Here is a 133,914-nt window from a genome sequence, read left to right as displayed (position 1 = left end):
CACCCCCTCATGCCTGCCCTTTTACTGGCCTTTCGTAAGGAACCACCTGCACTCTTTAACATGTGGGCCACTGGCACAGCTCCATCTGCAAGCACCCCCACTTCTGTTTCATAGCGTTCTCAGGGACCGCCCTCCCTCCCAGCCTTTGGACTTCTAGGTCAAAAGGCCACTTGAGGAGGAATGGCCTCTCCTCTGTCCATTCTGGAACATTCCAGAAGACCAATCCCCCTCCTAACCCACCGGTCCAACCCACCGGGCCATGAAGCCCAGGAGCTGTAGTTCATTTTTTAAGACTTTAAATGTTTTATAATTAAAGGAGCCTTAATGTTAAAGAGTGTATCTCAAACCGTCTTGTACTGAGTGGGCAAAAGTGTCCTTCCTCCCGGTGAGCGAAGAACCGTGGGAGGGGATGTCTAGGGGTGAGGGGGCATGCATCTTCCGAGACTTTCCCGGTGAAGACACCAATCCAGGGTTAGCATGTAAGACCTAAGGGCCACACAGCTCCCCCAACCCACCGCAGAATGAAGGAAGCAGGCTAGACCACAGACCACCGAGGGGAGGGTGGGGCAGTGCTGGCCAGAACCAGACACAGAAAGCACAGGGCAGTGGAATTCTTGCAAGGGTCCCCACAGCCGCACCTTCTCCCAAATCACTTCAGAAACCTTCGCATTTATAAAAACCGCACATTTACTCAGCGAGGGCCCGTGTCCAAGAAGCTAAGGTGTGGAAGTCGGAGGACCTGTATTCTCCTCTTCTCCCCCTCACTTCATCTTCCTGGAGGGTAAAAATGGTCTGGACCCGAAATCCTAACCCAAATTAAAAAAAAAACAAAAACCACAAAACTGAGGTTCCAAAAAAATTAAAGACTCTTAATTCCTCATAGAAAAGAGGGAGGAGCCAAGAAAAAGGGAGAGGTGTACCAGGGCCGGGGAAATACCCCACCTGGTGGGGTGCCTCCCTCTTACACAGCTGCCTCCTGCGGGGCAAGCCTGGAGTATAGCATTTAAAAACTCCCACACCCCATTTTATAAAATCAAAGAGAAAAAAATTTCCCTTCCCCCCCAAACCCAAATATATATATATATACTTTTTCTTTAAAAAAAAAAATTCCAAGGCATTAAAGCGTTAAAGTGAATCCAGAACAAGAGAAGGTGAGATGCCTTCCTTCCTTCCTTCCCTTCCTGTGGGGTTAACTCCCTTTATCCCCAGCAGAGGAACCAGCCCCAAGGGGATGGCACAGGGAAAGGGCCAAAGGGAACAAAGGGGTAGGACCTCCTTATCCAATCAGCAGCCAGCATGGGTGTGGCCATGGCACCAGGAAGCCACACCCCCTATGGAATCTTCCAAGTGGGAGCCGGTGGTGGGGGAAAAATTCATTCTTGTATACTCTTGGTCAACTTAAGACAGGGAAAGCAGGTGCCAGGCGGGAAGTGCAGAAAAGAGAAATAGGTCTTCTGGGTCCCTGTGGTCAAGGAGAACCCCGCTTCTTCAGCAACTGGACAAAGGCTAGAAGTAAGGAAGAGACAGAAGTCAGGCTGGTCATTGTCCCCTTCCCTTCCAAGGTAGGCTCTTTCCACAGACACAAGGCCCTTGGAATGTTGCTTTGGAGCAAAGTGCCTCACCTTCGATTATTTCCTCTTTCATTTTCTGTAGCTCCTTCCGCACCTCTTCCAGAAGCTCCTGAAAAGAACCAACCATGAGGGTATGTGGACTCGCAAAAAGAGCGACTCCTTTCTTATTCCAACTTTTTTAAAGTTCTTAAACATTTACTTATTTGTGCGCTTCTGCGGGTGTGTGTATGAGCAAGTGCAGAGGTCAGAGAAATGAGAGGTCCCGCCTTCTACCACCTGGGTTCTGGGGATGGAACTTAGGTTGTCAAGTCTGGCATAAGTGCACCTTTATCTGCTGAGCCCTCCTAATGGTCCGTTTTATTTTGGGGACAGAGGTGGAAACTACAGCATCTTGAATGCTACTTTAGCACACTACCACTGAGCCACACCCCAGCCTCTCCCTGGGGGATTCTAGGTATTCTTCTACTTTGCCAGATTCCCTTCTCCCTTTTTCTTGACTGAAAAGACAAAGGAAGCTGGTTCAACAACCCTTCCCACCCTCATTGGCTGACAGTGCTGCCAAGGTCACAAAATGATGGGAATGTTCTATAGAATTTTAGATCCTTGGGGCCAGCACAACAGTACTGGACAATATCCAGTACCAAGCTTGCCAAAGGTACATAGTCTCCTGCCAACTCTGAATAGGGATGGACAGCTGGAGCCACTGAGTTGAGGATTCTGGGTACTCAGCAGGATAGATCCGTAAGGCCTGCTACAGGCAGTGGAAAATGGTATGAGTGTCTGTCCCCCTGGACCCTACCCACCATCTCCCTTTTTCAGATTAGAAGACTGAAGCTTCCAAGCCTTTCCTAGAACCATTCTGGACCCAGGTCTGTCTCTCCGAGCATCCTTCTAGCTACTTCCCCAAGCTACCTGCTTCACCCTCTCCAAGTCAGAGTCATCAGTGCAGCTGGGTGGAGAGGGCTGGGCCTCGGAGGTAGTCACAGATGAGGATGACTTCATCCTGGAAGAGTTGGTATGGGACAGGAATTAGGCTGGTGGCGGCAGCAGCACGGGGGTGGGTTGCCTCCCCCTTTCTCTGTCAGGGGTCACATGTTCCTCTTAATACCGATGGCCTACCTTGGCAGGGTTGTGCTGTTCTTCTCCCAGGGTCTCCGCACAGGTTCTGGAGGGCATGGGGACAACGAATGAGATCAGAGACAAGCACTAGCCCCACAGCCCCACCCAACCCACCAACTCAAAGAAGCTCAGAAAACTACAATCCCAAGCGTTTTCAGATTTCCCATTCAGGTGCTTCCAAAGCAAGAACAGTACATCCCAGGATTTGTACTTTCCATGGCTAGACAGGGCTGTCACTCACCACTCTGGGCGGGGACTCGGACCTCTGGCTCCTCCTGCTGGTGGTAAACTCAGTGTCACACACCACCCTTTCCATGCCAAAGCTCCTCTTGTAAGTCCAAAGCCAGTTCACCCTGTCACACCTCCTCCCTGCCCTAGGGTACATGGTAGGGGATATAAAGCAGCCCCCGACTTACACTGGCCGACTCGTCTTTGGGGGGCTTCTCCCCAACCTGTGTGGCTTTCCTTCTGCAGAGGGGCAAGCAAGGACAAGCTACAGTTCACGCTGTGCCACTCAACAGCACCCATTCCTACCAATTCCAGACAGTTTGAAAAGTTAAAGGGTCTGCAAGATGGCTCAGCTTGCCACCAACCCGATCACCTGACTTGATCCCAAGGACACATGTAAAGGTAGGAGAACTGAATCCTGCAGCTTGCCCTGTAACACACACACACACACACACACACACACACACACACACACTGACTAAATACATAACTTTAAAAAGAGGCAGGCAGATCTGTTCAAAGCCCACCTGGGCTACACAGTAGGACTCTGTCTTAAAAAACAGAAACAGATGGGAAGAGCATGGCACAAGCCTGTAATCCCAGTATCCGAGAGGGAGGAAAATCTAAGCTCCAGCCCAGCTGGGACAGAGAAGAGCAACAATAACAAAAATCCAGGTTAGGGCCAGCGAGATGGCTCAGTAAGGAAGGATGCTTGCTGCCAAGCCAAGAACCTTGAGTTCCATTCCTGGAACCCATGTGGCAGGAGAGAAATGGCTCCTCCCAGGTGCCCTGGCACACTCACTTAAATAAATAAAATTAAATAACCTAAACACATATGTATGTATTCCATCCAGCTCAGAGACTGCACTTCTGGAATTAGTTGGAGGACCCCACATGTTCCACATCCGGGAATTGTAAGAACTATACGGGTGAGAAGGGGTCTAGGTCAGCAAGCCGAGTCTTTAGAGTCTAAGCTTTCAGCTGTCATCACTCGGGGCTGCCACCAAGGACACACGAACACTCGGACACTCGTGCAGATATATCACCCCAGCACCTGGGAGGCTGAGACAGGAGGATCTGAAGTTCAGCCTGGGCTAGGCAGGAGAGGGAAGGAAGAGAGAGGACAGGGAGAGGAGGGGCACGGCCAGCACGCTGACAGCCTACCCCAAAATGGAAGCCTGTGCTGACCTGAGTGGATTCAGGCTTACCTCCGGGCCAGCATGGCATTCATCTCTTCCATCAGCCCCCCACCAGTGCTTCGACTACTCTCAGCTTTGGGGGCCAGCGGGCCCCCAGAGGCCTCCTCCTGCTGAAGGAATGAAAAGGGGGAGAGGGCTTCAAAGGTAGGCCAGGTGACCTCCCAGCCCTCTTGTGACACCTTTGGGGAACTGACCACCTCCCATTGTCCCCTCAGGGCCCAGCCACTCCCAGCCACTCACCTTGCTCACTTTCCTGAGTTTGGCTCCAGCAATAGCAGCAGCAAGGCCTGGGGCCGCAGAACCCCCGCCACTGGGGCCCTGTGCTACAGGGAGTGGCGGTGCTGGAGGTGGAGCACCCCCTGTTCCGTGTGATAGCCCTGAGGGAGGCAGACCTGGGGGTGGGGGGGGACCTGGAGGAGGGGGAGGACCTGGAGGTGGAGGTGGGCCCCCAGCTGGGGGAGCAGGCGGGCCTCCTGCAATAAATACAGAAAATGGTACTGCTGAGAGAAGCCTCATTCTTTGTTGGGCCTGCCCAACCCAGTCCTCCAGGGAGCTCCCCATGACCCAGCCGTTGAGCCATCACCTGCGTTGGAGACCCGGCGCTCCAGGTGTTCAGGCTGCCTGTGCAGGAGAAAGGAAGCTGCCTCAGTCCTCAAACCAAGCTAGCCTCAGGGGCCAGAAGCCTCTCTCAGAGGTCACCAGGGAGGCCAGGGCTTGCCCTACCTCCTATGTCTGCCTGTCTGCTGTTCTGGGGCGCAGGGAAGGTGGGAGGAGAACAAGAAGCAGGAGGCACAAATTCGGCCTTCGTGCAAGTATTCTTTTCAGCTGTCACAAACAGCTGATTACGGAGTAGCCAAGGGTCTCAGAAAATAGGGGTACCCTGGTGTGGAGTACAGGGTGCCAGTGGGTTCATTCTCTCATCGGATGTGTTTGGTGGTGGGGGTTGGATCTTCTTTCTTTCCTCCCCCACCCCCAGTGAGACAGTGTCTCACTGTGTAGCCTGGGCTAGCCTGGAACTTACTTTACAGACCAGGCTGGGTTCTAACTTGCAGATCCGCCTGCCTCTGCCTTCTAAATGCTTGGAAAAGGTGTGTACTACCATGCCCAGCAAGGGGTGGATTTTTACAACAGGGTTCCATATTGATTTCCAAGGCCAGCCTGGAATTCACTACGTAGGCCAGGCTGGCCTCGAACTCTTGGCAACCCCCCTGCCTCAGCCTCCATGTACTGAGCTCAGGTGTACACCACACCTAGGTTTGCAGGAAGTTCCTTGTGCTCCGGGAGCTTGGCAAATGGTGTCTGAATGTTGTTTGCTCTTAGACTCTCGGATCTTTCTAGAAAGTGACAGCTGGCCGAGTTCTGAACTCCAGGAGCTATGGGGTGCCTATAGGGAGTGAGAGTCCCACCTTTTCTGTTGCTCCAGCTCCTCTGGGGAGGGTCCGTTCTGGGCAGACCAGGCTGGGGGTGCTGGCGCCGGGGGAGGCCCACCTCCTGGAAGGTGAAAGGCAAACCATCGTGAGACAGCAGGGGCTCTGCCTTTCCTAGTCTCCCTCCCCTCATCCAGCTGCCACTAGTCATTAAGCCACTCCGGTTGGAATCTGCTGGAACAACCTCTTTTCCAGCCCCGAGGGACCAACCACAGGCCACACTACCAATTGCATTCTCCATTTACACAGAACGGGCAAGCTCTTCCGTTAGGACTGGCAAGGCATTGTGAAGCCATTACCTCAGCTACTGAGCACTTTTCATTCTACAGAAAGCAGAGCAGCCACCAAGGATACAACCTTGAAAGTGCTGTCTGCCTAGAATTCCCCAGTGAGGGGCTGGGGGTGTGGCTCAGTGGTAGAGCCCCTGCCTAGAATCCCCCAGTGAGGGGCTGGGGGTGTGGCTTAGTGGTGGAGCCCCTGCCTAGAACTCCCCAGTGAGGGGCTGGGATGTGGCTCACTGTAGAGCCCCTGCCTAGAATCCCCCAAGAGGGGTTGGGGGTGTGGCTCAGTGGTAGAAAACTTGCCTAGCCTGTCCAAAGCCCATGGTTCAATCACCAGCACCTCTAAAAAAATGACAGGGTCTTGGCATCATTAGATAGCTTAAAAAAAAAAAAAAAGGAATCTTGTTATCTTGTTCCCGGCATTAGAGTCTGTATTTGACCCAGATCCCCACATGAGCTGAATATTTGTGAAATAGTAAAAATACCATGTAGTTGGACATAGTGGCACTTGCCTTTAATCCTAGCACTCCAGAGGCAGAGGCAGCGGGATCTCTGAGGCGGAGGCCAGCCTGGTCTACAGAGTGAGTTCCAAGAAAGCCAGGGCTACACAGAGAAACCCGGTCTTAAAACAAACAAACAAAAACAAAAAACAAAATTTTTAAAGAAGTAGCATGCCGCATGTGGTGGCACACGCCTGTAATTCCAGCATCAGGGAGGCAGAGGCAAGAGGGCGTCTGTGAGTTCAAGGCCAGCCTGGTCTACGAAGAGAGTCCAGGACAGCCGGGGCTACACAGAGAGAGACTGTCTGGTGACCCGGCATGCTGCCTGAGGACTTTGTTTTACACCAAACCTGCCATGCCTCCCCTTCTCAAAGGCTTATATTACAAGAATGTGCCACCACGGCCAGCCCAGGGAGCACAGCGGAGGCTGGACTGGCGGGCCGCCCGCCAGTCCTCACAGGGAACGTGCAGTCACCTCAGACACGCTGTGCTTCGCACCTAGGCATGTGCCAGGTGTGGACAATCCTCACCCAAGTTTTCTGTGCTGTCCATGGGTTAGCTGACTTCAGACGGGTAGACTCAGGCCCAAAAGGGCGCCCGGCACTGCTGTGAGGTCATTGCTCACGCCACCCCCAGGTATGTTTTTCCTGCCTGTCCTTTCTTTTTAAATTGTATGTGTATGGGTGCTTTGCCTACACATATGCCCATGCGCCACTAAGGCCAGAAAGTGTCAGGTCCCTTGGAATTGTGAGCCACCCACCATGTGGGTGCTGGGAATCACACCCAGGTCCTCGGGAAGAGCAGTAAACAGCAGTAGTCACCGAACCATCTCTTCAGTCCTCCCAGCACACGCGCACACACACTCACACCCCCACACACAAGCTGACGTAGACTTATGTAGCTCAGGCTGGTCTCAAGCTTGCTGTGTAGCTGAGGAGAGCCTTAATCTCATTATCCCCCTGCCTCCACCTGCCAAGCGCTGGGATGACAGGCATGTGCCACAGACCTGCTTTCCGCAGTGCTGGGGACCGAAGGCAGAGCTTCCCATGGTCAGCTCTCTACCACAGACCTACGTTCCCAGTCCCAATCTTATTTACTCATTTATTTATCTGTGACAAGGTCCTGCTGTGTCATCCAGGCTGGCCTGGGACTTGTTACGCTCCTCCTGCCGCAGCCTCACAAATGCAGAGATTATGAGCACGAGCCCCAGCACCGTCCCAGCCATCCATCTCACCTTCCAAGGCCTCCAGGGCGCTGGCCATGCCAGCTGCAAACTGTGCTGCCTCCTCCTTGCTGCCGAAGTTGAGGCCCCAGACCTGGCGGGCATCCCGCCACTGATGGAAGATGGGAGTGGCCTGATTGTACTTGACACCCCGGATGATGGCACAGTTGATAACCACCTACGAGACGGAACAGGTGGGTGAACGCTGACCAGCTCAATGGCAGCAAGGCAGAGGGACAGAGAGACAGAGGGAGCTTGCACCTGCTGGTCTGGCTGCATCTTGCGACCGACAACTCGGAAGGAGTTGGCTGTGGGGTTGTGGTAGATCTGGACACGGCTGAAGGCCTGGGCACCAGTGCCAGCAGGGAGCCATCGCTTGTTGCCGTCATCGTAAAGCATCACAGTGGCCCGGCTGGAACAGATAACCGTCTCGCTGCAGGAGGGAGAGCAGAAGGGCCAGTCACATTCTCCATGTCGGTCTCCCCAGGACAGGACAAGGATCGGAGGAAGAGCATACAGCACGTAAGAGAGATGAGAACGGAGGAATCAGACGTTCTCTCAGAGACCCAGACAGAGTGTGACACCAGAAAATAGTAGATGGCAAAAAAGTGAGAAAAGAAAGAGGCAAAGAACGAAAGCTTGTCCCAGAGAGATGGCTCAGCTGATAAAAGGTGCTAGATGCCAAGCTGATGACCTGAGGTCAATTTCCTATAACCAAATGGTAGAGGCAGAAAACTGACTGCAACCTGTACATGCATGTACACTCCCCCATCGAGGGGCTGGGGTGTGGCCCAGTGGTTAGAGCCTCTGCTTAGAATCCCCCAGTGAGGGGCTGGGGTGTGGCCCAGTGGTTAGAGCCTCTGCTTAGAATCCCCCAGTGAGGGGCTGGGGTGTGGCCCAGTGGTAGAGCCCCTGCCTAGAATCCCCAGTGAGGGCCTGGGGCTTGGCTCAGTGGGTAGAGTGCTTGCCCAGTTTGCTTAAGGCCCTTGGTTGAATCTGCAGTACTATAAAAAAAAGGCAGATTGACAAGACGAGTACACTGTAGGGAAGAGACAGACAGGCCACACACAGGAAGAGGCAGAAAAAAGATAACGCTGGGCCCCTAAGGCTTGAGCTGGGCACTAGGCAACTTGCTCGGGGTCCTGGGCTCAGCCTCTAGAGCCTTAATCCAAAGTGACTACAGGTCAACTAGGAAAGGTGGAGATGCTGGGACTAGCAGACAGTGAAGTGAGAACAGCCGCTGCCTGGACTCAGTTTCCTCATTTCTACCACCTCTCCTCCCAGCCCAGGTCAGATAAGGCAGCTGTGGCCAAAGGACAGGAAGTATGAGGACAGCTCCCGGGACCCTGGAGCTGCCTCCCCTGAGGCTGCTCTTACTGGTCACCTGGTCCTCCTGGGCCCAAAGAGCCATTTGGCCCACATTCCTGGCCGCACTGTCATACCCTGTGGCTAGGGATGGAGACGCAGCAGTGGCCCAGACTGTCTGCTCTGTCACCACCTTCCTGGACGCGTGGGGGACAGAATCTAGTCTGGGGAGCAGCCGTCCCAACCTGTGGGCCAGGCACAGCTGAGGAGGCCACCAGCCAATGCAGGGAAATAGAGCCTGCCACTACAGACCTGGGCTGAAACTCCTGCTGAACCCTTCTTTCACATGACCCAGAGAGCTCATCTCCCGCGTCTCACTTAGGAAGGACATGACGGTCCCTCCCTCCCGAAGGCTGAGAGCAAGAATGAGTCTGGTTACTTAACATACTGGGCACAGTGCCTAGTGTACACGGAGTACACTCAGCACCAGGGTGCTGAGTGCTTGGTCACTGTCAGCCCCCGGGTACCCGAACACCTCCAGCACATAAGACATCGCACACCTGTCTTGGAAGTTCTCCTCCAAGGCAGTTACTAAGGCTTCCAGACGGGAAGTAACTTGGCCAAGGTCACACACAGACAGGGGAAGTGGGGGGAAGCTCAGGCCCCACCTACCCACACCAGACAGGGGAAGTGTGGGGGGGGAGCTCACCCCACCCCCACTGGGCTCTTTCCTGAAAAGAAGAAGTTTGTGGTTTTCAAGGGGAGAGAAACTGTACCCCACGATGGTGGGGCTGGGGGCTGGGGGCTGGGGCGTGGCGTCAGATGGTGGAGTTCCGCAGGGAAAGCCCCTTGGCAGGCCTCTGAACTTCACATGGAGCCGGCGCCCCAGCTTTGCATGTCAGTTGCTCCATCACTGGCTCTTTAGCTAGGCCCAAACCTAGAGCCTTCCCAAGTCGGTCCTTCTGTCCTGCTGCATCCCTTCAGGACAGATGCTGCTCCACCTGGGTGCAGCCGAGAGGGCCCAGAGAGGTTGCAGGGGGAGGCTCTGAGGGCGATGAGCAGCCTCCAGGTCCCCCACTCTGTGCACCTATGGGACCTAGCAATCAGGTGTCACCTGAGACAAGCATAGCTTCAGGGGCTGTTTCTGGCTCAGGCACCCTGGGCATGGCAGCGCTAAAAGCTCACCCACACCTGCCACCCACACCCAGGGCAGACTCTGGCCAGACGCCCAGGGCTTCACCGCCCCACCCAGGTGCACTTTGGCCTCCCAGGTGGTCCTGCCCTGCCAAGGCTCTGGTCCCGAGGTGCTGCAGGGTGACCCTGGGCTGGGCCCTGCTCTCAACTGGACCTTAAAAATGACCTAATAGAAGGACCCTGTTAAGACCCAACCAATCTCATAGTCCATTCGTCTGTCCTGTGTCCCTGGCCCCCACCAAGCCCTGTCAGATGCAGACCCAAGGCCTGTGAGGTTCCCCCTTCTCCTCGCTTACTCGGTTCCAGCATCCCTCACCCCCTTTACATCCTCCCTTCCCAGAAGCCCCTCCCTAGCCACCTCCCCAGCACACCTCACCGCAGTCCTTTCTGCCTGACAACCTTTTGTTCTGAGGCAGGCACCCTTGTAACTCGATAAAACAAAAACCAGAACTGGTCTCCACCGAATGGGGCCCGAGCCATCACCCCAGCACTCAGGAGGCTGTGGCAAGGGGAGATCTCAAGTTCGAGGCCAGCCTGTAACACAGTGAGACCCTGTCTCAAAGAAACTAAAGGCCACACTGGAGCCGGCAGGTGAAGGGGCCTCCAGGCCTCACCACTCGAGTTAGATCCTGGAAGCACTCATGGTGGAAGGAGAAAATGGACTCCCACAAGTTGTCCTCTGACCTCCATACACCCAAAAATCAAAATAAATGTTTTTGTTTTGTTTTATTCTTAAAAAAGAAGAAGTTAAGAAATAGTGAATCGGGGTCAAAAGCCTGAAGACTTGGAATTGTTTTCCCCTCAGGCCCTTGTCACCTGAGAAGCTGATATATAGTTAGATGCTCCACCTTTTTTAAAACAGCACCCCTCTGCTCTACACTTTTCTCCATACTTTGCCTTTTAAAAATACCAACTGGACTGTTTTCTCATCTTTCAGTGGAGTTAGGGGTTGGGGAGCCCTTGAATTCAAATGGTAGCCTCCCTGCTAGCTTGCTTGCTCACTGTGTGCTGTGTGATCTTTGTCCAGTGTCTTCGCCTCTCTGTGCCTGCATTTCATCACCTGTCAAAGTTGGCTAAGGCATCAGTTTAGCTCATCAGTCTGCTGAGCAGGACATCTGGAAATCGGAGCCCAATGCTCAAAACAGTGTCTAATATCCGTTAGATGTCAGCAGCTACTGTTCACAGATGCTGAGTGTTCCTGAGTGTTGGGTATCATTCCAGGTTCTTGAGATGCACTGGGGGGGGGGGTGTCAAAGGGATCTTTTGGGACCCGATGTTTCAGCAGATAAATAAAGGTTAATGGTTCTGTGGCCTCTGTACTTGGGAGGCAGAGACAGAAGGGCCATTATAGGCTTAAGGCCAGGCTAGGCCACATGGCCCTATGTCAAATATCCCCAAAAGGAACTGGAATGGAAAATCCCCACAGGAGGTACACACCTGTGACCCCCAGCTCTTGGGAGATGGAGGCAGGAGGATCAGGAATCCAAGGGGGAGGTAGAGGGCTGGCAAGATGGCTGAGTTTGATCCCCAGGAGAGACCTGTCGCCCATCGCTGTCTTCTGACTTGCACATCCTTCACACATGCCCATCCTCACCAAAATAAATAAATGTAAAAGCATTTTCCTAAAGAAAAAAAGAGACAACCTGCCTTCCTTCTGTGCGGCCTCACTTCCAGAGCCTCGGTTTCCAGCCTGGAACTCCGAGTTCCCAACTCACCAAGTCTGTTGTGAGGATAAAAGGAGACAACCCTAGAGCTGATAGACTCCACCTTGGCAGCTGGGAGTCCTAAGAGGGCGGCTCCTGGGGACAGAGGTGACCAGGTGCAGACACCTTCCTCATTCTCCCCTTTGCTGCTCACCACCCCCACCCTTACCTCACCATCTCCTTGCACCATGAAACTTGTGAAACACATACATAGCATCCTGTGTACACAGTATAGTCCAGGCTGACCTAGAACTTACTCTGTAGCCTAGGCTGGCCTCAAACTTGTTATGTAGTAAGGGGATGGTTTTTAATGGTAAAAGTATGTTATTTGTCCAAACAAACAAAAAACCAACAAAAAACAAAAACCCACAGATGGTTCTATCTTCCTTTTTCTATAATGCCACCAGATTTAGACAGTCCTGGGTACAAATTCAAACTTTACCAACACCAAACTGACTTGATGTATTATTTTTGAGACAGGGACGCAATAGCCCAAGCTGGCCTCCAGCTCTTGATCCTCCTGCCTCCGCCTCCTGAGTGCTATGTTAAAGGCATGAGTCACCACAAACCGTTAAACTTTAACAGGCCATTTCCTAAGTATCTCTGTGTCTCGGTTTTACTACCTGTAAAATGGGGGTAAGACGAGGGCACAAGCTTGTACTAACATCACATTTGACTGCAGTGGAGACTGAAATGGAATCTGACCCATGTAACAGCGCCTGCCACAAAGATGTGTGACTGAACCAGCCACATCATTTAAAAATAAAATAAATCAACAATTGCTGTTTGTGTTATTGCAAGAGGAAAGGAATGAAGCACATGCTTTCAGAATTCTGTCTGCCCCAAAGCCCCAAGACCTCTGACCCCTCTCTGTCTTCCCAGCTCCCGGATGCGGACGCAGCAGACACTCGACAAATATTTGTCAAACCAGGAGAAAAAGAACCATATCTTGTAATTTTCCATCCCAACCACCTCCCTTCCCACTGCCCCTAGTCAAACCAGTCTGCTCCCTTCTCTGAGGGCCCTGGGGCCAGGCTTCCAGTGGGGGGCTCAGTGTACCCAGCTGGGAATCAAGGGACAGGTCTGTCTTTTAATCCTAGCTGTCCTTGGAGAAGTGACACAACCCAGCAAGTGACCTAGGACCAGGGAGACCCTCCCCTAAGAGGGCTGGGGGACCTGTATAACTTGTGCCTCGCCTCAGGGGAGGGAGGTTTGGCTCAGGACACAGCCGGAGGGGGCAGGCTGCAGGAGGACCGGGGCTGGGGGTGGGGGTGCAGGGGGCCGGCCTAGACGTTGCTCCTGCCCTTTTACGGTCTCAGCGAGTGAGGCGGCACTAACTCGGACATCCGCCATCCGCCTTCCACCGGGTCTGGGACCGGAAACGGGTGGGGGAGGGGCGGGGCTGGGGGCGGCAGGAGAGGAGAGTGGGGAGGCAGTGGAGGAAATGACCCCCTTTGGGGGGGGGGACAGAGCTCCCAGAGGGGAGGGAAGACCAAGCAGGAAGTCTCCAGAGTGTCTCGGATGTCCCCTTCTAGCTCCAGATCCCAACACTCCCACATGCCAAGGGACAGACGTGAGAGGGAGGGGTGCTGGCTCAGGGTCTCAGCGAGGAATGTCACCCTGATGTCAGAGGGCAAGATCGGAGGATGTGCACACGGGGGTTAAGCCCAAACTGTCCCCAGGAGACTCCTAGCCAGGGGCTTTGAGGCAGGAAGTCCCAGCCAAAGTGGAGGAAGGGAGATAGTATTGTCAAGATGCAGCCCCAAGGGAGACACTGGGGGGCCGAGGGGAGGGGGGCCTCTGCCAGCACAGGCCCCGCCCTCAGGTGAGCCCAGGAGTTTAGGGCAGCTCCCAGGGAAGACATTAAATTAAGAAAAAGGGAAAATTCCTGGGTCTCCCTCACCCCCAGGATTAAATTCCTGGGGAGAGAGCTGAAAGAAGCTGGTAAGCCTGAGTCTGGTGGGAGAAGGCTATGACCTTGACGCTTTCCAGCGACCCCTCCTCCAATCCCACGGCTTGGGGAAGGGGGGGGTGACACCCGGCGACACGGAGCCGAGGGGGAGGGGACGTGGCATGGGGAAAGCAGCTGGCCCACAGTGCTCACTCGGGGGCCCGCCCCCCACACCAGCTGTCTCGACAGGTGAGTCAGGAAGACAAAGGCCCCCTCCCCCAGCTGCCGTGCCCCCTCCCTCCCCGGCCACCAGGTGGAGGGGGAACTAGAAACGCCCTCCGGCCGGGAGCCGCCCTGGGCCTGGAGTAGTCCCGGGCCCTAGGACCCAGCGTCAGTACCTAGAGAAAGTGGGGTCCGATCCAGACCCTCCAGGCCCCGTGGGTCCAGATCGCAAAACCCCTTCAACAGAAGAAACTGTGTCCCCCAAACATAAGGGCATCAAGAAGTAACCCCCGAAGTTAAGGGCCAGGTCCCACTCTGGGACACTCATCCAGGGGCCCTTTCGCAGGGGTCCGAAGACCACGTTTCAGGGCTCGGTCCTCAAGCCAGCCCCCTCCCCCCGACCTGGTTTTGAGTTTGGGGGCGGTAACTCCGAGCCCCGCTTAAACCGGATCATTCCTGCGAGGCTCTACCTAGCTGCCAACTCGGAGGTGCTCCTCCAGAAGTCCTCCCGTTCTGGGTCCGGAGAGCGCCCCTGAACCTGGACCCCGTGGACAGACCCTCGGGCGGCACCGCCCCAGACCTTCCGGGAGCAGCGGGAGAAACCGGGTGTCGATATTTAGAGATCGCCCCAGGAGACACGGCTGGGAGCTGGGGCGCCCGAAGCGCCGCGTAGCCTGCATGCAGCCCCGACCGAGCTGGGGGAGGGGGACAAAGGCGGGACGCGGGGACGGCGCCCGGATGGGACCCAGCTGGGGGGTTCGGAGCTCACCTCATGGCTGCGCTGAGCGCGGGCGGCGCGCCCTCGGGGAGTGCTCCCGGGGCGCCCCGGACTGGCGGCGCAGGGGTGCGGGGCTGGCTCCAGGTTCTGCTCAGTCGCTCCCGGGGTCCCGCCCCATAGAGTCCGGCTTCCTGGGGAGAACGTGGACCGGGCCGGGGCGGGTCCTCGCGCGCCTCCACCCTCCGGTGCTCCGACGGCCTGGATCTCTCGCGGTGGGGAGAGGGGTGCGGCGTCCCGACCTGGCCGGCGCGCTCCCTCGGCCGGCGGCACCTACCCGGTTACTCTTACTACTATACTCTCTTTGCTACATTTCGTTCCAAAATTCCACTCCCCGCACCCACAATGCCGCGCGCCTTAAAGGGGCCGTAGACGCCTCCAGGCGGGGGATGGAGAGCGTTTAAAAGAGAACGCGGAACCTTCGGCTTCCGCAATCGCTCTCCTTCCTCAACCTGGCGGCGTCGGGGTGCGCCCTAGGCCTCGCCCCCCAGTTGAAGGGTGAAGCTCGCCGGAAGAGAGGGGGCCTTTCTTTGATCTCTAGCTGGCTCCACTACTGGATTCTGGGGGTGCAGGTTCTCCAGTCCAACTCGCTGCGCGGACTTGTGCTCAGTTTCGGGAGGGCGGGAGGCCCCCCCCCCCGGCTAAGCAGGGGAGCGCACTAATTCCCACCTTTAAGTAACACTTGGGCACGCGCCCCGTCGCCCAGACCTCGCTCCTTAGGCCGGGCCCCACCCCTCGCCGCCCCCCACCCTCCCGGGGAAGGTGTGGAGGAAGTGAGCCAGGGGGCGCGGCGGACCGCTGACTCACCGCCCGGTCGCGGCTGGGTGGGGGCGGGGGTGGAGGTGGGGATAGACCGGAGTGCAGGGCTGGTGGTGGGACCCCGGATCTGCTCCCCAAGCGTGCCCAGCTACCACTTAGTTTTGCCCACAGAGGATGACAGGATCGTCCTAGCAGTCCGGTAGGCTCAAGAGGCCCAGATACCCTCCCTGGAGCCCCTTACCCCCGCAAGACACCCCCCAGACACCCTCCAAGGCTTCCGCAGTGGGACCCACAGGCCCCGCCCGGAGTTACATCATCACCTGGACACGCCCCCGTGGAGTTCCACCTGGCCGGGCGAAAGGCGTGTGCTCTAGGGAAGAAGCGTCAGTTCCTGCCTTACAGATCGAGAAACTGAGGCATGGAGGCCGAGGACAGGTTTAGCCTATGGTCGTCTTGTTTGGGTCTCCCACGTTGAATCAGCCCACCCGGCCTTTGGCCAGTCCATTTTCTGGATGCTGGCTCTCTGTCGGCCTTCACCTGTGAGAACCTCATCCTTCAGGACAAACTCTTCATGCTGCGCAGAACTACGGTACGCTAGCTGTTCCTGCCACAAACTAGGAGGCTGACGCAAACTAGGAGAATCACAAGTTTGAGGCCAACCTGAAATCCGAAAGTGGAACCACGCAGATCTAAGGATAGGAGTTAAGTTCCTGGGACCAATATGGCAGAAGGAGAAAATAAAATCTTGCACGTTGTTCTCTGACTCCCACCATGTGGGTTCCTGGTTGTCGGTCTTGAGGGCACCTGCTGAGCCAGCTTCTCAGCCCAAGATTTGGCGGGAAAAATTAATGTCGAGCGAAAGTCCTCGGACATTTTCTTGCCCTTTTTCACTGTGTTTCCTATTTATTGGTCCCCTTGTTTGCTGTCTCCCCAAACAGGGCCTCCAGGACCCTAATGTACTGAGCCGGCTCTCAGCTGTGAAGAGGGCCCGAGGACACAGCAGTTGCCCGCTGCACGTTTGCTGACCAGAGAATATGCGAATCATGTTATGTTTTGTTTCGGAGACAGGGTCTATCTGTTTCGTGCTGGCTGTCCCCAAACTTGCTCTGTAGACCAGGCTGGCCTTGAAATCTTAGAGATCTGCCTGCCTCTGCCTCCTGAGCCTGGCATCGAAGGCAGGAACGTGCCACCGTGCCCAGCACAAATCATTTCTAGTTTAATTAACTTATTTAAAGAGTATATGTAAGGGATGAGTGCTGGCATGTCCACACACTTCCCTTGGAGCTGGGGTTATAGGCGGTTGCAGGATGTCTGCATGCCTGGATCTGAACTCAGCTCCTTAAGATTGTGCAGCAAGCACTCTTAACCAGTGACAATCTGTCCAAATTCCATTATGTGTCCAGGGTCTTCAGTTCCAGATCCTCTTTGCCTCACACCTGGAGGTGTTGGAATCACAAGCTGCAGCCACCATACTGGGCAACAAACCACTTTTTGGAGAAAGTGCCACATGCCTGAGGCCTCAGCACATGGGAGGCTGAGGCAGGAAGGCTTCCAGTCCAAGGTCCTCCTGGGCTACATGATCAAAGCAAAAATCAAAGGGTGCTGGGGAGAAGGGTCAGCCGTCAGCCGTTAAGAGAACTTATTGCTCTTGCAGAGGATTTTGGGTTGGTTTCTAGCATCCATGAAGAAATTCACAGCTCTCAATAAATCCAGCATGAAGGGATTCTTCTGACCTCCAAAGGCACCAGGCACACACATAATATGTGTCAATAAAGGCAGGCAAAACTTTCACACACAAAACAAACAAACAAACAAATGAAAAGGAAGCTCAGAGGACTAAAAGAAAGAGAAGAAAGGGGCCTAGTGAGATGGCCCAGCAGGTGACTGAGTTTGCTGACAATCCTGAGGACCTGGGTTCAATCCCTAGATCCAGCTCCTGGAAAGCTGTCCTTTAACTTTCACATGCAAGCCATTGCATGTGGGACACACACACACACACACACACACTAAATAGTAATAATAATAATAATGAAAGGGAATACATTTGGAATTACTTTATTAAATAAAATTCCATAGTCACATCTCTCACTACCTCCTTGTAGCGAAGTTTTAAAAAATATATAAAGGCTGTTACATGCTGACCACTTAAGCTCTATTTGGCTTTAAATATTGAGGGGCAGAAAAAGCAGCAGGTTTGATGGGGGTTTTGTGGTTGCTGTTGGGAGAGGGTGGAATTCCCCCCTCATGAGACTCTTGTGAGGGGGAAGTGTGAGAAGGGGAAATGGAGATCCCAGGTTCCTCCATGGCTGGCCGTCCCTCCTTTGTGTCTCGTGGTAGGAAAGCACAGATGTCCCCGGACCTGTGATGGTCCCCGGAGGATGGCTGCTGTCAGGCCTCTGAGTTCAAGTCAAGGTTGAATGGGTGCCAGTGGCTTCCACCTCATCTCTTCTGTGACACAACATGGGAAAGGGGGAAGCCGCCAGTCAGCACCCCCACTCAACCTCCTAGAAGCCTCCCTCTGTTTTGTTTTTATTATTTTAGTTTTGATTTTTCTCTTTTCAAAGCTTTTTTTTTTTTTAGATTTATTTATTATGTATAGTGTTCTATCTGGGGGTACACCTGCATGCCAGCAGAGGGCACCAGATCTTGTTATAGATGGTTGGGAGCCACCATGTGGTTGCTGAACTCAGGACCTCTGGAAAAGCAGGCAGCATTCTTAATCTCTGAGACATCTCTCCAGCCCCTACAAAGTTTTTTCAAAGATTAAAAAATGTAAGTGTATGGGTGTTTGCTTGTATGCATGTATATGCACAATACATTTGTGTAGAGGCCACACGAGGGTGGCAGATCCCCTGGGACCAGAGTTAGCAGCCATGTGGATTCTGGGAACTGAACATGAGTCCTTTACAAGAGCAACAGATACTCAACCACTGAACCATCTCTCCAATACCCTTCTCTTCCCTTCTTTCCTTCCTTCTAACCTGGTCACATATAGAACAGGGTGGCCTTCAACTGCCTTGCCTAAGTTCCTCTGGGGTCCATGGGTCCTCTGGAATAGGAGTAAGTGCTCTTAACCACTGAGAAATCTTGTCTGGCTGTTTTTTAAGTCCTAGGGATTAAGCCTAGGGCCTTGACATACTGGGGAACTGTTCTATCACTAACCCATATAAACCCTTCATTGATTGATTGTTTGCTTGTTTGTTTGTTTTTTTTGTTTGTTTTGTTTTGTTTTTGAAACAGGGTCTCACTGTGTAATCACCCTGGTTGTCCTGGACCTCTCTATAGACCAGGCTGGCCTCCAACTCAGAGATCTGCCTTCCTCCCGAGTGCTGGGATTAAAAGTCTGGGCCACTGTGCCTAACCTAAATTAAAAAAATAAAAATAAAAAATAAAGGGGCTTGAGAGACTGCTTCTCTGGTAAACACACTTCTTGCCTCCAAACCTGATGATCTGAGTTCAATTCCCGGCCCCACATGGTGGAAGAAGAGAACTGACTCTATCGCTCTGACCTCTCCGAAAGCAACATGCCACATGCCCACATATTTACACTGTAACATATACACTCAGACACACACATACACACAGAGAAACAAAAAGGGGGGGCACGGAGGCAGGCAGGCAGGCAGGGGTGTAGGGTACATCAGGGATAGACACCGAAGTTGAGCGAGCGCCTTACCTCTTGACATTCCCCTGGGATCTGACGCAGTTTAGAGTACGCTTCGGCAATGACAGCAGCCCTACAGAGCAAAGGGGAGCCCTCAAGAGGAGACCCGGTCCCGTCACCCTGCCCCATGCCACCTCGCCCCAGCTCACTTGCTGTGGAGCCCTCCTCCAGGAGGCAAGCCTGGGATGTCCTCTGAGGCCAGGGTCCTGAAAACCGTGTTTAGGCATGGCGCTTCCTGAGCAGAGACATACAGCTCTGAGGAGGAGGTGAGAGGAGAGCCCATACCTGCCAACTGCCCCTCCCCCTCGCCATTTGACCTGCTCACCAGCCACTCTGTGGCTCAGGGCTGCATCCAAAGCTGTCTCCCTGCTGATGGCCTCCTCACAAGGCCTGGGGGCCCCTGGAAAGCAGACTACCATGCAGGTCATGTTATCCAGACTTCCCTGGATGAAGTGAAGAAGAGAGCGCCTGGTGGGAGAGTCAAAGGCTCCATCCCAGAGTCCCACGCCTTTGAGAGAAGGGCTTGCCAACAACCCTGGCGTCGGCAGTCCCCCTCGCCAATCGTCTACTGCCCTCTCAAGTCTATAAGACCCATCTTTTGGACCATGCCCTTTCCCAGTCTTAGCCACCATGCTCTGTTAACGAAAACAGCCACAGGCCGGCGAGATGACTCAGTAGGCAGAGACGCTTGCTTGCCACCAAGCTTGACAAGCTGACTTCAGTCCCTGGGACTCACGATGGAAGGAGAGAACGGATTGCCGTAAGATGTTCTCTTAAGTACATAACGAGATATGGTACAAACATGCACGCAAAGTACATTAAAATGATATACAATTTAAATAAAATAGACAGCCAAGACCTTTTAAAGTCTTATTTTAGGGCTCTCCCGGTTTCAGACCCGTCTCAGGACTAGCCAGAGGCCGCGCATGCGCCCCATTACTGGAGACCACGCCCCTTCTCTTAAATCCCTCCCACTTACCTATCTGCTCCTATTCTCTCTCACGGTTCAAAGCATCCTTCTTGCTCTGCCCTCCAGGACTCCAAGCCACTCACTTGCTCTAACCCCACCCGTCATCAACTAAGCCCCTCCTCCCCACATGCAGTGGCCCCAAGACCTTGCATAGACAGGTGTCCAGCAGCTGCGCACAGAGCTGCTCCGGGGCCATGCCCAGACGCAGACGCGACGCCACCAGCCCCGCCAGGTCCGCACCAGACAGCGCGTCCCACACTCCATCGGAGGCCAGGAGCACGAACTCGTCCTCGGCCTGGCGAACCAGCGCAGCTACCTCGGGCTCAGCGGACACGAGCTGCAGCTCGGGAGGCCTCCCCGGTGCCTGCTTGTAGGCAAAGTCGCCTAGGGCTCGTGACACGGCCAGGGAGCCCTCAACGCGCCGGCGACGGACGGTGCCACCGGCGTCGTGGATGCGCTCGCGTTCCCGAGGCCGGTGGGGACGGTGGTCCTCGGTGCAGAAGGCCACGGAGCCAGAGCGGCTCAGCAGTGCGCGCGAGTCCCCGCAGTGCGCCAGGTAGAGGAAGCACGGGGACACCAGCAGCGCCACCGCCGTCGAGCCGCCCGGGTCGCCGCGGGGCCAGAGTGTGCGCAGCTGCGCGTCTGCGCGGAGGAAGGCACTGCGCAGAGCCTGGCGCACTCCGTCCGGCTCCCGGGGCGCGGGACCCAGCTCCCCAAGCACGTGACCTGGGAGGTAGCGCGCCCCGAAGCGCGCGGCGCGGGCTCCGCCGTGGCCATCCAGGACGGCGAAAAAAGCCCAGCCCGACGGCAGCCCCGGCAAGGCCAGCCAAGCACAGTGGGCGTCCTCCATGCGCGGGCGCCAGCCCTGCAGCGCGCTCGCCCCGAAGCGCAGTCCGGGTGCGGCCGCTGCACCTCCGTGTGGCCTCTGCGAGCACCGGGGCGCAGCCAGGAGGCTCCCGGGAGCGGCGGGGACCCTGCGCTCCGCCTCCACCTCCTGCTCCTCAGCCTCCTGAGCTCTAGAGGCCCACCCGAGACGCTCCAGCAGGCGGGCAAAGGCGGCCATCCTACTGATGCGGGATCAGAATGGTTCTCTCCCCGCCCCCGCCTCCCCTAATCTCTCTTGTGTGAGACTTTAAACCAAGTAAATCTCTTTCCTTGACCTGGCCTGAAGCAGGGTCACTAAGAGGGGTATTCACGGGTTTCTTCTTTCCAGCACTTTCACAAAAGCTGGCTTAGTCGGGGTCAGGCGCTGGGTGGAGATGGGGGAGAAGAGCAAGTTATTTGCATTCTTAATTACAGGCATAACACTATTTAAAAAGTTTATTACGCTCATTTAATGTGTGTGGAGGTCAGTGGGCAATTTGAGAGAGCCGGTTCTCGTCCTCCACAGTGTGGGTCCTGGGGCTCGAACTCACTTCATCAGGCTTGGCAGCACTCGCCTAGACCCACTGAGCTCCTGTCACAGGTCACACACACACTATTTTACATAACCAATTTATTACTTATTTATTTATTTTTGGTTTTTCGAGACAGGGTCCTGGAATTAATTCACTCTGTAGACCAGGCTGGCCTCGAACTCAGAGATCCTGCTGCTGCGTCATCACCATCACCTGGCTATATTGTTTGTTATAGGTTTCTGAGACAGGGTCTTACTATGTAGCGTTGGCCGGCTTGGAAATCGCTGTGTAAACCAGGTTCCCAAACTCAGAGAAGCCGCTTGTCTCTTCCTTCTGAATGCTTAGTTAAAAGGCTTGTCTGCCACAGCTTGCTTTTTTTTTCTTGTAGTTTATTTTTAGATTCATTTATTTTATGAGTATGGGTGTTTTGCCTACATGTATGTATGTGTACCATAGGTATGCTTGGTATCCTTGGAAGTCAGAAAAGGGCATCAGAAAAGGGACTTGAGCTGCAAAACTGTTGTGAGCTGCCATTTGGGTGCTGGGAATTGAACCCAGCTTCTTTCTAAGAACACCAAGTGCTCTTAACCACTGAGCTAACTCTTGACCCCCATGCCTAGCTTTCATGCGGCCAATTTAGATAAGAGGAAACTGAATTACAGAAAAAGGAAGCTGTGTTGCAGAAACATGAACTCTAGACCCCGAGTCCTCAACGAAAGGGTCTCCTTCTGATCCTGGATTGTCTGAACACAAGCTCCAGCTTCAGGGGGCCGAGTACCAGCTCCCAAAACGCTTCCTTTTGTTTTGTTTAAGACAGATCCTCCTAGAGCCCAGGCTGAACTAATGTGGCTGAGGCTGGCCTTGAACACCAGATCTTCCTAGTCAAAGGTGGCCTCCAAGCCAAACATAGTGTTACTGGCCTTTAATCTAGCATTTGAGAAGAGTAGCAGGAGTTCAAAACCATCGTAGGCTGCATAAACCCCATCTCAAACAAAACAACCTGACTATGGCAATAATAACACCTTGAGAACCAAAGCTGCCCTCTCTCCCCATCATGGTCATTTTACCACTCCACCTTCCTCTCTCTTGTCCTTCCTCTTGTCTCCAGACCGTATCTGTTACATCATTTGATAGCCTCAACGGCACCCATGTCCGAGCTTTTCTCTGTTGCCTCAAAGGTGTTCAGTGCTTTGAGGTGGGAAAGACGCCCCGATGGGGTAAAAGGCCTTTGCCTGGTGGCCTGAGTTCAGTTGCACTTGGTAGAAGCAGGACGCCCCAGGACCTGGTGCTGGTGCTGGCCACATTAGAGAGAGGGCAGCATGGGAGTTTCATCTATTTGGTTATAGCACATGCCTCTGGGACCTAGAGCGCTGCCTGTCTCGCTACAGGTGGTTAGTGAATGAATGTTGAGTGAGTGAACCGAAACTTCCCAAGGAGCCTAATTTGAGGACCTTATTCTTAGGTGTGGTGGAGGAGAGTGATCCGCATCCATGCGCCATGCACACACAAGCAAGTAAGTGTAAAAGTTAGTATGAGTACTTTCCCCTGTCCCCTTTTCCGTGCTATCTGCAGGTCTAGGCTCGGACTCTTCCCCAGAACTTCCTGTTCCATCCTTTTCTCGAGGGCATCCCTAGATCTGCTACAACACTCCTCCAGATCCGTGCACACCGGTCTGGGTACCCTCTCCGGCGCCTCACTACGCTCAAGCCCCGCCCCGCTCTTCTAAAGGCCTCGCCCCCGAGGCCCAGACTCCTCCCTTCAGGCCTGAGGTTCCGCCCTCCATGCCTCAAGCCCCGCCCCGCTGCTCCAGGCCCCGCCCCCGAGCCCCGCGCTGCAGTGCCTGCTTCTCCGCGGCCCCGCCCTCCCGCGGCGAGCGGAGCAAAGGGCGGTGGCGGTGGCGGCGGCGGCGGCGGCGGCGGTGGCGGCGGCGGCTGCTGGAGCAGCCGGGGAGGATGGCGGCGGCGTCGTGGACGCGGCGGAGATGAGTGCCCGAGGCCCCAGGCCCAGGGCGGCGCGGCCGGAGTGGGCGGGGGTCCCGATGCAGGCCCGAGGGGGGCCATGGGGCAGGTCCTGCCGGTCTTCGCCCACTGCAGTGAGTATGGAGAGACTCCGGCCTGGTGTGGGGGGCAGAAACCCGAGTGGGGTCCTCCTTGGGTCTCCATCTTCCGCGCGCGGGCTCGAGGGAAGGAGACAAAGGAATCCCCCCTCCCCCCCGCGCTTTGGCGGCAACTGGGGCATCCTGACCCAGAGGAGCCGGTGCAGTGGGGTGGAGGTGGGGGTCATCGAGATCACCGACTGGGGGGCGCGCGGGGCGCGAGACTGGGTCGCCCCGCCCAGTCTGTGAACGAGCAGGATGGGGAGCTGTTCCCGGCCCTGGTGCTGGCCGCCGCTCACGGGTTGAGTCAGGATGGACGAGAAGGGCTCACTCCCCTCAACACCCATTTTTTATTCTCACCCACATAACCTGCCCAAAAGGCACTGCTAATGTCACCCTGGGTGTCTGACCCCCTGTCCCCAGAAAACAGCCTCCTTTGGGTTGGTGCCAAGATTACCGAGTCTTTAGCGGGCTTTTCCACTCAGCAGCCACGGTGCTGAGGATCCCACTCCTCTTCAGGCCTCTGGTTGCCCAGGTGAGGAGATGAGGCGGGGGGCAGGGGCTTTGGTTTTGATTTTCCAAGGCCGTCGAGGATCCTGTATGCACATGCCCTTAAGGTAGCTCCAGGGTTCTGTTTTCCTGGTTCCAAGCCCCTCATCTGATCCCGCTCAACTCTGAGCCATCGGCTCCGCAGTCCGTGTTTACCAAGCCTGCATCCCACACAGGGTGGTTCTGACAGCTGGGGATGCCGACGCTAGCAGATCTCGGCACTTGCATGTCTTGGGTATCCAGATGCCCAAGTTCTGAGAATGTGTGATTTGGACATTTTTAGTTTCATTCCCTTCCTCCCAGCAGCCAAAGATCTTGTCTTTAACTGAAATCACAAGGGGAGACCCTGAAGGCCTGTCCCCAGCTGCATCTCTGTTGTCCCCGACTATAATCTGTCCCAACTGTCATCACGTCACTCTCCTCCACTCACTTCTTCACACCCATCTGTTCCTCTTCTAATCACAGTACCTGTCCCAGGGGCTTTGCACAGACTTTCACCTCTGTCTGGAAGGCTTCTCCCTGGGCATCTGCGTGACCACTCATTTCCTTCAGGTCTGAGGTCTGACGCCATTGGAAAAGCCTTGAAGACGACCCTGTGTCAAGCGGCAGTCCGTTTCCCTTACCTTGTTTGACTCCATGTTTGATGGACTCTTCCACAGGATGTAACTTTATGAAGTCAGGACTTTGGTCTAATTTGTTCATAATGTATCTCTCTGGGGCCTAGAACGGTGCCTGCCACATAATGTGTGCTCAGTGAATGAATGCTGAATGGATGGATGGATAGAAACTTCCCAAGGCTCCTACTTTGAAGGCTGAGAGATTAAGTTTGCTGTAGCCCAGGTTGGGCTGGGACTGCATGTGCTGTATATGTCATGATCTGAGGTTAGCCTTGAGCTGCTGATTCTCCTGCTTCTACTTCCCCCTTGCTGGGATAACAGGCGTGCACCATCACATCCTGTTTATTTGGTGGTAGAGACTGAACCTGGGGCTTTGTGAACTTGTAAGCAAGCACTAAATACTTGGCTTGGGATCAGAACCTCTAACATGCCTCTGCTTCCCTGTTCCTCCTGTTCCTTTCTTCCTCTTCTGTTTCTTTAATTAATTTCATTTATTTTTAATTTTATTTATTCTATGTACATGAAAACTCTATTTGCATATACCCCTGCATGCCAGAAGTGGGCATCAGATCCCATTATAGATGGTTGTGAACCACCATGTCATGGCTGGGAATTGAACTCAGGACCTCTGGAAGAGCAGCCAGTGCTCTTAGCTGCTGAGCCGTCTCTCCAGCCCCCTAACTTTTTATTTTTATTTTATATGATGTTTTGCCTTCATGGATGTCTGCACCACATGCATGCATGCCCGTTGAGGTCAGAAGAGGGCATTTGGTCCCTCACAATGGTTCTCAACCTGGCAATGCTGTGACCCTTTAATACAATTCCTCATGTTGTGATGACCCCACCACCACCATAAAACTACTTCCGTCACTACTTCGTAACTGTAATCTTGCTACTGTTAAGAATCATAATGTAAATTTCTGATGGTCTTAGGAAAACCCTGTGAAAGGGTTGTTTGGCATTCCCTAAGGGGTCCCAATGCCCAGGCTGAGAACCACTGCCTTAGAACTAGGGCTACAGGTGGTTGTGAGCCACCGTGTGGGTGCTTGGAATCCAGCCTAGGTCCTCTGCAAGAGCAACAGGTGCTCTTAATGGAAGCCATCTCTCCAGCCCCTCACTTTTTCCCTTTTCCCCCTCCCTCCTCTTCTCCTCCCCGCTTCCTCTTCTTCCACCCCTCCCTCTTCCTCTCCTTCCCCCTCCTGCTCTTCCTCCCCTCCCTCCTGCTCTTCCTCCCCTTCTTCCTCCTCTTCCTCCCCTCTCCTGTTCTTCCTCCCCTCCCTTCTCCCACTGAGCTTGTTTAGACTGGCTGATTCCAGATCCATCCTGCTGGCTGGTAAGTGAGCCATGCCCAAGCATCCTGACCCTCTTTCTGCTTTTTACTTTGAAATAATCTTGCTAACTTGCCCAGGCAGGCCTTGAACATGTGGTCCTCCTGTTTCGGTCTCCAGTAGTAGGGAGTACAGGCCTGTGTCCTCCAGCCTGAAGCTCTAAGCTTATGGTCCCAGTGTTCCTATTGTTCTGAAGTCTGTGTACAGAATGGAAAATGGCCCACCGTTCAAATAGTCTAAGATTTCCATGATTGAAAACATTTTAATAAGGCCTGAGGTGGTGGGCACACCTTTAATCCGAGCGTTCAGGAGGCAGAGGCAGGCAGGTTTCTGAGCTTGAGGCCAGCCTTGTCTACAGAGTGAGTTCCAGGACAGCCAAAGCTACACAGAGAAACCCTGTCTCAAAAACATATGTGTGTGTATGTATGTATAAATGTATATATATATGTGTGTGTGTGTGTATAAAAATGTGCTTTTTGTGTGTGTGTGTGTTGCTTTTTTGTTTGTCTGTGTGTGTGTGTGCGTGCGCGCACGCCTGCTCAGATGCTGCCTGGACCTTAGGTCCTGTGTGCGGAGGTCACCTTTAGAGAGTTGACCTGGGCACGGTTACTGGCATGCACCTGCACCTGCTGAGCCAGGGCAGCTCATGTCTGTGGTTTAGACAGTCTGTCTCTAGGTTCTATAATCTTCCTTCCATTGCAGAAGAAGCTCCATCCACAGCCTCTTCCACCCCTGACTCCACGGAAGGTAAGAGGAGTGGGAGGCTGTGAAGGGATTTCGCTGCTGGGCGCGTCAGCGGCTGAGACCCCTTCTCTCACCGCAGGAGGGAACGACGACTCGGATTTTCGGGAACTGCAGACAGCCCGGGAATTCTCAGAGGACGACGACGAGGAGACCACGTCGCAGGACTGGGGCACCCCCAGGGAGCTGACCTTTTCCTACATCGCCTTCGATGGAGCGGTGGGCTCGGGGGGCCGCAGGGACTCGGTTGCCCGCCGCCCCCGGCCCCAGGGACGCTCAGTCTCAGAACCGCGGGACCCGCCCCCACAGCCTGGCCTGGGTGACAGCCTAGAGAGCATCCCCAGCCTAAGCCAGTCCCCAGAGCCAGGGCGCCGCAGCGACCCCGGCACCGCGCCCCCAGCCGAGCGCCCGCTGGAGGACCTGAGGCAGCGGCTGGACCAGCTGGGCTGGGCCGCCCGGAGTGCGGGGTCCGGGGAGGACTCGGCCACCAGCAGCTCCACCCCGCTGGAGAACGACGAGCCTGATGGACTGGAGGCCAGCGAGGCTGGGGAAGGTGAGATCCCAGAGGTGCGCGGAGGGCGTGTGGCTAGCCAGGACACTTCCGAGGAGAAAGCTCACGGCGCTCTCTCTCTGTGACCCCAGAGGCCAACCCGGAACTCCGACTTGCGCAGTCTCTACATTCGCAGCCTGAGGTCCTGACTCCGCACCCTAGCCCCAGCTCCGGGACCCCCCGGGCACATACTCCGTCCCCACCCAGATCCCAAGATTCCAACTCCGAGCCTGAGGAGCCTCTGCGGAATGAGGAAGAAGAGCCCTGGCGGCCGCCGGAGCAGGAGCCAATCACGGCACCGAGCCTCGACAGCACCGACCAGTCAGAATTCACGCTGGCACCGCTCCTCCTAGGTAAGCAGTTCGAGAGCCACCGGCTGGCTCCTCTCGGCTGCGGAGGACCTTGCGCGGCCAGACAACGGTCAAGAGATTTACGCTTAAAAATGGGACGAGACCAGCTTGACGCAGGGCCCAAGGACAGTGCAGAAGGGAGACCCCCAAAATTCCCTGATTTGGGGAGTTGTTCCCAACAACACACCTTCACACTGGTAACTAGCTCCAGGGCGTCTTGTACCCTACCGTTCTCCGATCCTTTTCACCTTTCAGCGTGAGGGAAGGTAGACCTGAGTAGCCCACGGTGGCCTTGAACCCCACACGCCTGCCTCGGCCTCGGTTGGAATCATAGGCCGTCGGCCACTACACCCAGCTTCCGGTGGCTCTTTCTATACAGTTCCCCACCTGCCCACAAAATTAGGGGTCCTTGGGGCGCTGGGATGAATCCTCTCTCTTTCGGAGCGCTCCATCTAGAAGCTGAGCACGCCCGTGGGGCTTCTCAAATTAGCTAGACTGAGCATGGTGGCACATGACTTTAACCTCAGTACTTGGGAGGCAGAGGCAGGTGGATCTTGGTGAGTTCGAGGCCAGCCTGATCTAGATAGCAATTTCCAGTCTATCTCAGGATACATAGTGAGACCCTGCCTCGAATTTTTAAATTAGTGTGTGTGTGTGTGTGTGTGTGTGTGTGTGTGCGTGTGCGCCTGCGTGTGTAAATACAACTATTTGTAAATCATGTCAAGTCCCCGGAGGTCAAAGACCAACTTTCCTTAATTTTTAGATTTCCTTACTTTATTTTAGGCGTATAAATGTTTCGCCCACATGCGTGTCTGTGCACCACGTGCGTGCCTCTGGAAGTGAGAAAAGGGAGCTGCATCCCCTGTAACTGGTGCTAGGGTGGCTGGGAGCTACCGTGTGGGTGCTGGGAGCTGAACCTAGGTCCTCTGCAAGAGCACTGAGCGCTCCGGGCGAGCCGTCCTCCCCACCCCTCAAAGGACAACTTTTGGGAGTCCACCCTTGCCTTTTACCTCCTTTGTGGGTTGGGGGAGGGAGTTGAGACAGGGTCTCACTGTGTAGCAGTGGCTGTCCTGTGTAGCTGCCCTCAGAGTCACAGAGACCCGCGGCAGCCTCGATTTGTGTTACTGCATTGCCTACTCCAGGGTAGGTGGCTGTATTAAACAATAAAAATCAAAACAAAGCAAAGAAACATTTAAAAAAAAAAAGCAAGCAAACAAAGAACACAGGCCAGGCGTGATGAGGGATGCACACATTTAATCGCAGCACTTTGTAACCAGGTGCATTTTTGCGAGCTCCAGCCCTTCACAGCAAGACCTTGTCTCAAAAACAAAACAAATACTCTTTTTCCTTGTCCGCATCCACTGGTCCTGTGTAACTAGACTCAGCTTTCTTTGAAAAAGCCTGGGCCTCCAGGAACCGCAAACAGTTGGTTAAAGACGTCTCCCTGTCTATTTACAAACTTCCAATTTGGGAATTGTCCACACCTCTCTGGACAGCCATTGGTTGGGTGCAAAGGGGCCCTTCCCCTCTGCTCCTTCCCTCGGGTCCCTCTCTAGTGGGCAAAATCCCCTGGAGCCGGGCGTCCGCAGCCGCTCTCTCGGAGCCGAGATGGGGAGTAAAGGTGGGCTTGTTGGACGGCCTGGAACCGGGGTCCGGGAACAGTGAGCGAAAGGGTTCAGATTCGTCCTTTTTCCCCTGAGATCTGGGACACGGTTTCCGCCTGGGTATTTGGACCTGACAGACGCATGCTGGGGCTGGGGCGGCGTGTCAGGGGGCGTCTTGGGAAGACGTTGAGGGGACATTGGGTTCCCTCCTCAAGCCAGAATTTTGGGGCCCGGGAGCAGCGAGGCTCCCATCCCCCAGCCTCGTGTCCTGGCTACGGGGCTGTCACTCAGGGTCGGATGGGCCAGCACAGCTGCGGAAGGCCCCCTCCCCCTAGCGTGCCTAAACTTAGCCCCGCCTCAGGCGACCCGGCCCCTCCCCCACCGGCTGCTCTCCGTCTGGGGAGACAGACTGATGGGGCCCCCGCATTAGGGAAGGAGGGCTCCTCTGTAGTGTTGTCTGGGAGATAAATATATAAGGCGTGTTTAGGAGTAAGGGGGCAGCAGAGGGCCTGGCCGGTCGGGTGGGTGGTTTTGACAGCCGTAAGGGTGAGAGCTGGAAGGATACGGAAATCAGGCGGCTGCGGCTGCTTAGGGGACGGGAGAGCCTGAACCCGGTTGAGGGCTGAAGGCATGGTGGCACATAGCTTGAGGCTCTCCTCTTTCCTGGGTCAAGGGGGGAGGGGAGGCTGATTCCCACCAGCCCAGGAAGGCAGGAGGGGCAGGAGATGAGGTGCAGAGCTCAGAAGATCAGACCCTCCAGGAATCACTTCAGGGAGCTAGTTCAACTTTAATTCCGGAGAACAAAGCCCTTGGGGAGTGGGCGGAGGCTCCAAGGATAGGTGTACATAATTGGTTAAACCTAGGCACTTCAAGGATGCTTGATTTGCATTAAAGAGCGCGCTGCTAGCATATGAGTGGGAACACGGTACCTAATTATCCTATAGGTGCAGGGAGGGGAGAGCTAGCAGGGAGCTGTGTCAAAGGCCATGTATCAAATGTGGTTAGAGACATCTGTGTCTAGAGACACTCTCCAGATGAAGTCAGGCAGAGAGCAGGAGGCCCTGCTTGGAGCTCAGAATGGCTATCTGGACTTGGAGGACCACAACCTCAAACAGTAGGGCCCTTCCAAAACCCCTGTCATCCCAGGAGGCAGAGACAGGAGGATGGCTTTAAGTTCCAGGCCAGCCAAGGCTACATGACAAGGTGCTGCCAGAGAAAATGAATTTACCACCACCACCAACAACAATGACAACAACAACAAAATGGTAGTCTTCCTTATGAGCAACCTGACAAAATTTACACTGTTGAAGAGCAGTGTACAGGCTCACCTTAGTGATTTCCAACCCTGGAGTATATTTCAGAAATAGACACATGCAGAGGTGAGAATATTCGTGGAAGACGGCTGCTTGTCACACTGATATGGCAAGGAGAGGTACAAAATGAATGACCCTCATGTTCAGTTCAGAGTTGAACAAAACGAAGAAACTCACAGCCACAGTAGAGTGTTGGGTGGTCCTTTAACCCGGCCGAGCATGGTGCCACACAGCTTTAATTTCAGCGTTCCAGAGGCAAAGGCAAGTGAATCTCCGTGAGTTCAAGGCCAGCCAAGTCTACACAGCACGTTCCATAACAGCTAGAACTTTATTGTGAGACCCTGTCTCCGACGGATGGATGGATAGATAGATAGATGATAGATAGATAGATAGGACCAGTTGTGGATATAAATAAATAAAATAAACAGACAAATAAATAAGACAGAAATACCGGTCAGGGGTGTGGCTTGGTTGGAAGAGCACTAAGCTGTAAGTTTGATCTTCAGCACCCAGGAGCTGGCAGCAGGAGGATTACCTTGAATTTGAGGCCAGCCTGGCCTACAGAGTAAGACCCAGTCTAAAGAGGAAAGAATGAATTAGAATAATGAGTTCATGACCAGCCAGGCCTGTGGAGGGGGAGTCAGCCTTAGCTCCACAGTGAGACCTTGTCTCTTAAAAACAAACCAAAAAAGGGAGTCAGCACAGTCAGCCCCAGGCCCCAGCATTGCCTTTTTCTCCACAGTGGCAGACTTGCTGTACTGGAAGGACACCAGGACGTCAGGAGCCATCTTCACAGGCCTCATGGCCTCTCTCCTCTGCCTCCTGCACTTTAGCATCGTGTCTGTGGCTGCGCACCTGGCCCTGCTGGGTCTCTGTGCCACCATCTCTCTCAGGGTTTACCGCAAAGTGCTGCAGGCCGTGCACCGGGGCGATGGCGCCAACCCTTTCCAGTGAGAACTCCTGGCCCAACCCAGCTGACCACCCCACTCGATGCTTGACCTCAACTCATGCGCTGCACGCACTCATCCTTTTTCATTCTGAACCTTGGTCCCCCATGAATCCTTGATTCCTAATCATAAATTTGACCCTAACCCTTTCTACAAGAATCCTCAGTCCTAACTCTAGTCTGTAACCAAATGGTCCGTTCTCACCCTTTAAAGCCCCTGGGCCAAGTCTAAGCCTCACCCACATACTGAGTCACACTACACTCCTTCATCCGTCCCATCAGGGCCTACCTGGACATGGACCTGACCCTGACCCGGGAGCAGACAGAACGTTTGTCGCAGCAGATCGCCTCCCACGTGATCTCCATAGTCATACAGCTGCAGCATTTCTTCCTGGTAGAAGACCTGGTGGATTCTCTCAAGGTACCCCCAAACCTGCCCCGGGACTCCCAATCTCTCCTCTGTGCCCATGGTGAGGTTGGGACACAGCCTGTAGGGTCTTTCTGATACTGAGCCCCACCCCACAGCTGGCCCTTCTCTTCTACATCTTGACCTTCGTGGGAGCCATCTTCAATGGCTTGACTCTTGTCATCCTGGGTAAGCTGGGAAGGCTGAGCTGGGGTGGGGGTGTGGCCTGGGGGGAAGTGGGTTCTTGAGGTCTGATGAGGGTCCCACCAGCAGCTCGGCTGTCCCTCTGCTGGAGAGCCTGATCTCTCTCTCACTCTCTCTCTGTAGGAGTGGTTGCTCTGTTCACTGTCCCTCTTCTATACAGACAACATCAGGTGAGTACGGCAAGCTCTCCATTGTCCACAGAGAAGCCGAAAATGGGTAGTGTGACTGCCTCCCTTCTGTAGCCCGGGCCCGTGGGCATTACATCCCAGGCAGACTCAAGAGCTCTGCTGCCCCCACCAACACTCCGGAGAGTGAGGTGGGAGGATGGTATGAGTTCTAAACCAGCGGCCTAGACACTACCAGTGAGGGGCTTGGGGCATGGCTCACAGCTCAAGGAAGGAGGTAAAAGATTTCACATGCAAAAGGGTCTAGACTGTGGAAGGCTCACTGCCAGTGCCACCAAAAAAGTAAAGTGGGTTAAAATTCATATTAAACTATCACTCCATCTCAGAGCATGGCCCAAGCTGCTGACCCTGCCGCTGGAATCTCAGTTCTGAGATGTGTGGGTGTAGCGTTAACAGTCCGAGAAGTCAGGAGGCTGAGGCAGGAGGATCCCTGGACGTTCCAGGCCAGCTAGGGCTATGTAGCAAAGCCCTGTCTAAAACACTGAAGGGCAGGCTGAAGATGCCGCCCAGTTAATACAGCCCCTGCCTAGCGTGCACAAAAGTGCACATTCAATCCCTAGCAGCAAATGGTGCACACCTGTAATCCCAGCACTTGGGAGTTAGAAATAGTTCGAGGCCAGCCTGGGCTACATGAGACCCTGTCTCAAAACAACAAAGGCACAAATGCCGGTTATGGGTCTCACAGCTGAAACTGGAGCTGTAGGCTCCAGGTCGGGGATGTGATCGCCAGAGGCACCGCCCCGCGTCAGTTACCCAGTCAATTACCCTTGGCAATTCCCTCTTTGCCTCTTTGGTCTCCCCAGGCCCAGATCGACCAGTATGTGGGGTTGGTGACCAATCAGTTGAGCCACATCAAAGCTAAGTAAGTTGATGAGAAGATGATGGAGTGGGGAGTAGGGTGTAGGGAGGGGGCGGAGCCGGGATGTTTGTTGTTGTTCCTCCCCTAACCCCACTTACATTTCCCATCCCCAAATCTCCTAGGGCACATTGGCTCCTTCTCAAAATAGGTCATCAGATGGAGGACAGGAGCTAGCTTCCGCACCTCCTCCATCTTTTGTCACACCTCATGGCCCTCACTTTGTTTCCTCAGGATCCGAGCTAAGATCCCGGGGACCGGAACCCTAGCCCAAGCAGCATCTGTGGTCTCCGGATCCAAAGCCAAAGCCGAATGAGAGGGGTGTCTCTGCCCGAGGGACGCCTGGCCACACCCCAGCAGCCCTTTTCCCCTTCATTTCCCGAGCATCCACTCCCTCTCTCACTCGGCCGAGCCATTTCCCAGTGGGAAGTGCCTGAGTGACCCGGACTACATTTCCTAAGAGGCTCTGCTCTAAGAGTCCAGGAAAGGCCATGCGCCTTGGCCGCGGAGCCTGCTGGGACTTGTAGTTGAATAGTCAGGACGCTGCTCTGCACTTCCGTGACCCGCCGCTGGAGGCGCCGCGAGGGGTTGGTGTCTCTGAGCCCACCAACCCCTATGCTGGGGCTTTGCATGGGGCCCAGGCGAGCCCTGAGCTTGGATTTACACAGTAATAAAGACTCCTGTGGAAAATCCACGGCTTTCTGTGCTTTAAAGCCCCTCCATTTACACCTTCCTACACCGAAAAGAATTTTTAAGAAACACAACACGAGTGGTAGCGCAAGCAATCCTTAAAATCCAGCACTCAGACGTCACAGGCAGGTGAATGGTCTGCACGGTGAGTTCCCAGACAGCCAGGGCTATGTGGAGAGACCCTGTCTCAAAACAATAACAAAAAGAAATGGTTGGAGGGATGCAAGATGGCTCATCTGGGAAAGGACGTGATAGTCTGAGTTGGATCACTTGAATCCCCTACAGTAGAAAGAGAACCGACCCCTCGTCTGTCAGCTCCGCATGTGTTCCATTGCATATCTGAATACACCCATAATAAACATGTGTCGCTTTAGTAACTTCCCCCAAAAAGTTAGAAAATACATTCTCGAGGCTGGCGAAAAGACCGACCTCTATGCTGATGGCCTGAGTGCCACCTCTGGGAACCCTGCACGCTCACACATGCATTTAAAAAGCCAGGCATGACAGAGGGAAGTGGATCTAGGTGTGTTCAAGGTCAACCTGGTCTATATAATCAGACCCTGTCTCAAAAAAGAAAGGAAAGCTGGGCGCAGTGGCACAGGCCTGTAATCCTAGCACTTGAGAGGCAGGGGCAGGCTGATCTCTGTCAGTTCAAGGCCAGCCTGGTCTATAAATCCAGCCCAGGACAGCCAAGGCTACAAGGCCACACAGGGAAACCCTGTCTCCAAAAAAATAAAATAAAAAGAGGAAAAAGCTTTAAGATCAGTGAGAGAGCTCAGCAGGTCAAAGCATTGCGTGGTGGTAATGGGCTGGATCTGGGGAGCCTATGTAAGAGTAGAGGGATGCAGGCCTGGGGAATGGGTCAGCAGTTAGGAGCATCGACTCTCCTTCCAGAGGTCCAGGATCTGATTTCCAGCACCCACAAGTGGCTCACAGCCATCACAGACTCCAGTCTCAGGGGATTCCACGTCCTCTTCTGGCCTCTGCAGGAACTGCATGCGCTTTGGTGCGCAATGCAGACAAAACACGTAAGATAAATAATGACAAGAAGAAAGGAAGGAAGGAACTATGTTGGCACACATCTGTAATCCCAGCACCCAGGGAGGCAGTGGCAGGCGGATCTCTGTGAGTTTAAGGCCAGCCTGGTCTACAAATCGAGTCCAGGACAGCCAAGGCTAAACAGAGAAACCTTGTCTCAAAAACAAAAAACAAAAAACAAAAAACTAAATAAATAAAGGCAATAAAGTTGGAAGACAAAACTGTCACCATGAAGCCAGGTGTGGTGGCACATGCCTTTAGTGTCAGCACTCAGAGGCAGGTGGATTGCTTTGTTCAAGGCCAACCTGGTGTACCAAGTGAGTGCAGGACACCAAGGCTACACAGAGAAACGCTGTCTCCAGAAACAACAAAACACAAAAACGAAAACCAAAACAGAAATCCTGTCCCCATGATGTTGTCCTCTGACCTCCACATTGTGCTATGTTCTGTGTACACACACACACATAACAAGAATACAAAAAGTACATTTTCCAAGTGTGACCCAGCAGAAATGCTCAGTTTTAGAAACTTCTAAGATTAGTTGGATAGTTACAATAATGATATTGTTTTCCAAATGTCAGTCATTCCCTTGTGAGATCCATGTAGTTCAGTGGAAGAGCATATATAAGGCCCTGGGGTTAATACCCAGAGATGCCTGACACAGGAGAGAGAGAGAGAAAAAAAAAGCAATGGGAAGCCAGACATGGTAGTACACACTTGTAATCCCAGAACTGTGTCCCAGGCCAGCTACATAATTCAAAGCCAAACTGAGCTGTAGCAAGACTCAAAAGACCAAAGGCTAAGTATGCAACTCAGTGGTGGAGCCCCTGCCTAGAATCCCCCAGTGAGGGGCTGGAGTGTGGCTCAGTGGTAGACTTAGCTTGCAAAGGGCCCTGAATTCCATCCTCAGCACAATAAATAAGTAGAAGAATAAAAAAGGAAAAAATATCTTTTATAAAGAAATATTACTTTATAAAGTAACTTTTATAAAGAAATGTTACTTGCCACCTTGGAAGCAAGCCAGTACTGTTTGTCAGAAATAGATAAACAGCAAAGACAACACAAAAATGTTAAGATTCGTTAGTTCATCCCTTACCTCTTCCTGGACATGTCATTGTAGGCAATAGATGTGGAAGTGCCGAGAAGGAGTTATAGACAGAGTCTGCACAGTGGGAATGCTGCTCAGTGCAGCAGCGAGCTGATGAAACGGAGAGGAGAGGTCATAGGTCACATCCCCAGGACCATACGTAGATGCACACAAAAATGACAAGGTGGCCCAAAGGGTAAAGGTTATCCCCCAACCCACAGGAGGGAACTGCAAGTCATTTTTTCCGCATGCATGCACGGTCAAGAATACACTGTTTTTTAAAGTTTACTTTATGCTTTCTAGAGATGCCTTCTGTAACATCTTTCCTAAGTCAGAGTGTTTACATCAAAGAATCGAGATGAGGGGAGGGCCCTGGTGAATAATGGCTCCAAGAACCCTAAAGCCCCCAGGCCTAGCCCAGCATCCTGACAGTTTGAGCCCTGAGGTAGCCGTCATCGAGCGCCCCCCAGTGGCCGTCCAGGGAGCCGACCTACCGTGATTCCTCCAGGGCAGCTTGCGGTCGCGACCCTTTTGGGGTGGGATGACACTTCCGCAGGGGTCGTCTAAGACATTTTACCTCACGCTTCCTAACATCAGCGAGATCCCAGCTGTGAAGGACCGACGGAAATCGTCTTCTGGTTGGGGGTCACCACAACGTGAGGAGAGGGTGGCAGAGTGAGGAAGGCGGAGAGCCGCTGCCCTAGGGAGAAACCGGGGCTCCGTGAAAGACCGTCTAAGCAGTCAGACAGTGAGCGAAAAGCCAGCGGGGGCTCGGCGGCGTGTGGCGGGGGAGGCAGAGACAGCTTACTGCCGTTTAAACCGGGTCAGGACAGGGGGGCCGTACGGGGTGGGGGCGTTTGAGGCCAGGGTGAGGGGCCACGTGGTCCGGGAGGACCAGCAGGGTGGGGTGGGGGTTCAAGGGCAGAAGTGAGGGCTCTGGGAGAGAACCTCGATGTTTCAGCTTCCGTGTAGGTGATGGTTTAAACTCCCAGCACTTGGGAGGCCGAGACAGGGAGCTCGCTTCGAAGTCCAGACAAACCCCGGCTGCATAACGAACTTCAAGACAGCCAAGGCTAGAGTTAGAGCCGGCCCCGGCCCCCAAAAAACCTCAAGGAAACAACAACAAAACCAGTGTTGGTAATTACATAGTAATAATGATGGTGTCGGCTTCATTTCCCCCAGGGAGCTGGGCTGCAGGGCTCGACTGCGATGCTATCCGTGTCTGTGCCTCAGTTTCCCTGGCCCAAACATGCGGGGATGGATGGGGATGGTTTCCAGTGTGGAAAGTTTGGGTCCTTGGGACGCACTTGCAGTTCCACAAGAGAACAGCAGGTGTCGCTCTGCGGCCGCGCGCCACTAGACGCGAGGGCGAGGCGCCTCTCCCTCACAGAAACACTCCAATTCTGCCCCGAAGGGGCTTCCAAGTACCGCCTGAGGAGTTTTCCCTTCAAAAACAAACAAACAAACAGGCACACAAAAAGCTGCAGCTGACTTTTCGGTTTGCAGAGAAATTCCGGTTCTCTTCGGCTAGGGAGGTGGGCGAGGTAGGTGCCGCTTCCCAGAATGCAAGGCGCTATGCAAATGAGGCTTCTTGTTTTCCGCTAGTAAGGCCATTCCAGAACACTTGGCAAAGAAAAATACGCTCCGATAAGAGGTGAAAAGTCGAGTAAAAACATCAGAATTAATTATAGCGTTTCCTTTATTCGATTAATTAATCACCATAAGTGATAATTTTTCTTCTCCTTGGTCTTTATATACTCCGTAGAAAGGAAGTTTTCCTGCCCGGATGATCCTCAGTGGTCTGGGGTGCAGGCTTCAAACCTGTAGCTGTTTAGCGACAGAGTGGTTCAATTCCACCTTTCGGGCGGGAGTATCTATCCCATTTTGCAAGGCTCGCTGAGCCCCTCGCCTTCGCAGTCTCTTTTCCTCCTCCTGATTACCGTCAACTGCTCCTTTGCCCAGTCACTTTGCTCGCTTGTGGATTTAGTCACACACTTGCTGACTCGGCCTGGCTCTGCGCGGTGACAGGGGACAGCTGTGGCCACACCGTTAGCCCTAGTCTCATGAGGCGGCCGGTAGAGAGCTCGGCCTGCGGCCGCTGTGAACTTACTGAGTTCCGGAGCAGAGCCGAGCCTGCAGGCTCACCTCACGAGGAGCCCTGACCAGGGTGACCTTGACACACAGCTGCTGGAGCACGGGGTTGACGGGGGAGCGAGGGTGGGGACCTAGCTGGGGCCCCAGACCTCAGAGCCCCCTCTGGTGTGCCCAGTCCTTCAAGAGCACGCCGGGACTCTGTGTTCGAAGACCGGTATTCTGTGGAGCTCCCTGAGGGCCACTCGTTCTCCTTCCCCACTTCCGCCTGCCCCCCTTTCCGGAGCAGGTCTTTGCCCCTGGCATCTGTCCTCTACCTGACCTCCTGATCCCCTTGCCTCCACCTCCCAAATGCTGGGATTACAAGTGTGCCCCACCACACCTCGCTTTCCCGGTGTCCTGAACCAAGAAGTCTTTCGCTAGATCAGCACCTCGCGCTTCTCTGCCCCTTACTTCTCTCAGTGGGCGGCTCAGCCTGGGACCACAGGGAGGCCTCACAAGTATCTGTCACTCTGTCTTGCTGAAAGGGAGCAATGGAATAGATGCCCAGGAAAAAGACACTTAGGCCCGATAGATAGATTTTTTTTAAAGCTTTTTATTGGCGACAGTGCAGAACCAAGGGGGGAGGGGAGCTGCTCAGTGCTAGACTGCCCCAGCACCCCCGGGGTCAGGTGCAAAATACACACACACACATACACACAACGTCACAAATACAGCAAGGGTAGGGGGCTATGGAGTCAATGAATTGTGGTCGGCAGCGGCAGGCCTTTCTCCTGATGATCATACATTCCCACCCAGAAATTTCAAAGATACAGATTGTCACACTTACTCACAAAAATAAAAATGCATGTCCCCAACAAACCCAGGATTAACGACACATCGAGGCCAGTGAGAAAGAGGTTAGAGCAAAACAGACTGAGAAAAGATACAGGGACTGTCTCCGACAGCCAGAGGGCCGGGGCAACAAGGACAAAAAGTGACCGTGAGGGGAGGGACAGCCGGAAAGTCGGACTCCAATCCCCAAAAGTTTCCAACTCCACAGCAAACGAGGAAGCTCGCACGCACGCACACACGCACGCACGCACGCAGGCGCACACACACGCACACACTCATATATAATATATTTATTTATACATAATAGATATAAGTGCTTTCCGGGAACCAGGGAAGGGATAAATAGCCTGGGGGGGAGGAGGTGGGATTAGGATTGCAACCAAGGACCCAGGACAGGGTGTGGAATGTATTCCATGCAGCACAAAGGGAGGGGGGCAGTAGGGCCCATCTCCCCAATATTAAAAAATAGAAATCTAACTCGTGGAATTCTCACGAGGTGAAAGCTGGAGGGAGGAGCCAGGACCCATATTTGGGGCTGGAGGAACTGGATGGAGTGGGGTAGTGGGAACTCAGCCCCCAATTAAAGTATGCCAGTCCAAAAATATTTGGGGGTTCAGATATGAAGGGAAAGGGGGCCAAAGCCTCGGCCCTGAAAACTTCTCTGGAAATTTGCCTCGACCTCTGTGAGAGGATGCGGGGCTCCAGGGCGGGAGAAGTTGGCGTCCTAGGCTGGGGAAGGCGAAGAAGGCCTTGGAGGAGTCTGGGGCCCGAGCAAGGCCACTGGGACGCATCACTGTCACTCCGTTGGGTTTAACTCCCCGTCGAGGGGAGGAAGGAGGCAGTTGGAGGGAAGGGAGGCCCAGGGAAGGGTTTGGAGGGTCGGGGGTCAGTCCCACGGCGCACCCCGCAGTCCGGCCGCTCATTCACAGTATAAAGCGCTCCAGCAAGACGGGCGTCGCAGCGCCCCCTGCTGCCTGAAACCAGAAAGGCCCAACGAGGACGGCCGAGGGCGACGGGGGGCAGGGCGGAACACTGCAGGGGTGGGCGCGGGCTGCGAGGGGGCTCTGCAACAGGAGGGAAACGTCCAGCCCGAGCCGGCTTTCCCAGGAGGGAAAGGCTGGACGGTCAGATAGGGGTTCACATTTTAGAATCAGCTGGAAGTGGGGGTAGCGGACTCCCAAAGCGGGCAGCGACGTCCCTCGGTCGGGGGCTCAGTTCGTCCCGGAGGTTTTGGCCTCTTGGAAATGTTGGGTTAATCAGCTAAGGCCCGAGGGGGCAAATGGGCGCTCTCATGGTCACCCTGCACCCTGGAGGGTGGTTGGGCGGAGGGGAGAGAGAAGGACAGGGCTGCCGTTTCCTCGTTGGGCCTTTCTGGGGGTGCAGGCCACTCGACCTGAAGCCCACCCCGCACCCCACACCCAGCACCCTTTCCCCTCCGGCCTCACGCGAGACGCCAAAAGTGGGCGTCGCGTCCCACCCAGCCCCCCAGCCGTGCATCCCCAGAAGTTGAAGTGAAAGGACAAACAGTTATCTGCAGAAGGGGTGTCCACCCCGCCCCACCCCCGTTCCCAGAGTCACCAGCTCTCCGGCCTGGCCGGGGCGCAGAGACCGGAGCACAAAACACAAAAGAGGTGCTTCCGTCGTGTCGGGCGGCGGAGGTGGCAGTCGGTCAGACAGAAGAGTCAAGGGGTCCACACACAGCCCCTGACTGCACCTTCCCCTCCTCCTCCTCCGTGTTCCTTGCGCGTTTGTTTGTTCTGTTTGTCTTAAAGAGTTCACAGAGCAAGAAGGGAGGGCGAGCTCAGGGGGTCGGACGGCTGCTCGCTGCCGCTGGTGCGTTGGGCGCCGGCGAACGCTGAGACCTCCGGGCAGGTGAGGACAAACGAGGAAGTGTACGAAGAAGGGCTAACAACGGGGAAGGGGTCGCCGAGGGCTTGAACTTCACTGCGTGTAAAGAGAGAAGCCGTCAGGTTGGGGGGTGCGTCTCGGCTGGTCTGGAAGGGCAGGGGCGGTGGTGGAGGGGGCGGCAGCAGCCAGCCGAAGCCGTCTTCCTTAGCGGATGTTGACCCTGGCAAATCTCTCACCTCGGCCAGCGGGCCTGGCCCCGGCCCCTCTTCGTAGGGGATCTTGCAGCCCGGTTTGTGGGCCACCAGGACAAACTCCAGGCGTTCCTTCTCTTTCTGCAGCTCCGCTATCTCCGACTCCAGCTCTGCCTTTTCCTCTTCTAGCTGATCCGTTTCCTGATGGAGGCCAGCAGGGCCAGGTCATGGGAGACAGAAGAAAGGAGGCGTTGGTCAGCGGCTGCACGAAGTGGCTCACCCACCACCACACACACTCTAGCTGCTGAGGGGGCGCGGGGAGGGCTGGACAGCTCCCTCCCGACTGAGGGGAACGCCCCCTGAGAGGGACTCCTGGTAGACTACGCGACTCGGAGCCTCAGTTTCCCCATCTGACCAACAGATGGTTGGGAAAAGGCCAGGCAAGAATGCAAGTCTCTGATGGCCAAAAATTCCAGAGCCGGTGTGGGGGTGAAAACGCCTCTGACCCCAGCATTCAGAGGCTAAGGCAGCAGTGAGGACTATGGCTTTGAAACCTGTACTAAGTAGCACTCTGCCTTAAAGGGGCGAAGGGGACAATATGGCTCAGGCGACAAGCCAGCAAGCCTGACAAACTGAGCTGATTCCCGGGACCCACAAGGTGGAAGGAGAGAGCCAACTCTGAAAACTGCCCTCTGACCTCCATGTGTGTGCTCTGGCACACCTGCACACACTCAAACAGAGGCAAATAAATAAATAAAGGAAACAAGTTGTTTTTTTTTTTAAAGAAAAACAGTGGAGCGAGTAAACAAAGGTTATGTGCTGTTTTTAGTGTGGTTCTGTTACCCATTTCCTCCAGCCTCCCAGCAGGAAGGCAGAGATGTGCCCCGGCTTAAAGGGGCAAGAGAATGGCCTGCAGGCATAAAGGCGCAGGGGGGAGCCTCGCACTGAGGTGGAAGGAGGAAAGAAGTGGGTTTGCTGGGCGCCACCGGCTCAGGCTCAGAACTGTAGGTGGCTGGGGCATCAGGTAAGAAACTGACCTAGCATGAAATAATTGAATTGGAGGCAGAGGATGATGGCATCTCAGGACTCACAGAGCTGGGACTTGGGGCTATCAAGTTGGGAGAGGGGGCAGAGCCCCATCTCAGAAAAAAATAAAAATAAAGGCATGGAGGCAAAAATTCGTCTTTAGCCAAGACAAATTGAGAGAACCATCTCCTCCATCTTGTCCCCTTGGGCTGAGAGAAAGCCAGGGAAAGGGGGGAACAGAAAGTCAGCAGGTAAGGGTCTGAGTATGCATATGAAGCCACTCAGCATTGACCCTCGTTCCCTAAGGGGGAACCCTGGTTCAGGACACAGGCTCAGTGAGAAACAGGGGGCAGAACAGCCCCCAGAACCCCTCCTTACCGCCTGCAGTCGGTCCGTCAGCTCCCTCCGACGATTTCTGCACTTGGCTGCAGCCAGCTTGTTCCGCTCTCTGCGAACCCTTCGTTTCTCCTCCTCTTCCGGAGTAAGCTGAGTCAAAGAGATGAGGACTGTGAGATTTGGGGATCCCTCTCTCAGCCCCGAGAAAACTCCTCTCCCCCTAAACTACTCCTCACTGGCAGGAAAGAAGGGAGGATGAAGTTCCTTCGATCTTGGGGCCCCAAAGGACCCCCAGCTTAACGGTGACTGCATTACTGTTGCCTCCTCCCACCTCCCCCACCCCCAGGCCAACTCCTGCAGTCCAGGCTGGCCTCAAACGCCCCTCCTCCTGCCTCCACCTCTGGAGAGCTGGGGTTGCAAGTCTGCAGAACAGGTCTTGGTTTATGCTGTGCTGGCCCTCTCCTTCATGCATGCTAACAGGCACTCTGCAAGCTGAGCTCACATCCCTAGGCTCCCCCCATCAGCTCCTGAGGCCTCATACTTACCGTCTCTTCTCGGGGTCTTCTGGGCCTGGCTCTGGCTGGGCGGGTAGGCCCGGGTCCACTGGTGGTTGTACTGGTTGAAGGCCCGCCACTTCCGCTTGCCCCACCAGTGCCGTAGGCACTCAGGCCTGGGGTTGAGTAGCTGGTTCCTGGCATGTCATAAGGGTCGACAGCTGGAGGTTGCGAGGCCAGCGGCTGTCCCTGGGACTGGGCCATGGAAGAGATGAGGGTGGGTTGGACGAGCCACTGGAGGTCCTGGCTGGTGGTGATTGCGGTGACCGTTGGCACGAAGGAGCCGGGCATCTCCCCGAGACCGGCGCACTCCTACGGGGTGAGACATACACACACAGGCGTAGACACACAAACAAAGCCACCGACACACACACGCCCAACACACATAACACACACCGACCCCTGTGAGTGAGCACAGGGTGAGCGGGTGTGGATGTGTGTGTCACAGGCAAAAAGCCACACCGCCCGCCCTTCCACTACACCGTGACGCAGTGGTTAATGAGAGGATTCTGCTCAACTGCCTTCTACCTCCTCCTTCTTCCTCGGGGAAAGGTTGCACGGTTCCAGCGGGTGGTGAATCACACCCCGGGTTGGTGACTCTTAGGTGTGTGGGGGGGTAGAGAGGAGGCTGGACAGAGCCTGATGACAGAACCTCCGTGGATGGAGCCACACACACTCAGACACACACACACAGTCACAACACCCCACCCCCACCGCAGAGGGAGGGAGAGGGAAAGGCCTTAGCCCAAGCCTTTCTCTCCACTCCACACACAAACACACCCCGCACTGTATGAGGGCTCCCGCAGGGGCGGAGATCCCAGCTCCAATGGTGTTTGGGGGACCGGCCTAAGAGTTGAGAGCGTCCCTTCCGAGTATCAGTCTCTTCCCCAGTGAGACCAAGTGACAGGTTTCGTTGGACTGACGGGTAGAGAAAAGTGAGAGCGAGGATCCCTCAAACTGTTTTGCAGGGGATGGGGGTGATTCAGGCTCTACGTCCCCAAACCCAATAAGCGTCCATCACCCCCGCCCCTTCCCGCAAGTGGAATCCTAGAGGCTTAACTACTCTAGGGGGCGTGGCGAGGGCAGGACTGAATCCCTGGCCAATCGGGGCCCTGGGAACGTGGGGAAGGCGGACCTTTTAGAGACCACCTGGCTACCTCTGCGCGGGCCGGCCCTTCCAGTGTTTGAACACCCCGATTGGACCGGGTGTCCGGAGCGCAGAGAGCGCTTGTGAGCGTGCCTGGAGAGGGGGTGACGGCCTCCCGGTTCCCCTTGGGGGCGCTAGCACTCGGCCAGAAGCCTCTCGCTTCTGACAGCAGAGGGACCGAGTCCCCACAAGGCCCGCGGAAACCCATGGCGTGGCCCAGAATCGCCCGATCGCGACAAGAACCCCCTAGCTCTGCCCCTCGGAGACGCGAGCACAGAAGAACCACAAAAAGCTGGGAAGGGAGCTGCGCTCTACAAATAGGAAGAGGACGTTGATTAGCCAAAGCCCGCTCCGCGGCAGCCAATCAGAAAGCCGCGCTGCCTCCTCCCTTAGCAACGTGGCCTCGGCGTTCCAAAATAGAACGTGCCCGGGACGTCAGGGGCGGGGCGGGCGGAGGGGGCGCTACGCGCCGTGCGTGCCCCGCGTCAGACGGAGGATTCCAGCGCGTCAGCCCTTACGCACGGGTCCCCCGTTACGTCTCCGCGCAGGAGGCGGAGGCAGCGTGACCGGGGTTCGAGGCTCGAACTCCAGCCGGGCGGAGGGCGAGCGCGGCCCTGCAGTCGGCGCTTGGAAGGAGAAGGGAAGGGGAGGAGGCTCCTGGAAGCTTCTCTGGGCTTCTCCCCGCCCCACACTCGCTTAGCCCTGGATTAGGGAGCCGGAGCTCAGCTCAAAGTTCTCCGCTTCTGCTAACCACCGCGGATACTTTGCACAGGGCATCGCCAGCGGTTGCCCAACTGCATTCCATTCCCGCGCTCCGCGCACACAACCCGTTGCAAAAATCTCGCCCTTCTTTGCAGTTTGCAAACAACAAAAACCAAAGTGCAAACCGAGCCTCTTGCTTTCTCAGATCCTGTTTTGTTTTGGTTTCGGCGCTTCTCTATTTGAGAGGATGCTCAACCCACACTTTAGACCTAAAGAAATCGTTTTTTTCCACGACCACCAATAGCATCTTTGCCCTCGAGAACTTACCTGGGAGGCGGCGGCGGTGGGCGGGCTGCCGAAGGAGTCCACCGAAGACAGGTACTGAGACTCGGCGGAGGGCGACGAGCTACACCGGGAGCCGGAGTCGTAGTCTCCGGGGAAAGCTTGAAACATTTCCCTGGGCACAGGGGGGCCCCTGTGACCACGCTGAGGTCGCCGGGAAGCCAAGGCTATGGCCGAGTGGAAGGAGCTATAAGTCCGGAGTGGACCGGACACGTCCCCAAAGTGCGCTGCGCGGGGAAGCTTAGCTCCGGCTCAGAGAGCTGCGCAGGTTTCGATGCGAGGACCCTCCGCGAGCGCCCAGGTCCCCTTCGGGCTGCCGCTGTGCCTCCTGAAAGTCCAACCTGCGTCGGTTTCACGGGGGGCGACGCGGGGATCGCTCCCCGCCCAGAGACCCGCCGCTCAGTGCGCGCTTCGGATCCGGTTCCAATCCTTTCCGGGCGTCCCAAGAGCTGAAGGATGGCAGAGGGGCGCGATCCAGAAGCCCACAGAAAGTAAGTCTATCCTCAGGACGAGACGGAAGGACGATCTAGAAGGACTCTTTGCAAAAAAGAAACCCACAAAACTTTCTCTCCGGTTTAAATAGATAGCTACATCTATATAGAAATTTCACCGCCGCCAAGAAGAAGAGTCCGCAGTAGTCCAGTCCCGCAAGCTCCGGCTCCGCGTGTACCCGGTGTAACCGCTCCAGTCTTAATGAATGAAGCCGGGAGCCGCGGGGCTGAATTTATGCGTCCGGGACCCGCCCCCCTGCTTGCGTCACCCTCCGCTCCATGCACAAACCTCCCGAACACTCCTCGTTTGCCGCCCGAACCCCTTGGGGCGACCCCTAGGGCCTCGTGCACTGGCCACTTGACCATAGGGTGACCCGGGGGGTCCAGGGGGTCTCCAAGGCTGCATTCTGAGGGGCTCCATGGGAGGGGATCCCGCCGCGCCCTCCCCGGAGTTCCTGTGACGCAATTAGCCATATAAGGAGCTCGGCCGGCGCGGCCGAGTGTTTGTTTGGTATCCTAGCAATGACGTCAGAGGGAATCCCTCGCTCCGGCGCGCGCCCGCCGCCGCTGCGCTGTGCGGAACCCGCCCGCGCCTGCGCAGTGCCACGCCGCTCCGGGGGCTGAGATTGACTGGCGCCTGAACTCCCCGGGAAGGCCCCCCACCGACCCCGGCTGGGAAAGGTGTAACCCCAGATGCCCAAGCCTGCTTACCCCTGGGACCCCATCCTCCCCAAGCCGGTGCAGCGCCCCCACTGGTAGAAGAGAGCAGGTCCCCAGCGCAGATCCTAGTGAGGTGGTTGTAGTCAGCCTAGGAGGGGAAACTGAGGCGCAGACAGGTTGGAGGGATTGTGAGGGTCCCAGGTGTAGACAGAGGTAAGGATGGAGTCCATCCCCACTAGCTTTGTCCCAGATTATTCCTGATTCGCTGAGCTTGAAAAATGTGCTTCCTGCTCTCTCTTCCTCTCCCACTTTCCTCTCTTGCTCTCTCCTCTTCGCTTTCTTTCCTGGGGACCCTCCACCATGTCTCTCTCTATTCTTTTTGTTTTCTATCTCTCTCTTTTTGTTTTCTATATTCTCCTTCATATGAAAAAAAAAAAAAGGAAAAATGTGCTTCCCTCCTTGAGCTAAATTTTAAGTGCTCACAGCTAAGCAAAGGATAGGTGGCTTCCGGGGTCGCTGAATCTGGGGACCCTGAAGCAGGTGGGACCCCCCGCCTCCGATGAGTCCTTCAGGCTCAATGATGTTGAAAACCACACCTTCCTGCTTAGCCTGAGAGACAGAAAGGAAAGTGTAATTATATAAGAACAATAATTAAGAACAATTAATAACAATAATAAGTATTGTTGTTGTAATTAAGAACAATAATAATAATTGTTGGTAGCCATGGGTAATGGTGGATGCCTTTCGCTTGGGAGGCAGTAGCTTGTAAGTTCAAGGCCAGCCTGGTCTACAAAGGGAGTTCCAGGAAAGCCAGGGCTACACAGAGAAACCCTATCTCGAAAATAATAGAAATTATTATTATTAATTCTATTATTATTATTGGTGGCATGTGTTTAGCAATCAGCAAGTGTCAGGTCCAGTGTTGAGCCATTAAAGGATAACACTTGTAATCCTTAAGACTTTGAGAGTTTTAAGGAAATAATATCTTCCTAACAGAAAAAATGAGGGCTGGTGAGATGATTCACAGATAAAGGAGCTTGCCACAAACACCGATGACCTGAGTTTCATCCCTGGGACTCACGGTGGAAGGAGAGAAACAACCCCTAAAAATTGTTCCCTGACCTAACACGTGTGCTGAGGCACAAGCAATCAGTAATCACATGTAATTTACGACAACAATAATAAGTAATTTATTAATTAATAAATTATTAATAAGAAGGAAATAAGGGCTGGAATGTAGCTTAAAGTGAAATGTATGTTTAGCATATGTGAAGTCCTGGCTTCGAATCATTATTCCAGAAGAAAGGAAGGGAAAAATATGTATGTATATGTACATGTCTCTCTCTATATATATATTACAGAATCTATTGGGAATATACCCTCTTCTTTTTTCTCTCCTCCTTCCCACCTCCTTTCTCTCTTTCTGTTTTTGAGATAGGGCCTCATTTTGTAGCCCTGGCTGGCCTGGGGCTCACTCTGTAGACCAGGCTGCCCTCTACCTCTTGAGTGTTGGAATTAAAGGCATATGCCACCATGCCAGGCAGTGAATGTATGACAGTATACCCTGTTTGTCTGGTATTACACGTATATGTATATATGTGTAATGTATATATCTGAGGATGACCATAAACCTCTGAACCTCTTGTCCCCACCTCCATATCGGCACCAGGCCTGGTTTATGTTCTGCTGAGGGTGGAATCCAGGGCCTCCTGCCAGCTGAGGTGCATCGCTGGCCAGAATCCTGACTTTTCAGCACCCACTAAGGAAAATGCCATCAGCAACTGCACAAGCCCGGGAGACCCCCGGCCTGTTATTGTAAAACAAAACTTTTCCTGGGGAGATACCACACACACATTCCACTCACCCCCGAGAGGGAGCCAGCTCAGGACAGGCCAAAGTACAGAAGCCACCAGAGTCCAGCTTGGTGAACCGTGAGCTTTACTGGGGTTACATACGGGAATATGTATGGGTGAGGGGTTACTCACAGGAGCAGAAATGACTCCAGGGCAGCTGGATCACCAAAGCCTATTCCAGCATGGCTGAAAGCTCACAAAGCTGGGAACCTGGAGCACACAGCACAGCCTGCAGGCAGCTCGAGAGGCTGGAGGGTGTCTGTTCCAGGTACCTCAGGAGGTCTAAGCCTCTTCCAGGCAGCTCGGCTGGGTTCTGCTTCTTTCAGACAGAACTTTTTTCAGTCTCCTTTGCAACTTGGCTTGTCTGAGAGTCTTCTTTGCAGCTTTTCTGCCTTCCATCTGAGGTCAGGAGAGAGCAGACTCTCAACTTTTATTGCTTACTCTGGCAGGGAGAGACTTAGTAACTCTAGTCAGCTTTAGGGACTTCCTATTGTGAGTCTTTCATCTTCCTGTTTAAAGTGCTTCTCTGTAGGATGAAATGTTTCAGTCTTGGAGAAAACTGTTTCCTAACCCATGGGCTCGCCCAGAGTCCAGAAAAGAAAACAAAGAAGCACTTGAATTATTTCTTTAGGGCTACTTATTTTATGTGTATGAGGGTTTTTTGTTTTTGTTTTTGTTTTGTTTTGCTTTATTTTTTGCATGTATGTATGTGCACTTTGTGTGTGCCTGGTGCCCACAGAAGTCAGAAGAGGGCATTGGATTTCCTGGAACTAAAGTTAGATGATTGTGACTCACCATGGGGGTGCTGGGAACCAAACTCAGGTCCTCCATAAGAGCAACCAGTGTTCTTAACCACTGAGCATATTTCCCCAGCCCCAAGAAGCACTGTAAATATGTTGGATCTTGCTAGGAGTGGTCGTGCATGCCTTTAATCCCAGCACATGGGAGAGAGAGGCAGGTGGATCTCTCTGAATTCAAAGACAGTCTGGTCTAGAGCACGAGTTCCCGGATAGTCAGGGCTATGTAGAGACCCTGTCTAAGGACAAGGGGTGATTTCCAACACCTAGGGGAAACCTGATTCTCTGCACCAATAATGGAGAGAGGGTGTGGAACCACACAAGGCTAAAAGAGACTTGGAGGGTGGTGACAAGTGATGACAGAGATTGCCAGACAGAAGCCTGGCCTCAAACTCTGCTCCACCTGGTTCCTCACGCCCCCTCTGTCTGCCCCAGTCAGGAGGGAGGGAGGACAGGTACTCAGAGATGACACAGCAGCCACTGGCAGGCAGTGACTGGGTCAGGCAGCAGACAGGGAGTGACCGTTACTGTTCTGCCCATCTCAGCCTCTCCTCGTGCTAGGGGAATAAAGGACACACACAAACACCCACTCTGGCTGCCCCAAGGCCCTCAGACCCTGACACAGTAGCTTAGACAGCCAGATGCCACCGCAGGGACACACAGACACCTGCCCACAGCCACCCAGAGCCACTTCCTAGACACGCACCTGCACAGGGAAGACACCACCATATACCACCAGTGTGTGTGCACAGGGAGACAGGGACAGGGCACAGCGTGCACACAGACTGCCGGGCCTCGCTACAGACGTGCACAGACCCCTCTCTTAGCTGCTGAGCCATCTCTCCAGTTTTGAGTCAGGGAATCGTCATGTAGCCCAGGCAGCATCGCAGGCATTAGATTGCAAGCATGTGTTAGCATACCCAACCGTCTTTCTGTCTTCTGAGGCAGGACCTCACTCTGTGGCCCAGGCTAGCTTCGAACTATCACACTATTACCCATCCTCCTGCTTCATACATGTTTGGCACCTGCCCTGTTCAAGCTGCTGGGGGTGAGGAGACCTTGTATCTCAGGGTCTTCTGATTTGCGGGGGGCTGTGTGCATTGTTGTTATTGTTGTTTTGAGCCAGGATCTTACTATGTATCCTTGGCTGTCCTGGATTTGCTATGTAGACCAGGTTGGTCTCAAACTCACAGAGACACCACCTGCTTCTGCCTCCCTAGTGCTGGGCTCAAAGGTGTGCGCCACCTGGCTAGATGTGTGTATTTTTAACGAGGGGGAGAGGAATATAGAATCTAAAGAAACGTGCATAGGAATGAAAACATAAAACAAGGAAAAGGAAAAAAAGGGAAAATGACTGCTTCTAGGTGTGCTGAGAAGAAAGGTTTATTACAGGTATGTGGGAGAGCATAGCCAGAGGCAGGAACCTCTGGGAGAGTCCAGAGTGGTCATGCCCCTGAGGCATGGGAGGAAGGGAAGGGAGAGAGAGGGGGGAACCAGGTGCAGCAGCTAGAGGGGCCAAAGCTACAAAGAAAGCAGATAGCCAAAATGGTTGGATTACTTAGGGACGAACAGCCCAGGCCCTGGGCTGGAGAAGTTCAGGGTAGGGGGGTGTGGCATGCCAGCCAGGAAGGCCCTATAACGGTTAGGGGCCGAAGGGTGTAGGGAGAACCTGGCAGCCAGGCCCACTCTGATACGTTAAATAGGCATTTGTCCCTGACTTTGAAACCAAATAAGGTATAGACGTATATACAGTTGGACAGGCATCTGCCCCAAGGTACACATACACACTGACAGATATTTAGCTGTGTCTAGCAGTCATACATACAATCCCAGCGCTCAGGAAGCTGAGGCAGAAGGACCTGGCTGAGGGCCTCCCGAAAAACTTAGTAAGACCTTGTCTGGGGCCTGGGGACGAGGAGCAGCGGCGCTTGGCTGGAATCTATGAGGGAGAGGTTGGGGCCAGACTCAGTGGTACAGTGCTCGCCTAGCACGCAAGAAGCCTCCCCTCCCCTCCCCTGGTCCAGTTTCCAAATAGTCCCAGAACAGTGCCTGGCAAGAGGTTTGCAGTGCATATGTGGAAATTACTCATATCAAATGTGATAATCAAATCCCAGGAGTAGCAATCTTCATAATGAGAATTATGGATGCCACTCAATGGGGTGAGGAAGCCAGCCTTGGAGGACAGGCTTGTGTGTGGTGAGCTGCAGCCCTGGGGTGGCAGGAGGCTGGGGCTCCCACAATGGCCTCTGTATGCACGCACACGCCTGCGTGCGCGTGTGTAAGAGCCCATTGTCTGATGACTCCATCATCCTTCTCTGACCCTTCTGCTCTCTTTCGACTTCGACATTGTGTACGCAAAACACCAAGACGCCATTCCGCATCCCTGCCACAGGTCCCCAGGCCACTGCCTGCAAGCCACAGCTTCCTGTCACACCCACAGGCACTTCCCTCTCCCCAGCTGGGGCCTCCCCTCTGGCTTTCTCCCCTCAGCTTTCTCTCCCTGCCCCATAGATGCTGTGGTCGGCGGCGGCAGGGTCTTTGGCAGTGGCCACAGTGGCCCTGACTCAGGCTGGTGAGCCCTCACTGACCCTGATGTGGCATGCACGCCCCCACGGCCAGACAAGCACTTGGGGGTGTCTCGGGGGGTCACCAGTGGCCACGTGTACCCATGCCCAAGGTGACTGATTTCAGTCTATGATTCAGTCTCCTTGTCTAGGCCACCAGGGTTCCCCTGGTCACATGATGTCAGCAGTCAGGTATGTGGCCAGGGTTTCTCCAAGGTGACTCAGCCGCTTGAGATACCCTGTTCTTCCTCCAGACACTCTGGGCCAGTGTCCAGGGCATGCAGCCACCGAGCTGGACACTCCCTTCCCGGCCCCCTCCACGCCCTCCATGGCCCAGAGCTGGGGGCACAAAGGAAAGAAAGGGTTCCCAGAGGCAGGGCTCCGGGCTAGCCTGTGCTGGCCACCAAAACCTCCCCTCCTTCCCAAAGCCCAGGGACTGTGAATCATATCCATCTATCCATTCATCCAATTAGCCACTCAGGTATTTTGTTGTTATTTTTCAAGACAGGGTTTCTTTGTGTAGCCCTGGCTGTCCTGTGTAGACCAGGCTGGCCCGAATTCGCAGAGATCTGCCTGCCTCTGCCTCCTGAGTGCTGGGATCAAAGGCAATTCAGACATTTAATCAGCAGCCATCCCTATCTAGTGAGGCCCTGGGGCACAGAAAGAAACAAGCCAAGTAGATACATCCATGGTGGCAACATGGACCTGTAACGGTTGGGAGGCTGAGGCAGAAGGATTGATCACATGTCAAGACTAGCCTGGACGACGTGCCCTGTCTGTGGTCACTGCTCTCCCAGAGTTCTTCACAGGGTTCCAGTTTCTCAAGAGCCCTCCACCCTTTTCAGTCATTTGGGGCAAGCCCTTTCAGGAGCCTGCCCCCAGGCTGGCCTGCTTTCAGCAGGCCCTCTGTCCTCCATCTTTTCTAGATCTTGGTCCCAGTGACGGACTCCAGTCTCTACTTATTCCCCAAACTCTACCATTCATCTGCCTTCCCTGAAACATGAACTTCAGAGGTTTTTGAGGTGGGGCCTTATAGACTCTGTGTGTGTGTGTGTGTGTGTGTTGTGTTGTGTTTTGTTTTTTTGAGACAAGGTGTCAACAGGTAGGCCTGGCTGGCCCGGAACTTTCCCTAAACTTCCTGCTCTCCAAGTCCCAGGGTCCAGGTGTGTGCCGCCATGCCTGGCTGTGCCAGACACTTTGTAAACATTTTCTGTATGATCTTGTGTAGGGTCTTGTGAGTGGGCACAATTATTTGCCTCCTTCTCCAGGGGAAAGCTTGAAGCACAAAGTCCCATTCTGGCTTTGGCTAGCCCAGAACTCGCATGAGTCCTGCCTCTTCGTGGGTGCCGGGATGACAGGCATGAGGCGCCTCACCTGGCCATACTACACTATTTGGCAAATGGCAGAGACGGAGCATAGGGACCCTAGTGCTAGAGCAGAGTCCCACAGTTCAAGTCCACGGGCACCCACACCGTGGTGGGTGTGTGAGCATGTTCCAGCCCATCAAAGCACGGGAGACAAAGATCTCAGACACGCCAGAAGAACTCCTGTGATTATGTACACACACTCAGGTCACAGCAATTGTTGTTGGGGACCCGGGTGTGCATGACCCAGCTGGGCCCTTCCCTCACAGGACACAGTACAGTGAAAAGACAGGCCACACTGAAAACTGTAGGCTCTATCGGTACAGGCTGTCATTCCAGCACTTGGGAGGCTGAGGCAGGAGGATTAAGAATTCAAAGCCAGCCTGGGCTATATAAGAAGACCCTGCTTAAAAATAATAAATAAATAAAGACAGAGAAAGGGGTCAGGCTTGTGACTCCAGTGGTAGACACTCGTCTGGAGGTCCTGGGTTGGGCGCTTGGCTCAGTCTTTGCTGGGGCCTCACGCCTGTAATCCCAGCACTCAAGGCAAAGGCAGGAGAGCCTTCCTTGGGCTATATGTTAAGTTTGATGCAGTCTGCCCAAGGTTAGACCCTTCCAGAAGGAGGAGGAGGAGGAGGAGGAGGAGGAGGAGGAGGAGGAGGAGGAGGAGGAGAAAGGAGGAGAAGATTAAAAGAGAAACAGGAAAAGAAAAAAGAAAAGAAAGCAAGCAAGCAAATGAAGTTGAGTTCGGTGCTCAGAGGGAATTTGTAGCTCTGGGCTCTGCATCCAAGGCCTTGCCTGTGCTAAGTGAGCTCTGTCAGCTACAGCCCCAGGGGACCTGTGAGCGGTCTGTTGGAACACACATGGTTACATACAGGCAGAATGGCTCCGCTGGAGGTGAAACCACCCACAGACACTTCCACATTCACAACTCCACACACTCGCGCGAGCGCGCGAGAGCGCGCACACACACACACACACACACACACACACACACACACCTACCTAGAAAAGCACTCGGGCTTTCTTCCTCACACACAACTGGGCACTGTCCCCAGAACTCAACTCCACTCACGCGGTCACACCCCGCTTCTGTCTGCTCAGAGATTCGCCTCGGCCCTGGTCACATGCAGCTCTAGCATGGGGGGCCCCGGGAGGAGGGTGCTGGGCCAGCGGGTACACCCTCTCAGTTGGTGGACAGCTCTCAGACTCTCAGGCTCTCCCAGCCGCTTCAGGAGGAGACAGGTAGGCAGGGAGGGCAGGGAGGGCAGGGAGGGCAGGGAGGGCAGGGAGGGCTGTGGTCCCTGGGTCTGTGCGTGTGTGCAGGTGGCCTCCCGTGGTGGGAGGCATGCCCCTGCCCCAGCACTACACCCCAAAACCTAGGGTCTGAGATCACGGCGACAGGCCTGAGGAGGGCCGTCTCTCCTGGTTTGGGGGTGCGGAGACAGTCAAGTGCGCGGGAGGCTCTGCATAGACGGGCGCTCCTGGAAGGAGGGGGCGCAGGCTGATTTGGGGACGCGGTGTCCCGTCGCTGCCATGCCCCGGTCGGCCAGTCTGTCGGCCCCGGCTGGTCCTGGTTGCCGAGCGCGGTCGCGCCGCTTGGCCGGGGACAAACAACCTTCCCGTCGCTAGGCGACGGCGTGCCCCAGGCCGTCGTCACCGCGTCGGCGCGGGCGGGCGGGGGGAGGCGCGCGGAGTCGCCCGCCAAGCGGCGGTTTGTTGACGTTGCCAGGCAACCACCACGGCGCTGCCTGGGCAACGCTGGCCGACTGTTCCCCACCTTAAAGGCGCAGGTCTGGTTCCCGCGAGGACACCCGGGAGCGGCAAGGAGGGACAAGCAGTTCCTTCCGGACGACCCGGACGGTCAGTGGATTTGGACGTTCGGCCGATTCCCCCGTTCTCAAGGCGGCGAGGACACGCCAGTTTGCAGCTGTGGAGATTTCTTTTTTTTTTTTCTTTCTTTTTTTAAAAAAATTTGGTTTTTCGAGGCAGGGTTTCATTGTGTAACCAAACCTGGCTGTCCTGGTACTCGCTCCATAGACCAGGCTGGCCTCGAACTCAGAGATCCCACTGCCTCTGCCAACCCCCTCCCACCGAGTGCTGGGATCACAGACGTGCGACCCCTCCACCCGGTTTAGATAGTTGAGCTCAAGTGTTTGAGATCGTGGTGTTTGTTGGTGGCCCCTATGGTCAGGCTGGCTGGCAGCAGGCGCACACAGGTATGTACATGGTGGTGAGGAAAAACTGGATTCTGGTACCCGCTCTGCCACTCTGTCCTGTGAGCCCTTTCCCGGGGTGTGGTTCTTACCAAGAGAGGTGTGACCCCGTTAAATTCTGTAAGGTGGGTAGTGGGTAGAAAGTGCCATGGGCTGCCTAGAAGGCCAGTCGGCAGAGGCGCTCGCTGCCAAGCTTGACAAGTTGAGTTCAAGCCCTGGGACCCCGTACAGCCGGAAAGGGAAAACCGATTCACCCCACACAAAACAGATTAATAAAAAAAATGTAAAATAGCTTAAGTGGAGGCTGAGAATGAACTGCACTTCATAGTTAGTAGAAACGCAGTGCCGTAGACCGGCAGTTTTTAAAAACCTATTCTTGGTTTATTAACGTATGTATGTGAATGTGCAACACCCGAGTGCCTGGGAGTTACAGATGGTGGTGAGCCACTGTGTGGGTGTTGGGACTCGAACCCAGGTCCTCTGCAAGAGCAACAACTGCTCATAACCACGGAACCACCTCTCCAGCTCCTATTACTAATGTTTTTATAGTGTGCCCCGACTGCCAGGTGGGGCTGCAACCCTTGCCCTACTAAATCCTGACTGTGTGACCCCCCCAAGCAGGCCTGACTCTCTGACCCTGCTTTCTCCTCTGTGGAACGCATGATCTCTCTGTGTCACAGAGTCACTTCCGGGTAACGGTCCTGGGTGGGGGTTCCCCTCCGAGGCTTGTCAGGTCGCTGCCCCATGTCTGTGCCGTGACTCACTGCGATGCGTTATGTAAAGCTCTCAGGTTCTGCTTGGAGGGCAGGTTATGTAAATGATGCCTTTGTACATCCTACATCGGAGGCCCGCAGAGCCGGGTACCCTGAAATTGCCAATCCTTGGAAATGGCTGTACCCAGCAAGCATGGGCCAGTGTATGCACACTGTTGGAAGAAGTGCACCTCCCCTGGGGGGAGGGCTCTGTATACCCAACTGTCCCACCGACTTTCTCAGTCATGGGTTCACTTGAAAATTCTACTTAATGTTTATTATTTGTGTGTGGGTGTCTGTGTTTATGTTTGTGTGTGTGTGTGCTGTTTGACCAAAAGCCAAGTCCTGATGCCACACGCAGAAGGATCAGTTCTGTGAAGGCGTGTGGGCACACAAGAGCTAGTTCCACCGCAGCTAGGTAAAGAGGTGTAATTACAAATGTATCCCAGCCATTCAGGAGGCCGAGGTGTGGAGACTGCAAATTTGAGGCCTGCCTGAAGTGTACAGCCAGTTCAAGTCCAACCTCAGTAACTGGACAAAACATTGTTTCAAAAATAGAAATGAGTTGGGAATGTAGCTCAGTGATAGAGCTCCTGCCTAGAATCCCCCAGTGAGGGGCTGGTTTGTGGCTCAGTGGTAGAGCCCCTGCCTAGAATCCCCCAGTGAGGGGCTGGGGTGTAGCTCAGAGGTAGAGCCCCTGCCTAGAATCCCCCAGTGAGGGGCTGGGGTGTTGCTCAGTGGAAGAGGCCCTGCCTAGAATCCCCCAGTGAGGGGCTGGGGCGTGGCTTAAAGGCTTTGAGCACTTTTCTAGAGCACAGAGAACTCTGGATTCTGTTCCTAGCACAGACAGCAGAAGTGACAGGAGAGAGCTTTTGTCTGCACACCATCATGCATCATCCGTGCATGCCCAAGAGCCCAGTGTCCCATCTCGGCATACATGTGTGACTAAGGTTAGCAGGCTGTAGCAGGAAGTGTGGGGTGGAGCTTAGGACTGTGACTGTCTGTGGAAGGCTGCGGGCCCACCCCTTGACATGCTCCAGCCTGCCTGTAGGAGAGTGACCCAGTCAGCACAGGGGACGGCCTGACAACCCGAGAACCCACCAAGCAACATTCCCCCTGCTGTGTCCCAACAGCAGGCTGCTGGGTGTGCTCCTGAGCTGTGGGCACACCCACGTGGCGGGGTGCAGCCCTGGATGTAGCTACGGGGACTGTTTGTTATAGTTGGTGCCGAGCCAGGGAGGGGTCTGTCCTCAGAGCCGTGAACAGTGACTGGCATTCTGGGCACTTCACTGCAGCTGTGCCTGGGTACCGCATACACGCCAGCCCCCTGGGGCCTGGGCAAGCCAGAAGGGGCTTAGCCAGCTCTGGAGCTGGACTTGCAGCAGGTTGTGGGCCTTCCACTGAGGGCAAACCCAGGTCCTCTGCGTGAGGAGCAGAGCTCTTCACCGTAACTGAGATTTATTTTTATTTTTACGTGTGTGTGTGTGTGTGTGTGTGTGTGTTTGTGCACGTGATGTGTGTTTGCATATGACATGTGTGCATGTGATGTGTGTGTGTGTGTGTGTGTGCACATTTGCTTGTGTGTTTGGGGGCTCTTGTGCCACAGTGAGTGTGCAGATGCGTGAATACGCTGCTGTCATGGTGGCCGCTGCCCTGTGCTAAGGACTTGCCAGGGGCGTGGCCATCAGCAATTCTGCAGCTTGGAGCTCATGGTTGTCAGAGTCTGTGTTTTCTTGCTCGCTTTCTTGGTAGTGCCTGACAGGGTGTGTGCCGAGTAGCCCTGGGTGTCCTCTTGCCTCTGCCTCTGCTCTGGAATTGCAGATTGTCACCGATACACCTGGCTTGCAGGGGATGCTGGCGCCGCACCGCCCAGTGCAAGGTGACATCACTGCGGCACCGCCCCGCTGGCCTCTGCTGCACGAACACAGCCAGCTGCCCCGTGTTCTCTGTCGGCCTGACACAGGGTCTCATGCAGCTCAGGGTGGCTTTGAACTCTCCACGTAGCCAAGTAGGACTTGGAACTCTTGATTCTTCAGCCACCACTTTCCAAGTCCTGGGGTTATAGGTGTGTGCCACCAATTCTGGTCACGTGTAGCACTTAGCCTGACACTCTCAGTTCTCTGTACTGGGTAAAAAGTCCAAGACTTCAGTGTGGCCTGCAGAACACGCCTGTCCTGCCGGTCACTCCCTCCCCTACTTCCCTCTGCTACACTGACCCCATCCCTATTCTGGAAGGCACTCTGCACCTGCTAGGCTCCTCTGGCCGCATTCATGGCTTTCCAGACACTACAGGAGCTACGCCCCAGCCCCTCACTGGGGGATTCCAGGCAGGGGCTCTACCACTGAGCCACCCCCAGCCCCTCACTGGGGGATTCTAGGCAGGGGCTCCACCACTGAGCCACACCCCAGCCCCTCACTGGGGGATTCCAGGCAGGGGCTCTACCACTGAGCCACGCCCCAGCCCCTCACTGGAAGATTCTAGGAAAGAGCTGTATTTTTTTTTTTAACTAAACCACTATCCCTATGCACCTGTTGTTTCCTCTGATGGGCGCATCCTCAGCCAGATGTGTCCGTACTTCTCCCCAGCCGACTCCCATTTTTACAGAAATGGTGCCTTCTAACTAAGGACTTCCTTTAAAAAATACTTTTGATTACATTAAAATGTTTATTTTATTGTTACATGTTTGTGTGTGTGCACTATGCGCACCATAGCTCTGGAGTGGACAACTGTCAGGAGTCTCTCCTTTTACCTTGTAGGTCCTGGGAATCAAACTCAGATCATCAGGCTTGGCAGCTTTTCCTGCTGAACCATCTCCCCGGCCTTTCTTGTTCACTTTCCTCCTTGACAAACCCTCGTTAATCTCTAATCTTTCCTATAATTTATTTGCTGGTGTATTTTATGTAACTTTTTTTTTTTCAAGACAGGGTTTCTCTGTGTAGCCCTGGCTGTCCTTTAACTCACTCTGTAGACCAGAACTCACAGAGATCCACCTGCCTCTGCCTCTGTTTGGATTAAAGGCCTGTGCCGTCACCACCGCCTGGCTTCATCTATATGTATTTATTACCCATTAGTTTATTGTCTGGTCCCTCCCCTACTCAGAGGTTGTGGAAGGACGTCAGCTTTGTCACACTCGCAGGTGGGTGTGCTCTGGCTGGTCTGTAGCGGAGACCAATAGATGCATGACTCTGTTAGGAATGGCACGTGGGGTGGCCAGCACCACCGTCCCCCGGTCGGTGGTCAGACTCTTTCCATCGTCACCGCAGAGCTGTTGCCTAAGGCCTGCGCATGCAGGTCCCGCGTTTACAGATGTGAAACTAAGAGGAGGTGAGGGGAAGTCCCAGGAGCTGGGCTCGAAGGACCTGGAGAGCAAAAACCAGATTATCCTGTTAGCAGGGACGTCCCTGCACTGGGGTAGCCTGGTTTAATCGCACTATCTCGGTGTTTATTTCTGGGGCTGGTTCTTGCCCTTCTTGCCGAGTGGCCTCTGCTTTATCTCTTCAGCCCTGACAGTTCCTGGTGGCTGAAGTCTCTTAACGGTGTTTTTTGGTTTTTTTGTTTTGTTTTGTTTTTTGGTTTTGTTTTGGTTTCTGTTTTTTGCTCCAGGGTCCCGAAGTCTGTTTGGCCTTGTTGTGTCCGGGTGTCCGGGTCTGTGCGTGCGCCGAGACTCTGGGTGGGGGTGGGGACGTGGCGATGACCCCTGTTCCTTGAGGCCTGGGCTCAGGTCCCAGTGCGGCCTCTTTGCAAGCGCCCTCCCCTGGCCCTGGCTGGCGGGTTCCCACAAGAGCCGCCCCGGGGCGGGGCTCGTTGTCTTGGAGACGAATGTTTTGAAGCTGCAAACTGGGTCTTTGGGCCACCACCCGGAGCGCGCGGGCCTGAGAACCCGGGCTCGGCGTGGGAGCGCGTCGGGAGGGGTGCGGGGCCACCGCGAGCCGGGCTGGCACCCGGGGAATGGTTTGGCTTAGGAAAGGAGAGATGGGAGAGTAGATTGGGTCATTGAGACCGTTTCAAGGCGACAGGCCAGAGGCATTGCTGGGGGCCAGTTGGAGGGAAGAGAATAGGAGTCTGGGGAGGATTCAGAGACATTGGAGGACATCAGGAAAGGTCAGGTGGGAGGTGGCGGCAGTTTGGGGGTGCTGAGGGACACACTAAAGATGGCTGGACCAAAGGAGTGTGGAGGCTAGAAATTGAGGGGCCTCTGCAGTTACAAGAGATGGTTGTAAAGGCAGGAACTGGGGAGCTGGCGCGGCGATCATACATTCGCAGGTGTGTGTGGAGCTGAACTGCTGGGTATCGGATTGCGAGGGGAATTTGAGGGACACCAGAATCCGGTCCCGGGAAGATCACAGAGAGCCGGAAATGGGGGTGAATCAGAAAGGGCGGGCTGACCACTTTCGGGCGCCAGGAGGGACAGCCCTCCCCGTCCATTGTCCCCAGCTAGGGCAGGACGTCCGGCGACGTCCCGAGAGACACCAGGACCGGTTATGTAACCCTGCCCGGCCACTGATCCCGGGTTAGTCTCCTCCCTCGTCCCCCAAGGAGGGGCCTGGGTCGGGATCCCCGCTGATGCTCAGGACGTCACCGTGGGCGGGGCCCGGCCCAGGGGAACGGCCTTTCCTTGCTCAGGCACCTCCCAATGGAGCATCCAGTTCCTGATCTGAGGCCCGGGTGGCCCCGAGGCTTAGCGATGTCCTTGTGGGATGTCCTTATTCTCATGACCCTGGCTATCAGTCGGGAGGGTAAACTGAGTCCCAGATAGTAAACTGAGTCCCACAGAGTGCTGGTTGCTGTCTCGCCACGCATCCACTCATTCAATATCGATTGCGAGCCGCATGTGGTGGCCCGTGGCTTGTAACCCCAGCTCTCTGGAGGCTGAAGCAGGGATAGTGGGATAGTGTCGCGAGTTCAAGGCCAGCCTGGGCCAGAGCGTGAGCCCCCTTTTTGAAAAGACAACAAATATATTGAATGCCTAGTCTGTCCCAGCTACTGCCTGCCGTGAAAGCTATCCAGTAGTCACCAAAACCGGCTCCTAGGGACCCCAAAACCCCTATGTTAACTCTGCCCTCTCGTCACAGACTCCGAGGAGGAAGGATACCTACCAGATGCTGTGCTCTGGCTTTTACATTCATATACACGCACGTGTGTGTGCATATAGAAATGCATGTGCAGCCAGGGCTCACGCCTGTAATCTCACACTCAGGGAGGCAGAGGCAGACCCAGCTTCCAAAGGTGGGCCTTCCCATCAGCCTTCTGAGAGACCCTTCCTTGCAGCTGGGGACAAGCCACGGACTTCCTCCTTTCCTCACCCCCACCCCAGGGCTCGCAGGTGGCGAATCACTCTGATGTCGTAGGGCTGGCCATGTTGGCACCATAGCGTGTCCCTCAGAACGTATGCACATGTGTGTAGTACCTGAAGAGGCCAGAAGAGGCCGTGGGGGTACTGTAGACCCAACCCTGGCCTTCTGCAAGAGTAGAGAATTTTCTATCTGTCCAGCTCCCCATGCCTGGCCTGGCTTTTTATTCAATCCTATTTTTAAAGATTTAGCCATTTTCTCTTATGTGTGACCGTCTTGTCTGCATGTACATACACCATGCACGCACGTGGCTGGTGCCCACGGTTAGAAGAGAGCAGCGGAGGAGGTATGGATGATTGCTGAACTACCGTGTGGGTGCTGGGAATCAAACCCAGGTCCTCCGCAAGAGCGGCCATACCCCTAACCACCGAGCCATCTCTCCAGCACACATTGCCTGGCATTTCTAAAATGTGTTCTGGGGAGTGAATTCTGGGCTTCATGCTTGTACAGAAAGCACCGTGCTGACTAGGCTGTCTCCACAGTGTCTGCTCCCTCCCCTCCCCTCTCCTCCCTCTCCCTCTCTCTCCCTCTCCCTCTCTGCCTGCCTTTAGGGTATACCATTACCCCTCCACACTTCCACTTTGAAGTTTTGAAAATATTTCACCCCCTTAAAGGCGGCATCCCCACGCCTCTCCACTCCACCTCTCCGAGCCTGAGTGCCTCTCTCTTTTCCTTTGAGATAAGGTCTCCTGGGAACTTAGGGCTGAGATTACTGGCATGCCCCACAGTCTCTGTGTAGGTTCCCCTGCCTGGAGGAGCTTAGCAGTGGGGCCCTCGGCTACTGTCACGGGGTTCCAGCAAGGTCATGGTCACAGACAGCCCCGTGGAGCAACCGTGAGGGCTGTGTAGATCCTACCGGAGAAGACCCACAAAAGTTGGTACCGAGAAGTGACACGCTGGGTTTGGGGGTGCAAGCTTGACAGCACAGCACCCAGGAGGTGGGGGCAGGAGGCAAGTTCAAGGTCATCCTAGGCTACAAAACCAGACTAAAGCCATCCTGGGCTATGTCGGGACCCTGTCATAGTAAGGAAAAAAAAAAAGATAAAAGTTAAAGTGGTAGATATGCTAATTAGCCTGTGCTGATCACTGTCCAATACAAGTGAAGCTAAAAAAAAAAAAGATGTAGTACCTCATGAATATGTATAAATGCGACATCAGTCAAAAATAGTAAATAAGGGCCTGGGAGGTAGCTCAACTGGTAGAGGGAGGACCTGCTTAACCCACTTAAAAAACAAACGAGAAAAGCTGGGCTTGGCCGGGTGTGCTTGTAAGCACAGCATGGAGAGGCCAGAGACAGGCGGATCCCTGGGGCTCCCGGGCTAGCCTACTGGGCAGGGTTCAGGATAGCAAGAGACCCTGTCTCGAAAGGAAAAGCCCTCCTGCAGAGCTGGCTCAGAACACCAGCTGCTCTTCCAGAGGACCCAGGTTCAAGTCCCAGCACCTACCTGGCAGCTCCCCGCCAAGCTCAGAGGATCTCACAGCCCTCTCTGACCCCCAGGACACTGCAGACACTGGTGCCAGCACACAGGCAGGGAAGACACCCGTCCACAGAACAAAGATACATAAACTCTAAAGAAATAGATGAGTGTGATCTGAGGAATGACACGGGAGGTTGATGTCTGGCTTCAGCATGCACAAGCGTGTGCCCGCAGACACAGAAAAAAAAAAAACAGTAAGGAAATAAGTGTGTAATGGTACACCCTCGGTAATAGCACAGAGAAGACTGAGTTTAAGGCTGGCCTGGCCTGTACGATGAAAACCTCAGCCCACCCCAGGGAAAGTAAGTAAAGCTTACTTTGATTCCAGCACTCGGGAGGCAGAGGCAGGCTGATCTCTGTGAGTTCGAGGCCAGTCTGGTCTACATGTTAGTCCAGGACAGCCAGGGCTACACAGAGAAACCCCCGTCTCGAAAAAAATAATAAATGTACAATAACACAAAGAAGGCAGACGTGGTCCCGGCCTTCAATCCTAGTACCCAATAGGTGGAAACTGGAACATCTCCAGGAGTTCGAAGCCAGCCTGTTCTACACAGTGAGCTCCAGGCCTGCCAGGTTACACTGCCAGAGCCTGCCTCAAAAACACAAAAACAAAACAAATAAACACAAAACAAAAATGAAAAAGGGATCGGGTGAGTCCCCCTCGGGCCATCTCAGGAGACCCACACCTCCACTGAGGGATGTCAGACCTTCTCAGCACCTAGCCTGGCCGCCTCCCGGGACCCCGGGGCGCCCGCAGGGGTGGGATGGACAGACGGATGCAGCGTTGAGGGGTGTGGGGAGCAGATCCGGGCTGGGCTGGCCGCGGTGACCGCGGGGCCGCCTCCCGGCTGCCTTCCGCTCCCCGGAAGCGCTGAGTCGTCGCTGCCTTATCTGGCGGCCGCTATTTCGGGCTCCGCTCGCAGGGCGGCGACTATTTTTAGCGGCGTTCGGGTAAAAATGGACCCGCCGCTCGCGCGGGTGGCCGGGGCCGTGCGCGCCCGGGGAGCCGGAGACGCGCCTGAGTCACCGCCGCGCAGAACCTTCCAGGAGCCCCGGGAGCAGTTAGGAGGGGGCATCGCGGAATGAGGAAACCGAGGCACGCAGACGCCCCGCCCCCGCCCCCCGGGGCTTGCTACGCAGGCTAATGGGCTGACCGCAAGGTAACAACATCCTGCAACTTCAGCTGGATCTTTCTCTCTCTCTCTTTCTTCGTGTGTGTGTCTCTCTCTTTCTCCCCCCCCCCCCGCCACCATGTGTATGTCTGTCTGTGTCTGTCGCTCTCTGTCTCTCTGTCTCTGCCTGTTCACCTTTCAGCTTCTCTGTCTATCTGTCTTTCCCCATCCCCCTCTGCATCTCCCTCTCCCTCCTCTCTGAGACAGGGTCTCACTATCTATAAACTCGCAGAGACCTGCCTGTTTGTGCCTCTTCCCCCCTCCCCTTTCTCCCTTTTTCTGTCTCTCTCCCCCTCCCCCCGCCTGTCTGTCTGTCTCTGTCTCTGTTTGCCATATACACTTTTATTTCTTTGTCAAGCAGGGTGGTACACACTCTACTCCCAGCACTCAGGAGAGGCAGGCAAAGGCCAACCTGGTCTACATACTGAGTTTCAGACTAGCCAAGGCTGCATAATAAGCCACTTTTTCAAAACACACGTACAGAGATACACACAACACAAAACCACCAGGAAAAAAAAAAGAAAGAAAGAAAGAAACAATCAACCAGAAAACAACAAAACAAAAACAAAAGCCTGTCTGGCCTATGGGTTATGGAGGTCATGTAGAGGTCAGAGGACAACCTTGTGGAGTGGGTCCCCGGGATTGAACTTGGTGACAAAGTTACCTTTACCTGAACCCTCAACATACATTTTTATGGCTCTTCTATGGCCCAGGCCTGGTGCTTGGCTGTGGGACACAGCATTAACCTTCACACTGTTTGTGATGGGGGAGGGGCTCTAGCTCAAGTCTGTGTCTGTAGACATGAAGGTAAACACCGCAGTCACCACAGACACCCTGCCTTGAAGAGAGGCTGGACAAGTGCCCGTGGGAGACGTGGGGATGGGGATGCGGATTCGATCTTACAGCCTGGGTCCCCAGGGCTTTACTGCAGAGGGTATCGTGGTGTTGGCCACAGGACTCTAAGAGGTCAGGGCTGCTGGAGGCCTGGGAGAGAAGAAGGGGATTCATCGGGAATTTCTCAGCCTTGGCTGGGAACTGCTTTAAGAAAATGGGTTGGAAAAAAAAAAAAAAAAAAGAAAAAAGAAAATGGGTTGGCTTCCCAGCTAGGGAAAAACAGAGAGTGGGTCGGAGGGAGGAAAAGAGAAAAAAGTGAATATCCAGCTGCAGTCACAGCTTGATACCATGCGATTTCACTGCATTTCCAGTTCTCTGTGAGCTCCTGAGGCAGGGGCTCCAAGTTATTTATTCATTTATTTATTATTGCGTGCGTGTGTGGGTGTGTGTGTGATAGGAAGAATAGTTATCAGATTTGTGCTGATCACAGGACAGACAGCTTTGTGGAACTGCTTCTTTCCTTCCTTCCTTCTTTTCTTTTCCAAGACAAGGTTTCTCTGTGCAGCCCTGGCTGTCCTGGACTTATTTTGTAGACCAGGCTAGCCTCGAACTGACAGAAATCCACCTGCCTCCTGAGTGCTGGGATTACAGGTGTGTGCTCCTGCGGCTGGCTCTTTTTTTTTTTTTTCTTTCCATTTCGTTCTGTTTTGTTTTGTTTTTGTTTCTCTGTGTAGCCCTGACTGTCCCGGAAATCACTCTGAAAACCAGGCTGGCTTTGAACTCAGACAAATCCACCTGCCTCTGGCTCTGGGGGACTAAAGGTGTGGGCCATGACCCGCCAGCTGCTTCTTTCATCTTTACCTGGGTTCTGGGGATCAAACCCCAGCCCTCAGGGTTGCAGAGCAGCTGGGATGCCTCTGAACTTTTTTTATTTTTAGATGTTTGAATTTTTTTTAAGATTTTTTTTTTTATGTGTATGACGACTGTGTCTGCATGTAAGTGTGTGGCCCACCATCGTGCAGTGCCTACGGAGGCCAAGAGGCCCCTGAGCGCCTGAAGCTAGAGTAAAGGATTGTTTCTGAGCCACCATTTGAGTGCTGGGGACCTGTCTTAGTCACCATCTGTGCCTGTGATGAAGCATCATGACCAAGGCAACTGTTAGAAAACCTCTAACTGGGCGCTTGTTTACAGCTTCAAAGGGTTGGAGCCGTGACCGCCATGGCAGGGACTGTGGCAGCAGGCAGGCAGGCATGGCACTGGAGCAGTAGCTGAGAGTTCACATCTGATCCGAAAAGTTGCCTGCAGACAGAGCAAGACTGGAGTTGGCCTGGGCTTCTGAACCCTCAAAGCCCACCCCCAGTGACACACCTCCTCCACCAAGGCCACACCCCCTCATTCTTCTCAACCCGAGCCACCTAACTCTAGAGTCTGTAGAGCTATTCTCATTCCAACCACAGGGGCAAATCCAGTTCCTTTGCAAGAGCAGGCAGTGTTCTCAACCAGGACCATGGACCTCTGGTCCTCTTGCTTCTGTCTCCCAAGTGATAGGGGAACAGGTTTGTGCCACCAAGGCCTGGCTGTTCAATCCTCCTGCCTCAGCCACTATCCATTGGCCTCAACAGGGTCACATGCCTGCCCCTGGATTAATCACAGTCACACTAGGCAGAAGACTGAGCTGGGCCAGCATGTGGTGGGTGAATTCGCCTGAAAAGGTACAGTAGACCGAACCCAGTAATCCCTTTTTGAGCCTTTCCTAACCAGCCGGAGACTAACAGAATGGCGACCTGAGCATCCCGCCCTGTGGCTGGGAGGAGGGGGGAAGTAGCCAGGTTTTCTTTCGTGTTAAACGTGTGAGAACAAACAGTACCTTCCTACCCAGGGTGAGGGTGCGCGTTTGCAGCAGAGGCACTCGGCCCACAGTTTGGCAGGGAGCGGGTGCTGGGTGGCAGGCGACTGCTGCTTTAAAACAGTCACCAGTGGTATACCACTGTTGCTGCTGAGCAGCGTGGACCAGCCGGGAGGTCAGCTGGCTGGGGGGGAGGACCAAGCCGAGGCTGAGCGAGCCTGAGATGGAAGCTCCTACTCTCCACACCCTCAGTCTGCCACTGAGCCTCCTGTGAGCTTCCCTCTGGATGGATGAGATGGAGGAAGCCAGAGGTCTCAGCCTGTCCCTGTTACCTGCCATGGCTCTCAGCAAGGCCCGCCTGGCCTGTTGTTTATCTACACCCCCCCCCAAAAAAAACAGGGTTTCTCTGTATAACCCTCGCTGTCCTGGAACTCACTCTGTAGACCCAGCTGCATTCAAACTCGTAGAGTCCACCTGACTGCCTCCCAAGAGCTAAAATAAGGTGTGTGCCACCACATCCAGCTTCTTTCTGACTTTCTTTTTTTCTTTCTTTCTTCTTATGGTACTTAGGGTGGAACTCAGAGCTTCCAGAGAAATAGAAGAACACTACACCGTTGAACCACACCCCAAGCCCCTCACTTGTGATATGATTAATTTGCTAGCATGTTGCTTAAGCTGTGCCCAACCATCCTCAATTGACATGATCATGTTCTTCAGTGTGACTTTTTCTTTGAGTTTTCCTTCGCCTGGGAGAACACCTGAGCCTCCTCCACTGTCTCATCCCCAAAGGGGACCGGAGCACAGTGCGCTGAGCAAGCACATAAATCGAGCACATAAACCAACACTGGGGGATTCTAGGCAGGAGTTCTACCACTGAGCCACACCCCCAGCCCCTCACTGGGGGATTCTAGGCAGGAGTTCTACCACTGAGCCACACCCCAGCCCCTCACTGGGGGATTCTAGGCAGGGGCTCTACCACTGAGCCACACCCCCAGCCCCTCACTGGGGGATTCTAGGGAGGGGCTCTACCACTGAGCCACACCCCAGCCCCTCACTGGGGGATTCCAGGTGGGTGATTTACGCTGAGCCACTCCCCCAGGCGCTCAGCTTTGCCAGTTTCTGTAACATTCTCAACAGTCACATCTGTCTCCATTTTATGAATATGCAACTGCACCCACTTCTCAGGAGCTGCAGAGATGATTGTCACCTGTTCCTACCTAATCTGGGCTACATGGCAAGACCATGTTTGGAGGGCAGAGAGGGAAGAAAGCCTAGCAAGCTAAAACCTCAGACTCTGGCTGGGAGATGACGAAGCAGTTTCCTGCTGTTTCCAGTTCCCTGGAAAGCCTGGCAACCTGAGACAGGTCCCTGGAACCCAGATAAACATAGGAGAGCACCAACTCGCGCCACACGTTTTCTGTGGCACACACGTGCCACACTCTTCCCTAATAATAAGTAATAACGACCTCTAACACTAGCCAAGTATGGTGGCTCCCATCTCCTGCCTCACGACTTTGGGAAATGGAGGCAGGAGTATTGATAATATTTTGGGGGAGGGTTTGGTTTCTTCCTGGGCCAGCCTGGCCTGTACAGCAAAGTCCTGCTGCAAAACAGAAGAACATAGAGCCAGACTTGATGTCCCTCACCGCTCATCCCAGCACATGAGGCTGTGAGGCAGGAGGACAAAGAATTAAGACCAGCCTGGGCTACCAGAGACCCTGCCCTCAAATAAATAAATAAATAAATGATTGATTGATTGATTGATTGATTGAAATTAAATACAAATAGTTACCAGACTAGCCAAATGGTTCAGTGAGTAAAGGCACCTGTCACCAGGCCTGACAAGCTGGGTTCAGCCTCCAGGACCCACATGGTAGAAGGAAGAAGAACATTCCTCAACTGTTGTGCTCTGACCCTCAAATGAGTAACAAAAATTGCAAATGTAAGTTAGTAATGATGGTGACAACTATTATTATAAAACGACGGAAACAGCCACACCTGGTGAAGGGCCTCCGTGTGTGACAGCACACCAGGAACAGTGGCCCCCAGGACAGAGACAGTAACAGGAGCCTCAGCTCCAGCCCTGGAGCTGCCCGACCCCTCTCGGAGGCCCCGGGCTGGGGCGGTGCTCAGTGGACAGCACTCTCCTGGCATGCGAGGAGCGCCGGGTGCCATCCCCAGCACTGCGTAACCTGAGGGGGTTGAATCTGTCTCCACAACCCTGGGGAGGTGGTGGAGACGGAAGATCAGGGATTGAAAGTCGTCCTCAGCTACATACTGAGTCTGAGTATAGTCTGCTTTATAGTAGACCCTGGAGAGGGGTGGGGAGAGAGAGAGAGGGGGAAAGAGGAGGACGAAGAAGGTGGAAGAGGAGCAGCAGCAACAGGGCTGGCAAAATGGCTCAGTGGCAAAGATGTCATGTAAAGATGAAGGAGAGAGCCAGGCGGTGGTGGCACACATCTTTAATCCCAGCACTCGGGAGGCAGAGGCAGGCGGATCTCGGTGAGTTCCAGCCCAGCCTGGTCTACAGAGTGAGTCCAGGACAGCCAGGGCTACACAGAGAAACCCTGTCCCCTCCCCCCCAAAAAAAATGGAAGGAGAGAATTGACTCTAACAACTTGTTCTCTGACCACCATCTTTGTGTCATTTGTACACACATGTACAAACTAATAGTAATAAGAAAGAAAAAGAATTTAAAAAAAGAAGCAGAGGCAGGAGGGTCTCTATAAGCTCAAGGCTAGCCTGGGTTACATGGTGAGTTCCAGGCTAGCTGGGAATACATAGAGACTCTGTCTCAAATACATGCATACACATACATACATTCATGCATACATTCGTACACACAGGCATACATACCTACATTCACACATTCATACACACACACACATACATGTATACATTCATACATACATAAGAAAGAAAAGGGACACATTTAGGAGACATGTAACAGTTAATTAAAATCATAGCAGTAAACAATTATCATGTTAACCTGCATTGTACAGCACATGTCTCAAACTCAGTAAACTCAGTAAAAAGGTATCGTTGTTTTTGAGACAGTTTCATGCAACCCAGATTGGTCTTAAATTCCCTAAGTAGCCTCAGATGACCTTGAACTCCTGACTTTTTAGCCTTCACCTCCCATGTGCTGGGATGGCTGCAGCACTATGGAACATTTGTGCAGTGATGGGGATCAAACCCACGACGTTGGCAATGGTCAGCAATTGTTATACCAGTGGGGCTAGTCTATGGCCATTATTTTATTTTATTTTATTAAGACAGGGTCTCGGGCTGGAGAGATGGCTCAGAGGTGAAGAGCACTGGCTGTTCTTCCAGAGGTCCTGAGTTCAATTCCCAGCAACCACATGATGGCTCATAACCATCTATAGTGAGATCTGGTACCCTCTTCTCGTATGCAGGCTGAACGCTGTATGAATAAAAATAAATCTTAAAAAAAAAAAAAGTTAAAAAAAAAGACAGGGTCTCTCTGAGCGTCCCAGGTTGGCATCTAACCTTTCTGGCCTCAGCCCCTGGAGGGCTGGCATCTGGGTCGGGGCCTCCACACCCAGCTTAGGATTGTTAAATCTTTGCAATTCACCCTCTTTGGGCTTTTTCACGTTTATCTTTGTGTCTGGCCTTTTGTGACTCCCTGCAGGCTCCATACACTCAGGAAAGAAGCACAATAAAGTCGGTTAAGTGTCTACATGAGATTATGACCATCATTTCAATGTCCGGTGGTAGAGGGGGCCGAAGCTGAGGGCTCCTTGGGCTGTACTTTGGTAATCACACCTCTCCCGGGCCCCCTGAGCCCCCATCCCCCGGACCTGCATAACCTCAGGATCAGGTCTCCGGGGAGTAGGTGAGACTGGTGGCGCTGGCCGAGCTTCCCCAATAAGCTTGTTGCAGAGCGCCCCTCCTGGGGTTATAAGGAGACTCCTGGGCCATTCCTGCCCATCGCACCTGCTGCGGAACAGACAGAAAGCTGCAGCTGCTGCCTCCGTTTTCTCTTTCTGCCAACACTTTTTAATCCGTGCTAATCGGCCGAATTAAACCTATCTTTGGCTCTACCTTGTGTGGCCTAAGCACCGCTCCTCTATTCCAGGCCAGTAGGTCACAGAGGGACAGCGCTCTAAGGTTGAGTGTAGTTCTCAAGTCTTTGCACGGCCCAGATGATGGCTGCCTGTGATCAGTGAGTCAGTGCCTGTGTCTAACACATGTCGGCATCTTCCTGGGGAGGAGCAGGCGTGCATACCTGGGCCAGCCCGTTGGTGGAAGCCCTACCCTTCGTCCACCCGCAGCTGGACCGTGCAGCCCATGCTACAGACACCGTTTGCTGTGTGTCTGTCCATCCACAGACACATTGTCCCGATGGACACATTGGGATGGCCTAGTAGAGGAGGTGCCTGTGAAGGCGCGGGGTCGGGTCCAGTAGGTTCCATTGTCCCCCATACGGGGGGCCTCCACTCCGGGCCGGGTGAGTCAGCCCCGGGCGGCTCCCACGTCATCCCGGCCGCTCTGCTCCACGCTATTTCGGGCTCCGGGCACTATAAATAGATACTCTCACAGCCGAGGCGAGCCGGGACCCCCTCTCTGCTCGGGCCCCCTGCGTCCCCGCCCGCCGCGATCGCCGTCACCGCGGCTAAGTTTAGAGGCGGGTGGGGACGCCGGCTTGGCCACTGCGCCCCCCCCCCCCTTGCCGCCGCGGGAGGAACCTTTGAAGGCCTCCAGCTGTCCAGCTCCTTTTTGGTCCAAACCCCCAGTTCTCCATACTTTCTGGAGTGCAGAGGGGACCCTAGTTGATACAGGAGAAAGAAGCGCAGGAGGAGAGCACCACGGGGATCCCGAGTGAGGAACGTGGGGTCGTTTGAACTCAAAGCCCCGGGAGTGGGAGGACCTGGATCTGGGCTCGCAAGGCTCAGTGCAGAAATTGAGCACAGAAAGCAAACTTGGGGATGGTGAAGAACTAAGAGCAACTTTTCCCGCCCTTGACTAACGCAAAAGACTCCAATTCGCAGCGGTGGGCGGCCTGGACGCAGGTCGGCTGCGGTAGGGACGCTCGTCGCCTTCCCGCGGGGTCCTGAGCATCCCGCGTGGTCCAGCCCAAACTGCCCGGGAATCCTCTAGCGGGGCGTAGGCGACCCCTTGCGGCAGAGTCTAGAGTTGCAGCTCAAGGCTTGGGTTTCTACTTGGCTTGGCATCCCAGGCACTTTGACGTCCCGTCTGGATTCACAAACATGTGTCTTGGCACTTTGTTTTTAAAGTGGCATGGAATTCTATTTTGTTTAACGTGTGCCTTGTGCCCGGGAGATCTGAACGGGGCGTCAGATCCCCTAGCCCTGGAGTTACAGACGCATACGAGCATCCTATGGGTGCTGCGAAGTGAGTCCTCAGCAGAAACAGTCAGTGCGCTTAACCTCTGAGCCATTTCTCCAGTTCTCGGTCCTTTATTTTGGGGGGGGGTGTGGGGGGAGAGGATCTCCCTATGTCATCCTGAGTAATATGGAACTCGCCTTGTATACCAGGCTGGCCTTGAACTCACAAGGGATCCGACTGCCAGTGTTTCTCGGGTGCTGGGGTCGAAGGCGTGCGGCGGTTTGGAGGGTTTTGTTCAGGGTCTTTCACGGTGGCACAGGCTGGACCGGAGGTCACGATTCTCCTGCCTCGGCTTTCTCAGTCCTGGGTTTACAGGCGTGCCGGCGGTTGCCAGGACACAAGCTGTCCACTGTATCCTTTAACCTCAGCAAAGGAGTCCAGCGACGTTTCCGCAGCTCCGTCACAGCACACGGGTCAGGCGCGCCCCCTGGAGGCCAGGCTTGTGCAGGGCGCTCCGAAGGGCAGCTCAGCCCTTTTCCATTCCTGTACAGGAGTCAAGGGCTACTTACTATTAATTTTATTCGTTTTTACATTTAATTTTGAGGCAGTGTCTCACCCTGTACCTCTGGCTGTCCTGGAACTCACACTGTAGACCTGGCTGGACTTGAACTCACACAGAGTTGGCTGTCTCAGCCTCCTGATGGCTGGGAGAAGAGTTGTGAGCCACCATACCTATTTGTTCTGCTGTGTATCATAGTTTCAAGGACCTGGGGGTGTGGCTCAGTACTAGAGCCCCTGCCTGTACGCACAGGCGCGCGCGCGCACACACACACACACACACACCCCATAACTAGGAAGACATTAAAAAGATATAGCAGATTACATATTATGACCTTAGGGCATGCCCTCCCTCAATACGCCAAGACCAAAACAAAGTGGAGGACATTGGTAAATACACTCAGAAATGGAGATTTCCCAAAGTATGAACCGGAAGGTAACATTTACATCTATGGAAGTGACTAACAGAATCAACACCCAAGCATCACCCCGATAAATGGGCAGTAATAAAAAGATGTTCATCTCCTTTTCCTCCCCCTTTTTAATTAAAAAAAAAAAACTATTGAATTGAATTGCTCATTTTGAAAAAATGGGCAAAGGATATGAGCCAATCTTTTAAAAAAACGGGCAAAGGAAATGAGCAAGAACACAAAATATATAAGACTATTAAACTCACAAAACGATGCCCTATTTCCTTAGCAATCAGAGAACTACAAGTTGGAACAGGGTGAAATTGTCCTTTCAGGAAATGAGTAATACTAAGTCATCGATGGGCCCCAGGTCTCGGGGCAGGTCTCGGGGCTCAGATGGCCCTTCCTTCAGGAAGGAAGCCCGTTATGACACCCTAGCTGGGTCAGGCGCCCCCCCCCCCGCCCCCAACCGGGTCCCATTGTCCCCTGGGCTCTCCCTTCCCGGCCCCGCCCGCTCTGAGTTGTCCCTGTTTGGGTGGCAACCTGCCTGACTGTCCCACTGCACAGAAGCCCTAGGGAAGTCAGAGCTGTGGCGAGCCGTCCCTGCTTGGGATGCAGGAGGCTTGGAGTGAGTCAATGTCAGTGGGCCTCATGAGGTTCAACCCACATTGACAGGGAGGGCTTTCTTTGATATCACGCCTCCCTCCTCTCCTCTCTTCCTTTCTCCTTCCCCTCCCCCTCTCTGGTTAGATCTCTTCTTCACTGAGCCGGGTCTGGAGTCTGGGAACACAAGATGCACCCAACGGGGCCTTGGAGCAGAACTACTTGGTGTCAAAGGCTCCCAGGCACCAAGATCCACGCCCCTTTCCGCCCTAAACCTACAAGGTCCGCCAGAACCATAGAGGAGCAGTGAGAGGAGCGGCGGGCCAGAGCGGCCGGAAGTGAGTCCCGCCGGCGGTCGCGCTAGCCGCGCTGGCATCGTGTCGCCTCTATCTCCCCGTGCGATTTCCTTCTAGGCCTCGGGAAAGAGCAGGTGAATTCTGGCGGTGCTTACACCCCGAGGTAGGGACGAGAGGGGCGCGCGTGGGGGAGGGGGGAGGTAAAGGACGCGGGTTGATGATTGGCAGAGGAAGAGGCCAATCATCACGGAGGCTGAGACGAGGCCGGACTGGGCGGGGCGAACGCATCCAGGTGTGCCTCTGGGGGCGGGGCCAACTTCCCTGAGTTTGTGCGGCAGGAGTGATAAATGGGCGTGGCCTTAGGGCTCTTGGACCAATCCGGAGTGTGAAGGCTGGAAGGGGCGGGCCCACGGGTCGGTCTCATGGAACCTAAGCTTACCGAACCCTGCCACCTTTTGGGGTGCACTGTTGTGAGTGGAGTTTCCCAGTGGAGGACGGAAATGCCAACGGCCATGTCGCCACACTTCTTAGGTCCCTAATGGACCCTGGAAAGGAAGAGGAGAGTCAGCCGCAGCCCACTAGGAAGAAGTTTGTCATCCCACTGGAGGAAGACGAGGTCCCTCCTGCAGGGGTAAGGGCGAGGACTTGGGGGCTTTGGCGAGTAAAGGACAGTAAGGGATCCTTGGGATCACGGTGTGAGTTTAGCGACCTTTGAGGCTTGAGCTGCTTTGGAAAAATAGCCTGCTGTCCTTCGCAGGCCTCAGTTTCCCCATCGGTAAAATGACATGGCGGGGTGGTTAAAAAGAGGGCCAAATCACAAGTGTGATTGTGATTGGCCAGTGATGGCTTTGCTTTGTTTAGTTTTGATCCTTGAGATTGGGTCATATGTTTCCTGGGCTAGCCTTGAAATTGATGTGTAGCTGAAGTTGCCCTTGAACCCCGGTCCTCCTGTCTCCACCTCCCAAGTCCTGGAGACTGCAGTGGATCATCCTTTATTTGTTTGTTTGTTTATGTGTGAGTGGATGTTTTGCCTGCGCTTATGTCTGTGCATGTAGGACTGCAGAGGCCAGAAGAAGGCATTGGATCCCCTGGAACTGGCGTGTTGTGAGCCTCTGTGTCGGTGCTGGAAATGGAGCCCAGATCCTCTTGGAGAGCAGCCAGTGCTCTTTACCGAGAAGCCATCTCTCTAGCCCCTTAAACCTTTCTTAGCTGGGTGTGATGGTGCACGCCTGTGCGGGAATAAGTGTATAAAAACCAGAATAACAACAAAAAAATGTTAGATCCAAATTCATATCTTGAAAATCTAGAATACTAGTCATACAAAACACAAAGCAGAGTTTAGTGTGGTGAAACACACCTGTAATGCCTTGTCACTTGGGAGATGAGGCAAGGGGATTGATGCAAGTTCTAGGTCAGCCAGACCTACCATAGCAAAACTCTGCCTTAAAAGAAAGAGAGAGAAAAGAAAGAAAGAAAAAACAAAGGCAGGCAAGATGGCTTAGTGGGTAAAGCTGTTAGCCTGCAAGCTTCATGACCTCAGTTCAATCCCCAGGACCCACACCAGTGCAAGGACAAAACCAACTCTGCCGGTTACCCTCTGACTTTCACAGGAACTCCATCCCACTCACCCACACCTGTACACACACCAGGAAAAAGGGTTTGTTTGAGACAGGGTTTCTCTGTGTAGCCTTGGCTGTCCTGGACTTGCTTTGTAGACCAGGCTGGCCTCAAACTCAACAGAGATCTGCCTGCCTCTGCCTCCCTGAGTGCTGGGATTAAAGGCCTGTTTGAAACACCAAAGCCTGTTGATGCTGTTTTTGTTTTGTTTTGTTTAAGAAAAAAGGATTTTCTGCTTTTCCAGGTGACTGGGACCCAAGTTTAGTTCATGCTCCCGTGCCAGGCAGCTCAGCTCACATGTAAGTCCAGCTCTAGGGATCCAACACCCTGCTCTGGCTTCTATGGGCACACACACCTGAACACATGTGGCAAACACATTCACACACACACACATATGTAAATCTTGATTAAAAAAAAAGAAAAAGGAAAAAGAAAGGTAGAAAGAAGTCGGAGTCAGGCATGGTGGCAAACACCTGTAATCCCATCATTGAGCAGGCTGAGGCAGGAGAATTGTCATAAGTTTCAGGCTAGCTTAAGCTACATAGTGAGACCCCAATTCAAAACAGGCTAGGTGGTGGTGGTGCACACCTTTGATCCCAGCACTTAGGAGGCAGAGGCAGGTGGATCTCTGAGTCTGAGCCTAGCTTGGTCTACAGAGTGAGTTCCAGGACAGCCAGGGCTCAGCCAGGGCTACATAGAGAAACCCTGTCTCAAGATGAAACAGTCTTCACTTATAGTGTCTTTTTCTCTTATAATGAAGGATCTGGCCACGAGAACTAGTGAGGGAATGGGCCATGAGGACAGCTGATTGGAGGGGAGGCCAGCCCAAAAGCTCTGAGGTGACAGAGCCTGAAGAGTCACAGAAGACTAGTGAGGCCAGAGCAGACCGAGGCAGGGGCGGCACACACAGGAGGTGTGTTTTCCGAGTCAGGGCGGTAGGGCCGGACCTAGGGCATCACGGCCTCCCGAGTGCTGGGATGACAGCTGTGTGCTACTGGGCCTCTCTTGGGGCTTTGTGGGTGCTTAGGCACGCACCTCACTAATGGAGCCAGAACCCCTGGAAAGCATCTATCTGGAAGGAGCAAGATAAGAGTCAGAGGTGGGAGAGGATCCCAGTGTTGGGTTCCTTCCCAACCCTCCTTTCCGCAGGTCAAGCCCTTGTTCAGATCTTCACGGAACCTCACCACCTTGGCAACCTCCGCCCAAGCGGCCCCTCAGACATGTCCTGAGCATGCCATCACCCAGCCTCCAGGAAGGGTCAGGGCCGCAGGGTCCACAGGCTCTGAACCTGTGACAGGAGAGAACCCCAGCCAGACCCCCAAAACAGGATCAAAGTCCAACAGCATCATCGTGAGCCCACGGCAGGTGAGGGGGAAGGTGGGGTGCCGGGGTTTCTGGTGGGAGACCCTGTTACAGGGATTAGTGGGGCGAACAGTAGGAGGCAGTCTGAGGTTCACGGGGTCTGTTCTCCGCAGTTTATCCCTTCCTCATCACTCATCACCCTCTTCATCTGTTAATTCCTTCCTGCATTCATTCATTCATTGATATATACACTCTGTCATTCGTGCATTCATTCATTTCTTTATTTGTGCATTAATTCCTATGTGCGTTTGTCTGCTAGGTCATTCGTACATACATCCCATCGTTCATTCTTCACGCAAGCATCCTTCCGATAGAGACGGTCCTTCCGATAGAGACCCCAGCATTCATGCAGTCATTGATGGGTTTGTGGGTTTAGGGTGCCCCGGCCCTCCCCGCTGGGGCTGCCACTCTGTTTCGGCAGCTCTGCTCCTGTCCCCAGGTTTGCTCATTTGGTCAGAACCTATGGGGTTCACTCAGGTAGTGAAACGCCTGCCGCCCAAGCATGAGACTGGCGCTTTATGTGGGTGTTGGAGACCCCCACTCAGGTCTGCACTTGACTGTTGTTGCCACTTTACCAAATAAGTCCACAATTACTTATTTCTTTAAAGAAAGGTTCTTACTGTGTAGCCCTGGCTCTCCTGGAACTCACTCTGTAGACCAGGCTGGCCTTGAACTCAGAGAGCCACCTGCCTCTGCCTCCCAAGTGGTGGGATCAGAGTTGTGTACCACCATGCCAGCTTCCCACCCAGCTTTATAATGAAGAATTTTGATGTCTTGGTAGCTTGAATGAATTACTTCATGTATTCATTCATTCCCTTTCACATCCATTCATTCCTTTCTCCATGCATTAGCTCTTCCATCCATTGGGTGCCTAGGGTGTCATGGCATGGGAAGGGGCAGAGGCTGGAGCTCCTATATTCTCTTCCACACTCCTACCCTCTGGGAACTCCCATGCTCAGGGAAGCTTTTGAAGTTAGTGCTTTGGGGTTATGGTATACTATGACATAGGCTTGAATTGATGCCATCCCTAGTTGTTGGTGACCACTCAGGCTCGAGCTCACGCCTTCCCTGAATTGTGAGCGTGGGTACCAGGGTCTGTTCTGAGCCAGATAGGAGTCACTGAGAGAGAGCACAAGTGTTCCCATCCCCCCAGGGGTCCCTCCGGGCGTAGGAAGTCCATGCCAGATGCTGTCACTCTGGAAATCCCAGAAGTCTCAAGAATCAGGTCACAGTGCATGTAGCAGAATCCACAGGCTTCAGGAGGGCCAGAACTGGGCCTGGGGGCAGAGTCCACCTGTCCATAAGAACCTGGCCCGGTCACTGCTGTGTCACCGTGGGGACACAGTGTAGGCTCAGTGCTTCCTCAATGCCTCAGAGCTTGGCTCACCTGAGCTTTCATAGCTTTCATCTCAGGTTGTTGAGGGTGTTCTCAGGGAGTGGAGGAGGGAAACTGGACAGGGGCATTTCTCCTTCCAGCAGCACTGGGGAGCAATGGCAGAGCTTAGATGAGGCCCCTGGTTATCCTTTGCCAGGTGGCCACAAGGAACTGTGATAGTAGCCTCGGCCAGGGAGGTGCTATGGTGGCGGAGGAGGGGTGTTGACAAGGTCTAAACTCCACCAGAGAAGGAAAAGAAAGACACAGACAGGACGGGCCTGGGGCTTTGGATGTGGGGCCCTCCGTAGGAGTGGCCAGTGTAGATCTTTCTGAGGTGGAGGTGAGGGCAGACAGCAGGGTGGACTGATACTGGGACAGAGGCTGGAGGGGGCTGGGGTACTATGGTGGAAGCCTGGGGAGGGGAGAGGGAACAGGTTCCAGGCTGAAGAGTGTGGAAAGAAGCTGGAAAAGCCCCAGGAAGCTGGTGGGCCTTAGGGAGGGAAGAGGTGGGGGAGGAGCTTTGTCCAGGGGTCACCCCGTAAGTGTCTTCCACCTCTCTCCCAACAGAGGGGCAACCCGGTGTTGAAGTTCGTGCGCAATGTGCCCTGGGAATTTGGTGAGGTGGTCCCTGACTATGTGCTGGGCCAGAGCACCTGTGCTCTTTTCCTTAGGTGAGCTCTGGGGCGCCTGGAAGGCGAGAGGGTCCTGACCCACAGTTTTGGCATTTCGAGCCATTCAGCGGGAAAAGTGGGACTCAGTGTTGTGGGCTCTGGACCTGAGCATGGCTCTTTGTTGAAGAAGGGGTTGTGGCCTACAGCTGTCCAGAGCAAGAGTAGCTGAGGTTGGACTCCAGGCTGTGAGGGAGGAGGGCTGGACCTAGACCCTGGGTTTGAAGAATGGAGGCTGGGGGCCTGGACTTCTATATCTGAGGGAGGCCTGAGGTCTGTATTCCTTGGTCTGAGGGAAGAGGGCTGGACCCTGATTTGAGCGGAGAAGCCAAGTGTCCAGCTCCCGAGAACACCACAGCTGGCTGCCCTTACCAGCCATGGACCCGTCCTTGAGATCTATCCTAGTCAGTTGACTTTTCTGGGTCTCTAGCAAGGTTAGGTCCCAACCTCTGCATGCCAGTGAGAATAAGGATGTCTGGGGTCTCAGGGTCTCAGATGAGACCCTCAACCTGTTCCCTTCCCTGTCTGCACCAGCCTCCGTTACCACAACCTCCATCCAGACTACATCCACGAACGGCTGCAGAGCCTGGGGAAGACCTTCGCCCTCCGAGTGCTGCTGGTCCAGGTGGACGTGGTAAGCAGCTGCCTGGCTGGCATCACTCTCTCCATGCAGCGGGAGCACAGAGCCTGAAGTTTACGGCACGGCTGCCGAGTCCTTTTAAGACAAAGTACCTGTTAGGGCCTCATCGAGCATTAGATTTTCACAGCTGATTGCCACAGGTCTCTGAGGAAGCCTGCACGGGCTGGGAGGTAGGAAGGGAAAGTTGTCTAGAGACAGACCTGGTGGTGCATTCCTGCCATCCAATCCCAGCACTCTGGAGGCTCAGGCAGGAGAATCATGAGTTCCTGAGCCAGTTTGGGCTACAGAGTGAGAATTTACTCAAATAGAAATAAAGGATAGGATTCTAGCTCAGCAGGAGAACACCTGCTTAGAATAACCCAGTGAGGGGCTGGGGGTGTGTGTGGCTCAGTGCTAGAGCCCCTGCCTAGAATCCCCCAGTGAGGGGCTGGGGTGTGGCTCAGTGGTAGAGCTTTTGCCTAGAATCCCCCAGTGAGGGGCTGGGGTGTGGCTCAGTGGTAGAGCTTTTGCCTAGAATCCCCCAGTGAGGGGCTAGGGTGTGGCTCAGTGGTAGAGCCCCTGCCTAGAATTCCCCAGTGAGGGGCTGGGGTGTGGCTCAGTGGTAGAGCCCCTGCCTAGAATCCCCCAGTGAGGGGCTGGGGTGTGGCTCAGTGCTAGAGCCCCTGCCTAGAATCCCCCAGTAAGGGGCTGGGGTGTGGCTCAGTGGTAGAGCTTTTGCCTAGGATGTTTAGTTCACAGTATTGCAAAGGTCATGTCCCTTTACCTAAATATCTGCTGGATCTTGTTCTTCATCTGTCACCACAGTCTGTCATGTCAGAACCTCAATTTCTCCATGTTTGTAGTCCTGGCCACCATCGGGTTTTGTTTTTTGTTTTTTTTTTTGTTTTGTTTTGTTTTTTTTGTTGTTGTTGTTTGTTTTTGTTTTTTTTAATTAATTAATTATAGACAGAGTCTCACAATACAGCCCAGGCTGGCCTTGAACTCCTGACAACCTTCTGGCCTAGCTTTCTGGGTGCTGGCATTAAAGTTTAAGCCTTAAAGATTTCTTTTTTACATGTATTTGTTTTTGTTTGTGCATACATGGGAACACACAATCATAAGTCAGAGGGCAACTTTTGGGGGTTGGTTCTCTCCTCCCATGTAGATCTTGGGGATCAGACTCAAGTGGTCCAGCCTGAAGATAGGCACCTTCACCCACAGAGAAGTGATGCTCATGAGGCCCTGCGCATACACTGTGGGTTTTTGTTTTTGGCATGGCTTCTCACTGGGACCTGGGCCACCACACCCAGCTTTTATCCATGGGGACTGAACTCTGGTCCTTGTGGCTTTACCAACAGTGCCGTCTCTCTCTCCAGCCCAGCTGTTGGGTTCTCACACTATAAATCCCTGCTTTGTTCCTGGCTCTTTACTTGTAACTTTCTTCTCTTCCAGAAAGATCCCCAGCAGGCCCTAAAGGAGCTGGCTAAGATGTGTATCCTGGCTGACTGCACCCTGATCCTGGCCTGGAGGTGAGACACGGGTCCCTCCCACCCAACCCCTGCTCCAGCCTGTGCGGTCATTCCTAACCAGGCTTGGTAGCACAAGCCTATAATCCCAGTAGTGGTGAGTCCAAGGCCAGCAGGTCAAGAATTCAAGCCATCCTGAGCTGATGAGACCAGAGGCCAGACAGAACCAGGTTAGAACTAACAACTGAAGAAACTCTGCATCTCAGGGGTCGTCTAATTGGTTCACCATCAAAACCACAAATAAGTAGACCATAGACCATTTGGGGAAGAAGAAGGGGAAAAAGACAGCAGCCTTTCCTCACACCATGAATAGAGCGGAATCCTGGTAAACGAATAGCTTTCAATTTAGAGAGTTGGCAAAAGAGTGTGTGCACATGTTGGGACTGTCTGGTTGGCAGTGCTTCATGGCACTCAGGAAGCCCTGTACTGCATAACCCGGGCATAGTGGCTCACGCCTGCAATCCAGCACTTGGGAAGCAGAGACATGAGGATCTTTAAGCAGTTTAAAGCTAGTGCGATGTGTGAGATCCTGTCTCAGAAAGAAAGCAATCTTAGGCCAGCCCAGTGAGGAAGCTCATGCCTGAAATCCCAGCACTCTGGGAGGGAGTCTCAGGCGGGCCACTGTGAGTTCAAGGCCAGCCTGGTCCACAAAGTGAGTCCAGGACAGTCAAGGTTCCACAGAGAAACCCTGGCGGGGGGGTGGGGGGGGAAGAAAAAGAAATCTTAGGCTAGATGTGGCGCTGTACATCTGTAATCCTAGCACTTAGTAAGCTGAGGCAAGAGGATCATCATTCAAGGCCAGGCAGGGATACAGAGTGAGACTCTGTCGTGGAGGAAGGAACATAAGAGATGAGGCATTGCTCAGTAGTAGACTCTCCCAGTGAGGGGCTGGGGTGTGGCTCAGTGGTAGAGCCCCTGCCTAGAATCTCCCAGTGAGGAGCTGGAGGGCCTGAGTGAGGAGTAGAGTGTCTAGCATGTACAATATCCTGGGTTTCTTCCCCACCAAGACTAAATAACGTATGAGAACCCACCGCACTGGGTTCACTGCTGAGGGCAGAAGTTGGGTTGGGATTGGCCTCTTTTTGGAATTTCGCAGTCCTATGAAGGAGTCCTGAATGACAGCCCTTGCCCCAGCTGACGTGTGTCCTGTCACGCAGTGCAGAGGAAGCGGGGCGCTACCTGGAGACCTACAAGGTGTATGAGCAGAAGCCCGCCGACCTCCTCATGGAGAAGCTGGATCAGAACTTCCTGTCCCGTGTAAGACCACCTCCCCTCCTTCTGCACCTCCCTACTCCGTACCCTTTAATGGCTTCTAGGCTGAGCGTGGTCCTTCCCAAAGGAAGTCCATCCATGCCAAGGCCTCCCTCCCCTGTCCAGTCCTCCCTCATCCTCTCCCACCAGCCGGGTCTTTTAAGAACAAACTAGACCTGTCCCCTTAACCTGACCCCTAGCCTGCCCTCAGTATCTACCTCCTATTTCCACTGCTGGAATCCATTTCCCAGGCCAGCCCTGACACTTTCTCCCCCAAAAGCCTTCCTTCAACCCCCTCAGCCTAGTAGAGCAGAGTACCAGGCTGGAACCACATTGGCCCTGCTGACCACTGCACCCCAGAGCAGCACGCAGGGGCCACTTGGGTGTTATTTTGTAAAGGAATTGGTATTTTCAGCTCTGAGGCACTCTGCTCCTGAGCTTCTGGGGTGTTGTGGGAGGTGCCCACCGCTGCACCTGTTCCTCCACAGCACATACCGGCCCTACAGTGAGTTCACCATAACCCCAGAGGGAGAGAAGAGACCCGTCCAACATGGAGCCAGTGTGGCCATGCCCTGCTCACCCGGCCGTGTTAAAAGCCAGCTGTGGCGGCAGCCACCTTTACTCCCAGCACTAGAGAGGCAAAGGCCAGTGGCTCTCCAGGGATCCCGAGATCCCCTCGTTGTAGGCCAATCAGGGATCTATCTAAAGACTGGGTCTCAAAAAGTGCATCACCCAGAGTGTGTGCTGGGAACCGAACTTGGGGCCTCTGAAGGGCAGGGTGCGTTCATAATCACCAAGCCAGCCCCACTTTGTTGCTGTAGACCAGGCTGGACTCGAACTTGTGGGACTCCTCCTGCACCTGCCTTCTAAAGCAGTGTAGTGTTCACAGGTGGCCCCTAAGCCCAGCTCCCAAGACAGCACTCTCCCTCTCCTTTCCAGGCCACCGAGTGTCTGACAACCGTGAAATCAGTCAACAAGACGGACAGCCAGACCCTCCTGGCTACATTTGGAGTAAGAAGCCCTTAGGCACCCCTCCTCACTCCCCAGCCCCACTCCTGCCCCAGGGACATCCTGGGCCCCTGCAGCTGGGACAGGTGAGGGTTTAGCTTACAATGCCCTGAACCCTCCGTTCCACCTTTCAGTCCCTCGAACAGCTCTTCACCGCATCAAGGGAGGATCTAGCCTTGTGCCCTGGCCTGGGCCCCCAGAAGGTAAGAATTCTAGGGGGATGCTGCTGGGGTTGGGAGCAGGAATGAGCCCCAAATCAACAGACTCTGAAGTTCTATTAAGTGGCTGTTGTTTTTAGTGTCTTACTGTATAGCTCTAGCTGGCCAGGAGACCAGGCTGGGCCTGAACTCAGCTCTGCCGCTGGCTTCTGCTGAGATCACAAGCAGGCCACCGTGGTTTTAAGGCTCTATAACCTTTTCTTCCTGGGGGTCTGGATATGTAGCTGAGTTGGTAGAGCATTGGCAAAGTCCTGGCTGTAATCCCAGCACTGTCTAAACTAAGCTTAGTGAGTATGCTTACAGCAGTTGGATAAGGTACGAGGGTCCAAAGTTCAAGCTCAAAGCCATCCTTGGGGCCATCCTGTGTCTCAGGTGCAAGTGAGGTTTTTTGGTTGGTTTATTTACCTCATTCCTTGAGACTTTCTCAGGTAGCTCAGGCTGGACTCAGTATGTAGCTGAGGCTGGCACTTGACTTCTGATCTTCCTGCCTTAGCTTCCCAGTGCTCAGATTACAGGATGTGTGCCACCCTCCTGCCTTATTTATCTATTTATTCAAGACAGGGTTTCCTGAACTTGCTATGTAGACCAGGCTAGCTTCAAACTCAGAGATCCACCCACCCCTGCCTCCTGAGGGCTGGGATTAAAGATGTGCCCCCTCCCCCACAAAAAAAGCAAGCTTAAAAAGATCTCTTTGAGTTCGAGGCCAGCCTGGTGTACACAGCGAGCTCCAATACAGCCAAAGCTACACAGAGAAACCCTGTCTCGAAAAACAAAACAAAAAGATCTATGCCACTACAGTGGGCTAGTTTTATGGCTCTAAATGGTATGTAGGCTATCTCGACTATCTCACATGGGGAAACCAAGGCCCAATGGCGAGAGAACCCCACCTTCTGTCCAGCCTCAAGTAGAACCACGACCCCCCCACCCAAGCTCCTGCAACCTAGGACAGTAAGAGCCACAACCCATTCCAAGCAGAGCAGGCAAACCAAACAGCGCCTTTAATGACCAGCTCCCTTCCCCCCTCGCCCTCAGGCCCGCAGGCTCTTCGATGTCCTCCATGAACCCTTCCTCAGAGCTCCGCATTGACATGATGCCACGAAGGCCAGTGTCACAATAAAGCATTCCATGCCCAGGCTCCTGCCAGATGTGCTCCTGTGTCGGCTTTGAGGGTAGGGATTGTCTCTGCCATTAATTTCTGACAGCCTTCCTGGGCTCACCTCAGCCTGCCAGTTCCTCGGTTTCCCCACAGCGTTACTAGGGCTCCTGCTGAAGCTTCCTCTTTTGCTTCTTCTCCTGTCCTGTGGGAGACATCTCCCAGTGGGGAACGGTGTCTTGCACTCCACTTTACTGATCCATCTTCTTCTTCTTGGTGGATCCTTGACCTGTCCTGGCCTCAGGTTCCTCAGAATCTATTCTGTCAGTCACCTCAGACCTTGGCTCTGTTTCCTTCTGTCCTTTCTCTTTCTTCTTCTTGCTGGGTGCTGGAGCCACCTGGGGCTCAGGGTTGGCCGGAAGTACAGTTTCTGTCACCTCTGCCCCCAAGGCCAGTGCCTGGTCCAGCCACTTTTCCTTTTTCTTCTTCTTTGTCTTCTTGGGGGACACAGGAGCTACCTCAGTTTGAAGCCCATGTTCTGAAATGTCAGGCTCCGTGATCACTCCAGGGAGGCCCATCTCTGGCTCCATCATCAAATTCTGCCTCTTTTCTTTCCTCCGCCTCTTTGTGGGTGTTGGCAGGATGGTCTCCTCCTGGGGTTCCTGCGGCTGAGGGTCCACAATGGTGCTGTCCACTTCTGCCTCCTTTAGCCTCTTTCTCTTTTTGGTGGGGGAGAGGACAGTCCCCTCAGGAGGCTCTGTTTGAGCCGCAGGTTCTGTGTGCCCTGGATCCTCTTCCAGCTGGAGTGTCTCTGCTGCTTTGAACTTCTTCCTCTTTTTGCTGCTGGTGGCAGATGGGAATGGCAACTCTGCCAACTCTGCCAAGGGCTCCATCGCCTCGGCCTCCATCATCTCTACCTCACCTACCCGATGCTCCATCGCCTCGGCCTCCATCATCTCTACCTCACCTACCCGATGCTTCTTTTTCTTCTTCTTCCTCACTTCCGTTCCTAGGTCACCCCCGGCTGGGTCCACCTCCATGGCCCCATGCCCGTTTACCACCTCCTGGGCAGCTGAGGCCTCTGTGCCCTTTTTCTTTTTCCTCTTTCCTGAAGTGGGTGACCTCAGAGCCAAGGCTGACCCAGGCCCAGGGACTGGAAGGCTGCCTCCGAAGGCAGAGAACCGAGGCCGCAGGCCAGCAGGGATCTGAGGCGGGAGGCTTGTGGGGATCGGCTGCAGGGGGACCCGAGAGATAAGATATTCTTGAGGACCCTCCATGATCCTTAAGCTCCCACGGGGGGCTGGGGCGCACGTGAGTCTACCTCCCTCCTCCACTGACGATGCTAACATGCTGGCATCTCCGGCCTGGGGGCTGCTGGTTAACACTCGATACCGGTGCTTCTTGCCGTCCAGTTTGCCCTTAACAGTCTTCGAGCCAGAGAGAGGCACGCGCCGGCCATTGAGGCTGAGGAGAGAGGGAGAAACAGTGGCTGGGGAGATCTCAGTGCAATGGCAGGGTGGGGCTGGAAGCAGCTCTTCCTGGCTTGGGCCCAGCTCAGTGCTAGAGCCCTGAGTTCCCCTTCCCTGTTTCAACCACCCAACCAACTTCTGGGGGTTTGTGGGACGCTAAAGCGTCTGACCAACCTGCACCACCTCCTCCTAGGTACTGCGATTAGACATGCAGCCACCGCTGGCTTAGTATTTCTAAGCACATGCTGGCCTTGAGGCCTACCATTCTCCTGCCTCAGCCTCCCAAGTGCTGGGATTATATCTGATCCCCGCCATTACTGGCTAAGTGATGTTTAAGCGGACAGGCAGGGGACGACCCCAGACATGGAGTGTGTCTAGCATGATCAGGCTCTGGGTTGGATCACCAGTTCTGCATAAGACTGTACTTGGTGGGGAGGGGTGGAGGCAGGAGAATCAAGTTTAAATACTGTATGCGCTATAAGATTCTTCCACACAAAACAGCCTGTGGCACCCACTTGTAATCCCAATACTAAGGAAACTGACCCTGAGGGATGCTGGGACTTAGAAACCAGCCTGGGCTACAGAATGAGACTGTCTCAAAACAACCCAAAGCACCATTTCCGGCTTGTTTAGAAATGCCATCTAGCCCAGTGCTGCTGGCACACGCCTTCAATCCCAGAGAACTGGAGGCAGAGGCAGGTGCCTCTACAGAGCGGGTTCCAGGACAGTCTGAGCTACACAGAGAAACCCTGTCTCAGGATTTAATAATAATAATAATAATAATAATAATAATAATAATGCCGTCTAATGTTCTGGCTCACGGTCTACGGTGGGGTCGGCCTCTAGAGTGGGGGGGGTCTCTTCCCGGTAGGCGGATCACTCACCACTGTGGGGCGAAGTCTGCAGGGGCTCGGATAAGCCACAACTCTGTGTCTGGACCTGTCAGAGTTTCCAAGGAGAATCGTGGGGGATCCGATTCTGGGGACATCTCCGTAAAGTGGGGAGGGCAGGAGAACCGCGCGGCGCCTGTGGGGAGCATCAGGGCGTCCGTAGGCCCTCCGCCTCCCGGGGCGCCCCCGCCGCCCTCCCCGCAGCCTCCTTCGCGCCCGAACCCCCGCCCCGGGTGCGCCCCACCAGTTCCCGCTCCACTCACCGCAGGCCGGGGCGCCCTCCATCCCGACGCCGGACGAGCCACCACGCAGGAGCCGGGGGAACGCTGCCCACCACGTGGACCCCAGGGGCGGAGCCGCACGCGGGAGCGTCCACGTCGCGAGGAGAGTGGGGGCGTGGCCCGGCCCTGTCACTGGAGTTCCGAGCCCGACCGGGCTCCGCTTGGGAACGTCACCCAGCAGAGGAGCGGCGGGTCTCCCGGCCACCCGCTACGGGAGGGAGTGATTCTCCGCCAGGGACGCGAGCCACTCCGGATCTCGGCGGGCCGCTTCCCCGCGCTGCGCTCACGTGGTTTCCTCCAGCACGCTCCTAAGGGGCCGCCGCTCTTAAAGGGACAGGAGACCGCTGCGCGCCGTTCCTGGACGGGCGGGGTAAGGATTCCGGTTGCCGCGGTCTTGTGCAGTCCCCGGCGCGGCGGAAGAGGGAGGCCGGAGCGAGCCGCGTCAGGAAATATAGAAATGCGAGGAACCGGAGCCTTCGAAGGACCGGCCAAGAGGCGGAGCTTCGGGAGTCCGGGGGAAGCGGGAAACGGAGGGGGAGGAGCCGCGGGGCCAGGGGAGGAGCCTCGGGCCCCGGAGCCCCGAGCGTGGCGTCGGTCGGGAGAGGCTGGTGGAAGCCCTCGCGGACTTAGGGTCCTCGTGGGAAGTCTTCCCCACGGCTTCGGGGGGGGGCAGAGGTGCAGCGGCCGACCCCTCCCTCCCTGCGCTCGTAAACAGCGGCACGTGGGCCCGGGATTTGGGGGCCGCGCCCACGCCCCTTCCCAGCAGGACGGCGGCGCGTGGGGCGGCGGGCGGGTCCGTGGGCCGGCGGCGAGACAGGGTGGCCCGGCTGCATTCCTGGCCGGTGTGTCAGCGTCGCGCCCCGCCCCTCGGCGGAGACTTCGGAGACTCCTCCAGACCTGGGAAACTCCCCTCTCTTCCGCGGCTTTGCGAATGCAGAGGGGGTCAAGGTTGCGGGGACGCGTTCCCTTCGCCCGCGCTCTCCAGGCCGTGCGTCCCCCAGCGCGTGGGGGAAAAACTTCGGGACTCGCCCTTTGCGGCTTCGAGACTCCAATTCCCAGCCGACCCGAGGGTGGCTGGCCATGGACGTCGGTCACGGGGGCTGCTGGGGATTGTAGTCCATCCCGTCGCTAGGCACGCCAGTAAAGCGCCAGTGCTATGTTGTTTTGTTTTTGAGACTGGGTCTCACTATATAGCCCAGGCTGTCCTGGAACTCACTATATAGCCCAGGATGGCGTTGAACTCGCAGAGTTGTTCCTGTCTCTGCTTCCCAAATGCTAGGATTAAAGGCCACTTATTTTTATTTTACTTAGGTAAGCCGGGCTTGGAGTCCTGATTAAGGTGGGGCCTTTTCTCGCCGTAGAATTGGGTCGTGTGCATTGCTCCTTGCCCCTTATCTCCTACTCCTTAAGTGTCTAAGTCTTCACTCGGACAAGGGGAGACTGAGCCTGGACGAGCAGGGAAGGGCTCAGGAGTTCTTCCTCTGCACCCACAGTGAGGTGGGAGTCTGGGCTGTTGGGCATTTCACCGTCCAGGGCGCCCTGAATCAGGGCCTCGCTCTTGCTGACTGTGAAATGGATCACGCCTGGCTCCAAATGGAAATCTCCCTGGCTGCGCCCCGCCCCTCCGGGACTACAAATCCCAAAGTGCTCGAGGCCACCGCAGCTCCCCCTCCCCTGCGGGACACGCCTCCCCCAAGTCAGAGTCACGTCGTCTAACCTGTTCCCAGGACACTGCCCCGCCCCGTCCTCCGCTCCCCGCCGCCGGAGCCGGAGCCGGAGCCGGAGCCCGAGGAAAAGCCCCCCGGTGCCAGGATCTGCCCCGACGCGTGAGTTCCACCCCGACCCGAGGTCCAGCCACCCAGAACCCGGCACCGCGTCCCTGGGAGGGTTTGATGGGAACTAGGACCTTCCGTCCCGGGGAAAAGTGTGGGGAGCTCACGCCAGGGTCTCCGGAAAGAGGGAACTGGGGTGCCGGCTTTAGTGGGCTGGTTGGGTGGGGGCTCGGACACCTGAGATCTCGGTGGTACTCGAAGCCTTTGGTCCTGGGGAGATACTGGAGCTGGAGTTCTTGAATACTTTAATCAGAGACTCTTGGAGCTGTCTCTGTGTGCTGTTGAGGGTCTCGGATCTCTGAATTTTGGGTTCCTGTGGAAGGTTAGGACGTTCTAGAACGGTTGGGCGCCCGGTCACCCTTCAGCTGCCTTCAGCACCGAGCCACTAGGTCTTTGCGTAAAATTAGTGACACTGGGCTCGTGGATCTTGGTCTCTGAACAGAGTGGGACAAACACGTGGGGCGTGGGTCCCTCAGGAGACTGTCCCAGCGTTACACCTCACCTTCTGGTTGTGGGGTGGGGGCAGGGGGAAGAAACAGGGGCAGCACTCCAATCTCTTCTGTGCCGCTGAGCGAACCCCAACATGTCATTAACTGGGGCGTCAGACCTGCCTAACCAGAGGAGGCAGTCCACCAAAGGGCGCCCCCTGTGGGAGACGAAGATAGGACCTCTTATTGCCCCATAGGGGTGGGAGGTAGCTGGGGTCATTCTAGAGCCCGGGCTGCAATAACAGGACCATGGGGCTGATCTGAGAGGCTTGTGTGGCCATGTACTGCTGCATTTCACAGAATGGAAGGCCGAGGCCGGCGGGACATACAGGCAGCTGAATTTGACATCTCTTCCCTCTTGTGACAGCTGTCTGTGCAAGGACTTCCTCACTCCCACCAGACTTTCTAATTAACCTTCTTCACCCCCCTCCCTAGGGGTGGGGTTCCTTGCCCTGACCCAGAGGTGAGAAATGTCGCCTCCGCTTCCATCTGTCTGACCTGAGGTATTGTGGGAGATAAGGGAGGGATGAAGGCTAATTCTGGAGGTGTCTGTCTGTCCTTGAGCCTGGGAGAGGGCAGAGACAGGCAGGAACCTCCCTCTGTTTCTCCACCCCTGGGCCCTTAAGTAGGGGGGGATTACAAAGCTACTGGGGAACAAGAATCTGCAGAGGGAGGATGTTTGTTAGTGCCTGGGCTGGAAGAGCGCTGGGTGACAGCCTGAAATGAAATTAAAAATAATAGCCAACAGCTGCCAACACAGGCTGTGTCCTGCCAGTTCCCATCAGGATGGAGCATTTGGCAATCACCCAAAGGTAGGAACAGAGAGTTCCACCTTCGTGGGGTTTGGTGACCCCAGGGAGGACTCCTCCCTAGCAGTGGGGAAACTGAGGCTGGCAAACAGACACCTCCCACATCCTGGGATTGTGCCAGTTTCTGTCTGCTCCCTCCAGGGCTCTCATCCCGCCATCATCCCACATTCCTGGGGACTGTCACTGTTGCGGGTGGGACACTTGGGGTTCTGTGGTCCAAGAGCTCAGGCAGTTGGGTCCACTGGCAACAGAACCCAGGGCACTTAGCACCACAGAAAGAAGGGGTTGCTGTGTGGCTCAGTAGGTAGAGCGCTTGCCTAGGATTTGGGAAGCTGGTATCCCCAGCACTGGGGAGATGGAGGCAGGAGGATCCAGAGTTTAAGTACAGCAGAGACTACATGAGACACTGTCAAAGAGAGGGGCGGGGCGGGGAGAGGGAGAGAGAAACAAGCCTTTAATCTTAGCACTTGGGAGGCGGAGGCAGGCCAATCTTTCTACGTTTTGGGGCCAGGGTAGTCTACGTAATGAGTCTCAGGAGACACAAACTAACCAACCAGCCGAAACCCTCACAAAAGATAAGACACGTGGGTTTTCATCCTCACTCTGAATCTTCCTGTGCGTTGATTGACACCGCCCCCCCTCAGGGACTCCCCACCTCCTCAGGGACCCCCCCTCACCCGCCTCAGGGATTCCCCTCACCCCCTTCAGGGACTGTACTCAGACCCTTGTGCAAGCTACATAGGCACTCTATTGCTTGGAGCTGAAGTTCAGCTCCTGTTTTTTTGAGACAGAGCCTCACTTATGTAGCCCCCGGCGGCCTTGACCTAGTGACCCTCCTGCCTCAGTGTCCCTGGAGAACCGTGGAGGGAGGCCGGTTGAATAACAGTCCAGAATGTGCGGCATTCGTTCCTTAAATTGCACTGTTGTCAACCCTGTGTAATTTAGGTCCTCCGACACTCACACCTTATCTGGGTGATGTCATTAATTCCCCCACAGTACACGTGAGGAAACAGAGGGACAGAGGAGCACTCGCAGTAGCTAGCGTTTTTAGCTAGGGGAAGTCCCCTGCCCATTCCACGGATTTAAAAATCAAGACTGACCCGGCTAAGGGTGAAGGATTGCATTCTGGGTGTTCCCAACCCATCTGGACACTCTGACCGGGATCCCACTGACTCCTCCAAGAAGCCCAAACAGGATCCTTCACCTTTGAGAACCGGGCTGGAGTACTTTGGAGGGCGGGCAGGGAGACCTAAGGGTGGAGCAGAGACGGGAGCCAGTTGAACGGAGAGCTAGAATTGGAGGGGAGCCCAAGGAAGAAGACCTGAGGCAGAGGGCAGGGGCAAGAGCCTGGGAACAGATGTGTGCCGCGCCCGCCGGGCCCGCCGCGCTCCCCTGCTGGCCGGGAGCCGCGCACCTGCCCGGGCTCGCCTCGCATTCCCAGGGTCTGAGCTCAGGGCTTGAGCGCGCAGGCGCGTGCGCCCCCTGGCGGTCCAGGTGCTCCTACCATCCACACCAGCCTTGGGAACAGCCTTGCTCCTTCGAACCGAAAAGACAGAGAGTTATCCGGTCCATAATGGTGCAGTTGCCAAAAGGTCCGCTTACTGTCGGGTGCTGGGAACGGAATTCCTGGCCCCTGGAAGAACAATAAGGCCTCTTACAGGCCGAGCCACCTCTCAGCCCTTGTCTGTGCGCACAGGAGGGCCTGTGCCCGCAGAGCAGCAGCTGGAGCTGGTGTATGCAGCCGTGACCCGGACTCTGGTCCCCCACGCTATAAACGGTGGAGGTACCTCTCCAGCCGAGGGACCAGCTCTTTCTGTGTAGCTCTGGCTGTCTTCAGACCTGGGCCTTTGAAAGCTGGAACTGCAGGTGTGTGCCACCATGCCCAGCCCTTTATTTAAACTTTTATTTTGAGATAGGGTTGTCCAGGCTGGCCCCTTCAATGTACTCTGCTGCCCGAACAGACCTTGAACTCTCCCTCATTTTGTGTCAGCCTCCTAAGTAAGCAGGCGTGTGTGGCTAGGCCTCCCTAGGCACTCTACTTTCTGAAGCCTGGATTCTCACAGCCCTGAGTTCCACTTGCACCATCTTTGCACTGGTCCAATGAGGTAACCTATTTATCTTCGTTTTACAAGTTAGGCAACTGAGGCACTCTTGTCAGGGCGTTCCAGAGTTTAACTCTATCTCTGGCTGCTCTTAGACCACTTCTTGAACTTTGATCTTATTTTTCTAATAGGGATTTAACCTAGGGCCTCTCTAACGGCAGGCAGAGCTCTACTGTTAAGCCACGCCCACAGTCCCTCTTTGGAGCATTCTAGGCAGGGGTTCTACCACTGAGCCACACCCCCAGCCCCTCACTGGGGGATTCCAATCAGGGGCTCTATCACTGAGCCACACCCCAGCCCCTCAATGGGGGATTCCAGGCAGGGGCTCTACCACTGAGCTAGATCTCCGTTTCTAGTCAGACATTTCTCTCAGTAAACATGTAAGCTTTGGGTTCGTCTTTTTAGAGCGTCACCATCTCAGAGTCCTTACTGGATATGGTGATGCATGTCTGTAGCCTGGGCCACAGAGAGGCAGGAGGAGCCATTGGTAAAGTTCCCAGCCAGTCTGGGCTACAACAGTGAGACCAAATGCCACGTCAGATTTCAGAATGGAAGCCTTTTCGAGATCAGAAGGGCCTTTCAGAGCACTTAGTCTCCTGCCCTGTGGGAAGTCTCAGGAGGAGTCAGGGAGTCTCAGGCCCTAAGGGTGGAGAGGACTCAAGGTCACACATGCTCAGATGAGCCACCAGCCCAAACAAGTTCTGCTCCTCGTGGCTTCCCAGACAGAGGCTGGTGTCAACATGTCCCAGCCGGCCCCACTGCCTACGCCTTCACAGGCAAAAGGTGACAGGATGGCAGGCGTGGCGGCTGCCACGGGGAGCAGGATGGCTGGTGTGACTGGTTCCCAGGGGCCTCGCCTCCTCCTGCTGGCTGCTGACTGCAGCCTGGCCCTCTCTGGCCGTGTCACTCCCCTCTTCCTCCTCTTAACAGTGGGGCGGTGTGAGCAGGGCCTCTTGCGGACAGTGACTCTCAGAGGAAGCACTGACCTCGCCGCCCCCTGGGACACCTCCGAGTTTGAAACAAACATTGCAGAATGACCAGTTAGACCCTGGTGTGAAACATAGTCTGAAGGACTTCTTGTATGTTGACTCTGAACACACGTTTCTCTCTCTCTTAATCCTATTTTGAGACTGGGTAGACCATGATTGGACTTGAACTCACAGAGATCCTCCTGCCTCCGCCTCCCAGGTTAGGATTAGAGGTATATGCCACCATGCTCAGTTCTTTTTTTTATTTTTATTTTTAATGTTTTGTTTTGAGACAGGGTTTCTCTATGTAGTCCTGGCTGTCCTGGAATTCACTCTGTAGACCAGGCTGGCCTCTGACTCACAGAGATCCACCTGCCTCTGCCTCCCAAGTGCTGGGATTAAAGGCATGAGCCACCACACTCAGCCTTTTCTTTTCTTTTGCTCTTTGAGACAGGGTTTCATCTTGTCTAGGCTAACTTCCAAATTGCTGCGTAGCTAAGGATAAGTCCTTACTGAAGCTCTTTTTACCTGGTCCTCCCAAGTGCTGGGATGAAGGGCTGTACCGAAACATACACCTGGCTTTAAGCTGTCTGAATTGTATTTTCTTCCTTACTGGGGAGGTGCTTGCTGGAGAGATAGCTGAGAAGTTGGGAGCACTTGCTGCTCTAGCAGAGGACCTGAGTTCAGTTCCCAGCACCCACATGGTGGCTCACAACTATTTGCAACTTTGGTTCTAAGGGATCACCTGGTCATGATGGGCACCACAAGCATGCAGACATGCAGGTGCTCATGTAGAGAAAATAAATAAATCTAAAAATAAACAAAACCCAAATCTAACAAAATTATCATGTTGTACAGGCCTGTAATCCAAGAGTCCCGAAGGCCAAGGCAGGCCAAGGACTCTGCATTTGAGGCCTACATAGTTTTAGACTATATAGTTTAGACTATATAGTTTTAGACTATATAGTTTTATGTAAAAATTTCCAGTCCACATTAGAATACATAAAAAAAAAAATCTTAACATGGAAAGTAAAAGAAGGCTGGTGTTGTGACTCAATGCTAGAATCCTCCAATGAGGGGCTGAGGTGTGGCTCAGTGGTAGAGCCCCTTCCTAGAATCCCCCAGTGAGGGGCTGGGGTGTGGCTCAGCGGGAAAGCGCTTGCCTAAGTGTGCATATGGCACTGTATTTAATTGCCATTACAGAAATAAGCAAAACAAAACAAAAAAAATCAACAACAAAACATCTGGTAGTGTTCCTGGTCCCTAGTAGACATACATTAAAACAGTTAATTATTTCATTCTCAGTTCAATAGCATGTGATGGGTGATGGGTAGATTCTTTGTCCTGAACTTTCTAGAACCGGGCTGGACTTCTAGGTAGCTTATGGACAGAGTTCTGAAGGAACTTAATGTCTGTTGAGGGCCCCACCCCCCCTGGGTGGGCCCTGAAGGGGCGTGGCTGAAGGGTCTGAGCCAGTTCTCCCCCCTGGCAGGCACCCTGCTCCGGCACCATGGACAGCGAAGCATTCCAGAGTGCGAGGGACCTTCTGGATCTGAACTTCCAGTGTGAGCTGGAGGCGGGCGGATGAGCAGGGCCTGGGTAAGGGGGAGGGGATGTAGGGGGCGAGGACCTGATCTTCACTCCTACCCACCCAGCGCTGGCCATGAAGCATATGGATCTGAAACAGATGGAGCTGGACACGGCAGCCGCCAAAGTGGACGAACTGACCAAGCAGTTGGAGTCCTTGTGGTCAGACTCGCCAGCACCTCCTGGCACACAGGCCGGAGTCCCCCCCAGGGTGAGCCTAGTGATCCCCACCGACTCCCACCCTCCCAAGCTAGCTTCTCTCCATGCCCTGGGAGGCTTGAGTGTGTAAGGTGGTGCAGGTTGTGGGGTAGGCAAGACTGTCTAGAAGGTAGGAGCAGCTAAATATGGACAGGAAGGCTGAGGCAGGAGGATCGACTCAGTGCTAGCCTCTCTACTTCATAATGAGTTAGCCTAGGCTACAGGGGAGGTGAAGCTGGTAGAATGCTTGCCTAGCACGAAGGAAGGTCTGGGCTTCATCCCTGGTACCGTTTAAAGCCAGGGCTTGTGATGTACATATGAAATACTGGAGCAGAAGAGGCAAGCTGGCCTGGAACTCACTCGGTAGACCAGGCTGGCCTCAAACTCAGATCCGCCTGCCTCTGCATCCCTAGCGCTGGAATATATTTTTAAGTGGAAAAAAAGTGAAAGCTCATATGAAGGAAAGGGCCTTTTCTTAAGTCGTAGAGAAGTGCCAGGAACAAGTTAGACCCCGTCGCGCCCAGGCTTTGCCAACACTCAGCACCTGCCATCAGCGGACCTAATCTGACCTCCCGCACTGACTCCTCTTGAGTTTTTGACGCCCCGATTTCCCCACAGATGTCCAGATATAGCACCAGCCCTGTCCCCGAGCCTTTTGGCAGCAGAGGGTCCCCGCAGAAGATAGCCGCAGATAGCACAGAGGCCCGTTTTGGACGCTCGGAGAGTGCCCCGTCCCTGCACCCTTTCAGCCCTCTGTCCCCCAAGGGCAGGCCATCCTCGCCGCGCACCCCCATCTACCTGCAGCCCGATGCTTACAGCAGCCTGGATCGCGCGCCATCGCCCAGACCACGCACCTTCGACGGGACAGGCAGTCCCCATGGCCGGGCGCCATCCCCGCGGCCGGGGATTGGCCCGCTGCGGCAGCCGGGACCCCCGCCCCCCTTCGACTACCTGGGCCGTGCAGGGTCCCCCCGGGGCAGCCCTCTAGCCGAGGGTCCCCAGGCCTTCTTCCCGGAGCGCGGACCTTCCCCACGTCCGCCTGCGGCAGCCTATGACGCGCCGGCCGCGTTCGGGAGCCCCCTGCTGGGCGCGGGTGGCAGTGCCTTCGCCCCGCCGCTCCGTGCACAAGGTACACCGGGACCCACTCTTTGGGTGGTTGGTCCGAGCTAGCCTATGCTTACACCCTCGCTCACGCACCCTTTTCTCCAGACGACTTGACGCTACGGCGGAGGCCCCCAAAAGCCTGGAACGAATCTGACCTGGATGTAGCCTATGAGAAAAAGTCTTCACAGACAGCGAGCTATGAACGTGAGTGAAAGAAGGTGAGGGGACCCTGGGAGACAGAGGTCGGGAGGCCCTCGTGACAATGCTTATTTTGCAGGGCTGGATGTCTTCACGCGGCCTGCCTCGCCAGGCCTGCAGCTCTTACCCTGGAGAGAGAGCAGCCTGGACGGGCTGGGGGCCAGTGGCAAGGTGAGGAGTAGGCAGGCCACAGGGGGATGAAGGTGGAGGGTACGTGTGTGTGTGTGTGTGTGTAATGAGGACTGGCCTACAGTCCTGTCTTCATTCCATTCTCTCCCTTCCCTCCCTCCCCCTTGCTCTCTCGCCCACCCAGGACAACCTCACCAGTGCCACATTGCCACGCAACTACAAGGTGTCCCCTCTGGCTAGTGACAGGCGTTCCGACGTTGGCAGCTACCGCCGCTCTCTGGGTTCAGCAGGGCCCTCGGGCACTTTACCACGCAGCTGGCAGCCCGTCAGCCGCATCCCCATGCCCCCTACCAGCCCCCAGCCTCGAAGCGCCCCACGCCAGCGTCCCATCCCTCTCAGCATGATCTTTAAGCTCCAGAACGCTTTCTGGGAACACGGAGGAGCCAGCCGGGCTGTGCTCCCGGGATCCCCCATCTTCTCCCGAGCACCCCCACCTAAGCTGCCTCCCCAGCCACCCCCTCAGCCCCAGCTGCAGCCCCAGCCCCAACCTCAGATGCCCCCCCAGTCCCAGGCCCAGCCTCAGACTCCAGCACCCCAACAGACTTGGCCTCCAGTGAATGAAGGTAAGTCAGCTGAGGGCACATCTCAGAAGGCTGGGCAAAGGGAGGACAAATGACGGGGGCTAGAGCTGCTGGGGAGCCGTGACAACCAAGCCTGACTCCAGATACTGCCTCTGCAGAGAGCTGGGCCGGGTAAAGATGGGAGACAGGGACACAAGAGACAGGGTTACAGACTGGTTAAGCAGAATTCACGCAGAGTGGCCTCAGGCAGGTGCTTTAACCTGTCTGAAAGTTGCTTTCCCTGAGTGTAAAAACTGAATAAAGTCCCATCTATTAGGGACAGCATACTAAAGCTACATCCAGTCTTGAAAATAAGGCCTTATGCCCAGTAAGTAGAGCTTGCCCATTATACCACAGCTGACAGGGTCCTTTAGCGCCAGGTCAGTGGAGTGCAGCCAGAAGCACGAGTCTATCCAAACTCCTGGCCTGCTATATGATTCAGGGTAGATCCTGGTGGTGGTGGCGATGTAGTCCTTTAATCCCAGCACTCAGGAGGCGGACACAGGCAGATCGCCGTGAGTTTGAGGCCAGCCTGGTCAACAAAGTGAGTTCCAGGATAGCCAGGACTACAAAAACCCTGTCTCTTAAAAAAAAAAAAAAAAAAAAAAAAAAAAAGGTAAATCACTCAAGGCTCTCTGAGCCTGTTTTCCCACCTGTGAAAAGAAGAGAATAAGGTCTACCTTGTAGGATTGAGCCAGAGGTTGGGATAAAGACTGGTTAATATTTCCACCTGCTGAGACACTCCTGTGGAGAAAGGGGATGGAACAGAGGAAAGAAATCATTGAATAACAGGCCAGTGAAGTCTGGGTTTTCTGTGTGAGATGTTAGGAGGTGAAAATCTTAGGTTCCAGAAAGCCAAGTTTATTGTTGTTGGTAGGAGTGCATATTCTAGAGCCAAGCAGCTGTGTGACTTCGGGCAACTGACTTTCCCTCTCTGAACTTTAGATTCCTTTCCACAATATGATCACCTATTTCTTCAAAATGTAGGAAGTGATGGACTGGCATAGGACTGGGACCATAGCTTAGTGGATTGAATGTCTAGCGTGTCCCTTGGGTTCAATGTCCAGCACCGTAACTACATAAATAAATCTGGTGTATAGATGCTCAGTAAATGGTACACCCCAGAGTACTAGAGAGGGTAAGAGACTGCCTTGAGGTCACACAGCAAAGGAGCTGGTTGCATCTCGGAAGTTGTAGTTATAGGAAACTCCTAGCTACTTTTCCTCTAATGGGCTTCTTGTTCCTGCTAGGCCTCCTCAAATCCTCTGCTGAGCTGGAGCCAGAGCCCGAGCTAGAGGGGCTACTGGCTCCTGTGCTCGAGGCCGGGGATGCAGATGAAGGTACCGTCACTCGGCCCCTAAGCCCCACCAGGCTACAGCCAGCGCTGCCACCTGAAGCACAGACCGTACCTGAGCTGGAGGAGGTGGCCCGGGTGCTGGCAGAGATTCCTCGACCCCTCAAACGCAGAGGCTCCATGGAGCAGAGCCCTGCTGTGGCCCTGCCCCCCACCCACAAGAAACAGTACCAACAAATTATCAATAGACTCTTCCATCGGCATGGCGGCCAAGGGCCTGGGGTCCCTGAGCCAGAGCTGTCCACAATCACAGAGGGATCTGAGGCCCGAGCAGGGCCTCCTGCTCCTGCCCCACCAGCTCCCATCCCACCCCCAGCCCCACCCCAGAGCAGCCCTCCAGAGCAGCCTCAGAGCATGGTAAGTCACAGGAGGAGACTGGGATGTGTGCTCATCTCTGACACAGTTGCTATAACAAAAAGGCCTTCACCATGTAGCTGTTTAAATGAGACCTACTGTGGTTCCCAGACCCCATCCCAGGGCTTACCACTATTCATAGCCAAGATGGCACCAACCATTTTGCAAAGGAGCCTGGGAAATGTAGTCTTTTGTGTAAATAGGGCTGGGCCCAGGGAAAAAGGGAGAGTCTGAATGGATAGACGGTGACTAGGTACTTTGGTTTCATTTGCCTGTGCCTTACCCTCAGCATTCCTTCATGAATCTCAGTTTTATACCTGCAATTAGTCTGAGTTTTTAGTGTGACAATAGGTTTACCTGAGACCTGGAGACCGGACAATCTCTGGTGCCTACTTTTTGGGTACCTACTCTGTCTTCTTGTGAAAAGAGTTTCTGGTCCCCAAGACTTTGGTTATCAAGATTTATGTGCACCAACTACAGAGTTTTCATCATGGCCCCAATGCTACTTACTCAACTGTGCATTCTAGGACCAGGCACTTAGCCACTCTGTGCCTCACTTTTCTTGTCTGTAAAATGGGAATGGAAATAGCAGTAGCCACCTGATAGGTTTGCAGTAAGAATTGACCACTTCCTGGGGTGTAACTGTTGTTAACACTGACCTAAAAGTTGGTTCCTGCTGTTTTTTGTTTGTTTGTTGTTGTGGGTATTTGTTCCATCTTTTATTGATTTGACAATAGCAACTCAAAGAAAGATATTTTTGGCTCAGTTTGAAGGTACAGTGGTAGGAACAGGAGGCAGCTAGTTACATTAGATCCACAGTCAAAAGGCAGACAGTGATAAATGCTGCAGTTTGAAGGTACAGTGGTAGGAACAGGAGGCAGCTAGTTACATTAGATCCACAGTCAAAAGGCAGACAGTGATAAATGCTGGTGTAGTCTTTCTTCTCCTCTTTATTCAGCCTAGGACCGTAGCCTATGGAATGGCGGCACCAGTTCAAGTGCGCCTACCTTTATTAACCTAGTCTGGACAGATAACTCTCTTGCAGAACCAGCCAAAAGTTTCTTTCCATAGTGGTTCTATGGGTTTATTCGGTTGTTTGGCTTTTTGTTTGGTTGGTTGGTATTGCAAGACAGGATTTCTCTGTGTATATTTGGCTACCATGGAACAGGCTCTGTAAACCAGGCTGGCCCCCAACTCAGAAATCCCACTACCTTTGCCCCTCAACTGCTAGGATTAAAAGTGTATGTCACTATTTTTTTTTAATTTATTTATTTACTTGATTTGATTTGACTTGATCGATTGGTTGGTTGGTTGATTTTGGTTTTTCAAAATAGAGTTTCTTTGTAGCCTGGCTATCTTGGAACCGGCTCTGTAGACCAGGCTAGCCTCCAAGTCAGAATAATATGCCTGCTTCTGCCTCCAGAGTGCTGGGATTAAAGGCATGAGCCACCACACCCAGTTATGGTTTATTTATTTATTTATCTTTATGTGAATGGATATTTTGTCTGCATGTATGTCTGTGTACCATGTGTGTGCAGTAACCACAGAGTCTAGAAGGTGATTTCAGATCCCATTACATTGGAGTTACGGATGGTTGTGAGCCAACATGTCGGTGGTGGGACTTGAACTTGGGTCCTCTGTGAGAGCAGCCAGTGCTCTAAACCTCTGGTGAATTCTAAATTCCATTGAGTTATCAATCAAAATTAACTGTCTCTGGGGTTTTGCAGATTTTTTGTTTTGTTTGAGAAAGGGTCTTACTCTATAGCTCAGTGGTTCTCAGCCTTCCTAACACTGCTTCCCTTTAGTACAGTTCGTCATGTTGTGGTGACTCCCCAACCATAAAATTATTTTTATTGCTACCTATAACCGTAATTTTTGCTACTGTTATGAATCATAGTGTAAATGTCTATGTTTTCTGATATTCTTGGGTGACCCCTGAAAAAAAACATTGTGGACCCAAAGGGGGTCTTGACCCACAGGTGGAGAACCAGTGTTGTAGTCCAAGCTGCCCTTGAACTCTCTTCAGTCCTCCTGCCTCAGCTACCACAGTGCTGAGATTATGTGCATGCACTGCCATTCCTGGTTTACAGCAATAATTGCTGTGAAGACCACCCTCTCCATGGCCTTCTAGTTTCAGTCCTCTAAGATCTCAGGGCTCAACATTCCCAAGTCACTGGATGACCTGATAGTTGTAACTAATTCAGGGAGGTGTGGCCAGTCCTCCCTGCCTCACACCTCCCTGCCCGGGTATGACTCCTCCCAAGCTGGTCCATGCCTGAGCCCTGTTTTCCCCTCTGAGCCGTGAGTGGGCAAGCCTCGCTGAAGTCCCGCCCTGTCCTGCAGGAGATGCGCTCAGTACTGCGCAAAGTGGGGTCCCCACGCAAGGCTCGACGAGCGCGCCTCAACCCACTGGTGCTGCTGTTGGACGCAGCGCTGACCGGGGAGCTGGATGTGGTACAGCAAGCGGTAAAGGAGGTGAGGTGACCCCCCTCCCCCCAGGTGAGGAGAGCATGGGCTGACAGGCGGGCTGAGTCCCTTTCTCCCTGGTGTTTCCAGATGAACGACCCAAGCCAGCCCAACGAGGAGGGTATCACTGCCCTGCACAATGCCATTTGCGGCGCCAACTACCCCATCGTGGACTTCCTCATCGCTGCGGGCGCCAACGTCAACTCCCCTGACAGCCATGGCTGGTGAGTCCCCAACGTGCACCTGCCAGGGGGGTGGGTGGGACCTTGGCATCGTGAAGGGGAGGAGCTGCTGGCTGGGGGACCTCCCTCTCACTCACCCTCCGGCCACTAGGACACCGCTGCATTGTGCCGCTTCGTGCAACGACACCGCCATCTGCACCGCGCTGGTGCAGCATGGTGCGGCCATCTTTGCCACCACCCTCAGTGACGGCGCCACCGCCATCGAAAAGTGCGACCCTTACCGCGAGGGCTATGCGGACTGCGCCACCTACCTGGCAGGTACGTGCGGGTTGGGGGGACTTGGGAGCCGCGCCATTCAGACTGTACGACCCAGTTCATTCCACCTGAGGCTGTCGAGATGCTGTGGTGATGCACACCTGTGATCCCAGTACTCAGGAGGCAGAGGCAGGCGGATCTCTATGAGTTCAAGGCCAGAATGGGCTACAAAGCGAATCCAGGACAGCCAAGGCTACACAGAGAAACCCTGCTTCAGAAAACAAAACAAACAAAAGGAAGGGCAGTATGGCGCCCTGGCCAGTCTGCTGGGAAGCCCCTTAGAGGCTGAGGTACTTGCAGCAATGCCTGAGTTCCCACCAGGTCTCTCCCAGTGTCTGCTGAGTATATGGAGGAGCAGCTTGTGCTGTAGGTAGACGTTAGGGGTCGTGGAGCAGAAGGGTTTAACATTCTGTGGGGTAGGGACGGGGCCAGGGGTATAGCCCCATTCCCGAGGCTGGAGACCAGCTAGAATTATACAGAACCTGTCTCGGAAAGAAGGCGTGGGGCGGAGGTAGCTCAGCTGCAGGGTATTTGCCTAGTGTGATTGAGGCTCTGGGTTCTAGCTGCAGGAACTGAGTGAGGTGGCCCACATCTGTAATCCCACAACTTGGGAGGTGGAGCCAAAAGACTAAAAATTCAGGCTCATTCTTGGTCAGCCTGAGACACCTTAGAGCCTACCTATCTTTATTTATTTGTTGGTTTGTTTATTCCGGACAGGGCTTCTCTGGCTGGCCTGGAACTCACTCTGCACACCAGGCTGGCCTTAAACTCACAGAGATCTGCCTGCCTCTGCCTCCCAAGTGCTGGGACGTGCCACCACTGCCCATATGACCCTACTTATCTTTAAAAATAAAAAGTTAAAGAGAGAGATGAGGATCTGGAGTAGTCACTCAACAGTTGAGAGCACTGGCTGCCCTTCCAGAGGTCGTGAGTTCAGTTTCCAGCACTGACACGGCAGCTTACAACTCTCCGTAACTGTAGTTCCATGGGATCCAGTGTCCTCTTTTGGTGTGCAGATGTACAAGCAGAAAAAGCACCCATATAAATAAAATGCATAAATAAACAAATCTTTTTTCTTTTTTTTGTTTGTTTTTTGGCTTTTGTTTTTTTAAGACAGGGTTTCTCTGTGTAGCCTTGGCTGTCCTAGACTCATGTTGTAGACCAGGCTGGCTTCGAACTCAGAAATCTGCCTGCCTCTGCCTCCTGAGTGCTGGGATTACAGGCAAAGACGGCTTTCCAGGTGTTTCATCTCTTGGCTGCAGGAGCAGCCACGCCTGCCCCTGTCCTCCATGTGGCTGTGTTCCCAGCCTGGCCTGACAGCCTGGCCCTGTCCGTGTGGCTGTGTTCCCGGCCTGACTGCCATACTCCTTATGTGTTTTCAGATGTTGAGCAGAGCATGGGGCTGATGCACAGCGGAGTTGTGTATGCGCTCTGGGACTACAGCGCCGAGTTTGGGGATGAGCTCTCCTTCCGGGAGGGAGACTCGGTCACCGTGCTCCGGAGGGACGGGCCGGAGGAGACCGACTGGTGGTGGGCTGTCCTGCACGGCCAGGAGGGCTATGTGCCACGCAACTATTTCGGGGTGAGCCCAGAGGGGATCCGGTGGGCCAGGCTGATCTGTGATGTGAGCACTTTGGAGGCTGAGGCAGGGGGCTTGCCAGCCTGGGCTCCATTAGTAAGTTTTAGGTTAACCTGAGCTACAAATGGTTTCTCTCTCTGTGTGTCTCTCTCTTTCTTTGTCACATTTACACACACACACAGTTGATTATGGCAGTGGTGAAGGAGTCTAGAAGAATCCATTATTGGGTGTGCAGGGGTGTGAGCTGAGGGACCCCTTTCACATAGGAAAGTGGGTGACAGCCTCACACAGGTTCCGCCACACCTTCCTTGTCTGACTCGTGCTTGTGCTTAGTGGGGTGTTTGGTTGGTCAGGGGTGTGGCTGGTGGTTAGACGGCAGCCCCCATCCCCCCGCCCCGCAGTCTTGGGGTGGCATAAGTGGGGCGGAGCTCCTGGTGTCTGACGGTCCTCTTCTCTTAGCTCTTCCCTAGAGTAAAGACACAGAGGAGCAAAATCTAGCAGGAATGAAGGACGAAAAGTGCTACGGAGAAAAGTGCAAGCCAGCCTGCCTTCCACCAGACCTACCCCATCCATCTACTGCGGAGTTTACCTGCACCCTCCTCTCCAGGGGGTTCAGCCTCCACCAGAAGTTCTCTGCTTCTCCGGGGGCCGAAGGGAGGGCAGCCCCGGACTGAAGATTAGGACGCTGCCTTAAGCGTTGGAGTTAGGTGGGCAGGGGACCTTTGGGAGCAGGAGACCCACCTAACCACCCCAGCACACACACTTGCCAAATCAGATCTGGTCCAAAGTGCCTCCGACTGCCAGCAAGCCACTGCCCTCTCCCGGCTGAGCCTGGGAGGGTGACCCACCCCTTCCTTTCTCTGAGTCCTTTCCTTCTCTCTCTCAGCAGCCCCCATTCCTTCCAGCAGCCTTGGGGCCTGGGTGAGGCTCATGGGTCCTCAGCAAGCAGTCTGCCCCTCTCCCCATCCAAGTGCCTTCAGACCATGTGGCTTGATGTTTATAATGACATGGGAAGCTGTTTCCGTTCTAAATAAAGGTAGTTTGCACAGAAATGAACATCATTTTGATTCTGTTCAGACTACATGAATGCTGTCTATGCTAGTTAGTGTTCGTCAGCGTGACACAAACCTAGACAGGATTGCTCTCAGAGAGGGCCTGTATGTTTATTATATTGTTAATTTTTTGAAACAGGAGGTCACTAGGTAGCCTAGCTTGGATCTTGCTACGTAGACCAGGCTGGCCTCTAGCCTCCTTTTTCCTCTCAAGTGCTGGAACTAAAGATGAATGTCACACCCAACCTTCTTAAAGATTTTGAAACAGTGTTTTATTGTGCAGTTTAGGCTAGATTTAAACCTATAATTCTTGTGCCTCAGACCCTGCAGGAGCTTGAGGTGACAGATGTGTGCCACCATGACCAGTTACCATTTATTTATTAACGAAAAATCAAAGGAAGCGTTTTAGTCACGTGACCACATTAGGAAGTGGAGCAAACCAAAAAGGTCCAATGAATATTTTTTTTTTTTGAGACAGGGTTTCTCTGTGTAGCCTTGGCTGTCCTGAACTCACTTTGTAGACCAGGCTAGCCTCAAACTCAGAATGATCCTCCTACTTCTGCTTCTCAGAGTGCTGGGATCAAAGATGGGTGCCATCATGCCCAGCTGTTAATAAAAAATTTTTAAAGGGAAATAAATAAGGTCCGGTGTCACCTCCCCCATGTCCATATTTAAGGTCCTGACATGAGGTTTAATTTTAGAGAGAGATTGGGGTGAGGTGGCACACGCCTGTAATCCCAGCACTTTGGCAAAGGCAGGTAGGTTTCTGAGTTCAAGGCCAGGCTGGGCTACAAAGTGAGTCCAGGATAGCCAAAGCTACAACCCTGTCTCAAAAAAAGCAAACAAATGAAAAAGAAAAAGTTTAGATGGCAAGAGGCAGGTATGACTAAGTTGCTGGACATTGGCAAGGTGAGGTCCTGCCCCTCACTGACCAGTTGGTATCAGGGCTCTACTCTGTCCTGGTTTGATACATGATCAAAATGGTGTAGACTCTCAAACCAAAGTTCTTCACAGACTGGCACCAGTGAGAGAGAGAGCAAAAGGAGATGTGTTCAATTCGCCATTTTGGAGACTAGAGAAATCCTCCTTAGAAACTGAAATCTGAGAGCTGCCAAGATGGCTCAGCAGGTAAACGCATTCACCAGCCTGCCAGCCTGAGTTCACTCCTCAGGCTCTGAATGCTGGAGGGAAAGAAACCATCCCTGCAGGTTCTCTGACAATCACAATCATGCCCATGTAACCAGTAAATAAATAAAATAATTAAAAAAAAAAAAAAAGAGGGGCTGGAGAGATGGCTCGGTGGTTAAGAGCACTGTTAACTCTGGCTGAAGATCTAGGTTTGGTTTCCAGCACCTACATGGTAGTTCACAACCATCCATAGCTCTAGTGCCAGGGGGTCTGATTCCTTCTGACCTCTGAGAGCACCAGGTACACACTACACACTGGACGCACGTAAACGCATGCACGTAATCTCCGTGCTTGGGAGGCAGAGGCAAATGGATCTTGTGTGAGTTGGAGGCCAGCCTTGTTTACTTATTTACCAAGTGAGTTCCATGACAGTCAGAGCTAAGTAAGAGAGAGACACTGTCTCAAAAAAAAAAAAAAGAAAGAAAAGAAAAGAAAAGGAAATGGTGAAGGTGACAGTGATGTTAAGGAAGGGTTCAGAGAGAAGAAATAACAGCATGTCTTCCAGCCCCTTGGGAACCTAAGGTGGTGAGTCACAAGACTGAGACCAGCACTAGCTACAGAGCGAGCTCCAGGCCCATTTGGGTTATGCCGTGGGACTGTTTCCATAATCAGTAGGATGGGGCGAAGGTGGGCTGCTCTTGTCTTTTGACACGTGGTGGAAGGAAAGGACTGCAGGTTCCCTCTCTGCCCCCCCCCACACCTTGCCATGCTTGCCCTCACCATATACCCACACAATAAAGAAAGGAAATGTGGGAGTACGGCGCGTGTCTTTAATCCCAGCCTGTGTCAGACAGAGGCAGGTGACACTCTGAGTTGGAGGCCAGCCTGACCTGCAGAGTGAGTTTCAGGACAGCCAGGACTACAGGGCTACACAGAGAAACCCTGTCTTGAAACAAAACAAAAACAAAGAAGAAGAAAGAAAACATGATTAAAAGGGGCACTGAGGAGCCAGGCCTGGTGACTCAGACTCACCCCTGTAATCCAGCACTCAGGAGGCAGAGACGGGCTAATCTCTGTGAGTTTGAGCCAGGACAGCCAGGACTACAAGAGAAACCCTATTTCAACCCCTGCCCCAAAAGAGGGCACTGGTAAAGTGCTTTTTTTTAAATATACATATTTATTATTGGTGGTTGGTTGGCTTTTTCATCTCATTTATTTGTTTGTTTGCTTTTCTGACAAGGTCTCATATAGCCTAGACCAGCCTTGAGCTCGCTAAGTACCAAGGGTACTGCCTCTACTCCAGAGTGCTGGCGTTACTGGAGGGCACCACCACACTCTTCATAGATGTTTTCTTGAGACAGGGTTTCACTCAATAGCCCAGCATGGCCTCCAATTTGCAGTCCTCCTGCCTCAGTCTCCTAAATCCTTAGATTACAGATAGGAGTCCCACATCTGGATTTTAATTAATTAATTGATCTTTTAAAGATTTATTTTTATGGCTTTAAAAAAGTGTATGTGTGCATTTGAGTGAAGGTCTCCTGGGAAGCCAGAGGTACGGGATCCCCCGGAGCTAGCCTTAAAGGCAATTGTAAGCTGCCTGATGCAGGCGATGGGAACCGAACCTCAGTCCTCTCCAAGATCAGAAAGTGTTCTTAACCGCCAAGCGCTCCCTCCAGCTCCTTAATTAATGAATTTCTAGAGTAGGGGCTCAATAAACGGGAGGGGCTGTTTTATAGGGTTTTTTTTTAATTTATTAATTTTTATGTACACTGGTGTTTTGACTGCACATATATCTGTATGAGGGTGTTGGATCTTCTGGAACAGAAATTACAGACAGTTGTGAGCTGCCATGTGGGTGCTGGAGATTGAACCCAGGTCCTCCTGAAGAGCAGCTGAGCCGTCCCTCCAGCCCTGTTTTATAGGTTTCTTAAGTCTAGACACCGGTCTTTTATAAGTACATGTTTGTCTGGTACAACTACGCTATTATAAGTGAAGGGCTCCGAAAGGCCTCCACTTTCTCTGATATTTTCTCTTAAACCCTAGTCACCACTTGGACAACCGGAACGGAACCGTTTGTCAATGAACTCCATCGATTCTCTCGGCTCTCTCCCACATTCTGTTTGCAGTCCTCGGTGATCCTTAGCGATGCCTCGGGCACCGCCTCTCCCCAGAGTCCGCCCTCTGGCCTCCATGCGCACGCGCCAGTTTTCTGATTGGAGGAGTGACGGGGAGATTCAGCCAATGGCGTCTCGAGGGAGGTGTAGCTCTCGGGGCACGCCCCCTCGTTGAATATTCAGGAGGCGGGAGAGTGGACGCCACGGCCAGCCGCCATGAAGTGAGCGGGGGGACCGCGGACTGCGGTCTGTGCTGCGGTGGGCGATGGGGCGGTCGGTGGGCGTCGCCGGGGCCTGGAAGCGGCCCAGAGAGGCTGCGGAGTCCCGCCCGGGTGGCTTCGGGGTCCGCGGCGGGGAGCCGCCGAGGGGGCGGGCGGGCGGCGCGGAGGCCGGGGCGGCCCGAGAGCACGGGGCACCGACGCTTCGCCGCCGCCAGGCTCAATGTGGACGGGCTGCTGGTCTACTTCCCGTACGACTACATCTACCCGGAGCAGTTCTCCTACATGCTGGAGCTCAAGCGCACGCTGGACGCTAAGGTGGGTTTTGAGGCCGCGGACGGCCGCTCTCTGCGCTCTGTTGGCTCCCGCTGCCTGACGACCTGGTCGAGGCCCGGGCAAGTCCCAGCACCCAGGCAGGAGCGTCGCTGCGAGTTTGGAAACCAGCCTGGGCTAGACCATGAGACCTTGTCTCAGCAACAACAAAGTAAATAGGATTGGGAGTGTAGCTCAGTTGGTAGCGTGCTTGCCTGGCTAGCATGAAAGAAGCTCTGGGTTCCATCCCGGCACCACATAAACTGAATGTGACAGGGATTCCAGTAGCGGGGAGACTGAGGAAGGATTGCTCGACTTTGAAGGCCACCCTGTATTTCACAGTGAGTCCAGGCTAGCTATATAGGGAGACTCTGTTTTTAAAAAGATTTAAATAATATGGGAAGGGAGGGCTGTGCCTCAGCCGGCAGAATGCTTGCCTAGCATGCTCGAATCCCAACTGTGGACTAACCCGGCATGAGATGATGCATGCCTGTAACGTCAGCCCTGGGGAAGCTGAGACAGGAGGATCACTGGGAGTTTGCAGCCAGTCTAGTTAAGTTCCAAGCTAGCCAGGGCTCTATATATATAGCGAGGCCTTCTTTAAAAATATAATAATAGAGGCTGGTGAGATGGCTCAGAAGGTGAAGAAGGACTTGCTGTGCACGTGTGAAGGTTGCTTCCAGGACCCATGTAAAGGTGGGGGAGAAAACCACCTCCATACAGTCGTCTTATGACCTTGACATGTGTACCCACAAACACACATCATGAACACACACACCTTATAATAGTAACCACAGGATTTGATAACCACTACAAGGCCGAGTGTCTAAAGCCCAGTCTTAGGGGCATAGAGACTTTGCAGTCGGCTGGATTTAAAGCCTGGGTCTGTGGGTTTCCAGCGGTGCACTGGCAGGCACACCATTTAACCTCATGCCAGTTTCCACCCCTGTGAAGGGAAGCTCTGCTTTTTTAGGAAGGGGCACTGGGGGTGCAGTGTGGTCGGTGCTTGAACCAGGCTGTGTTTCCAGCACCATGTAAAAACAGGCCTGTTCGCTCCAGTAATCCTAACACTCAGGAAGTGGAGGATCAAAAATTCAAATTCATCCTCGGGGACAGTAGTGTATAGGGGCCAGGCACGGTGGGGCGTGCATTTAATTACGGCACTGCAGGAACAGGAAGAGCTCTGTGACTTGGTCTACAGCCCGAGCTACACAGGCTTGAACCAGCATGCTGGACAAGTAAACACACCTCCAGCTACGTCCCAGCCCACTTTGTACCCTTAGGAGACAGGGCCTCCCTGCAGACTCTGCAGTCCAGGCCAGTGGACACTGATCTTAGCAATCCTCCTGCCTTGGGTTCCTGTCTTGGAGGAGGAGTTGGAGTTGGTGGTGGCCATCCTGGGGTACATGAGCTGCTTTAGAAAACACTGCAGAGGTGGCTCAGTGGTTAAGAAGCTTGCTGCTCTTCCAGAGAACCCTCGCTCCATTCCCACAGCCATCTGCAGCTTCAGCTCCATGGGATCCTGCTTCCTCTTCCGGCTTCTGCAGGCACCTGCATACCCTAGCATACATATATACACATATAAATTAACTTTTTTAAAGGTGGAGCTAGTGAGTGCCTTCCTAGGTTGTTGTGAGAACTGTGCCATTTCACACATGAAAGGTGACTGTTTGCAACTCAGGGTAATTGTGTGTGTGTGTGTATGTATGCACACTAGGAATTAAGCCAACATTCTGGAAGGGTTCAGTAGATAGGGGTCAGAGGACAACTTTGTGGAGTTGGTTCTTTCCTTTCACTTTTGTTTTGTTTTTTTGAGACGGGTTCTCTATGTAGCCTGGTTGTCCTGGAATTCCTCTGTAGACAGGCTGGCCTTGAACTCACAAAAAACCTGCCTGCCTCTGCCTTCTGAGTGCTGGGACTACAGGTGTGCCACACCACCGTCTGGCTTCCTTTCACTTTTATGTAGGTTCTAGGGATCCTGGAGCCAATCATGTTTACCTGCTACGCTATCTCGAAAGCCCTGAACACAAACTTACTTTTAAGCGGTTTTTTAAAATTATAGTATGTGTATATGTGCTGTGGTGTGCATGTGCATGTGGAAGGCAGAGAGCAACTTCTGGGAGGCAGTTTTTGTTTTCTCCTTCCATGTATGTCATGGGGATTGAACTCAGGTGATCAGCTTGACCATAGGTGCCTTTACCCACTAAGCCATCTCACTGGCCACGATTCTGTTAGTCCTCACACTCTTGCTCTGAGCAAGGCCTACCAGAGCCACCTAAAAGCAAGGTTGCTGTGGCCCAGAGAGGTAAAAGTTCCTGCCATCTACTGATCAGTAAGAGGGACACAGAAATAGGCTTCAGCCTATAATCCCAGTGCTCAGGAGGTGGAGGAGGCAGGAGGATTGCCAGAAGTTCAAAGCCAGCCAGAGGTGCATAGCAAGAACTAGGTTTGCTAGGCTGTATAGCAAGATCCTTTGGCGGGTGGAAATTAAGAATGAAAAATAAAAAACTCCACCAAAAAGGAGAAACAAAGATTGTCATTCCTGGGGCCCTGATGATGGTTCCCCTGCTGTGTGTGTTGTCTTGCTGTTCCCAGGGAGGGTCCCCAGAGTTTATGTTGATGAGGTTCTCAGAGCCTTGTCATGTCTCTTCTGTGTCCAACTTTCAGGGTCATGGAGTCCTGGAGATGCCCTCAGGCACCGGGAAGACAGTGTCCCTACTGGCCTTGATTGTGGCCTACCAGCGGGTGAGTGGGCTCTTGGGTTACCGGAATGAGAGGGGGAGGGGCTGGATAGGGCTGAGGTCACTTGTCATCCACAGGCTTATCCACTGGAAGTGACTAAACTTATCTACTGCTCACGGACCGTGCCAGAGATTGAGAAGGTGGGCACTGCGGACACGCCCCTTGTTCTGTCCCCTTCCCCTGGGCCTCGGTGGCCCCCAGTTGCTGCCCTCACTAGCCTGGCAGGCAGGGGCTTGTCCTGAGGTCCCTACCCAACGCTCCCTCGTCCGAGCAGGTCATAGAAGAACTTCGAAAGCTGCTCAGTTTCTACGAGCAACAGGAGGGTGAGAAGCTGCCATTCTTAGGACTGGCTCTGAGCTCGAGAAAGAACCTGTGCATTCATCCAGAGGTGAGACCCGAGCCTTGCCCTCACCTTCAGGCTACCCAGTACAAGCCCCAGAGTCAACCCTTTGTCAGTGTCAGGTGACCACGAATGGAACTCCCTTTTAGTCATTAGAAGACCTGTGCCAAGATCAGAAACTGCTGGCATGCCAACACGGTGCCTCAGAATTTCGCATTTGACCTTATAGAACAGGTCAAAGCCTAAATGGTAGCTCAGAAGTATTGGTTATTTTGGTACACATGCAATATAAGTTAATTCATGGCAGCCTCGGGTCCCATCTGACAGTTTCCATTATGGGTATGCAGCTATTCCAAAACCCACACACATCTGGGACCCAAAACGCCACTGAGCCAAGTGCTTTCAGAGAAGGCCTACTCAGTGGGTTTTTGTTTCCTGTTTGTTTGTTTTAGAGAGAAATTTAGGCTTTTGGTTTTATAATTCTTTTTTGAGTTTCTGTGCATTAGTGTTTCGACTGCATGTATGTCTGTGTGCGTGTTGGATCCCCTGAAATAGGAGTTACAGTTGTGAGCCACCTCGTGGTTGCTGGGAATTGAACCCAGGTCCTCTGGAAGAGCAGTCAGTGCTCTTAATCGCTCAGCCCCCAGGCTTTTTTATCTTTTAAAAATGTACATGTTGTTTGTGTGTATGTGTATGTTGTGGAGACGTACATTCCAGGGCACACATGTGGAGGTTAGAGGACAGTGTGTGGGAATCTGTCTTCTTTCACTGTGGATCCTGGGGCTTGAACTCAGATTGTCAGGCGTGGTGGCCCACACCTTACACTGTGATATGGATTGCCGCTGGGGCTTTGGGTGTGCTGGCAAGCACTCTACCTACATTTGAGATATGCCCCTAGCTCCTCTTCACACGTTACTGTGAGATAGGGCCTTGGTAGGTTGCCCAGGCTGGCCTGAGCCTGCAGTCTGCCTGCGTCTGCTGCCCAAGTAACTGGGATTGCAGGCATGTGCCTCCATGCCCAGCTCTAGTTGTAGTGTGATCTTAGTAATGCTCCGAAGCTGACACCCATGCAGGAAGTCCTTCTAACAAATGGAGAAACGGGAAGTTCCCAGTGCGCCCAGAACCCGGTGGACATGCTACTCCTGGTGTTAGGAGACCCAGGTGTGCACCGCCTCTGCTTGAAGTTGCCCCCTGACCCCCCAGGTGACACCACTGCGCTTTGGGAAGGATGTGGACGGGAAGTGTCACAGCCTCACAGCGTCCTACGTGCGGGCACAGTACCATCAGGATGCCAGCCTGCCTCACTGCCGCTTCTATGAGGTACAGGGGAGGGCCCAGGCCAGGGAGGGGGACCAGGGCCGTGCTGCTGCAGCTTTCCCTAACTCGGCTACCCTCTGGCCTTGCCCCAGGAATTTGACGCCCATGGACGCCAGGTGCCCCTCCCGATGGGCATCTACAACTTGGATGACCTGAAGGCCCTGGGGCAGCGGCAGGGCTGGTGCCCCTACTTCCTGGCTCGATATTCGGTGAAGAGCTGTTTTGTTTTCTTATGCGTTAGAATCTCACCTGTAGCGCAGGCTGGCCTCAAACTTGGAATAGCCCTGCCTCAGGTTCCCAGCTTTTAGGGTTGTAGGCGTGAGCCATCATGCCCATCCTTCTGTCGGCCCATCTGTCTGCTTGCATCCGTGCTCTGTTGTATCTTTGTTGACCTGGTTGGTCCCTGGGCTGTCTGTCTCCATCCTGTCACCTCTATTTGGGCCTCGAGTGGGTAGTCCTGTCTTGTCTTTCCGTCCGTCTGCTCTGCCCGTGTCACCTCTGTGGACCTGGGAAGGCGTGGTGTGGCAACCTTTTCTCCATGTGCCCAGATCCTGCATGCCAACGTGGTGGTTTACAGCTACCACTACCTCCTGGACCCCAAGATCGCGGACCTGGTGTCCAAAGAGCTGGCCCGCAAGGCTGTTGTGGTCTTCGATGAAGCCCACAACATCGGTGAGGAGGGTGCCAGGGTGCGTAGACAGCAGCAGCCCCTGCCCTCCCCACCTGGGCCTGGCTAAGCCCGCTCTTTTCCCTCCCCCCCAGACAATGTCTGCATCGACTCCATGAGTGTCAACCTCACCCGCAGGACTCTGGACCGTTGTCAGGGCAACCTAGACACCCTGCAGAAGGCGGTGCTCAGGTACCCTCTCTGCCCCTTGTGCTTCGAGTGTCTTAGTGTGTGCCCTGACACCTGCCCCACTCAGCCCCTCCCGTGTCCCCATCAGGATCAAGGAGACAGACGAGCAGCGGCTGCGTGAAGAGTACCGGCGCCTGGTGGAGGGGCTGCGGGAGGCCAGTGTGGCCCGGGAGACGGACGCCCACCTGGCCAACCCCGTGCTGCCCGACGAGGTGCTGAAGGGTGAGTGTGCCCCTCTCTTTCCCGTCCCTGCCCTCCCCTCTCCACCCCTGCCCTCCCCCTGGACCCACTGACCTGCTGACTCTGTCTCCCTGTAGAGGCGGTGCCGGGCTCCATCCGTACTGCTGAGCACTTCCTGGGCTTCCTGCGGCGCTTGCTGGAGTACGTCAAGTGGCGGCTGCGTGTGCAGCACGTGGTGCAGGAGAGCCCGCCTGCCTTCCTGAGCGGCCTGGCCCAGCGTGTGTGCATCCAGCGCAAGCCCCTCAGGTGTGGCCCGAAGCAGGGCCGGGGGTCGGTAAGGGGGTCTGGACCAGACAGGTCAGGTAGAAGGAGCCCATGGGGCTGTGGGGGGGTTGCCCTTGATGCTGAGTGTTGCAGGCCTACCTGGTACTTCTGCAGCCGTGTGTGTGTGTGTGTGTGTGTGTGTGTGTGTGTAGGGTGGGGTTGCATGTGACAGTGTTTGAGCCTGGGGTCTGTGACGCTGGCTGTGGGGCTGTTTGGTAGAAGCTGAGTGGCTGTTGGCCATGAGTGTTGACAAGATTTTGCATGTGAGCAGTGAGCCTAGGCGCTGTGTGCGCTCCGGCCTGGAATGGTCACTCTGAGTGTCTCACACAGCTCAGGGGAAGGCTGGTCTCCAACAATGCCCAGGCTCCCCGGGGAAACAAGGCCCAGGGCCGGGCCTGTTGTTTCCCACTCCTGAGCTCATCTCTTCTCAGGTTCTGCGCTGAGCGCCTCCGCTCCCTGCTACACACCCTGGAGATCGCTGACCTGACTGACTTCTCCCCACTCACGCTCCTTGCTAACTTCGCCACTCTCGTCAGCACATATGCCAAGGGTGAGCTTGCCTCTCTTGCCTCTGCTGGGCAGCAGCATCAGGTGGGGTACTAGCAAGGCTTGGGAATTCGAGCTGTTTTGAAGGCCTTGGGGAGACGAACAAAGTCCCTGAGTGCTGAAGCCTCGCGTTGAGTCATGTGTTCCAAGCTCCTGGCTCCAGAGCGGAGAGAGTACGTGTGCAGGGGTGACACCGACCACAGGAATGCTGCGGGGTCCCCTCCCCTTCAGCGCAGTGCGGAGTCCTTGTGTAGCTGAGGACAGTGGGGAGCCATGGCTGGTCTGGGCAAGGGATGTACTTGGTGAGACTGTTGCTTTCGAGGCTCGTCTAGCAGGGAGAGGGGACAGGAAAGGGCGCTTCGGGAGAGCTGTGGGGTGTAGAAGGGAGGGATGGGGGTATAGGCTGGTGCACAGATGCCTGCCCTGCAGGAGGGCATTGTGGAGGCTATTGCTTAGGTCCATCTGTTGTGTCTCCATCCTTGTGTTGTGACAACCCCCACGCCCTGCAGCTTTACAGAGTTTTCAGGCTTATCCCTGGGGATTACTACTGTAGCCAGGAAACCAGGTCAGCTGGCACCCTGTGGCTGGGTCGGCCTCGGAAGTGGGGTCTCCCAGCAGCCCCACCCCAGGGCTGTTGGCAGCTGGCCGCTTCCTTCTGCTTTTATCGCTCACCGAGCCCTTTCTCCTGGCCTTTGTTGTTCTCATTCCTCTCCCCCCCCCCCACCCCCCCAGGACATCACAGTCATTTAAACCTCCTTCCCTGGGCCTCCTGTCACTTGCCTGGCACCTTTAGCTCTCAGAAAGTCCCACCTGCCCACCTGTGCTAGGCCTGCCCCCTCCTTTATGCCAGCTGCATCTGAGCATCGCTCTCTGGAGAGCTGTCTGCCCCGGTACTAGGTGGGACTCAAGCTGTGTTGGTCACTGCTGTGTCCTTGACAAGGACTGAACACATTATACCTGATCATTTCTTGCCAAGTAGAACAGAATCTGTGAATGTATTCATTTATTCAGTCAACAAATGGGCCAGGCCCAGCACTGTGGAAGCAACAGGATGTGAAAACAGCTTCATCTTCCCAGGAGTCACAGCCTGGAGGAGAATTAGGAGCAAAGATAATTCCAGAAGGTGACACCAGAAAGTGTGGCGGGCTGCAAGGAGCCTCCTGGTGTGCCTCTGGGGCAGAGACTCAGACAACCAAGTGGGCCCTGAGGGATGACTCACACAGCAGCTGGGAGCAAGGGGTGGCGCAGGCCCGCTCTGTGCCATAGAAGGAGTGGAGACTAGCCAGCTTGGGGTTCTACAGTCTCTCCTGCTGCTGTGGGGAGCAGGTAGCAGAGTTGCCTGAGGCAGGCTGGGCCTGGCCTACCTGCAGGACCCCGAGGCAAAGCCACGGCTCCTCTGCTCCTGCACGAGAGCGTTTGCACAGCCAGCCGTGCAGAGGTGGGCAGGCTGGGGCTGGTTGGCATTCTGCTGCCTGGTTCTGCAATGAGATGGGGCATGTCTGGGTGAGGCACCAGGTAAGCGTGGTAATGGCCACCATGAGACTCAGCAGCCTCCCCTTCCACCAGGCTTCACCATTATCATCGAGCCCTTTGACGACAGGACCCCCACCATCACCAACCCCATCCTGCACTTCAGGTGAGCTGCAGCGTGTGGATGGGACCGGCTGCGCCCCACCCCAGCCTGTGTGACCAGTGTGCTTCCCCACAGCTGTATGGATGCCTCCTTGGCCATCAAGCCTGTGTTTGAACGCTTCCAGTCCGTCATCATCACCTCTGGGGTGAGGCCTCTGTGCTGTTCCTTCATGGGGGTCCTGGTCCCTGTCCTGTCCTACTGAGGTCTCCCTTTCTGCCCCTGCTGCAGACGCTGTCCCCACTGGACATCTACCCCAAGATCCTGGACTTCCACCCCGTCACAATGGCAACCTTCACCATGACGTTGGCCCGAGTCTGCCTCTGCCCAATGGTGAGGGAGTAAGACGGGGGACACCAGGACACCAGCCTCCTGGCTTCCACCCAGTCAGCCGGCTGCTCAGCCGAGGCGCCAGCTTGCTGGGTGGTGCCTGTATGGGAGGGCCGCTTCCCAGTGACCTGGGCCATAGTGCATAGACGTGTGCAGAGCGGAGGCTGGTGAGGCGCAGGCCTGGGCAGGTGGAGTTTGGTCACCATCTTGGTCAGGGTGGCTCTGCCATGTGTCGCCCAGCTGGGACTCGGGTAATGAGCCTCCTTTTCTGAAGCCTGGGCAGAACTACCCCCTTAGCCTCTGCTTTGCAGTTCAGAGCCCTGCAGCTTCCTCAGCTTGTCCCCAGCCTCCACGGTCTGTGGGCAGCACACAGCCAAGGGTGGCTGGAATGCTGCCTGGCACAAGATCAGAAACCCCTTAAACCTCATGGGGTGTGTGTGACCCGATTGCATGCTTGTGGAGCATAAACTGTAGAGGGCCGTGCCAGAGGGTGGGCCGCCTGCAGGCCTCCTGCCTCTGGAGCAGGGTTCCACTGTTTTCAGAACTGTGGCTTTTCTGGAACATTGTCTCTGACCACCCGCTGGCACGGTGGCCCGGGAGGGCTGCTAGTGGAGTGTGTGCTGTGGGGTGACCTGGGTCTGGAACCTAAACCTGGAGTGGGGGCCTGCTGAGAAGCCCAGAGGGCCCTTCCCCGGGGCTGGTTGCTGTGTGGTGTAGGCATTTGTCCAAGCAGTGCCGATCGTGGGCTTGGGCCATCTAATCACTCTCCATAAGGCTTTCCTGAGCTCAGGCCTTATGCGGTACAGGACTTGCCTCGCATGCACTGGGCCCTGGTTCCATGCCCAGGTGTCCATAGACAGGTATGGTGATACCGACTGCAACCTCAGAACTCAGCAAATGGGGCAGGGGTACCCAGGATCACCTTGGCTACACAGAACTTCAAGAGGTGGGGGATGAATAGCCTCAGGGCGGCTCCTGGTCTCAAGACCAGCCGAGGCTACATGAGATGCCTTCTCAAGAAAGGGCATTTGACTGTCAGTCAAGTGTTGTGCCACATTGCCCTCACCCTGGCTCTTCCAGATCATTGGCCGTGGTAATGACCAGGTGGCCATCAGCTCCAAATTTGAGACAAGAGAAGATATTGGTGAGTCAGCCGTGGGCTTGGTTGAGATGGGTCTCAGGTGGCCTAGGGCCTGCTGCCATAGCAAGTCCCCAGCCTCTGTGGCTAGCACAGGCCTCCTTCCCACCCTCTGTGAGCCCACTGCCTCTTGGGGATCTGAAGCACCAGGCATGTCACTGGCCTCAGGGCCACTTAGGACATTGGAACACAGAGCCACTTCATGTCTCGTGCTGTCATGTGTCCTTGATGAAGCTTGGGGCGGGAAACAGCCCTCTAATATGGGAAGATGAACTGGGGATACGGGTAGGTGGCCTCACCGGGAGCCAGGAGAGGATCCTTTCTCTAACCTCCCCACTCTCCCTAGCTGTAATCCGAAACTATGGCAACCTCCTGCTAGAGATGTCTGCTGTGGTCCCCGACGGCATTGTGGCCTTCTTTACCAGCTACCAATACATGGAAAGCACCGTGGCCTCCTGGTATGAACAGGTACGCCTGGCCACCACTGCCCACTCAATCCTGCTTCACCCCATTTCCACTGTGACACATCACAGGGCTGTGGGGCTAACAGCGCCCTGCCCCATCCCCACCAGTGGGGACCACCCCACCTTTGTGGCTCATGTGCTGTGCAGCTCTTGGGGTTCCTGCAGACTACATCCCCAGCATGCAGGCTGGTGCTAGGGCATCCAGTGCTGAGCTTCCGGTTCTGAAAAGTCAGGCTGGACCAGAACTCTGGCTCCAGGAGCTCTCATACATGTTTGGATGAGGCCATGGGGTTCTGGTGCCACATGGGGGTGCAGGGCTGTTGGCTTTCTGTCCTGTGTCTGCACTAAGCCCAGCTCTCGGGCCGAAGCTGGAAAGGCACCGTAGAGTACAGACTAGGCAAGGTACCAGTCTGGACTGCCCCGGTGAGGGGCCGCGGCGTTAATTAAGTAGTAGAGCAGTTGATCCCCCAAGGCCACAGAGCCCGAGACCCATCTGAACTCCGAGACAGAGTGTCAGAGTTTATGTTCTCCAAATCAGTTCCCATACCTAGCATTTTCAGTAGAGCTTGTGCACTGGCTGGCACAGGGAACCCCAGTCGCTGCCTCTGGAGCCTGGGTCTGTCCTGCTGGGCTGCCTGACGTGGTGAGTCCTCACTCACCACTGCAGTGACAGACCTGATCTCAGGGCAACCCGGTTGGTCCTGCTGGAAGTATGCTCAGGCCCTCCAACAGTCACTGGCCACTGTGGGCCCCGTGTCCAACCTTGTTGGGTGATAGCGGGCTCCACATGATGAGGCTGGATAGCTGGGGGCCCAGAGAAGGATCTCTATGGGAGGCACTGAAATAGGAGTGTTTGGCCCTGTGTGGCCTGTGCCCTGACCTCCCTGCCATCCCCAGGGCATCCTTGAGAACATCCAGAGGAACAAGCTGCTCTTCATTGAGACCCAGGATGGGGCTGAGACCAGTGTGGCCCTGGAGAAGTACCAAGAGGTGGGTGCCTGGAACAGGTGGGGAAATGCCAACCGCCAGCAGGTGAGTGGGAGAGGGCTGAGGAGTGACTGCCTCCGCCTCCCTAGGCCTGCGAGAACGGCCGAGGGGCCATTCTGCTCTCAGTGGCTCGGGGCAAAGTGTCAGAAGGGATTGACTTTGGTGAGTAGACCTGGCTCTTAGCCCAGTGGCCTGCTCTCCCTGCCGTCGCTGCTCCCTTGGGGACCACTGGCCACACACAGGGATCTGTCCCCTTTCCCTCCCCTGGGGCAGCCCTAAGCATACAGCACCGCAGCAGCCCGGGTGCACTGAAAACCTGCTGTCCTGTCCGCAGTGCACCACTATGGGCGGGCCGTGATCATGTTTGGCGTCCCCTATGTCTACACCCAGAGCCGAATTCTCAAGGTGAGCGGGGAGAGCCGTGGTGTCAGGAGGGAGGATCCTGGGGGAAGGGGGAAGGGCAAGATCTCCATCTTGGCCTCCTCATCCCCCAGGCCCGCCTGGAGTACCTGAGGGACCAGTTCCAGATCCGAGAGAATGACTTCCTCACTTTCGATGCCATGCGCCACGCAGCCCAGTGTGTGGGGCGCGCCATCAGGGGCAAGACAGACTACGGCCTCATGGTCTTTGCTGACAAGGTGGGCTCAGGGCCTCTGGTCCCGCCAGCTGACTGGGCCCCACTCCTCCACAGGGTCCAGGGTGGTGGGCTCCAACCTGGGGTTTGACGTCCTCCCCTCCCTGCTCCTCACAGCGGTTTGCTCGGGCCGACAAGCGTGGGAAGCTGCCTCGATGGATCCAGGAGCACCTGACCGACTCCAACCTCAACCTGACGGTGGACGAGGGCGTGCAGGTGGCCAAGTACTTCCTGCGGCAGATGGCGCAGCCCTTCCACCGGGTGAGCCCTGGCTGCGCGCCCTTCTCCCTCCTCTCAGGTGCAGTCTTCCTGGCCGCCTCAGGGCCCCCAGAGCCAGGAAGTGAGGGAGTGGACAGCTCAGGGGCAGCTGAGAGCCCAGTGCCCTCTTCCTCCCTGTCTGCACTCCGCGTCATGTGGGGTGTGTGGCTGACACCTGTCCTTCACCTCTGTCCCCTGTAGGAGGATCAGCTGGGCCTGTCGCTGCTCAGTCTGGAGCAGCTGCAGTCAGAGGAGACGCTACGGCGGATTGAGCAGATCGCACAGCAACTCTGAACGCAGGACTGCGGCATGGTGCCTGTGGCTCCCTGGAAGGTCCCGGGGCCCACAGGCAAACACCCAGCGCCAGTGTACAGCCTTTAATTGCAGGGAGGCTAGCAGGACCCCGATCCGCAGGTGCAGCGCAGGCAAGGCGCAGGGGGACCACCCGCCACCCTTCCCTGAGAAGCTGGCCACTGCAGCTGGTCCACTTAGCGCGGGCTCAAATCCTGCGTGCTGGCGCTGAGGGTCCGAGGGGCGTCACTCAGGTGCCGAGTTGAGAGCTGGGGACAGGCACAGGAGTGGTTGGAGTTCTTTTCCAGTTGACCCTGGGGCCATCTCCTGCCCGACCCACTAACTGGCTCTTGAGTCCGCAGGAGAAAGCCCCACCTTTCCTGTCTCACTGAGCCTGCCAGCAGCACCCTACTCTGTCACCGGCCCCCTCACCTGCGTACTGGCCGCCCTGGGACCATCCACGTTCAGCATATTAAGGGACATGGCTCTCTTCATCCTTCAGAGGAGGCCAAGGAGACAGGAGTGAGTCAGGGAAGGACTACAGTGCCCTGGCTGACCAGTGTCACAGAGAGAGATGCCACAGAAGGTACATGACAGACAGACCACTGACCTCGCCCAGCACTCACCCTGCAGCCCCTGCCATGCCCTGGCCTCGGAGGCGGGAGACCAGCTTCTCACTTCCACGCCGGATAGACTCTCGGAGCTTGGAGAAGGAGCTGCTCCTACGTAGGACCTAGGGAGGGAGGCACAGTGACATGTGGGGGCCACATACCAGGCCCAACAAGGACCTGGAGGTGGAGCCTGCTTACTTGCTGCTGTGCTTCGCCGGCTGTGCCTGCAGGGGGCGCTCCTGTGGGAGAGAAGGGCCATGAAGGTGGGCCTGATGGACACCACACAGGAGGGTGGGCAGGAGGGAGTAGGGGGTCGGTCAGCTCACCCAGTGGGGCAGGCAGGGCCTCCTGGCTGAGGATCTCCTTGTACAGCTCCTCTGCCTGCTGGTACTTGTTCTGCTTCAGGTAGGCTGTGGCCTGCAGGGAGGGCCGGGGCAGGGTGTGGGCCTCTTGTTGAGACCTGGGAACTTCTCAGACCTGCCTGCCTTCCCCAGCGTCCTGCCTCAGCTTACTACAGTGCAGAGCGCTATCCCGAAGGCCAGACCGCTTGCCACTGAGTCCCACCTCTGTGCCTCTGTCTCCCACCTCAGTGGGTGAAGGGTTAGCGGGCGCCCACCATGACCACAATAAAGCCTGGCATGGGATTCTGTGAACTGGGGTTTGCTTCTGTTTTTTTGTACTGAGGAACCTGCAGGAGCCTGAGGCCTCTTCCCTACCCACAGTTCCTCAGGACAAGCTCTGCCCATGCCTCACCAGATTGTTCTTGGTCTTGGCCACGTTGGGGTCATGTGGTCCTCCCAGGGCCTCATAGATGCTCAGGGCCCGGGCGTAGTGCCGCTCCACGTCCTGAAACTTGCCTTGGTTCTGGCACAACAAGGCCAGGTTGTTGAGCTGCTTAGCCACGTCAGGGTGGTCAGCACCCAGGACCTGGGGTGCACATAAGCCATCTGTCACACAGGGTGGCCCTTGCCATGCCACTGTTGTGCCAAGGTCACGGGCTGGGAATGTAGGCCCAGAGTGGAAGCCACACTGGGTATGGGGATTAGTGAGGCCAGGGGTCAGCTTAGAGGTATGAGGTAGTCAGGGCGGGAATGTAAGCTCATCAAGGTGGTGGGCACGGTGCTCCAGGCTCAAGTAAGGGGAACTTGCCACCAAATTCCAAGGTGCACCAGGTATTATGGCCTGAGGTAGCAGTGACGGGGCAAAGGGCTGGGCGCAGCACCTTCTCCCGGATCTCCAGGGCACGCTGGCACAGGGGCTCTGCCTCCCGGTAACGCCCACGTTTTCCATAGAGCACAGCCAGGTTGTTGAGGGTGGCAGCCACCTGCAAGGGGGTCAGTTGGCAGAGGAGAGGGCCCTGCAGCCCAGTCCACCTACCCCACCATCCCTTCCCGAACTGCTCACCGCGGGGTGTTCAGGACCTAGAGTCTGCTCCCGGATCTGCAGGGCGTCCTCAAGAAGGTCTGTGGCCTCTTTGTACTTGTTCTGGTCCCTGCAGGACAGGGATGGAAGGCTGGGGTCATGGGCTGGACTGAGCCAGGAAACAGCAGCAGCCTTAAGGGGTCCCCTTGTCGGCCCACACCTCCCAGGCCTCCAGCTCCGGGTCCCCACACCGCCAACTCTGTCAAGCATCAGGTCTAGGTCCCTTACCCACCCCGGCGCCCAAACGATGGACTCTGGCCCTCGCTGCCTTTCTAGGTTCTTTCCATTTTCTTGACCCTCTCATTCTGTTCCCCCCAGGGGCTTTCCCTTGCCACCACTACTGCAGACGGGGCCCCCGCCCAGTCAGCCGCACCCTCACCTATACACGAGGGCCAGGATGTTGAGCATGGTGGCCACATCAGGGTGGCAGTGGCCCGAGCTCCGCTCCAGGTCCTCCAGGGCCTGGCGGCACAGGGGGACCGCCACCTCGTAGCGGCCCTGGCCGGCGTACTGGATCACCAGGTTGTGCAGGGTGCGAAGGCGAGCCGGGATTTCATAGCCACCCTGCTGCGCTGCGGCAGCCCCCGCCGCCTCGGGACCTGGCAGGAGGGTTGCGGACTCACGCGCTGTGGGTGTCAGCCCGCACCCACAGCCACCTTTTGCACCTTGACCTGGTGCTAACAGGAGGCACCAGGATGTCAGGAGTGTTAGGTGCCAGAACTTGCGGCTTCCTACATCCCTGCTAACCAGGGCTACCTGCTGCATCTTCCAGACTCTGTCCTCTCCCATGTGCCAAGGCTCAGAGGCTTTGGTGTCCCTCAGGGCAAGGCTCCTGCCCCAGGCTGTAGCCCCGGGGGGTTACATTCTGATGTGGTGCCCGGGACTCCCACACACGCACCTTTCCTTTCCTCCTCTTCACTGGGGAACAGAGAAGCCAGGCTGTCTCGGCGAGGCGGGGACTCGGGCCTCTGTGGGGAACAGGAAAGAGTAATTCTGAGAATGGCGAGTGTTGGAGGCCAAGGCCCTGAAGCTATGTCAGGCCTGCCAGGGAGCTTTCCGTTGTCTGGGGGCAGGAGCTCGCCATGTACCCCAGGCTGGCCTGGAACTCACAAAGTTCAGCTCAGCTCTGAGTTTGACCAAGGTGTGGGTCAGGAGGAGCCTTAGAGGTTTTGCGGAAGACCTAAGAGCTTGAGGGACCTTTGGGTGTGGGGATTTGGGGATCTTACATGTGCCTGAAGGACTGTGGGGTACTAAGAAAGGCCGAGGGCATCCAGGGCTCTGTGGAGGGCTGTGTGCGCCCTCTTCACCCTGCCCCTGCTACCTGGCTCTCCTCCGGTGGGTCATACTGCCGAAGCTGTCCTAGGAACTGGAGGTGGCTCTTCTCCTCCTCCAGCTGGGCCACAGCCTCCTCACTGGCCCGCAGGCGCCTCTGCGTCTCCTCCAGCTCCTCGCGGAGCCACGTGTTCTCCTGGGCTAGCCTCCGTGCCTGTGCCCGCAGCCTCTGCTTCTCAGCCTCTAACACACCCACGTGTGCAGACAGGGCCAGCAGCACCTGTCAGGCATTGCGACTGAGTAGGACTGGGTGCGCCCACAAACAGCCCCAGCCCAGACACACACACACACACACTCATTCTACACAGGTAACCCCACATCCTGAGGATACCCTACCATGTGGCTCTGATAAAGTTAAGACTTTTCCAGCAACTAAATTTCACCTAAATCAGGCATAGGGTTAATTCCTATTTCATCTATGTAACCCAGCACCTACCTAGAATATCCCCCAACCCTGTGAAGGGCTGGGGTGTGACTCAGCAATAGAGCCCCTGCCTAGAATCCCCTAGTGAGGGGCTGGGGTGTGGCTCAGTGGTAGAGCCCCTGCCTAGAATCCCCCAGTGAGGGGCTGAGGTGTGGCCCAACCATTGAGGGGTGGCTCAATGGTAGTCTCTGCCTACCATGAGTGAAACCCTGGATGTCATTCATAATAACAACCCCAACTCCCTCCAGGACCCTAGGTGCCACAGGAGAATCACATCTGGCACATGCAGAAATCTCATCCCTGATGCTTCCTAGGGATGCAATCTCTGGCCTGCAGTTCCCCCTTCCAGGCCTGGCTCCTTCTGGCCTCTTATACTTCCTCCCTGTACCATGTCCCCCCCATCCCTGGGCCTCCCCCACCACCTGACCCTACACACACACACACCCCTCATCCCCGGTCCTCCTCCCTCCCAGGCTCAGGCTCCCCACCAGCCCCACACACCTGGGCCTCGCCCAGCCCCAGCTCGATGGCCTCCAGTGAGTGGTTCACCACCTGTTGCTTCTCTTCCAGCAGCTCCACACCAGCCACAGGCCCCGGTCCAGCCAGGGCGTCCTCCAAGCGGCCAGCCAGACTATGGTGCTCAGCCCGGAGGGCCTCCAGCCCCTGTACTACCTGCCGCGTCTGCCGCACCAGCTCCTCGGGGTTCAGGCGCTCTGGGCCCAGCCCTGTGCTTCCAGGGGCCACCACCTGCACAGACATGGCTGCTCCTGGGGGCAGTGAGGTTGAGGGAGTCAGCCGCCGGGCCAGGCAGACTCCTCTCTTCACTCCAGCATCTCTCTGTCCTCCTATCCCGGCTAGCTCTCCACCCGAGCCCTTCCCATCCCGGGCAGCCTTCCTCCCAGTCTACCCCGAGGACAACGCTGAACTGTGCCAATGGGCCAGGAGGCCCGACAGCTGCTTCCGGGGCCCCTCCACCCCACTGCCCTCTGCTCACCTGGCCCGGTCCCCCTGCCCAGGTCCCCAGACACCCCGGCTTGGAGCTGCCAGCTGGCTAAGCGCCCTGGGACCCAGGCGCCACCTCCACCAGGCTAGGGGGCGGAGCGTGTGGAGGCGGCAGGCTCCCGGTGAGCTCATTCTGAGGGTGTTTTTGTGAGGAACCAGTCCGGCCACTGGGGGTGGCGGGGCAGAGGGGAGGGATGAGGGATGGAAAGAGAGAAGGAGAGCAAAGGGCTGGAGCCCGGGTGGGGTGAGGGCTTCTGAGAGGGCTGAATGTTGGCTCCTGAGCTTGGCAAGACCTTGAGGGAAGGACTAGGGGTCCCAACCCGGGCGGCCAGGCAGTGGCCATGCGATGCCTGTGAACTGGTGAGGGGTTGGGGGCGTGTTTATTTGTGGGTAACCAAATCAGAGGCTCAGAGGGTGAACCTCACTGACACATACCACTCAAACCCACCTCAGCAAACTTACATAAAACTAACCCTCTCTCTCTCTCTCTCTCTCCCCCCCTCTCCCTCTCCCTCTCTCATTTTTTTATTATTTTTTTAAACAGGGTCTTACTGTGTAGCCCAGGCTGGCTTAGAACTCACAGAAATCCACCTGTGTCTGCCTTCAGAATGCTGGGATGAGGTCATGTGCCACCTGCTAGCCTTTTAAGAGATGTTTTTAATCCGTTTCTTGGGATTGGGCCTCATGTGTCCAGACTGGCCTGGACCCTACTATGTAGCTGAGGAAGACCTTAAACCACATGCACCGCCACACTCCATTTGCGGGGTGCTGGGGTGAACAGGGGTGCGGACATGCTGGGCAAGCACTCCCATCAACCAAGCCCCAGCTCAGGTCCTTCTGAAAGACCCGATGGCAGACAGATTCCCATCCCAGACACAGCTCAACACACGCACTCCCTTCTTTGACACGCCCCTGCACCCTCTCCGAACAAACACCATACATGTATTACCTCATCAGAGATACAACATAATAAAAGAGAAAACAACAACAAAAAAACATGGCATGACACACACCGTCATCATAGAGGTACAGAGCACACCACTCTCTTCTTTTCAGAACACAGCTCAGAGCCAGGTGTGGTAGCACACACCCATACTTCTGGCACTGGAGGTTGAGACAGGGGGATCAATGGGTCCACGAGCTACAAACTCAGAGCACTGGCTGCTCTTCCTGAGGTCCTGAGTTCAATTCCCAGCAACCACATGGTGGCTCCCAACCATCTATAATGAGATCTGATGCCTCAAATAAAAATAAAAATAAAAGAGAACACCTGAGGTCTCAGTAGGTAAGAGCCCTCATTCCTCCTGCACAGTGCCCACATGGTGGCTGCCAACCCCACTCAAGTCCCAGGGATCTGACACCCTCTTCTGGCCTCCATGGGCATGGCACACACACACTGCACATACATGCATGCAGCATGCAGACAAACGCTCATGTACATAAAATAAAAATAAATCTTTCCTGGGCGGTGGTAGCACACACCTGTGGTCCCAGCACTCAGGGCGGCAGAGGCAGGCCTACCACGGTGAGTTCTAGGCCAGCCTGGTCTACAGAGCAATTTCCAGGACAGGCAAGGTAACAAAGAAAAATCCTGTCTCAGAAAAACAAAAACAAAATCTTAAGAGAAAAAAGGCAGATGCTGGAAACAGAGCTAACCAAGCACGGCCAAGGCTCTGGAGTCCATCCCTAGCACCAAAAGAAAACAAAACAAAGTTGAGGGATAGGTGCGTGATGCAAACCTAAGATCTGAGCTCTCGAGAGGCAGAGGATCAGGGTTCAAAGCCATCCTTGGCTAAACCTTCTTGCGGCACCTCAAGTGCTGGTTAGCAGACAGCACCCTTCTAGGGCCTGTTTGTTTGTTTGAGACAGGGTTTCTGTGTGGCCATGGCTGTCCTGGAACTCACTCTGTAGACCAGGCTGGTCTCAAACTCAGTAATCCACCTGTCTCTGCTTCCTGAGTGCTGGGATTAAAGGCGTGTGCCACCACAGCCCGGCTTAAGAAATAATCCTCCGTTATTCAGTGAGTTCTCTCTCTCTCTCTCTCTCTCACACACACACACAAAACCCTACCATACACAGAGACACACAAGTAAGATCCTAGGAGTGTGTGAAGAACCCGGGAAAGCTCCACCTCACAAACCACAGATCTGGTCAGTCTTTTCACCACAGGAGTTCAGGGAGAACCATCCTGACAGCAGCCACCCTGGCCCAGCATGGCCAGCGCCATCCCCTCCTACCCATTGGCACAACCTCAGGCCCAATCAGACCACTGCTCAGCCACAGCCACCTGCCATCAGGCTGTCCCCGGCATTCACGGGGGCCCCCGTGCAAATGCCCACCCCACCTCGCAGAGGTGCCCCCTGCCCCAGCCACAGGTGAGCTTTGCCAGTGCACAGCAGGCATGCAGCGTGCACACACTCACACCACCTAGGCAAACCCCAGCTTGCAGACACAGTCACACACACAACCAGAGAGTCAACAGTCCGTGGCAGTCACGTATCACCGACACAAATCCACACACTCCACCCCCACACAACCCCCACACCCCACCTGATTAGAGATGCCATTGCCTAGCCACACGTGTGACCCAGCCACAGGTACAGCGCTGAGCACAGAGCCAGCATCTCCCGGGCACACGTGTGAAGTACCGTGACAGTCCACATGAAACACACACACACACACACAGGACACTCTGACAAGGTCGTCCGTATTCAGTCTATGCCATCACAGAGCGATACTGTAGTTCTTCTCCCTTTTACACTCATACCCACAACCTAACCCGTTCCCTTTTTCTTTTTTTTTTTTTGGTTTTGGTTTTTCGAGACAGGTTTTTCTCTGTGTAGCCCTGGCTCTCCTGGGACTCACTCTGTAGACCAGGCTCGCCTTGAACTCACAGGTGTGCCTGCCCCTGCCTCCCGAGTGCTGGGATCACAGGTGAGCATCATGATGCCTGGTCTCTATTCGTTTATTTTCCTTTACATAGTTACTGTGTGTGCAGGGACCCACGGGAGGTCAGAGGTGAATTGCAACCGGAGGGACTCCGTCCTCTCCCCCCACCTCGCCGTCCCTCTTTCCTTTCCTCTTCCTTTCTCCCTCTGACACTTTTACCCACAGTCCACCTTCCTTCTGTCTCTCTCCCTGGAGAAAGGGTCTCACTGCGCAGCCCAGGCTGGCCTCCAGCTCCGCTCCTCTTGCCTCAGTTTCCACAGTGTGCCCTGCCTGACACCTCTCTTTTGCACACCCCGGCGGGGGGGACCCTTACCATGCGTGTTTTGCACTCGCAGGCTGCAGCCGGCGACCCCCAGGCTCGGCCTGCCCCTCCCCGCGCCCGCAGAGACCCCGCACCCGACTGCGCGTCACAAGGCCCCGCCCCGCCCGCAGCTGTTTTCCTAGCCGGCCGGAGGCGGGCCCTGCGAGGCCGGTCCGGGACGCCAGGCCCGCGCACCCCTCTCCATCCCCGCCGACCCCTCGGGGACGCCACCGCCGCCGCCGCCGCCCCGCCGCGCCCACCTGGACGCCGCCCGTCCGAACCGCCCGGCGGCGCGCAGACCTCAGCTGCTCCCGCTGCGCCGACGCCGTCCCGGAGGCTCCTGGGGGCGGGGCGGGGCGCGGCCACGCCCCCGCAGGTGCGCAGGCCACGCCCTCGCCGCACCCGGAGAAAACCGCAGTCCCGGAACTTTTGAAAACTTTCTCTGGGGCCTGTCAGGGAGCACAGCGTAGACGGAGACCGACCCCGCATGCTGTCCTCTGACTTCCGTCTGTGCGCAGTCACGCATACAAGACAAATACTTAAAAACGTAACTTAAATCTCTTTTGAAGGGCGGAAAAGATGTCTTACCCGCTCTTGAAGAGGAGCCGGGTTCGATTCCCAGTACCCACCTGTCAGCTCAAGATCATCTGTAACTCCATTTCCAAGAACCATCACTCTCCAGAGCCCCCATAGGCATGGCATGCACTCAGCGCACGGACATAGTAAAGCACCCGGACACCTGAAAAAGATGCAGTCTCCAAAGACCCACGTGGTGTGATAAATACAGCCTCGGAACTTAGCACCACTCTTCCTGGCGGGCAGGACGGTGAGGGCGTCGGCTGCCGTGCTCCACAACCCGAGTTTCATCTCCAGGAGCCACGGGAAGCAAGGATAAAAGTGCCTCCCGAGAAACTGTTCCGGAGTTGTGCAGGAGGAGCCTGAACTCGTGCAGGGAACCTGTGCGCCCACACACGTGCGCACACGCACACATACACACACAAGGGTTTTTTCTAAGGCTGCAGGGACTGCTTTGGTCAACCTGAACGGCGCTGTGAGCTCGCACTGCTGCGGCCGGGACCCAGAGCCCTGGGAATATAGGCGAGGCCATCTACCATGCCGCCATCCCAGCTTCAAATACATAAATATATATAACGTTATTGTGTATTGTTACATATAAATGTTTATTAAGAAAATTAAATATGTACATATATTAATACTCTCCCCCTTCCCCTTGTTTTGGTTTTTCGAGACAGGGTTTCTCTGTGTAGCCTTGGCTGTCCTGGACTCGCTTTGTAGACCAGGCTGGCCTGGAGCTCTCAGAGATCCGCCCCCCTCTTTTTTTGAGACAGGTTCTCATTATGTACCCCAGCATGGCCCCACACTCATGGCGATCCTTGGCTTCCTGAGTGCAGGGACGACAGCCACTGTGTCCTAGTTATCTTTGTTTTATCGGGGCTGGGGGATAAAGTCTACAATGGTCAGGCTGAGCTCAAATTTGCAATCCTCCTGCCTCAGCTTCTTGAACACCTGGGAATACAGGCCCACGCCCCCATGCTGAGCATCCAAGAATCCCTTAGTGTTGGCTCCTGGGTCTATAATATTCTACGGTGGGTGCCTTGTGTCTCTTTTCTGGTCCTCAAGCTGCAAGGCGGCACGATGCAGGCTGACGAATCCGGTTCTACAGTCACGGAAGGTCCCTGCAGTGTGCGATGCCGCCGCCAGAGGGCGCAGCGGGTCCGCGGAGCGCGCATCCTGCAGAGCCCAGGTACTGCCCCCAGGACGCCCTCTGGGGTCCCCTCCTGTGACCCCTCCCCGGCTCGCAGCCCGGTGGGCTCCAGCGTCTTCATCCTGCACGCCGTGCGTCGCTCCACGGGGGACAGGTTCCAGGACTGAAGAGGGCAGCTAAATTTCACGCCGTCGTCTTTGGTCTCCGGACACGAGCCATGGCTCCGCCACACTGGCATCGTGAAGCAGACGGGGGCCGGCGGTGCAGATCCCAGCAGCTGGCTGTGTGAACCCCCTAGGTAGAGAGCAACACCTCCGGCCTCCGGTTCCTCTGTGCAGAACCAGATTCGGAGAACCTGCTTCCGGAGACCGTTGTCATCAGTTCCTCTCCAATGGTCTTTGCGTGGGGTAAGAGGGTTCAGCGGCTAAAGGCGCTTGCCGCCAACCCTGACAATCTGAGTTCGAGCCCTGGCCCATCTGGTGGAAGGCGTGGCCTAAAGGGGCGTTCCCTCGGTTGTGGCTCCGTGTCCAGAGGCAGGAAACTGGCTACTCACAGGTGCCTATGAGAACCTGGTTTCTCAGAGACACACACACAGGCGTAGGCGCACACGGTAGCACCGCTCTGTCGGTTCACACCTAACCTGCAGTCATCTCTACGGGACAGGAGACACAGATTAGGAGCAAGCCTCGAGGAAGGCAGCTACATGCTGCACACCCCAAGCAGGGCCGAGTTTTGGGGTGCTCCTGCAACAGGGCCTGAACCAAATCCTCCACGCAAATGACTTATGCTCCCACCATGCGTGTTATTTGTCCGCACTGTACAGATGAGGACAGTGGTGCCCGGAGAGGTTAGCGACTTCTCTGAGATCACACAGCCAAGGAATCAAAGGTAGGTTCCTGTGCCAGATGAGGAAACTGAGACTCTGAGAGAGGAAACTGCGGAGACGGGCACAGTGGCCAAACCTGTGATCCCAGCACTCTGGCAGGCAGAAGCAGGTGGATCTATGAGTTCGAGGTTAGTCTGGTCTACAAAGTGAGTCCAGGATAGCCAAGATTACACAGAGAAACCCTGTCTCAAACAAACAAACAACAACAAAAAGAGGTTGCAAATGCTTGTAATCCCAGCAACTGGAAGACTGAGATAGGACTGTCTAGGCGTTCCAAGCTAGCCTGGGCTACATGGTAGGAAGACCTCAAAACAACTAACAAATGAAATACAGCATGGTGGTATTTCTCTGGAAGCTGAGGTAGAAGGTCTCAGCTGTGAGGTCTGGGATAGCCTGGGCTAAATAGCGAGACTCTGTACAAAAGAAAAGGGGCCCTTAGAGTCCCTGAGGTCTCCATGACGGAGCCTTGAGGCCTTGGTCCCCAACCTTCTCAAGACTCCTCGGAGCTCCTGACTGAACCACTTCTACCCCCACTAACTGTCAGCCCCAGGACTGAGTGGGCACCATGGCACAGCAGGCGTGGACATGGCAAGTGCCTGGCGGCCCGGGAAGAGACTGAGGACACAGCTTGACTTGCCCAGAGGCTCCCCAAAGCCCTCCCAGCCGCCCTGCACCCCTCTGATTGGCAGCTCTGCCCTTCCCAGCTGCTTGCCCTTGAGCTGGTTCCTTAACCTCTCCGAGCTTCACTGATGAGACTGAGTTACTGTATAGGCGCTGGGAGCAGCACTGAAAGGGTTAAATTAGCTCTATGTTGTTTCTCGGCCTCCACCCAAGGTTAGCTTGACCCTAGAGTACCTGGTTCCCACCCTTAAATACTTTCGGCAGTTGCAATAAGACATAGCAACTGAGGCAGACAGAAAGACAGGGACAGTTGAGGAAACATAAGCTGCTCCTCTTTGTGGTTTGGCCAGGCGCTGATAACCAGCGAGGCCAAAGTGTATTTCATTCCTTTACCCTTTGTCCAGTCATGTAATACCAAGGCTTGGAGGTCCCTGCTTGTGGTTTTCCCACTCAAAACCCTGTCTCCCCAGACCTCAGGGTCACTCTCCCAACCTGCTGTGCAGGTAGGATTGTGACCCAGGCTCAAGCTTGTAATAAAAAGATTTTCTTGCATTTGAATCGGACTCGTGTTCCTGCTGGTCTCTTGGGGGTCTCGTGATCTGGGCATAACAGCACTTACCATCCGCACCTATGCTAGCCTCCTTGCAGTTCATCTTCTTAGGGGCGGACCCTGCCTCTGGCTCATCCCAGGTCACATGATTAGCCCACGCCTGCAAATCATTCTGAGAAGCTGAGTTCCCGCTACATTTGGCGTCTCCAAGACAAGTGACTTAGAGGCACAGAGCTTTCCGATAGCAATCTACATGGAGCCAAAAAGAATGCTGAGGGCCAGCAAGACAGCTCAGTGGGTAAAGGCACCTGCAGCAAAGCCTGACAACCTGAGTTCAAGTCCCAGGACCCTCAGAGTGGAAAAAGAGAACTGACTCCAGAGAATTGTCCCACCCCTACCCCCAGAAATAATAAATAAATAAGTAAATAAACAAATGTGATCTTTTTAATTAAAATAAAGATGAGGGCCAGGCATGGTGGTGCATGCCTTTAATCCCAGTACTTGGGAGGCAGAGGCAGCCTGGTCTACAGAGAGAGTTCCAGGACAGCCAGGGCTACACAGAGAAACCCTGTCTTAAAGGAAGAAAATAACCAAACAGTCCAACACCCCCCAGGGGTTCTGAGGGGCCCAGAGGGTAGAGTGTGCTCTCCAGCAGGCATGTGTCATGGCCAGAGCCTGCCTCTAACCCTCCGTGGCACCTATCCCTCATGTTCCTGTCCCCTGCCCATCAGCATCTTCTTTGCCCACGCTCCTTGGCCATGTCTGTTTGTGCCTACCCTCAGTGCTCTACCTCAGGGCCTTGGCACTGCTCTTCCCTCAGCTTCCTCCCTACACATCCGGCCCTCTCCACTTCAGATGTCGTGCTCCCCCCCTCAGAGGCCTGCCTTGAGTCACCCATCTGTGACCGTGCTCTGATCCCTCTTTCATTTCCTTCAAAGGCCTAGTGACCTGTCCCTCCAGAGGGGACGGGCACCGTGTATCCTGTTTCCCCAGGAAGTGTTCAATAAACCAACGCTTTGGGGGGGTTGTTTTGTTTTTCAAGACAGGGTTTCTCTGTGTAGCCTTGGCTGTCCTGGACTCGCTTTGTAGACCAGGCTGGCCTCGAAGTCATGGAGATCTGCCTGCTTCAGCCTCCCTGAGTGCTGGGATCCCTGAGTGAGTGGCCAGCTGGGCCACCACGCCCGGCTGGCCTCAAACTCTTGAAATCCAGCTCCTTTTAGTTCTTTAGGCATCACCTTCTAAGACCCCCGAAGGAGACCTTTGCCCATATGACTGTGCTGGCAAAGAACAGGGGATGCCAGGGCCAGGATCTGTTTCCCAGAGCAGGGTCCCCCTTATCAGCCAGGGCAGAAATGGGGGAGAATGCAGTGAAGCCAAGCTGGCCACCGCAGGAGGAATCAAGAGAAGGAGCCTCAGGGCGATCCCGAAGAAGGCCTTCTTACGCCCTGCAACCCTGGCTCCTCCTCAGTGCCGTCTCCCTTCCCACAAGTCCCCTGAGGTCCTTGGTCACAGCAGAGATGCAAAAGGCTCCTGTCATAGCTGGTGTCCCGCTCCACTCTGCCCTCCACAGCTTGGGGCCACCCAAGCTGTGGCCCACCTCTCCCTGGGGATGGGAGCCGCCAGCAGGGGTCTAGGCTGCCCATGTAAGGAGGCGAGGCCCAGGACACCCGAGATGCCTAGTTATAATTAACCCAGACACGTGGCCGCCCCCCCAACACCTGCTGCCCGAGCCCCCCCATCCCAGAGCCCTGGGTCTTGGGCTCTGTAGACATGAGGGAGAAGCTTGCTCTAAAAATAGCCCTGTTCCCAGTGGATCCAGGGCGAGGGGCGGGCTGAGGGTGGCCACCATTCCCCCAGCCCTGTTTGCTCTCCTGCAAGTGGTTTTTTGCTTCTGTTACTTTCCCTGTCAATTCCACTGTCGTGGGAGCAGCCAGTGCCGGGGGATCCAGGAGAA

General features: G+C 54.8%; 10 protein-coding genes, 4 long non-coding RNA genes and 1 other non-coding gene across 24 annotated transcripts in view; 10 read left to right on the top strand and 5 right to left on the bottom strand.

Moving 5' to 3' along the window:
- Positions 1-834, top strand: part of LOC110551509 (outer mitochondrial membrane lipid metabolism regulator OPA3) — a 1,851-nt gene extending 1,017 nt beyond the window's left edge. The window contains exon 1 of the mRNA XM_021642155.2: positions 1-834. This exon is cut by the window's left edge and continues 1,017 nt beyond it. The gene's annotated coding sequence lies outside the window, so the exon portion shown is untranslated.
- On the bottom strand, positions 670-15,334 carry Vasp (vasodilator stimulated phosphoprotein). Of its 2 annotated transcripts, none has more exons than XM_021642171.2 (13): positions 14,632-15,334; positions 7,809-7,980; positions 7,560-7,725; positions 5,524-5,608; positions 4,701-4,738; positions 4,358-4,590; positions 4,127-4,227; positions 3,107-3,158; positions 2,932-2,965; positions 2,691-2,736; positions 2,484-2,574; positions 1,623-1,680; positions 670-1,506 (listed from the first exon to the last, which is right to left on the bottom strand). In XM_021642171.2, exons 1-13 carry the CDS (start codon positions 14,634-14,636, stop codon positions 1,469-1,471), a joined length of 1,119 nt encoding a protein of 372 aa, XP_021497846.1. In that variant the 5' UTR covers positions 14,637-15,334; the 3' UTR covers positions 670-1,468. The 2 variants fall into 2 exon arrangements, with proteins under 2 accessions (XP_021497846.1, XP_021497845.1); XM_021642170.2 differs by having other exon boundaries at positions 2,932-2,968; positions 14,632-15,333.
- On the top strand, positions 1,602-4,425 carry LOC132648083 (uncharacterized). Its single transcript, XR_009586459.1, has 4 exons — positions 1,602-1,702; positions 2,391-2,440; positions 3,165-4,261; positions 4,333-4,425. It is a non-coding gene; the product is annotated as an uncharacterized LOC132648083 (long non-coding RNA).
- Positions 13,782-16,159, top strand: LOC132648085 (uncharacterized). Its single transcript, XR_009586461.1, has 2 exons — positions 13,782-13,889; positions 15,568-16,159. It is a non-coding gene; the product is annotated as an uncharacterized LOC132648085 (long non-coding RNA).
- A 1,276-nt stretch (positions 16,160-17,435) lies between these two features.
- Ppm1n (protein phosphatase, Mg2+/Mn2+ dependent 1N (putative)) lies at positions 17,436-21,093 on the bottom strand. The gene is made up of 5 exons (XM_021642154.2): positions 20,176-21,093; positions 19,386-19,503; positions 19,210-19,315; positions 19,073-19,133; positions 17,436-17,844 (listed from the first exon to the last, which is right to left on the bottom strand). Exons 1-5 carry the CDS (start codon positions 21,091-21,093, stop codon positions 17,836-17,838), a joined length of 1,212 nt encoding a protein of 403 aa, XP_021497829.2. The 3' UTR covers positions 17,436-17,835.
- A 2,168-nt stretch (positions 21,094-23,261) lies between these two features.
- Positions 23,262-33,861, top strand: Rtn2 (reticulon 2). 2 transcript variants are annotated; one of them, XM_021642203.2, is made up of 10 exons: positions 23,262-23,519; positions 26,719-26,763; positions 26,840-27,310; positions 27,400-27,660; positions 31,317-31,524; positions 31,803-31,941; positions 32,046-32,115; positions 32,254-32,300; positions 33,119-33,177; positions 33,406-33,861. In XM_021642203.2, exons 1-10 carry the CDS (start codon positions 23,486-23,488, stop codon positions 33,485-33,487), a joined length of 1,416 nt encoding a protein of 471 aa, XP_021497878.1. In that variant the 5' UTR covers positions 23,262-23,485; the 3' UTR covers positions 33,488-33,861. The 2 variants fall into 2 exon arrangements, with proteins under 2 accessions (XP_021497878.1, XP_021497879.1); XM_021642204.2 differs by lacking the exons at positions 23,262-23,519; positions 26,719-26,763; positions 26,840-27,310; positions 27,400-27,660 and adding an exon at positions 29,171-29,278.
- A 3,905-nt stretch (positions 33,862-37,766) lies between these two features.
- Trnastop-uca (transfer RNA opal suppressor (anticodon UCA)) lies at positions 37,767-37,853 on the top strand. The gene has a single exon. It is a non-coding gene; the product is annotated as a tRNA-Sec (tRNA).
- A 799-nt stretch (positions 37,854-38,652) lies between these two features.
- Positions 38,653-45,766, bottom strand: Fosb (FosB proto-oncogene, AP-1 transcription factor subunit). 2 transcript variants are annotated; one of them, XM_021642196.2, is made up of 5 exons: positions 45,043-45,766; positions 42,858-43,178; positions 42,355-42,462; positions 40,996-41,151; positions 40,717-40,855 (listed from the first exon to the last, which is right to left on the bottom strand). In XM_021642196.2, exons 1-5 carry the CDS (start codon positions 45,166-45,168, stop codon positions 40,853-40,855), a joined length of 714 nt encoding a protein of 237 aa, XP_021497871.1. In that variant the 5' UTR covers positions 45,169-45,766; the 3' UTR covers positions 40,717-40,852. The 2 variants fall into 2 exon arrangements, with proteins under 2 accessions (XP_021497870.1, XP_021497871.1); XM_021642195.2 differs by having other exon boundaries at positions 38,653-41,151.
- Positions 45,767-53,784: 8,018 nt separating this feature from the next.
- Positions 53,785-58,793, top strand: LOC132648078 (uncharacterized). Its single transcript, XR_009586457.1, has 3 exons — positions 53,785-54,031; positions 54,574-55,005; positions 58,512-58,793. It is a non-coding gene; the product is annotated as an uncharacterized LOC132648078 (long non-coding RNA).
- Positions 58,794-63,430: 4,637 nt separating this feature from the next.
- LOC110551496 (uncharacterized) lies at positions 63,431-67,156 on the top strand. Its single transcript, XR_002476573.2, has 3 exons — positions 63,431-63,744; positions 66,213-66,302; positions 67,007-67,156. It is a non-coding gene; the product is annotated as an uncharacterized LOC110551496 (long non-coding RNA).
- A 6,312-nt stretch (positions 67,157-73,468) lies between these two features.
- On the top strand, positions 73,469-84,390 carry Ercc1 (ERCC excision repair 1, endonuclease non-catalytic subunit). 2 transcript variants are annotated; one of them, XM_021642143.2, is made up of 10 exons: positions 73,469-73,747; positions 74,145-74,244; positions 76,380-76,595; positions 78,535-78,638; positions 79,170-79,269; positions 80,707-80,783; positions 81,938-82,037; positions 82,971-83,042; positions 83,174-83,242; positions 84,290-84,390. In XM_021642143.2, exons 2-10 carry the CDS (start codon positions 74,152-74,154, stop codon positions 84,341-84,343), a joined length of 885 nt encoding a protein of 294 aa, XP_021497818.1. In that variant the 5' UTR covers positions 73,469-73,747; positions 74,145-74,151; the 3' UTR covers positions 84,344-84,390. The 2 variants fall into 2 exon arrangements, with proteins under 2 accessions (XP_021497818.1, XP_021497817.1); XM_021642142.2 differs by having other exon boundaries at positions 73,471-73,776.
- Positions 84,223-87,105, bottom strand: Polr1g (RNA polymerase I subunit G). Its single transcript, XM_021642141.2, has 3 exons — positions 86,973-87,105; positions 86,704-86,845; positions 84,223-85,814 (listed from the first exon to the last, which is right to left on the bottom strand). The coding sequence occupies exons 1-3, from the start codon at positions 86,992-86,994 to the stop codon at positions 84,602-84,604; spliced, it is 1,377 nt and encodes a 458-aa protein (XP_021497816.1). The 5' UTR covers positions 86,995-87,105; the 3' UTR covers positions 84,223-84,601.
- Positions 87,106-87,231: 126 nt separating this feature from the next.
- Ppp1r13l (protein phosphatase 1 regulatory subunit 13 like) lies at positions 87,232-104,327 on the top strand. 2 transcript variants are annotated; one of them, XM_021642139.2, is made up of 13 exons: positions 87,232-87,360; positions 94,682-94,754; positions 94,845-94,987; positions 95,593-96,103; positions 96,184-96,282; positions 96,356-96,447; positions 96,590-97,028; positions 98,276-98,736; positions 101,077-101,208; positions 101,290-101,423; positions 101,533-101,699; positions 103,079-103,278; positions 103,735-104,327. In XM_021642139.2, exons 2-13 carry the CDS (start codon positions 94,700-94,702, stop codon positions 103,771-103,773), a joined length of 2,472 nt encoding a protein of 823 aa, XP_021497814.1. In that variant the 5' UTR covers positions 87,232-87,360; positions 94,682-94,699; the 3' UTR covers positions 103,774-104,327. The 2 variants fall into 2 exon arrangements, with proteins under 2 accessions (XP_021497814.1, XP_021497812.1); XM_021642137.2 differs by lacking the exon at positions 87,232-87,360 and adding an exon at positions 88,689-88,816.
- A 3,368-nt stretch (positions 104,328-107,695) lies between these two features.
- Positions 107,696-121,400, top strand: Ercc2 (ERCC excision repair 2, TFIIH core complex helicase subunit). 2 transcript variants are annotated; one of them, XM_021642148.2, is made up of 23 exons: positions 107,696-107,790; positions 108,006-108,105; positions 110,767-110,844; positions 110,919-110,981; positions 111,116-111,229; positions 112,385-112,501; positions 112,591-112,707; positions 113,047-113,170; positions 113,261-113,357; positions 113,443-113,576; positions 113,672-113,840; positions 114,290-114,408; positions 115,971-116,040; positions 116,113-116,182; positions 116,266-116,367; positions 117,445-117,508; positions 117,849-117,970; positions 118,864-118,956; positions 119,043-119,115; positions 119,288-119,358; positions 119,448-119,591; positions 119,705-119,848; positions 120,047-121,400. In XM_021642148.2, exons 1-23 carry the CDS (start codon positions 107,786-107,788, stop codon positions 120,137-120,139), a joined length of 2,283 nt encoding a protein of 760 aa, XP_021497823.1. In that variant the 5' UTR covers positions 107,696-107,785; the 3' UTR covers positions 120,140-121,400. The 2 variants fall into 2 exon arrangements, with proteins under 2 accessions (XP_021497823.1, XP_060224440.1); XM_060368457.1 differs by having other exon boundaries at positions 107,755-108,105.
- On the bottom strand, positions 120,208-128,518 carry Klc3 (kinesin light chain 3). 4 transcript variants are annotated; one of them, XM_060368481.1, is made up of 13 exons: positions 128,438-128,518; positions 124,427-124,692; positions 123,491-123,721; positions 123,068-123,137; positions 122,549-122,768; positions 122,152-122,239; positions 121,970-122,071; positions 121,501-121,674; positions 121,074-121,164; positions 120,946-120,986; positions 120,763-120,869; positions 120,569-120,632; positions 120,208-120,405 (listed from the first exon to the last, which is right to left on the bottom strand). In XM_060368481.1, exons 2-13 carry the CDS (start codon positions 124,682-124,684, stop codon positions 120,334-120,336), a joined length of 1,518 nt encoding a protein of 505 aa, XP_060224464.1. In that variant the 5' UTR covers positions 124,685-124,692; positions 128,438-128,518; the 3' UTR covers positions 120,208-120,333. The 4 variants fall into 4 exon arrangements, with proteins under 4 accessions (XP_060224464.1, XP_021497826.1, XP_021497825.1 ...); XM_021642151.2 differs by lacking the exon at positions 128,438-128,518 and adding an exon at positions 124,920-125,056; XM_021642150.1 differs by having other exon boundaries at positions 120,946-121,164.
- Between the last annotated feature and the right edge of the window lie 5,396 nt (positions 128,519-133,914).

The sequence above is a fragment of the Meriones unguiculatus genome, chromosome 1 (assembly GCF_030254825.1).
Source record: "Meriones unguiculatus strain TT.TT164.6M chromosome 1, Bangor_MerUng_6.1, whole genome shotgun sequence".
Lineage (NCBI taxonomy): Eukaryota > Metazoa > Chordata > Mammalia > Rodentia > Muridae > Meriones > Meriones unguiculatus.
Note: the sequence above shows the minus strand (reverse complement) of the source record. Positions and strands in the feature narration are given on the sequence as shown.

Excerpts from the sequence above, each read along its gene's own strand:
- Vasp (XM_021642170.2), bottom strand. Across the intron at positions 2,969-3,106 it reads CCAAAGACGAGTCGGCCAGT|CAGGAGGAGCCAGAGGTCCG; the intron begins GTAAGTCGGGGG and ends GTTTACCACCAG. Across the intron at positions 2,737-2,931 it reads CCGAGTCCCCGCCCAGAGTG|AACCTGTGCGGAGACCCTGG; the intron begins GTGAGTGACAGC and ends CATGCCCTCCAG.
- Ppm1n (XM_021642154.2), bottom strand. The coding sequence starts at position 21,093 with ATGGCCGCCTTTGCCCGCCTGCTGGAGCGTCTCGGGTGGGCCTCTAGA. Across the intron at positions 19,504-20,175 it reads TGGACACCTGTCTATGCAAG|GGAAGTCTGGATAACATGAC; the intron begins GTCTTGGGGCCA and ends CACTTCATCCAG. Across the intron at positions 19,134-19,209 it reads GGAGGAGGGCTCCACAGCAA|GGCTGCTGTCATTGCCGAAG; the intron begins GTGAGCTGGGGC and ends TTTGCTCTGTAG.
- Rtn2 (XM_021642203.2), top strand. The coding sequence starts at position 23,486 with ATGGGGCAGGTCCTGCCGGTCTTCGCCCACTGCA. Across the intron at positions 27,661-31,316 it reads GCTGGCACCGCTCCTCCTAG|TGGCAGACTTGCTGTACTGG; the intron begins GTAAGCAGTTCG and ends TTTTCTCCACAG. Across the intron at positions 32,301-33,118 it reads TTCTATACAGACAACATCAG|GCCCAGATCGACCAGTATGT; the intron begins GTGAGTACGGCA and ends TGGTCTCCCCAG.
- Fosb (XM_021642195.2), bottom strand. The coding sequence starts at position 45,168 with ATGTTTCAAGCTTTCCCCGGAGACTACGACTCCGGCTCCCGGTGTAGC. Across the intron at positions 42,463-42,857 it reads GAAGACCCCGAGAAGAGACG|CTTACTCCGGAAGAGGAGGA; the intron begins GTAAGTATGAGG and ends TCTTTGACTCAG. Across the intron at positions 41,152-42,354 it reads TGACGGACCGACTGCAGGCG|GAAACGGATCAGCTAGAAGA; the intron begins GTAAGGAGGGGT and ends GGCCTCCATCAG.
- Ercc1 (XM_021642143.2), top strand. The coding sequence starts at position 74,152 with ATGGACCCTGGAAAGGAAGAGGAGAGTCAGCCGCAGCCCACTAGGAAG. Across the intron at positions 82,038-82,970 it reads ATCAGAACTTCCTGTCCCGT|GCCACCGAGTGTCTGACAAC; the intron begins GTAAGACCACCT and ends TCTCCTTTCCAG. Across the intron at positions 83,043-83,173 it reads CCCTCCTGGCTACATTTGGA|TCCCTCGAACAGCTCTTCAC; the intron begins GTAAGAAGCCCT and ends TCCACCTTTCAG.
- Polr1g (XM_021642141.2), bottom strand. The coding sequence starts at position 86,994 with ATGGAGGGCGCCCCGGCCTGCG. Across the intron at positions 86,846-86,972 it reads GGAGGGCGCCCCGGCCTGCG|GCGCCGCGCGGTTCTCCTGC; the intron begins GTGAGTGGAGCG and ends TGCTCCCCACAG. Across the intron at positions 85,815-86,703 it reads GCAGACTTCGCCCCACAGTG|CCTCAATGGCCGGCGCGTGC; the intron begins GTGAGTGATCCG and ends CTCTCTCCTCAG.
- Ppp1r13l (XM_021642139.2), top strand. The coding sequence starts at position 94,700 with ATGGACAGCGAAGCATTCCAGAGTGCGAGGGACCTTCTGGATCTGAAC. Across the intron at positions 98,737-101,076 it reads CAGAGCAGCCTCAGAGCATG|GAGATGCGCTCAGTACTGCG; the intron begins GTAAGTCACAGG and ends CCTGTCCTGCAG. Across the intron at positions 101,700-103,078 it reads CTGCGCCACCTACCTGGCAG|ATGTTGAGCAGAGCATGGGG; the intron begins GTACGTGCGGGT and ends ATGTGTTTTCAG.
- Ercc2 (XM_021642148.2), top strand. Across the intron at positions 114,409-115,970 it reads CGTCAGCACATATGCCAAGG|GCTTCACCATTATCATCGAG; the intron begins GTGAGCTTGCCT and ends CCCTTCCACCAG. Across the intron at positions 119,592-119,704 it reads TCATGGTCTTTGCTGACAAG|CGGTTTGCTCGGGCCGACAA; the intron begins GTGGGCTCAGGG and ends TGCTCCTCACAG.
- Klc3 (XM_021642150.1), bottom strand. The coding sequence starts at position 124,684 with ATGTCTGTGCAGGTGGTGGCCCCTGGAAGCACAGGGCTGGGCCCAGAG. Across the intron at positions 123,138-123,490 it reads ACCCACCGGAGGAGAGCCAG|AGGCCCGAGTCCCCGCCTCG; the intron begins GTAGCAGGGGCA and ends TGTTCCCCACAG. Across the intron at positions 121,675-121,969 it reads CCCTGGAGATCCGGGAGAAG|GTCCTGGGTGCTGACCACCC; the intron begins GTGCTGCGCCCA and ends TGTGCACCCCAG.